General features: G+C 40.9%; 1 protein-coding gene across 1 annotated transcript; it reads left to right on the forward strand.

Moving 5' to 3' along the window:
- The first annotated feature begins 2,755 nt into the window (after positions 1–2,755).
- Positions 2,756–70,784, forward strand: LOC140914815 (hexokinase-1). The gene is made up of 18 exons (XM_073353512.2): positions 2,756–3,640; positions 16,213–16,375; positions 25,207–25,355; positions 33,435–33,554; positions 36,994–37,089; positions 38,369–38,468; positions 38,560–38,743; positions 42,712–42,867; positions 45,608–45,841; positions 47,754–48,058; positions 50,768–50,916; positions 51,028–51,147; positions 53,182–53,277; positions 54,379–54,478; positions 58,300–58,483; positions 62,026–62,181; positions 66,236–66,469; positions 69,039–70,784. Exons 1-18 carry the CDS (start codon positions 3,578–3,580, stop codon positions 69,181–69,183), a joined length of 2,754 nt encoding a protein of 917 aa, XP_073209613.1. The 5' UTR covers positions 2,756–3,577; the 3' UTR covers positions 69,184–70,784.
- Positions 70,785–101,778: the final 30,994 nt, after the last annotated feature.

Raw genomic sequence — 101,778 nt, forward strand, 5'->3', positions numbered from 1 at the left:
AGTATTTTGGGTTATTTACATAATGACCTCCACTAGATGGTGAACAATGAGAAATAAGTTTGTTTTCTTCTCATTTCCTTTCCAGTCTGGTCAACGGTGACATCTAGGTCACCAAAGGCAGCTCTGCTTTGCCTAGCAGAGCAGAACCCTACTAGCAATACTGCTTGGGAAAATCAGCCTGCAGACAGTGATGAAGTGAGATAGTTTCAACGCTTTTCCTTGGACTAGAATACGTTGTCTTTGTAATGCACCAGCCATTCCCCCAGCCATAGCTGAAGTCCCAGTGTTGCTGCCAAATCTTTGTCTCATGCTGAGCAACATACTGCTAGCAAGCCACAAGGCCAGATATTATGCTGTTGCTGTAAGATCAATGTAAGTGAGCTTCTCATTTCCATATGTAGTAAGATCTCTGAGCACAAAATCAGGTATCAGTTGTCACCCATTTAAATGCTTGTTTGTGAGCATGCATGGGTAGTGGAGGCTTAGTGACCTTTCTTTTGATGTTAGCTAAATGTTGCTGCAACCATTCTAATAGTTTAGGGGGAGATATTTAAAAGGCATAAATGATAGTTAGATGCCTAACTCTTATTGATTTTCAATGTAGGGGAGTAGGAGAAGGATTAGATATTTAGCTTCCATTTGTACCTCTGAAAATCACCCTTTTAGATTATATTTTTGGATAAGGGTCACTCTTTCTTGCGGAATGGGAAGGCAGTTGTTCATTCCTTGGTGAAGTCCTGGCTATATATTCCTCACGTCTCCCCCATCTCATTTTAAACTTCCTTATCTTCAGATCTTTGTGTTGCAGCCAGTGTGTCTCTGACTGATGACTCTAGTCTACAGGATTCCCTTCAGAGTCTGTCTACGCTGTTCTTAAATTGGTTTAGAGGTCACTGATGAAAAACACAAGGCAGCCTGCTCCCAACAAAGTTGAACTTCCAACTCTGCAGCTTCCCTAGTCCCCGCCAGAACAAGGGACAGTAATGAAAGGCTCTTAAGTCAGTGGGCACAACTTCCAGTGACTTTTAGAGTCGTGCCACTTTAATCCAGGGAAGAAGTTGGCCCTTGGGATCAATCACCGTGAGGAGCAGAGCACAGGCATTAGGCCACCAGCTTGGCAACTTTCAGTCTTTTAAGTCATTAACTCCTTCAAGGTAGCAGCCTTTACTACGTTGCCTTGTGTGCAGATGAAAAGCAAACTGTCAAAACACAGTGGAGTATAAAATTAACTCTAGTGGCTATTTTTCCTCTAGCACAATCTCTAACTGGCTGAAACCCTGCTATCTCCTTCAAAGATTTCCAAGTGAAGAAGGTCTTCTAAAAATAACTGTGACGGTTCATTTTTAACATGTACTTTTACTCTTCTGACATAAACCCAGGTTATCTGTCTGGTTAAACTGAGTTTGTGGTTGGTTTGTGTCACTGGATTGGTGCAAAACTAGAGCATACTGGTGAATAATATGGCCACTAGAGTGTGGTGGTCATATGAGGCATTACAAATCAAAGTTTTGTCTGCTTTCTGTGGTCCATACAGATCCTACAGCACGTTCCATAATGGTAGGGGTTTGTCCTGCTGTCCTTGGCCAAAACTCCCTCTTACATCAAACTCTTATGCTGGTTGCTTGCTTCTCTTTACCTTAGAGCTGGCTGTGTTTTGAAAAGAAAGTTATTGTAGACATGCAAACATCATCTTTTAAATTCTTCTAAAAATTGCATTGCGGTGTTCTCCATTTTATTGGGAATAACCTGAGAACATAAACCATCTTTATATCTGATTTTTGTTGGTCACCTTAGCCAGCCTGGTCTGTACTATTTATAAATACTATCTGAACAAATACCCCAAATAATCTTTGACACATGATTTCTGACTAGGGGCTAGAAGGCTTCACTCATTAGGGAGCTAGCAGACAGTATGAGGTTTTAGTTACATTTTTCACAGTAAAGGCTAGATTTTTAACACTGCTAGTTAGGACAAAGACTGTAATTCTTCTTCTTCTCCTCGATTGTAAAATGTGTCCAGCATAAGAAGGTAGCTGCCATCTGAATTGAATACACGGCCTTGATAAACGAGGGAGCAAAGGAATGTGGTTTAGCAGCTATTCAGAAGTAGCCAAATGACTTGCAGGAGCTATCAAGTGTGACAAACTAGGGTTGCAAACCTGCCAAGATTCATTCACTGGCGAGGAAGCATACTTCTTTTGGAGTAATTTTCATGCAGTGTCTAAAATACTTCACCTTTGTGATGATGATTTTGTAGTGTGAAAGCTTTTCAGTTATAACTTTATTTTGAATAGTTTATTTTCTGTATTTATTTATTTTCTATAATTATTTACATGGCTGCCAGAAGACAGCCCTGAAATTGAACAGGAGTACCGGTGGCACCTTAGAGACTAAGAAATGTATTTGAGCATAAGCTTTTTTGGGGGGGCTACAGCTTGAAATTGAGAAATCTCGTGTGTGCGAAGCTTAGGGACCCCACTGGAAGGTAACCATCCACTTTACTGCTATTTGCTTACACTTGTATCCCTGTAATCCCATTTAATACCTTCCAACACACCCTGCCGCCCTAATCCCAGAGGGAGGGCGCATGATCACCCCGGCCCATAGGAAGCAGCATAGGGCCTAGTAGTGATGCAACCGCCTCCCCGGTGTCCAGGCCACGAGGGTGGGGATGCTGCGGCGGCGCCAGCGGGTCACGTGACAGGGAGCGGCGCAGCCCCGACCTCCTCGTTCCGCCGCCTGCCGGCGAGCCCTGCAGGAGGCGGCGCGGGCCTTTCCCGCTCCCTGCCAACGTCAAGCGCCTAATGGCGCCCCGCGCAGCTCTGTTCGCGACGTGCCCTGGGCGGCGCGGGCGTGTTAAAACAGAGGGGCCGCTCCCCGAGGAGGCGGCACGCTAGGCTCCTCCTGGGTTTGAAGCATCCCCGTGGCCCCAGCGCGGCTCCCGGGTGTTGTGTGTGTTCCCACCGAGCCTTGCCCTGGGCCGCGGGTATTTACGTGCGAGAGGCTCTCAGGGGCCCCTCGGCCTTTAAGTGCAGGAATTTCCCCTGGCTCGTCTTGCTCTCGCTGTAAGTGCCATGCCCTGTGCAGGAAGTGATGGCCGCAGGCTCGCTCGCTCGGGCTGGAGCTTCGCGTAGCCGCCAAACAAGCAGGTGTCCCAGCGCGCCCGAAATAACTAACGTACGTGGGGAACGTGCAGTGATGTATCATTTTTGGGGCGCTGGGAAGCCCACCTTCTTTTCCTGCACATCGGCTGTCCATCACAGTGCCTAGGAGAGGGCTTGTCTCTTCCCCAATGCTGCAGAGCCCTCCCGTAACAGCCAATCCCAGCGCAGGAAGTGGGCAGGTTTTACTCTGTCACTATCCCCTGTGTGGAAAAACCCTCTGCATCCTTTTTTTGCTTGGTGGGGGGAGAGGAGGAAGAAGCGGTTCCCCTGCAGTTTAGAAGCTTTTCGTGCAAGGCGGGGGAGAGAAAAAAAAAAAAAAGATCCTTTAAATCGGTCCTGTGAGAGTTGTGTTTGTGTCCTGACTGCTTTGGTGTTCAGCAAAATCCTTCAATTATCTTACTTAATCAGACAGGATGATAGCTGCCCAGCTGCTGGCCTATTTCTTCACAGAATTGAAGGATGATCAGGTCAAAAAGGTAAGTCAGAAACCGAATATTTGCACCCCAATGGCCAATTTATTTTTCATAAAGATGTCTTTGTGTTGTCAGTGGGCGACCTGTGCTTCCACTTGATGAAAATATTTGTTAGAAAAGCTGAATGTAGCAAAATCGGAAATATTTGCTTTAATAAAACGAATTATCTTCTCTAGTGCATGTGGGGTGTTTTAGAAAAGCAGTGGAGCCTTGAGTTTGTAAAATGTGAAGGATATAACCCCTAAAAAGCTGTGTAATATGCTGCAGTGTCCTTGAAAGAAGGATGTAGATGTCATTTCTCTACTGAGCAGTCCCTCCAGGGCCTTTGAAGAATAGTCTAAAATACATGAATACAGTCAGTCAGTCTCATAATATGTGACTGTATGAACGGTAAATATGTTTTATTACACTGGGAATTCAAGGCCCAGGACACTTATTATTTAAAAATTAAGTTATCTTAACTGTAATTTATTCATTTTTAAAGTAGAGTCCTAACCAACAAAATCTGCCTATTTCTTGTTGTTAATCATTGCTAGCTAAAAAGATTACTTTAGAGTGAAAGAACTGAGTTGAATGTAACCTTGAAAATGTAGACTGATAATTTATTCACAAATCTGAAGCAATTTATTTATATTCTTATTAAAGTGGAAAAATAGGGTCACAAGAATTTCCGCTAAGGTTATTTTACCCAGTTATGCTTTGTCCCCATGTCTCATAGGTGGTCCCTTAGAGAGACGGGCCTCTATATAGAGGTGAAATATTTTGTTTTTAATATCATCAGAATAATGTCCTTAGGTCTCTTACGGGAGGGGGCCTAACATTTTATTATACTAGATGTAGCACCACTGCGGGTGTAGGCTATAAACACAGACTTTGCAGAAATATTAAAGAAAAAATATAAAAGTTTCCTTATGCTGCTGAATTTGTAATGACTGTAAGGTATTTTAACTACATTTGATGTAGTTTTGTTGTCAGTGTGTTATTGCAGCCTCGTATAAAAACAAAAAGAGCTCTAATTATCAGGAAGTCAGTTCCACGTGCATCACTTCAATACGTTTCTTTTTATTTTTTGCTCTTTGTAAACAGCAGCAGATATAGAGGTGGTCACTCCTTTTTTTTATTAGTGCTTGCACAGATGTGTCTTTCAAGAATGTGAGTTAAAAATAAATTCAAGTCACAAACAATTTTGGATTTTATGTTGTTGTCACTTATGAATGTATGGGCCAACAGTAATATTTTTATAGTGAATTGACAGAGGCTGGAAGTTGTGTTAAAAGCATGATTTTTAAGCACTTAAAGGAGAATATTGTTGTGTGCCAGTTAGTTGCATGGTGTTACTGTTTAACAGCATAGTACAAAATGGGTGTGGAGTTCAGTGTAAATAGATGGTAAAACAATATTACCTTATTTCTGAGTATTACTGGTTGCATGGGCGTGGTGGCTTAACATGAAAAGGAAAAGCATAGTAGTTTAGTTGAATAGTTAGGAATGCTGGAGATTTTGGTACTAGGCCAAAAAAAAAAAAAGGTTGACTCTCTTTCTGAAGAAGCTCAGTGGCCTTTCACAAGCAGGTGCCATAGCCTGGAAGATTCTGCCAACCTTTTCTGTACAACGTTTGTCCATATTATGTGGATTTGGGGGGAGAAATGGGGAGAAGGAGAGAGGAATATTGTTAAAGGTGCATGTAAGATTTTTTGTTAAACTCTGAATAATGTGGCCTTGTCCTTTTCTGTTAATGTTACAAATGTGCATTTTTGTAGTAATATCTGAGCTTGTCTGCCTAGACTACGGAAATTTGCACCTGTGTGACTAGATTAATGTTGCTACATTAGTGCAAATGGTCAGCGTAGATGCACTGGATTTGTACAATTTAGCCCAGTAACTAGCCAAGATGAGTCACGTTGGTGCATGCCACATCTTAACGCTGGTATATCCCATCCATGCTGGGGTTTTCTCCTATGTAGTTAAATCAGTGTACTGGTAACTACACCAGTGAGCAAAAAACAACCCCCCCAGAAAGCTATTCTCCCTCTTCCCCCAATAAAATAAAATAAAAAAACCAAACCAATAAAAACTCCAAACTCGGACAAAAAAACCAGTTAGGCAGGGCCTAAGAATGTGCTGTATTTTTAAAAGTTGCTTCTTGCAGCTTTAGGTCTCTTGTTTGTTCCATTAGGTTTTCCCCATCAAAAATATCTGTAGGAGGTAGAGGATTAGGAGTAACTGTTTAGTCTGGAGGAAGATCCTGAATTTGCCTTCTCACTGAATTTTTCTATTAGCTGAATCTATGTAACATGTATATTTGTTTTCTTGAAACACTTTTGCATGCCACTTACTGCTCCAGATTTACAAGCCTGTGTAAAGTATAATCTGTTTTTTTTGTTGTTACATTTAACAATCCAAAATAAACAAAAAATCACGACCACAGTGGAGGTGGTTCGTACAAAAGATGTCACAAGCTTTACATTTACTGCATCTGAAATGCTTGTTATGATGCATGCTATCGGTGAAGTTCTGTGGTGTTGTCTCACAGATATTGTTATAAAAATATAGACAGTGTGTTTGTAAATTTTGTTACAATGAGAATCATAATTTTATTTGACTGCACTAGAAACCATTGTGATTGGGTATTTTAGAAATATAGATTAAAATCCCATTTAGATTGCACACAAATCTAAGCATAGAAGTAAAATATTTCTATATGTGCACCCTAAATCAGAATCTATTGATATTGAAGCTAAGAACAGCGACCCCTCCCCCCTTTAAAAAAAAAAAGATAAATTAATAAAAAATCAGTTTGGGAAGGTTTATGAGGGGGCTGGATGGATCAGAATTCTAGTCCTGTTCTGACCCTCAAAATACTGGAGATCTATGCACCATGTTGACCCGTGATAGTGGTACAATTGTACTTATCCTCAGTATATTGCACACAAGAATACTTGCATTTATTTCTCATTTTCAGCTCCCTCCTAGCTGTGCTTCCTCCTCAAAAGGGGGAGGTCTCCTTTATTCTACTACAGACTGATTTGTTTCCACTCCTCAGTCACAACCCCTCTATTACCTGCCTCCCCTGTAACTTCGTACTGTTCCACATCCATATAGTTCCAACCCTGAATATAGGCCTGAATTTTTAATCTTAGTCTCCCCTGCACTGGTTCTTGGCCTGAGGTTTAGGTGACAGCTGGTAGTGCAGGTGGTGAGTCACACTGAGAATGCCACTATAGGGCATGGGGGATAAGGAAGGATTATCAGCAAAGAAGAGACAAGGTAGGCTGGAACTTGTTCAGCCTGAGTCCCACATTGGTCTGTATCTCAGTGACTAGAAATTTTCCCTTCTCCACAGAATCTTTGTGGTCACGTAATACAGGCAGTACTCTAGTGTCATTCACCTGGTAGTTAACCAGTTTCCTCAGAGTCAGTAACTTTAAGGATCTGTACTATAGGAGTTACCTTCGCATAGTGCGATTCATTGTGGAGATGATATGGTTCTGAGACATGTGCAGTACCTAGGTATAATGAGTTAAGAATACTGCCTCCAGCTTAACTCGAATATAGATATAAAATTTGTTTTTCTTTGTTTAAGACAGGCCCTTGAAGGAGAGATCCACTAATTTTGCTTAGTACAGTGTCTGGAAAATTTTAAAGGCAGGAATCACTATAGTGTGGAAAGAACATAGTGTGTGTTTCATGGGCAGAAATAGTATATGTGAACAAAATTTGTGGGGCTGTAATATATGAAAAAGGAGTCACTTCCATATAAAATCATGTGTCAATATATGATCTCATGCAAGTCCAATATGTAAACTAAGCTAAAAGTATACCATAGCATTAATAGGTACATAAGATGCATATAGTTTTGTTCCATGTGGGATAAACTGTGAAATGAATTGGAAAACTCACTTTTTCATTATAATTGGTATTGATGAGCTTTTGCTGATAGCAGCTCTGGTGGCAGTTTTAGGGCAAAATTTTAGGAGACGTATGGTAAGTTTGTCTCTCTGCACACATGCTGATTAAGACCTGATCCTGCAAAGAATTAAGCATAACTTTATGTACTGTGAAAGACCAGGGGGGTGAAGTAATATATTTTATTGGACCGCATTCTGTTGATGAAAGTGTGGCGAGAGTGTCACTCGAAAGCATCTCTCTTTCACCAACAGAAGGCAGTCCAATTAGGGTGCCAGACATCCGGTTTTAGACCGGAACGCTTCGTTGAAAAGGGACCCTAGTGGCTCTAGTCAGCACCAGTGGCTGGGCTGTTAAAAAGTCAAGTCAGCAGCGCAGCAGGGCTCATGCAGGCTCCCTGCCTGCCCTGGCTCCGTGCGGCTCCTGGAAGCGGCAACGTGTCCCTGCAGCCCCCGGCACAGGGGCCAAGGAGGCTCCATGTGCTGGCCCTACCCCAAGTGCTGGCTCTGAAGCTCCCATTGGCCAGAAACTGTGGCTAATGGGAGCTGCGGGGGCGGCGCCAGTGGGTGTGGGCAGCATGCACTGTGCAGAGCCGCCTGCTCGTGTCTCCGTCTGGGGGCCAAACATGCTGGCCACTTCTGGGAGCAGCGCGGAGCCAGGGCAGGCAGGGAGCCTGCTTTAGCCCCACTGCACTGCCAACTGGGAGCTGCCTGAAGTAAGCGCTGCCCAGCTGGAGCCCTCACCCCCTGCCCCAACCCAGTGAAAGTGGGTGAGGGTGAGGGAGGGGGGCTGGAGGGAGTGGGGGTGGGGCCTTGGGGAAGGGTAAGGGTAGGACTGTTAGGTTTTGTGCAATTAGAAAGTTGTCAACCCTAAGTCCAGTAAAAGATATTACCTCATGCATCTTGTCTGTAATATCCTGGGGCCACAACAACACTGCAAAGAACTTTATGTACTGTGATCATTCTCATTGACTTTCGTGTAACAGCTCACAGTACATAAAGTTGAGCAGGTGTATAAGTCTTTGCAGGATCAGGGCCTGGTCCTTCAAAAGGCTGAGTTCTTTTGTTTTCTATTAGATTTACAAATGCAATGGTAAGCTGTGTGTGAAGTTTAAGATTTTGCCAATTTTCTATCTAGTCAAGGAGCGGTTAATTTTTACTCATCGGGTGCCTGACAAAATCTCGAAATAGATAATGAAATAAAAAGGAAAAAACTCTGAAAAGCATTTTGTTTTTTAAAAATGCAGGCAATGTGATGTAAATGGCAATTGTTTGGATATAATAAAATTAATAGAATTAACTACCTGGAATCACTGCTGTATAGGAGCCATTAAAAGGTTACAAACTGAAGCAATATGTAATTGAAAAGGGAAGAGTCTTGCAATGTTTAAACTATTTTCATTAGTGCATCTTTTACTCCTGATGAATATTCCTCACATTTAAATGAGCATGCTACATGAACAACTGTATAGTAGGAGTGTTTGCATAAGTTAATGACTTCCCTATAAGGACTGTGTGAATAAAATAGGTGCTAATGAGTTTTGGAAATCTTTATAAGAAGGAGGCCTCTCTCTGTCCTTGGGTATGCCTGAGACTCCCATTGGTGTCAGTGCAAACTAGATATGCATCTAAGGGCAGTTATTGGGCCTTAGTAACTGAGTCGGTGTTTAGGTAGAAGTGTGAGCACATACAGTTATATTTATCTACAGATCCCCCAACAGATTACTGCAGTTCTTGGAATTCAAGAAGTCTTTTCTAATGTATGAAAATGAATCAGCATTACATGTTTTAGTCAAGAAAAATTACTAGTATACTATTTTGTTTATAGCACTCTCCATTTAAAAAATAGTTAATATACTTTTAAAATCAAATGGAAACTATTAAGTCTTTTGTAGGGCTCCATGCTTCCATTATCATGAATTATGTCATTTCTCAGGACATGCCAGCTGTTGGTAAAGGTACAAATTCTGCTGTTGGCATCAGTGCAGCCGTTCACTTCAAAACTTCAGAGTCACTCTGCTGAACCTTTGGAGGGCTTCTTCCCTTCCCTTCCATATAAGTTCCTCAGGACCATCTCCCAGCGTGCGCAGGCAGCAGCAGCCAGATCTTCACAGAAGGTCTTCCCAGCTTGAAATCGGGATAAGCTCCACTGGTGCAAGCATGGGCTTTGCCTGCCTGCACTAGGGATTGTAGCAGGCAGCTGCACCAATGGGTGTGTAATCTGGGCAAATCCTGTTTCAAGTATTGTATGTTGGGCAATAATGAGAGGATGCCACGCTTGTAAAACTGAACAGGCTCTTTAATGAGAGAACTGTGTTACAGAGATGCTGCAGCTTCAGTTAGCTGTCAAGCCATGTGCGTACAGACTGACTTGCCGATGCCTCCTCCAAACTTTTCTGCAACCTGAGCTCAGGGCTGGTCCTCAGTGTTTTGTAACTCAGGGCGGAAAACGTTTTTGGTGTTCCCCCAACAGCTGAGCTACAAAACCCAAAAAGCCAACAAAAAACTCCCAACCCAAACAAACTAAAATCAGACCAGCACCTCCCCAGGTGTTCATTTGGCACCACCCTTAATGTTTGTCCCTGTGGCTGGCCCTGCCTGTGCTGCTGCCTCCTAATTCCACACAGGTTGCTTCATCGTCAGTCTAGAGAAGGTCTAAATAGTTTCCAGATGAGCTCTTGTGGGGAACACCTTATTAAATCTCCTATTCAGTAAAGTGGCACTTTCCTAATTGTGGCCTCTCAGCAAACATTTTCCAAAGTGTCCCTTAACTGGATATTGTGCATGAGCTATATTTGATACTTAACCAGAAAAAGGAGAGTGTGTATTGTTTGTAGTGATTTTTCTTGTAGTTCGTGCTTAATTAGTAGCTCTGTAAGGGGAATGACTTCAAGAAAGCAGTGTCCATCTCCTTCCCCTCCCACCACACCCTTATACTTGGTAGAATGACTGTAACCATTTTCCGTCAACAAAGAGAGCTGGCTGGTTTGTTAGAAGTGGAATGCATTGAAGCGATCTGTTTTGAAGTGAGATTTTCCATGGATTTCAGTGTGCATCTCTGTACACCCAAGATCCCTGCCATAATTGTGTAACTGTGAGAAATGTTGTCATTGGTTTTTCAGAATGAGAAAAATATCCACCTTTTACTGTACATGGTGTTTGTTTAGCTTTATCAAGGAATGGTACATTGTCCAAGAGGTGGTCAGCTCAGGCTAGTTTGATTTTGATTTCCTTTCTTCGAACACCCTCACTAAAGTTTATGCAAATAGTATAGGTGGATCACTTCTTTAGCCTTCAACACGTTATTGTAAATGGGAGGCAGGAGGTGGAGCATCTACAGAGTTTATTTTAGATGCATTACAAGATATTATAAAGCATCTAACAGCCAATTAGATCACTACAAGAGCAAGGAGATTATGGACAGTCAAGACTTAGAATGATGGTGCAGTCTGATGACGGTGCAGCCTTAATTAGTGTCCCCCCCCCCCATTCGTTTTAAAAAGACAATACCTCAGGCCTCTTGCATATGGCTGAGTGCTGGAGACTGATGCCTTCTGTTTATTCCCAGAAAACCTGCGGCATGGGTAGCAGCAGTGCAAGGCCCCTCACCCTTTCACCGTTATGCCTTAGCTGTTTTGGAGAGACAGCCTTGAGTAGTGGTAGCGTAATTCACTCTCCAGAATCATTGAGTTCTTGGTCTGTTTATTGAAACTGCCCATGAAAGCGCCATCTGTGGTGGTTTCGGTAATGAGGATACTCCTCCACTAGGAGGGGGACTGAGCACCAACTCATTCCAATGTTCTGAACGTGAGATTGTAACAGCATCCACCCGCTACTGATCTGGACTGGATTCAGACAGATGATTTCAAGATCAGATGGCTAGTTTTTAGGTGGAACCCTGGATAAATTAATATAATCTCCCATTTATGGACTCGTGTATAGTATTATTTCTTGTAATTGCTGTGTCTAATTTTTTTCCCAATTTATCTTTCGGTAACTTTCCAATTTTCTTCTGTTAAGCTGTGTATTAAATGCTTTACAACATATTCAAGGATTGATAATAAAAAAGGTTCAACCTAACTTTGACGCAGAGGGATGAGGATGCAGCCCTATCGATTTAAGATGAGACCAAGTGAGATCTGACAGGCTAAATATGGTTAGACCTGGTCAGTGCAAGAGAAATCTAAGGTGCTGCAGGAAGTGTTGTTTTCGGTGGCTCAATAGTTCAGAGCACTGGTACATGAATACTTGGTAATTATGTTAGGGTGCCTTGTTCTGTCACATGTGCCATCTGCGGTTGAGATGTCAAACTGAGATTTTGATCACTTGGGATTGAAATACTTTTTGCAAGAGTAATTGCATTGGGACTGGTTTCCTGTCCAAATTCCATTTTGGGCCCTAATTACATTCTGACTGGCTATATTCTCCTTAAGCTGGACAATAGTAGAGTATTCTTCGTCACTTCCTGCCTTACACCCACACACTAAACAACAGTTTATGTTCATCTGTGTATATATGTGAGAGTACGTTATGGTGCTGGTGTGGTAATCAAAGTCGGGTTTTTGAATGATGGATATTAATATTACCTAATCAAATACAAGATTAAAGGAGAGGGTCTTGGTAAAGGACCCTCATGTATCTGATGTGTTTGCGCCACTGCAGGCACATTGATTGTCAGGTACATGGGTTGCATTTTAATGCTCTGGACCATGTAGTAAGCTGTGGTTAGTACAGAGAGTAAAAGAGGCCATGTGACGTGGAAAGTGTTGCTTCAGGCTGATGAATTTCTAGGTCAATATTTACAAGCCAGACAGTAAACTGGGATAGACTAGAAGCTGATGGTAAACAAGAATGGGACACAGATGTCTTTTAACCAGATCTCTGAAGGTTGAATTGTTTCTCTGAAGTATCATGCTGCTGTTATCCTCTTCAAAGAGGATTTGTGTAATATTGTGAACAAAACAGTGCTGGGCATCAGGGGAAGCTGGAACTCACACCTCTTTCCAGTGGTATAATTTCCTATTTCTAACTATGTAGGGTTGTGAAATAATGAACTGTAAAACTGACATTTTTGTGTACTGAAAGGCTGGCACTGACCCCGGACTGAGTTACCCTTGGTCTTGGGCTGGGGTAATTTTAGAGGGGTGTGTGGGGATGTGGCTCTTTGAAGTTGGTCAGTGGTTAGAATGCTCTAATAAATTCTGGAAACGTGGATTAGTGAGCAAGGACAGATGAGTCAGTCAGAGGGTGCGTGATAAGCTGCAGATCCATGACATTAATTTATCATTTTGCCTCCACATATTAGATGTGTTCTTATGCTTTTATATAATATACAATAAATATGTTTATAAAACATTTTTGGATCCTTTGTGATGAAAGGCACTAAATATGAGAGGATAATATATAGAGGAAACAAATCCCCCCCCCCCCAATCCACTGAGATGAGAATAGATGTTAAAAAGGGAGATTTTTATCCTAAACTTTCCATTTATCAACAGTCCAAAGAGTTAAATAACTTGGGAATGAGCTTTCCTTGCCTCTTCAGATTAATCCAGGTGGTTTCATTAATAATTACGGCTGTTTCTGTTGCTTTTTGGCAATGCGCTCTTGTGATGTGTAGCTGTGTGCAGATGTGGCCAGGAAGTTTTGTAACCCTGAGTCTTGCAGGGTGGATGAAGCTTAGCCAGACTGACTCCTTTATGGTTCCCACAGAAGTCTGAATGTGTTGCTCTTTGATGCATTTCATCTTGTGATCACATGGCAAATGCCTCTAGTTTGTCTAGCTGTCTTGGTTGCTGTTGTCTCCTGACATCTCTTGCTCTGGGGAATGTTTGCACAGATAATATCTTTGGCATACCAGATGGGAGCAGACGCCCATATAGTGCTGCATGCTGGACAGTGGACTCAATCCTTCCAGCAGTTGTGTGTGCAGCTATCATAGACTTGGGGCAGAATTGGGTCTATTATTGTTGAAATGCAAGTTTTCCTTATTGTGTGGAAATGCAAAAATTGTGCTATGTCTTTGTCAAAGTTATCACTGCCTTGAATGCTCCTGTAGTTTACTGCACTACTTCATTTTTTCTTGGGAGAGAATCAGAGAAATGAGGACTCTGCTCGCTGGATATTTTCTAATCAAATAAGCTATTGAATAGTTCTTCTGGTTATTTTCTTGCTCAGCTTGATAAATATTGTAATTGCTGAATTGTAAAAATTAATTTGAAGACTGTTGGGGATTTATTTCATGCCCTTGGGGCAGTTGCTTTTGTGGACGAGGGAAAAGATTTTTAAAAGACGCAAAGCAGAGATTTATTCATTAATATTTCTGTGCAGAATAATGTAATACACAGATATTTGTATTCGGAGAAGTGTGTACCTGAATCTAGAAAGGATCCAAATCTGGAATCTTGAATTCAAATCTCTGTACCTCTTTGGTATTGGGTTTGTTTCCATGGTTCTAAATGTGTCCCAGTGGTTTTGGTGCCATTCTGGATTCAAAACCAGACTGGACATGCACTATGTTTGTAGTTTGGATGTGATCCGTGATCTTGCAAGATTTTCTGCATGTTGTTTTTGTAAATGTTAACCAAACTAGTAATGATCTGTTTGAGCCTTCTAACCTTGTTCAGAGCCTGCTGTAGACAGCCCTGCTATGTCAGGTCAGCCTTCTGCAAAATGTGTATAATAGAGTCTATGATCCTGTAGCTTCTGGGGAAGTAGCACTCGGTAGATACTCTGGTGAACTGGAGAGTAGTGTACACTGTACCCTTGATTCATTCTGAGCTATGCTCCACAAAATTATGAAGAATTCAGATTCAAAAGCTTTTTGGAACTGTTGCATAATGTATTTAAATGCCTTAGTGTCACTCTACTCTGGGAGCCCAGATCTGCAAGCCACTGTTACCTCACTACCTTAATAAGAGAGCGCTTTGCTGGAGACAGACCAGTCTGTCTGCTTCACTAGCAAATACCTTGAGACTCTGCCAGTTTTAACTGTGCCTTGCATAAGTGATCCCCAATTCCTGAGTTCTCCAGGGATGTCTGTCTGCAGTGTCCATTCCCTCTCACTGAGCACTCACAGAAATTAAGTTTGCTACCTCCGAAGAGCCAGAGCACACACCAGTCTGTTAGTTTGGCTGAAATCCCTGCACTGGGCTGACTTTGTAATAAAACAAGAATAAGCTTATTAATAAAGAAACAGATTTAGGTGATACCAAGGAAGAATTAAAAAGATAGGAAAGGATTACAAACAATACAAAAATAACACACTTTCTGGTGCCTACACCTTAATTTTAGCAAGCAATGTCTTTAGCTAAAATGATTTCTCAATTACATCAAGCTACCAGCATTTCTAGCCTTCCAGGCAAGAGGATCCAGTGCTGCCTCCTTTCCCGCCAGGGGATGGATAGCTAGAATGTATTTTTGCTCCCCTTATATTTCCCAAAATCCATTTTTTTTGTCTCAAGAGCCAGGAAAACCTCCTGAAAATTCAGAATCTGGTGTGTATGTCCCCTCCCTCAGTGTGCTCATCGAGCTGTTTCCTCTGCTACTTGTTAGCTTGATTGCTTTGTTTACCTTATGTGCAATTTTACTTTAATTGTCTTTAACTTGCAGTCAAGCCATGCAGACAGACAAATTTGCATTCCCTTATCTAAGGCAGGCTCGTTTATCCACTGCTGCTAAAAGGAAAAGGAGTACTTGTGGCACCTGAGAGACTAACCAATTTATTTGAGCATAAGCTTTCATGAGCTACAGCTCACTTCACTGGGTGCATAAAGTGGAAAATACAGTGAGGAGATTTATATACACACAGACCGTGGAAAAAATGGGTGTTTATAATACACATTGTAAGGAGAGTGATCACTTAAGATGAGCGATTACCAGCAGGAGAGTGGGATGGGGGGGGGGGGGGAGAGAACCTTTAGAAGTGATAATCAAGGTGGGCCATTTCCAGCACATTTCTAGGAGTTAACAAGAATGTCTGAGGAACAGTGGGGGGGAAGGAGAGGAGAGGAATAAACAAGGGGAAATAGTTTTACTTTGTATAATGACTCAACCCCTCCCAGTCTCTATTCAAGCCTAAGTTAATTGTATCCAATTTGCAAATTAATTCCAATTCAGCAGTCTCTCGTTGGAGTCTGTTTTTGAAGTTTTTTTGTTGAAGAATTGCCACTTTTAGGTCAGAAATCGAGTGACCAGAGAGATTGAAGTGTCCTCCGAGTGGTTTATGAATGTTATAATTCTTGACATCTGATTTGTGTCCATTTATTCTTTTACGTAGAGACTGTCCAGTTTGACCAATGTACATGGCAGAGGGGCATTGCTGGCACATGATGGTATATATCACATTGGTAGATGTGCAGGTGAACGAGCCTCTGATAGTGTGGCTGATGTGATTAGGCCCTATGATGGTGTCCCACAGGTGTCCCGGTGTGGTGTCCCACAGATTAGGCCCTATGATTAGGCCTATGATGTCCCACAGATTAGGCCCTATGATGGTGTCCCACAGATGATCTCTGTGTGTATATAATGTCTGCTGCAGTTTCCACGGTATGCATCCGATGAAGTGAGCTGTAGCTCACGAAAGCTCATGCTCAAATAAATTGGTTAGTCTCTAAGGTGCCACAAGTACTCCTTTTCTTTTAACTTCACTTTTATTTTCTTTATTTCCAGATTGATAAATATCTTTATTCCATGCGGCTCTCTGATGAAACACTGGTGGATATTATGGCTCGCTTCAAGAGGGAGATGCAAAACGGTCTTTCTAGAGACTTCAATCCAACAGCCACAGTAAAAATGCTTCCTACATTTGTAAGGTCAATTCCTGATGGCTCAGGTAAGGATTAGAATATTGTGTGATGTGTTAATGTAAGACACTGCATGAAAATGTCTTTTTAAACACTACTGAAACCAAACAAAGCATTTTACTTTCTGGAAAGCCTCATATGCATGTATTCATTCCAATGCATGGATCTAACTTGCATAATTTCTTTACAGACCTATGCAAAATGGGTCACATTAAACCTGGAAGAGATTTTTTTACACTTCTTTCTAGGTATTCTGTCTATCAACACTCCCACACTGTTAGTCGGATTGAAAACCTTGTTTTCATTACAAAATTCTTGTTGGTAAAATTACAGATTTTTTTTTTTTTTTAACCGATTAGCAGTGGTGTATAGTGGACTAGGGGTTTTAAAGGTGGACATATGAGTGAGTGTCTTTTAAAAATACCACATATCCTTCACAACCCAAGGAGATGGTGCGTTGGTATTTGGTAGCAGATTTTGCCCTTATTTTAATTCTCTCAGTGATTCATTTTCAGTCTCTGCGTTATTTAATATACATGAGTTAGTAATTACACTGCATTTCTGCAGTAGATTTAAATCTTTGTTTGCAGCATAGTTGTGCAGTCATGTTGGGAGAACCAGTTGGGTTAAAACCAAAAAGTTAATATTAGGCAGTGAAACACTGGGCTGTATTGTGAGTGGAAATCTTTTATGCTTCTGCTCTGCTTTCGCTTCTTGTAGCTTAATACTAATTTTTTATGCTTGAAATTAGAGAACTGTGTTACGCATATTTTTCAAGTCCCCCAGTTTCACTTTTGTGCTGTTGGCTACTATGTTGAAATTTACTAGTGTGCGGATTGCCAGCCCAAAGCCATTTATCCGCTTAAGCCAGACATAGAAGCTGCTGTGGCAGACCCTTGGTGAAGTGACCATGCATAGTTGCTACGGGAATGGGTTTTGCCAGGGTAGTGGGAGTGATCCTGGGTTGGGGGTCCATGTTTATGTAGATTCAGTAGCCCCAATGTCTCATGCAACAGATATGGAGAGTATATGGCTGCCATAGAGGGGTGATTCAGGAGTTCTGCACTCTGGCTATGAATGGGATGGAATGGATTTCATTTTTCCACTCCCTCTGCATGCTACCACACTGAACCCAAATACTTTAGACTTTCTACAGAGGGAGTAAATTTCACTCTATGTGCATGTGTTGAGTTGTATGTTGGCCTAAGAAGGAAGGAATGACATGGCTGTGACTGGCCATGCATTCTGTTCTCCTGTTCATTGCTGCAGAGAATGTATGTTCCTGGTGCCCTATGGCAATTCTAACATTTTGCTGACCCTGAGCTTCAGATTTTCCTGCATCTTCACTTCTTCCAGGCAAGCACAAATATATCCCCTATCTCACCAACACTCAGTCTCTATTAGATAAAAACCGTGACACATACTGGTAAGTGAAACAGATAACATTATGAATTATTAAAAGACATAAATACAGAACCAGGAGACCTTTAGGCACAATGCAGCATGCTGCAGGATGGCCTAGGCCTGGAATAGGTGGGAGGTATTGGGCGTCAAGATTTAGAAACCATCGGGGTTGGACCTGGTGCAACAAGCCTGGTTCCAGGCAGTGCTGTTAGCGTCTCACTTTCATAAACAACAGCTTAACTTGGAATAAAAAACAAAATATAATAAAATAGTGACATTAAAATCCAATCCTTAGGCAGAGCTGAGACAGGAAAAATGTAAAATTTAGTGTCTCCCCTCATCAGGAGTGTACAAATGAATTAAAATATTGGTTTCATCATAAATATTACATGACTTACAAAAAGAAACGGCAGATATTATTCAAGAAGTGCTTTTATTGCTCAACTCTATTCCCATTTAAATTGGTGATAATAAAACTCCCATTGACTTCATTGGTGCACAAAGAAAGTGGTGATAGTACGTGTGTTGCTGTACAAACATAGAAGATGACACCAGCCTTCTCCAAGGAGCTTGCAGTCTATATCTAGTTCAGACACAGAAGTAGACTGTGCACTCTTGAAGTAGTGTAGGTTTTTAGTATCTATCTTTGGATAATAATTGAAAAATTAAATGATTATGCTGCTCAATATTTGTATAAAATGCATGTCTGACTTAAAATATGAAAAATACAATATTTTCTGTACGTAACTATTGGTGTTTGTGTTCCTGAAATTGCAAATACATTGTCCGTCATGTGTCTTACATTCTCCACAAATGAAAAATCCAGTATTGAACTAATGAGACTAGAGTGCCCCTTTCATTTTTAATAATAGAATGCTGAATGAAGATTTTTGCCCTTACTCTTCTGTACAAAATCCTTTACCACAGTCATGGAAAAGTGGCTGTTATATCTCTGTTTAGACTCTGGTAAAAGATGTTGGACATAACTCACCCATTGTATGAGCCAATAAAAAGCGGCACCAGGTGAAACTGGAAATGGGAAAATATTGAGCAGTTCATGGATTTCTGGGACCTAGAACCTAATGCACTCAGACCAGACACACATGTATCTAAGGCCTTGTCTACACTACTGGGGTAAGCTGACCTAAGTTGCGCTACTCCAGCCATGTGAGTAATGTAACTGGAGTCGACGTAGCTTAGGTCGAGTTACCACGGTGTCTTTACTGCGCTGTGTCAACGGGAGACACTCTCCCATTGACTTGCCTTCCTCTCGGGGAGCTGGAGTATCGGACCGGAGAGCACTCTGCCATTGATTTAGTGAGTCTTCACTAGACCCACTAAATTGACACACGCTGCTGCATCGATTGCAGAGTCGATCTCCCCAGTAGTGAAGACAAACCCTAAGATCAGAATAGAGTCCTGTGGGAACAATCTTGCTAACAAGATTTACAAGATTGTTAAATCTTGTAACAACTGTGGAAAATTTAGTGACAATAATTTCAGTGCATGAATTAGCTGTAAATCCCAAACCATGAAGGATGAATGAAAGCTTAATATTCTGAAGAAATTCTGTTAATAATAAACCTTTTGAGTAATATCTTTTAAAGACTTTGGAGATGTTCTTAGAATTATTATTATTTTTTAAAATTCTGAAGTCATTAATTTGAGAATGCAGAAATGTTCTTGGCCATAATGGTCAGGAAAGCATCTGAAGCTATTTAAAATGCTTTACAAAAAGATCTTTATGAATTAACTTCTGGTATGCTTAATTGCATTTTTGTGTTACAAAACTTAGACTAAAGGCTGTTACTTAGGTTTAAGTTGTGAAATAATCTAAATCTGAAACATTAATATACTCATAGAATGTTTTTTTTTTTTAAACTGAAAAGCCTGAATTTCTTATTAAACTTTTGGTTTGTAAGGAGAGCCAAATATATTTGCAAACAAATGTGTTAATTTGTTACCTATTGCCGGAATAGACGTTTCTGAAGTGCAGTATTTGTTTGAAGTATATTCCAGGGTGCATTTAAGCTTGAAAAAGGACCATCTGTTCTAGTGTTTGTTTATCATTCATTATTGAAGGTAATGGCTTGTACCAGACAAATGATGTTTTCTTATGTTATGGCTTATTCAGGTATTTCATTTAATGAGGTGACCGGGGTGAATACTTTAACTTCGATTCTGTGACAGCTGAGACAGCTATGAAAACCCTTTTTACTGTGTTAAATATGATAAAAGAAGCTACATGAAGAATTTTGAGGCTATGTTCAGATTTTAAATTATGTTCATTTGCACAACTTAAATAATTTCTAAAACTGTGTAGTTTTAAAATACATGTGAAAGTACTAAGGGAGCTTTCTTCCAGTAAACAAAACAGGATCAGCCCAATGTTTGAGGCAGCAGAAAAAGAGAGCTTGAAGTTATGTGGTAAAAGTATTAGAAGAGACTTAGATTATAAATTTTGTCTTTAATATTCAACTTTACCAGTTGTAGTTTATTTTTTATGTATGAATTGTTTTTGATGTCTCGCATATGGTGGTTTGCTTGATACTAGATGCTGCAACTTGGGAGAACTTGAACAACTTCTGTAGGGAACTTACTTACCCCTTTAGGAGTTCCTAATTTCCAGGATGGAAAATGACAGCTGGTAGGTGTCTCAGACTGGCCCAGTAATCCCCTGTACAGTCACCAGTCTGTTGCAAGTGGATCCAGTCATTGGGCCCCACATGTTTCCAAAGCAACTGGGTCTGGGTAGAGTCTAGTCACTATTTCTAGCTCTGGGACTCTAGAGAGCATGCTCCCAGGGTCAGCCCCCTTGTCTGACATCCTTCCGTGAGATATGGAAAACTTCTATACAGCCACCCTAGATGCTGAAACCAGCGTGAGACCTCCTGACCTCCCCGAGTCACTTACACATGCTCCCTCCATAGTTCCCTCTAGGCTGTGGGCACTCTGGTTTCACTCACTTAACCCCTTGAGAAACAGTGTGGCAGAAAAGCAAGGAACCCAAGTGTAGCTGAGGAATTGCTTAATCACAAAAAGAAAAGGAGTACTTGTGGCACCTTAGAGACTAACCAATTTATTTGAGCATGAGCTTTCGTGAGCTACAGCTCACTTCATTGGATGCATACCGTGGAAACTGCAGCAGACATTATATACACACAGAGATCATGAAACAATACCTCCTCCCACCCCACTGTCCTGCTGGTAATAGCTTATCTAAAGTGATCATCAAGTTGGGCCATTTCCAGCACAAATCCAGGTTTTCTCGCCCTCCACCCCCCCCGCCCCCCACACAAACTCTCTCTCCTGCTGGTAATAGCCCATCCAAAGTGACAACTCTCTTCACAATGTGCATGATAATCAAGGTGGGCCATTTCCTGCACAAATCCAGGTTCTGTCACTCCCTCACCCCCCTCCAAAAACCACACACACAAACTCACTATCCTGCTAGTAATAGCTCATCCAAAGTGACCACTCTCCCTACAATGTGCATGGTAATCAAGGTGGGCCATGTCCAGCACAAATCCAGGCTTTCTCACACCCCCCGCCCCCTTTTTTTCCGGACAGTCTCTATGTAAAAGAATAAATGGACACAAATCAGATGTAAAGAATTATAACATTCATAAACCAGTCGGAGAACACTTCAATCTCTCTGGTCACGCAATCACAGACATGAAGGTCGCTATCTTAAAACAAAAAAACTTCAAATCCAGACTCCAGCAAGAAACTGCTGAATTGGAATTCATTTGCAAATTGGATACTATTAATTTAGGCTTAAATAGAGACTGGGAGTGGCTATTTCCCCTTGTTTTTTCCTACCCCCCCCCCAGACGTTCTGGTTAAACTTGGATTTAAACTTGGAGAGTTGTCACTTTGGATGAGCTATTACCAGCAGGAGAGTGAGTTTGTGTGTGAGGGTGTGGAGGGTGAGAGAACCTGGATTTGTGCTGGAAATGGCCCAACTTGATGATCACTTCAGATAAGCTATTACCAGCAGGACAGTGGGGTGGGAGGAGGTATTGTTTCATGATCTCTGTGTGTATATAATATCTGCTGCAGTTTCCACGGTATGCATCCGATGAAGTGAGCTGTAGCTCACGAAAGCTCATGCTCAAATAAATTGGTTCATCTCTAAGGTGCCACAAGTACTCCTTTTCTTTTTGCGAATACAGACTAACACGGCTGTTACTCTGAAACCTGCTTAATCACAGTCATTTGAGGCCTTGTCTAGAGGGAGAAAGTGTGTGGTAGCAGGATCCACATAGCCAGTTAGTGCACAGCATGCTAGTGTGCCATAGATTTATACCCATGTTGCCGTGTACTAACGCTCAGTGTAGACAAGCCATTACTCTTAAAACACTTGAGAGTTATAGCACTTGGAAAATAACAAGTCCTGACATGCCCCCTCTCCTAGTTTGAGCTCCTCCTTTCACGTGAGTCTGTGGTTCATCAGGGCTTGTCAACATTGCTATGCTGCTGTAGTGCTTCAGTGAAGATGCTACCTCTGCTGATGGGAGAGCTCCACCTCTCCAGGAGGTGGTAGCTATTGCGACAGGAGAAGCACGCCTGTTGACATAGCACTGTCTACATCAGGAGTTCGGTTGGAGCAACACAGTTATACAGAGATGTGCCTTTTCCATACCCCTGAGTGACGTGGTTTTACCGACCATAAATTCGTAATGTAGACGCGGGCTCAGTGTTTCAGATGGGGCAGAGTCCCTCCTGCCCTCTCTCTCCTGCAAGTCCTCCTTATGTGTGGTGGTGGTCAGTCCCCACAGAGCAGAATCCCATCTTACATAGGGCCTTTTTTCCGTGCAATGCGCTCAAACTGTGGGGTTCTGTGTTCACCAGTCTTCAGCAAGGTGTCAAATGCCTTTCCTAGGCAGGGCAACTGCCTGGAATGCAGCAGAGTAGGTTGCCCCTGGACAAGTTTGAACTAATGCAGCTATAGTGCCAATATATCAACACAGGTACAAAACAGATTTCACAATTTGATGTAGTCCTATCACACTTTGTCACAGTGGGATCATTCCTTCTTGAAAGTTACACTGCCTATGGAAGCTTAGTAGGCAGGTTTCTGGAAGACTCTGTGCACATAACATCAAAGCGGGACAGATGAGGAGAGGTGGAAGTATAAATAAGACTCTACTAGCTTTTACAGAGGAGTGGTCAGAATAATGTCAGATGTAAGTTCTGGTAGCAGTAGGCAAATTACAGACACATGAGTTGTGGGACAAAGATTTGGGGTCAGTCAAATTAGATTCTTGACCATATAGATGGATGCGAGAGTTGAGTTGAAGAGAAGCTGGAGATAATGAAGTTTCAGGGATGATACTTAGCAGTTAAAAGTGCATCAGTATTGATTTTAGACAGACACATGGCTGAAACAAGCAATGTCAAGGGAGTTGGGAATTTCCTTCATAGGAATTATACAAGAGGTTGAATTCAAAAGAAAGGTGAGATAGATATTTATATGGATCAAGGATTGAATCCCGTGAGGCATCATAGTAATGAGGACAAGTGGTGCAATTGGGTCTGTGCTAACTGCAATGAATGGTATAATATGTGGCAAAGGATTTATTCTGTTACTCTTGATAAGTGAAATCCTGGTCCAGAAGAAGTCCGTGGCAAAACTCTCATTGACTTCAATCGAGCCACATATGTATATGTAGTTTCTGAAGTTTAACCAAAGTGACAAATCAGTGAAGAGGTGGAATTTGGGAGAACACAAGAAAGTGCAGTGTTACCTTAACTGTGCTGCTAAGCTGGAAACAGCCTTCTAAAATCCATTGGCTTTTCTGTGTGTGTGGGTGGGGAGGAGGAGCGTGGCTCAAGGGCTTCAGTGTTCATGTATTGCACATACTGGCCTGTAGCTCATTGTTATAAAGATTGTGTAAGTGTTTCCCTCATTATCTCTTCTTTAAACCGTTAATGATCACTGTCCTGGTTTGTTCCATTGTCGGATAAGACAAGACAGTTCAAGTGTCATCACCTGGATCAGTCAAGTATATTTACACAGCAGTAAAACAAGCACTGAAAGTGTGACCTTTTCAGATATATGCCAGTCTCTGTAGCATGACTGGGTCACATTCTTAAGGCTTTTTGAACTGCTCTTGAGGTAGATGATCAACTGAATTGGCTTCGAAGTTTTGAAACCCGTCTCCTCTCCTTTTGAGATAGGGACGGAAATGTCCTAATATTTTCCCTGGTTTGCAGGAGGAGATCATTTTAGGCAGCTGTATCTGTGTCAGATTCAGCAGAAGTCACAAATTTTGAACTCGTCTGTTGTGACAGCTATCGGTTTGTCGAGACAGTTTTTAGTATGACTTCTCTCTGTCTGACATCTGTTGCATTACTGTAGTTTTCAGGGAAATTTAGCTCCCATGAATGAAACTCTTGGTTTATAGGTTTCAGAGTAACAGCCGTGTTAGTCTGTATTCGCAAAAAGAAAAGGAGTACTTTTGGCACCTTAGAGACTAACCAATTTATTTGAGCATAAGCATTATCATACACATTGTAAGGAGAGTGATCACTTCAGATAAGCTATTACTAGCAGGAGAGTGGGGTGGGAGGGAGAGAAAACCTTTTGTAGTGGTAAACACCCATTTTTTCATGGTTTGTATGTATAAGAACATCTTCTGTATTTTCCACAGTATGCATCCGATGAAGTGAGCTGTAGCTCACGAAAGCTTATGCTCAAATAAATTGGTTAGTCTCTAAGGTGCCACAAGTACTCCTTTTCTTTTCTTGGTTTATAGTTAACTGTGTTCCAGTGTAAGTTGGAGTGATTTAAGGCTAAATTGTATCCAGATGCACCAAAACTTCAGATTTCTCCCAGAAATACTTTAGGTCCCCCTGGAAAGACTCTTCCTCTCAGTCTGTGCCCTCCCCCACAGAAACACTCTTTAATCTTCCACACATCATGATTCCATTCCTTCCAGATTTATGATGTTTTCAGCTTGCTCCTCAGATCTTCCTCATTGAGTCTGGTGAGCTTAGTCATGATGCCTGAACCCTGCATCCAGTGGCACTTGCCAGTAGCCCTTTGTAAGATCCATGGTGGTAAGGTATCAAGCTCCTCCCAATTTGTCTAGGAGCTCATCAGGCCTGGGCATGGGGTAGGCATCAGATACAGTGATAGCATTGAGCTTCCGATAGTCCACACAGAACTGGATCGACCCATCCCTGATTGCTGACCACTACTCCGTTGCCCTCTCTCTGGATAAGCCACACTATTATATACTTGACATCACTGATGTTCAGTGTTGCTATGGCAGTAATCTTAGGTTGAATTGCAGGGAATTAGCTTGACATACTGTGTATAGGCATGCTGGAGATAGAACTTATTTGCCATAAGCATAGTACATGTATTTATGCTTTGTACATAGATTGATGTTTCATAGGTCAGAGCCATTTAACAATTCTGATTACTTGAATCTTGTCTTCCAAATAGAGAAAGGAGATTTCATTGCATTGGATCTTGGTGGATCTTATTTTCGAATTCTGCGAGTGAAGGTCTCTCATGAGAAAAAGCAGACAGTACAAATGGAAACTGAGATTTATAACACACCAGAAGATATCATGCATGGCACTGGAACCCGGGTAGGTTTCTTTTCTCAGGGATACTTATCTAAAATATTAGATCTTTTACATTATCATTTTAAAGAAGTGTAGAAAGAAAAATCTTATTAATGCTTTAATATTCAAAATTATGTATTGAACTCTCTAATTCTTATTGATATTAAGAATAAATAAGCAGCCTTGATAATTATCCAAGGGAACTAGAATACAGCCTTCACTGCACAAGTCACTTCCTGCTAAGTTTGAATTTACAGTTCTAAACCAATTTCTGTGTCTTACCATGTTCTGAAAATGTATGGGAACAGGGCTGAAAAACCTCCCAGTCTTTATAAATGATTAGCTCAATCTACCTTACAATTGAAATGTAGGGCTGTGCCTAGAAGCAGATAAAGATTGGTGACAGGACCAAGTATTCATCCGCCTGGAAGAGGACTCTTGCATGAAAGAGTATGAGGACTGTAGTGTGTTTAAAAAAATATATATACTGTAGGTGGCAAAGTGTTTTATCACCAGATAAATGTGACTTGGTGGTGAATGCTGTTTGAAACCGGGTAGGTGTAATTTTTTCAATCTCCTGTGTTCCTGGAATACCAAATTTGCCTGTGGAGAAGCATTTACTATATGGTCAGGAAATGGGATTACAGAGAATATTTTACATATATATAAATACTCTGCTCCACTGTAACACACATTATGGGATTTTCATTGTTGGGCAAATACAGTTTTTGCTACCTCTCTTTTATTTCTTCATAAGAAGGAGGAGCCATTGAAGAATGTAAAGATTGCCATTTAGAAAATTCAAAGTCCATTTTTTAAAAGTTGAAGAAATGGTTGTAAAGGGATTTCCATCCTCTAATTTTTGCAGATCTGATGACAATTGTTACATAGTTATGATATACAGTATCATCTGATGATCACTCAAATTATTGGGATTAATTTGTATAACAGTTATAGTGATATTTGATCTACACTACTACTATTACAAAGGTTTAAAAAGTTGTGTGTTTTATTACTTTGGCTAGATTGAATGGGTCGGGATTTATCTGAAAGCATACATTGATGTTCATGTACATTTTTAAATTGATTTATGTTACGATTTTTGTGGAGAGGTGGTGTTAAAACTGTTGGGAGGTTTCAGGTGGAAAAGTACCAGGAGAAATGGGTAGACCCATGGACAGTCTGCAGTATACATTTAACACATACAGCTCTACTCTCTCCTTATCACTTTCCCTAAATTTTGATGGTGGCTCTGCCATTCTCCTGACCCCCAGCCCCACATTCCACCGGTGGCTGGTTGTATGTTTTTTTTTTGTTTTTGTTTTTTAAACAAAACAGTGACAAAAAAACGCTAAAGGGTAATGCTGCTGCCTGTTACTCCCTGTGTGATCAGCTGGGTGGCTTTCCAAATGTGTTGCTCAATAGGGTGACCAGATATCCCAATTTTATAGGGTCAGTCCTGATATTTAGAGCCCTGCAATTCTGCGGATATCCGCAGATGTGGTTGTCCGTGGACTATTTTTGTGGATAGTGGGTTGGATGCGGATACAATCACACAAGGCTGTGCTCACCAGTGACGCCTGGCCCGCAGTGTCCGGCTCTGGCAGCTTGGGGGGCACAACACGCTCAGGGCCAGGAGCCAGTGGCTGGGGCTGGGCAGCAGGCTGAAGTCGGGGACGTCCAGCACCTGCTCGCTGCGCTGCTTCCCGTCCAGCGGCTTGGACCCCTCAGCAGCACCAGCATCCTCATCATGGCCTGGCCCGGCAGCACTGGCTGCGCTCCCGCCTGCCGGCTCCTCGGCAGTGGGGCCTTCCCCCAGCTGTGGGGATTGGAGCAGGTGGGCCCTGGCGCCACACCCCCTGCCCCGCTATGAGGCAACACGCACTGCTGCTGCCGTCGTTCGCGAGCCCCCGGGAGCAGCACGTGATGCGATGCTCCTTCCCCCCAGCCTCCGCACTGCCTCTTCCCTGCAAGACACACGCTTCCCCGCTTGCTCATCTCCACTCTCTCCTCTCCCCACCCACCAGTCGCTTGTCCTTATGAGACAGCTTGCTGGTGCAGCTACACGGAAAAGACAGCTAGTGGATTGCAGGTTGGATCGTGGGTTGATTCTGGCAGATGCAGATCCACATTTTTGTGTCTGCTAGGGCTCTACTGATATTTGCGGCTTTGTCTTACATAGGCGCCTATTACTCTCTACCCCCTATCCTGATTTTTCATACTTGCTATCTGGGCACCCTGTTGCTCCAAGATGTGCTACAGAAGTTGGGGATTTGGGTAGCTTCATGTAATCTATCAACTTTTTTCCTGGCCCCATGGCAGCAGCAGGAGGAGCTTCTGTGGAGGAGTTGGGCAATTGCCAGCTTTTCACAAGACTGCTCATCCTCTGCTCTCCAGCATCCTCTGCTGCTTCCCTTTCTGCCCCTAACTCAGAGGCCAATGAGAGACTGGCCAGAGCATGATTTTTCTCCCTGTTGCCACAGTGGCTACCACATGGCTTTTTGGTCTTGTGGGACTCTTAAGCATTTCTGGGATGCTTGAGGTGACATTTACGTCCGTTGCCTCTTTAGAATCCTGTGGCGGATTGGATGAAGAGAGATGGGAGGAAGAGTGATTCCCAAATCCTATCACTTAATCATGCTGATCGAACTAGCACACACTAAAAGTAGGGTGTAGCCACCAGTGTCATGAATGGCAGGAGGGTCTCACTGCTCAAGTACATGCTTAGCATCTTGGGTGGGTACGTTCTTGGAGTGACTAGCTCCTCTGTGGCTGCACTCTGTTTTTAGCAAGCTAGCTTGGTCAGATGTCTCCATGATATGAAATTTGCACCTGCAGCTTTAAGGGTATGTGTAGACATACCCTTAGAGAACTCAATGAGGATTGGAACCCATTGTGCTAGGTGCTGTACAAATACATAGTGAAAGGCTGTCCCTGCCCTAAAGGGAATTAAGTCTAATTTATGGCAAGATTCCACAAGCAGGTGCTGCAAACAATGGGAAAAAATAGAGGAGAGAGGGCACAGGAAACACTAAATGTGTATTCTTATTACTTGGGCTAGTGGTGTGCGCAGTTAGATGGTTAAGGCCAGTTAAATATGATTTTTAAAAGTAAGTCATAAGATAAACAAATAAGGCAACTATTAGAAGGCCCTACATATATTAAGAGACCAGCTGCCTGGGCTCAAAACTAAAAGGAATTGTCAAGAGGGCTTTAAACTGGGAAGAGAGGTAGGAACGGTAGTTATAACTGTACTCTAATGACTAGATACTCTCTAGTCTATCTAGATACTGGTAAAGAAAGAAATAAGCTGGAAAGATCATCAGAATTAGATCCATTTCCTTAGTTCTTGTATGACAATGTAAACATGACTAAAATTTTCAGTGGTGGTATGTTAGTGGCAGAATTCGTGCTGTACTTCTACAAGGGCATCTGAGGAAACTGATAGGCACTCAGGTAGTTAATGATTAAATGCTTTTGACTGATTCTTATGCTAGTGGTTCCTTTAAATTTGTGAACCAATTTCACAATTACCTGAATAGCTGTTCCATTGACCTTCTGAACAGGATTGGTTACTAGCGCTCGTTAACCTCAAAGATTTATCCTCTTAAATCCCATTCAGATTAGTGGAGGAATTGTGAATGATGACTTCATGTCTAGCTGGCAGAGCTTATTTTGAGATTTTCCATGTTAGTGTATTCAGACTTTTATCCTTCCCCATCTGTCAGATACAGACATATTTCGCTTTTATATAAGTAAATTTCATTTAATCTCCTGTTGAAGTCTCGGGCAAAATTCCCATTTACTTCAGTTGTGCAGTATCAGGCCCAAAGTTTCTAGAGATTCTTCCAAGTCAGTCTAAAGAGCTAGAGCTAATTTAAAACCTGATTTCTGTATTGATCTTTATACTCAACATCCTACTGAAATAGTGTTTGAGTCTGAGCAATACACATTTAGCTGTTTTTCTGCTGGGTTCCTTATTCCTGAAGTTTACTCTAGCTCCCTAACTCTCTCAGATCTGTAAATTCCTTCCAATTAGACATTAACCCTTAAAAAAATACTGATTTGCAAACTTCCAGCCAAATGAATCCTTCGGAGGACTTGTGTATGAGTCAAAGTGACACTTTGGAAAAAATCATAAACCCAGTAGTAATAAAGATGGTAGCAAAAATTGTAAGCATGTATCTCTCACTTCGTTACTCTGCCTAACAATCCATTTCTCTCTCCTATAGTTCGTTGGTTTAGTTTTATTTTTTAATCTGGTACAGTAATTCCCGTACAATATAAATTAAAGACACTCCTGACTGTGCTTTCATACTCATAAAAGCATAGCTAATAGCTAGTTAATGCACTTGATTTGCCTGTGTAGTTTTTATGTATTAAAATACCTTTTATGCTGTAAAGATGTGCTCTGAGCCATTGGTGCACATTTTGTGGTTTCAGCTCACTCGGGCGTTTAGTGAGGGTGGATAGTTTAGCAGTCTAACAATTACATACAATATATCTATACTTCTTGGAACCACAGGTTTAAATCCTGTCAGGTTGCCCTTCATCTTCTCCAAGACAATGCATGGAGTTCCACAAAACTCACCGTGTACAGTAGGGGATCTTTTTGAATTAGAATTTAAAAAGCAGGGCCTGTGTCCTCCTGGTGGCCCTGGCTGTTTGCCTGAGAGCAGGAGTTTGTATAGGGTTTCCAACTTGCACAAAACCAAATACCCTTGCCCTGCCCCCTGCCTCACCCCCTCTGAGAACCTGCTCCTTCTCACTCCATCCTCCCCTCCCTCTGTCACTTGCTCTCCCCACCCTCACTCACTCGCTCATTTTCACCGGGCTGCCTCTGAGGGCTGAGGTGTGGAAGGGGGCTCTGGGCTGGGGCTGAGGGTTTCGGAGTGCGGGAGAGGGCTCTGGGTTGGGGCAAGGGGTTGAGGTGCAGGGGTATCTGAGGGCTCTGGCTGGGGGTGCAGACTCTGGGGTGGGGCTGGGACTGAGGGGTCAGAGGGCAGGAGGGGGATCAGGGCTGGGGCAGTGGGTTGGCGGGGGGGGGGGGGGAGTGAGGGCTCCTGCTGGGGATGTGGGATCTGAGGTGGGGCTGGGTATGAGGGGTTTAGGGTGCAGGAGGTGGCTCTGGGCTGGGATCAAGGGGTTCAGAGGGCAGGAGGGGGATCAGAGCTGGGACGGGGTTGGGGCACGCGGGGGAGCTCAGCGGTTCAGGGTCCGGGCAGCGCTTACCCCAAGCAGCTCCCAGAAGCAGCAGCATATCCCCACTCCAGCTCCTATGTGGAGGCATGGCCAGGCAGCTCTGTGCACTGCCCCGTCCGCAGGCGCTGTCCCCACAGCTCCCATTGGCTGTGATTCCCAATGGGAGCTGCGGGTGTGGTGCTTGGGTTGGGGGTAGTGTGCAGAGCCCCCTGGCTGCCCCTATGGGTAGGAGCCAGAGAGGGGACATGCTGGAGGGGGGATATGCCTGCTGCATCGCGCTGCCAACCAGACAGTCAAAGGCCTAGTCAGCGGTGCTGACCGGAGGTGCCTGGATCCCTTTTCGACCAGGTGTTCTGGTTGAAAACCTGGTCACCCTAAATTTGCACCAGTGTCCTTGGCTAAAATGTCCTCTTCCTGGACTGTAATTTAATGAGCTCTCTGCTTGTTGTTCACCTGGCTAACCCTAGTGGGGGCAACATTTTAGTGGTGGTATGTATAGTTTGGAAAGCACTTCCACTTGGAAGACAATATATAGATGTATAATGTATTATTACTGTAACAACTCATTTTATATGAACTGTAATACTCTTTTGTTTAATTATAATTCTTTTTATCTCTCATCTGGACAGCTGAGCATGATGTTACAAAAGTGAAGCCTCTTTGATTTCCTTTGCTTTCTTGTTGTGTATGAGGGTACTGGTGCTCTCAATTGCAAAAGATTATAAATTGCAGTGTCCTCTCTGAAATGACCATAATAAGGCTTAATCAGATTAGCTCTTATTTTAGTTATGTGTTTAATGTAGTCTAGTAAGTAGAAATGTCATGCAAACCACTTTTTGGTTCTTCTGAACTGAATAGTCTTGTAAAAAAAATCCCTTTTAAGTTTCATATTTGCTGCTGTCTGTAGTATTTCCTTTATCATTGTGGGATCTTGTAAATTATTTTGATTACAGCTAGTTAAGTACATGGCAACCTACGAGTGATAAAAGGGCTATTTTGTAGTCTCAGTCAGTAGCCCTTGAGTGCTGGTATTTTTCCAGGTTTGTAGTCTCCAAAGAGTCACAATGTGAAAGAAATATAATCTGCTGATACAAGGGGAGAGATTTGTTATAGGTCAATTTGAGGCACAGCCAGCCTTTTGTACTGATAGATATGAATATATTTCTTTTGACATTTCAATCCAAGGAGCTGAGTCAGCTCTATGGTGTGCTCTGTGTATTGCTGTATAGTTAATCACTTTGGCTGGCGGAATGGTCCTCAGTAGACTGTGCGTTTGATGATCTAACTGGAGGTTTCATAGTAATTGAAGAGAATGATCACACACACACACACACACTTTCCATGTGTACAATTTCTGATGTCAGTAAACTGAGAAGTGAATAGCCACAAGAATGAGTGGGTAAAGCCAAGGGGGGATGGAGATGGCAACGACAAGTGTCTCCTGCTGTCTCCTCAAAAAAGCCCAGTGTAAGTTAAAGCTTCCAGAGTCCGCTTTCATTCATGCTACACTTCTTAGCTGACCTCTCAACCCATCTACTCCTATTTTTCTGGCTTTTTCTGGGAGAAACAAACCTGAATGTTCATTTATGGTGTCCTGCATCCTGGCTAGCAGCCCCAAATGATTGTCATTTTAGCAGCTAAGCCATTGTATTAGATGTAGATTTGTTTGTTGATATCATTGCTGGTGCAGAAAATGACACTCGAACCAATAAAGTTCATAATACCCTCGTTGTAACTGACTGACCACTGATAGGTTCGGCCAATCATTTCAGCATTCAGATGGAGTTTGGCCACCGATAGTGTTCTGGACTCTCTTGTTAGGTGTCATCTGAAAAGGAGAGATCTGTTAAAAGATGGAGCATCAGTCACTGGCCTGATTTGCAGCACAGGGAGCAGGTGTATGGGTATGCTCAAACCAGACTGGCGCTCCAGTGCTTCTTATTTTGAAAAGGCTATGAAGTGCTTTGACTCTTACCTGGTTTGAGATTGGAGAGTTGGACTACCATAGTAAGAACCCCAGTAAGGGGTTCCCTTCCGCAGTAAGGGGGGAAGAGAGGTTTTCTAGTGTTGCCTGCCCTGGCCATCTTGTCTTGCTGTGCTGTCCTGGCTTTTCTCTTTGGCTTGCAGTAATGCTGTAGTGCTTGTCACATCTAAGGAGCTACAGTACTGGAGATGTCATCAGTTGACAGAATGTACCCTGCCTGCATAGCTTGGCATTTTAAAAATTCTGTTTCCATCACAGTTTGTCCCTTGGAGCATGTGCAGTATTTTAAAAATCTGTTTTTTTGTTTTTTTTTTAAATGAGACGATGTTACTCAAGGGTTCAGTCCTGCAAGGTTCTGCTGTTTGTGGTCTCAATCTAACAACGCTTCAAGGAATATGAATAGTTTAATTGACTAAAATGATTATTTCAGCTGCTTAAAGTTAAGCTTGTGTTGATTTGCTGTGTCAGCTTCTTGTATGATCAAATGCCAAATATAAGCCCTTTCAGGTAACTGCATTTACCTAATAAATGTATTATTAATAATCTCTTAAAAGAAACTGATTTTTTCGTCTCATCAAATTATTAATAGATGTGTTATACTAAAGAGGCACTTTCCATCATTTTAAGTTTTGCATTTTTTAAAGAGTGGTGGGAAAAAAAGTTAAGTAGAATTTGCTAAAAGAACAATTTCTTTTCCTTACTTATTGAATATTGAAATATTTATCTATTTTGCCTTAATTTTAAAGCGTTATCAGTTCTAAATGACACATGGAAAATGTCTTTTTAAATTTATGAATTGGTTGTTTATAACGGTCACTTTAATTCTTTCCAGTGTTTCCTGTGAGGGTCAAGGCATATTTTTTCCTGAAAACTGTCTTTCTGACTATTGTCATTTTATGTTTCTCTTTTTCTTACAGCTCTTTGATCATGTTGCTGAATGCCTGGGAGATTTCATGGAGAAGCAACAAATCAAGGACAAGAAATTGCCAGTTGGGTTTACATTTTCTTTCCCTTGTAGACAATCCAAGCTAGATGAGGTAAGAATATTTCAGAATTTTATTAATGTAAGCAGAAACACTGTGCTATTAACCCTTCCCTCCTCTCCTCCCTGTCAACAAACAAGCAGTATTTCAGCTGGCCTGACTCTCAGTGTAAGAATCAATTATTGAATATTTCATTGTAGTACTTCATCTCAAGATGATTTAAAAATACTTTTTAACAAATGACCAGTTTCTACTATTTTTCTGTTAACCTTTTAGGTTGAATGATGATGTTTTAATTTAAAGTATAGTATACGGGTTATAATTTTGATGGCCCAATTCACCAATACTTGCTCATAATGACTGCACTTACTCATTGTGAGTAAAAATTGCAGAAATTGGTCCTAAGTTAGGACCTAAGCTTGAGAGGTGGTGAGCACCCTTAGCTTTCTTTGAGCAAAAATGGGAGTGTAAGAATCAGTCCACTAGATTGGAGTGGGGGTGGAAAGCTATTTGATATGGTTTGAAAACAAACATGGCTACAGAATGAAATCTGTCTGGCTGTATTGTTACTCTGAATGCATAATGATTGTTATGTGATTCCCTAAACCACAGAGTGCTCTGCAGTATTGTATTTCTGCATTATTTCCCATCTTTTACTTCAGATAAGTAGAATGCCTCAGTGACTTGCTAATACAGTATTGCTGTAGAAACCATGTACTAATGCTAATGTACTAAGAAGTAATGAGAGTGCACATATTGATAGACCTTCAATATTCTAAACATAACATTAGTACTAGTTCTAAGGAGCTAAATGCTATGGAGAATACAACAAATCACACACCTTGTCATATCCCTCTGGACATAGAGGTTCCAGCAGAAATTTGTAGTGTAGACTTGGTCTCAATGTGTGACCTTGGGCAAGTAATTTACCCTTCCTGTGTGTGTCCCCATCTTTTAAAATGGGGATAATATTTATCTCTCAGGACTGTTGTGAAGGTTATTCACTAATGTTTTTAAGAGATCTTTGGATGGAAGTTGCCCTAGCAGTGCAAGGCACCTACTTTTAATATTCATAGTGCATTTCACATTGCAGAATGGGGCCTGTGCTGGCAGGCAGAGGGTCATTTAGTTTCTGAGTTTAGGTATAATTAGAAGTTCCAGAAGGAATATACTTTTCCAGACAATGTCCTTGTAATGAGAGCAGTCTTCAGGGAGTTTATAGAGTTCAAACAGCAGCTGGAAGCTTGTCAATAAAAGAAGCAACTGCATCAAGCTGTATCCTATGTCAATCATCAAATGAGAATTAGAAGCAGGCATATGACTGAAGAGTCTCATGGATAGTATCTGAGCTTGAGAAATATCAACTGTATATTTAGTGCTTCACCCGGCAAGAGCCTGAATAAAATGGATAGTAGGAATGTATAACCCACGAGACACAACACAAGGGCAGAGGTCAGTGGAATTATTTACATAGTGTCATACATGTACATGGTACCATATAACAAGCAAAATGGACTAGTCCAAGAACAGAGTACCTGTACTGAAGAGTTTCAGTGTAGCAGCCGTGTTAGTCTGTATCTGCAAAAAGAACAGGAGTCCTTGTGGCACCTTAGAGACTAACAAATTTATTTGGGCATAAGCTTTCGTGGGCTACAGCTCACTTCATTGGAGTGTATACTTGCAGGTTGTGGTCTTGCATTGAAATATGCAAGGCTGGACCCCTGCACTCACATGGAGGCCTATTGACTTCGGTTCTGGAGGATCTTGTCGCAAGTTGTGATGCTTCTTAGGGTTCTGAGACACCTCGCTACTGAACCCTGTAACACTTATGCATCCCTGTGCCCTCTGCTGATTGGCACCAACAGGTCCCTAGGTCACACAGGTTCCTTAATGACTTGTGGGCAAGAGCAGTTATTTAGGAGTTAGTGACAGACTATATACATCTTGCTGTGAAACGAGCACTGACGTAAGCAGAGCTGCCATGGCAAACCTTTCTCCTGTATCCACTGAAATAAATACTGTCCAATTTTGAGGGGAGAAAAATTTAACCTTCTGAAAGAATGTATAGGAAGAAGTGGTAGCCAGCTTTTAAGAGGAGAACCTTGCAGACATGCAGGAGTATTAGATCATAGACCATTTGTAGATTTGTGTATTAACTCTTTGGAAGGCACTCAGACTCTGCTGTGGTGGGTGCTGCTATAAAAGCCTGGATGGGTGGATAGCTTGGGCATGTGAGAGAGAAAGAGAGGAAATAAATGATGCTAGTTTGTATCTTCTTTTTTCTTTTGTTGATCAGCAGCTCTTGTCTCCTTCCTCCTTTCATTATTATTTATAATTTATTCACTAAATGCCCCAAAGTGAGCTAGGCGCCATCCAGATACAAAAAATTAGACATGGTCTTTACCCCGGAGAGCTTACAGTCTAATTAACACAATTACAGACCAGGTGATGGGTTAGGAATGCAATACAAGGGAGGGTTTATTATTATTATTTACTATTTGATCCTTGCTTCCCACTTTTGTTACTTTATCCCATAGTTAGCCATCACTGCCTTGATTATTTAGTGAGCCTAGACAATTGTCCATTGTTAAGTAATTTAAACCTAACATTTATTCAAATGCATCTATTTATTTTGTACCTTATTTTTGCTTAATTCTGTTTAGTTTTTTTATTTTATTTTATTTTTTACCCTTTTTTTCTTCCTCTTGAGTCTATTCCTTTTCAATGTTTAAATTATTTTAACCCTTATTGTTTTAAGGCTTTTCTTTCTAATTAACCCTTGCATATTATGTTTTTAAATGATTTTTTAGCTTAGTCATTTGTGATTTTTAAAAATCACATAATTGATCCTTGCATATTTAGCTTTTTGAAAATATTTTAGCCCACTACCTTTTTAAAAATTGTTTTTAACCCTTGCCACATTTCTAATATTTCAGTTTATTTCAACCCTTGAACATTTTCTTTACAATTGCAAGATGCTCATCCTCCTCTCTCCCTCCTGATGCAAATCAGTGATGCCGGATGCATAGCAGTCTGATTCCTGGCACCATCTCCGCTGATCAAGTCTTTCTCTTTCCCTCCACATGAGTTTACTGTCATTCTTCTTTGTCATGCCTGCATGGTGAACCCCCTCTGGGAACTGCAGCATCCTAGTGCCTTAACGGGAGAAATGGGAAACTGGAATGGGTCTTAGAGAAGGAAATCATTCAGGAACAATAATAATCAGTGGAACTTGTAGAAAATTTGAAACTTCAGCCAAGCTCTCTCACTCTTTCACACAAAATCTTTGATGGAAAAACTTTCCCCATTTTTCAACCAGCTATAGTAAGAAACAAAGATTGCCAGTCACATCAGATTAAGATGCATTGTCGGGGAAAAAGAATGACTATCCAAACCCAGGGATTTATAGATTTTTTTTGTTTGTTTTAGAGAAAAAGATAATTTTTTTGTTTGGTTTAATATTGTACTTAATGTTGCTCTCCTTTTTTATTAGGGTATTCTGATAACCTGGACAAAACGCTTCAAAGCAAGTGGAGTTGAGGGAGCAGATGTAGTAAAGCTGCTCAACAAGGCAATCAAGAAACGTGGGGTAAATTTGTTTAGTCTTTTACATACATATGTACGCATATATATATATATATATATACACATACACACACACACGCATATCACATTACGGACTCTAGAAAATCTCTCTCTCTCTTTGTGTGTGTTTGTGTGTGTGTGTTTACTCACACACACACAAAAGGCTTGAGAGACAGAGATATTTTCTAGAGCCCATAATGTGATATGCAGTGGGGAAACAAAATAATTTCATAGTTCCTATGTGAAAATTTACAATAACTTTAATAAAATTACACATCTCATCATTACACCATTTGTGCCATGAAGCAAAAATTAAGTTACTGTCTCACAATAGTTAACCTGAAAGCTCAAGCAATTTTATCACTCTTGTTAAATGTGAAATTACGTGTATCACCGTGCTAGTTCTCTAGCAGTATCACCCTGTAGCTCAGCAAATTCTCTTCCTGAGCAACTACTTACACATCATATGACTATTACAATCAGGTGAGCCTACTGATGTCATAAAGTGTGACTTGGTCTGAAAATGGAACTCTCTGTTGAAACTGGATACTTTTTGTTCTATTTCAGTAGCAGGAAAACCTTTGATAAGTTGATTTTATCTTCACCAAGACATGCCACTATGTAATCAGTTACTATTTCAGACTTTGAGGAAGATAAATAACACCCCAAATGAACTGATTAATGGAAATGCCTTGATTTTTATTATTTACCGATTACATGCATACATTATAATCTTTACTCAAAGTTTTCAATTAATATTAATTAAAGAAATCTTTACATCAGACATTCAATAGGACAGTTGGAGACTCATGGACTCCTCAAGAAAAACTTAGCAAAACTTTCTATTGTAAGACAATTTGATCTCTGCATCATGTAACTGTGGGTTTTTTCCCTTTTCAGTTACTAGGGACTTTATATAAAGACAGAATCTTGATTTCTTAGGAATTACTCTTTTACTGTTACTTCTCCTTCACCTGGAACATTAATCTTCTAGTGCTCTTGCAGTCTTCTGCAAATAAACTTTATTACCAACACAAGATTGTGACTTCAGATGCACAATAGGCAGGAAGAGTAGGGGTGATTTTCTTAAGAACAATATTCCTGTTTACAAGCAAATACTGTATCTGTAGTAATAGAGAAATTGATTGATATAAGCAGAGTTGTCTTTAAATATAATGTTTTTCAAAGTTCTGTGGGTCAGTGACATTTTACATTGACGTATTGATATTAAATTTTTTAAAGAAAAGTGTGTGATATAAGTAAAATTCTCTTTTCTCTTTCAGGACTATGATGCAGACATCATGGCTGTTGTAAATGACACAGTAGGAACAATGATGACCTGTGGGTTTGATGACCAGCGTTGTGAAGTTGGCTTGATTATAGGTGACATTCATTCCTCTGCTACAGTGGACATACTGCATTTTGTTTTTTGTTGGCTTGTTTTGTTAATATCTGCTAGTATCTTTTCCTAAAGGTACTGGCACGAATGCCTGCTACATGGAAGAAATGAGGCATATTGATCTGGTAGAAGGTGATGAGGGGAGGATGTGCATTAACACTGAGTGGGGAGCCTTTGGAGATGATGGGTCACTAGAAGACATCAGAACTGAGTTTGACAGGGAGATTGACCGTGGATCCCTCAATCCTGGAAAACAACTGTAAGTGAGACTTTCATTTGCTTATTTAGTGGCACAAAATGATTGAGACTAATCTATAAAATCACAGTAGAGCAATCTCAGGATTAGGCATTTTAGTGAGGCAGGTATAGGAAGCAGCCTGTGAAGTCTGTTACATTTAAAACTGTTCCACCTTGTGGTCTACAAACCATAGGCCAGGGGAAGCTTTGAGATCTTACTGAGGGATGGACAAAATGAAATATAACACCCCCCCCGGACTCTTGCCCGTGGCTCAAGTGAATTGATCCAAAGCCTTTTTATTCTAAAGTCCTGTTCCTACACTGGCTGACCCCACCATCACAGGTCTTCAATAAGATTGGGCCTCATTCTTTTCCAATCCAGAAGTTTCCAAGCAAATTGCCTTTTTTCCTCTTCCCTCGCTGTGAACTTCCAACAGGTCTCGACTCCTTTCTTCGCTTAATACTTCAATAGGCCCAAATTCCCACTTCACCACATTCTTAACCTGTTAAAGTTTGGTTTACAGGCCCAAAAACTCAGGCACTTGCTGCTGTGCTTTGACTCCAATGAATTTAAATATCTTGCACTGAGAGATCTCAGTGAAACCAGTGATATTTTTTTTTCTTCTCCATCCCCCACACCACCTCTCTTCTCACAGCTATCTATATGGCTCATCCCATATACCTGTTTTCCCTTTCAAACTTCCTGCACCCTCAGCAGGCTCTCAGACCTTTGTCCCATGTAAATCACCTCTCTGCAGCAGGCTGTAAGAATTTCGGTGAGTCTAAGGTTGGTGAAGGAGAACAAATCAAGTTGTACTTTGGATGGCTCTCAGGTCTTTTAGCTTTTGGTGTCTCTCTGATCTTCAGGCTGGATTTACAACTTTCCTGCTGGAATTTATTGCTGCCTGGTGGCTGCTTTAAACTTGCGCAGCTGGTTATGACTCCAAGTAGAGACTGGGTGCAGCAGAGGATTTGGATCATGGTTCATAGAACAAATGTGGGCTGTCTGAACTGGGCAGAGGGAAGCAAGATAGCTCTGTTTTACTACCTGGTAATTAATGTGTTAAGATGGGGACTGCAGTAGGTGGAGGCACTGGTGCTAGCTATGCTGATAATATGCCCATAAAGCAGTGGGGCTAAGGGAGGTTTAGTACTGCATGTTTATGAACCATAGAAAAGGAGGAGGAAACACTCCATCCACTGAACTTTTGTTAGCACTTGTGAAATCGGTTCCTGAGACACCATTGTATTCAGCATCATTTTTAGTCAGGAATATCTCTGATTCCCCTGTACTGTAGCCTGGAAACCCCCTACCACACAGCCATGCATTTCCTCCCTTTCATTACTGCATGGTCTCTAAGTCTTTTGCTTCTCAGTACTCATCATTGTTTGGTCCAGATAGAATCCTGTTGCCAGAGATTTTTCCTTGTAAACAAGCATGCGTACACCCACCCAAATAGCTTTACTAGACAGGCTGGGTGTGGTTACAGCGCCCCATCTAGCCTGATTGTTTGAGAGTTTATTACTGGTGGAATAGACTTGTCATTCATTTTACTACCACCTTGGTCATAGCAATATTGTCAGGGTTGGTCCTTGATAAATAGTAATGGTTATAGTTCTTTCTTTCTGTCTTGGCTTGTTCATTTTCCAGGCTTGTCTCAGTGATCACTGAGGGAGTCCATTTTACAGTATTAAACAGCCCTATTACAGTGCAATACTTGCTATAGAATGCTGGCTAATGTGCTAAAGTTAACCAGAATGATCTCTGTTATTTGGTTTAATATGGAAGAACGATATTTATAAATTGTCTTTGATAGTTGGCACTTAGTCTAGGCTTAAGAGGTTAGAGAAACATTTTGCATGCTGCCATGCACTTGGAAGGGTTAAAACAACAGTTAAAAAGGGGAATGAAGAAGCACTTGTCTCTTTGCTAGAAGAGTATGGTGACAGTTCAGTAGATTCTGCTTCTGTCATTTTGTTTAAAGCTACTCAGATCAGTATTTGAACTGGATCACATAAAACCCAGTTAGTTTGCTCTTTACTTCAAAACTATCCTGTAGGCCATTGAAAAGGATAACTTCCCAGTGAGTCTCAGGTGCAGGGTTTTGTCTGAGGGCTGGTCTGCTCTGCAAAGTTACATCTCTCATGGCTGTTAAAATCCACACCCCTGAGAGATGTAGTTAAGTTGACCTAACCCCCAGTGTAAATGGTGCTAGGTCAGTGGAAGAATTCTACAGCCTCTTGAAGAGGTAGATTACCTACAGCAGCAGGAGAACCCCTCCCGTCACTGTAGTAAGCATCTACACCCAGGGGTGGGCAAACTTTGTGGCCTGAGGTACCAAGTTGGGGTTGCGAAACTGTGTGGAGGGCCAGGTAGGGAAGGCTGTGCCTCCCCAAACATCCTGGCCTCTGCCCCTTCCCACTTCACGCCCCCTGATTGCCCCCCTCAGAAGCCCCCCTGCTCCTTGTCCCCTGACTGCCCCCTCCCGGGACCCCCGTCCCTAACGCCACTCCTGGGACCACACCCCCTATCCGACCCCTCCCGCTCCCTGACTGCCCCAACCCCTATCCATACCCCTGCCCCCTGACAGGCCCCCTGGGACTCCCATGCCTGTCCAACCCACCTGTTCCCCATCCCCTGACCGCCCCCCAGAACCTCCGCCCCATCCAACCGCTCCCTGTCCCTTGATTGCCCCCTGGGACCTCCTGCCACTTATCCAACCCCCCCGCTTCCCGCCTCCTTACTATGCCACTCAGAGCAGCAGGACTGGCAGCTGTGCTGCCCACGCAGTGGGACGGGGGACAACGGGGGAGGAGCCGGGGGCTAGCCTCCCTGGCCGGGAGCTCAGGGGCCAGGCAGGACGGTCCCACAGGCCGGAAGTGGCCCGTGGGCCATAGTTTACCCATCTCTGATCTGCACTGAAGCATTTCAGTGGCACAGCTGCAGCAGTTGTGTTCAAAGTGGAGACATAGCATGAGTTATGGATATCATTGATGCTGATGTTGAATTTACTTGTCAGTTTCAGTTCAGTCTAATTTCCTGCATTCAACCTGTGTTAGCACAACCTTGTGAAATTGTTTGCCCCGCCTCATCTGAGGCAGCTAATGTAAAATAAAATCCTATTAGCTTGTTCATTATCTTAATTATCTTGCTGGTAAGGGTGGATGAGTAGACACTATTCCTGAGCAGGTACCTTTCCGTGATGACTTTGAGGTTCTGTTAGCACCCACTGCTGCTACTTTGCCCTGAATCTCGTCTGAATCCAACACTTGGTTTAGTCGCACCTTTGCTTCCAGTGCCCTCAGTAGCATCAGATGTTACCATGTTGTGCTGACTGTTCCTTGTCAGCTCTAATTTAGTATTATTTCCTGCATTTAGAGTCCATAGTTAGCCAGCCCTGCCTATCCCGAATCCTGATCCTCCTTGTCTGGTTCTGTTGATGTGCTATTTTCAGAACTATTACTGTTGACTCAAAAATTCTCATTGTGTCATGTGGTGGGGGCATTTATGTACATAACAGTCCAGATTTTCAGCCAGGCCTTAGCCCAGCTTCTCTGCTAGCATGTATTTGCAGTTCTGCTCTTGCATGTATTTGCAGGTGCAGACCATACCACTAAGTATTGTAGATCAAGCAGGTGACTTATAGATGCAAATCAGGTACTGTACTTAACCATCTAAGTGACAGAATTTCACCCACCATTATTTGCAGATGCATTTTTGGCCTCTCTAAGGTTTCTCTGTATAATGAGGGCACTTTCCACTCATAACCCTTATCCTGTGTCTGTCACATATTTGAATGGTTTTAATTCACTAAATGATATTGCCGGAGTTGTAGCAAATAGCAGCATATGGTTTCTCCTCTTAGTAGAAAAGATGGGAGGTAGAAAAGCATCAAAGGTGACTTACTTCTGAACTTTAGATATAAAGTCTGAATCTGAGAATTCACTGTGAAAACTTTCAACTTGTGTATTTTTTTGTTGTTGTTACAGATTCGAGAAGATGGTCAGTGGACTGTACATGGGTGAGCTGGTCAGGCTTATCCTTGTAAAGATGGCCAAAGAGGGGCTACTGTTCGAGGGACGAATCACTCCAGAGCTTTTAACCAAAGGAAAATTTGAAACGAAACATGTGTCTGCCATAGAAAAGTGAGCAACTCATTTCTTGCTTTCTTTCTTTCTCTTTTTTTTTCTTTTTGTGATTTGTAAAAGCATCAGCATGTATGCGATTTTGTGGCCATCTCTTCCTTTCTTAATTCTTTGCTGGCCATTTCTTATTTGGCAGTGGCTTGGGAAGTGGGATATAATAATCTTGGTGGCTGCTGTGTGAACAAGGAGTTTCAGGGCAGGCTCTTGGTTGGGCTGTTGCAAACAGCCGCTTTCTTACTGTAGTGTGAACAAGTAGTGTTTGTCCAATAGCAGTGGACTATAAATGTACTTAGTCTTGCCTCCCACAACCTTTTGGCTAATGTTCCTACATTTACAGAGTTCTGGGTCGCAATTGCCAAATGCGTAAAGTAAAGCTGGGACATTGATCTCAAATGAACCTAAAACTTAAGTATAAAATTAGATCTAGGATCTGATTCTTATTTACATGAGGGCCCCCTTTACCCTACTCTGGGCAGTGTGACGGGATCTTAAAGTTGGTTTAAAGGTAATTGCATTTGCATCCACTTTAAAGTCCACTTACGTTGCCAGAATTGTGTAAAGGGGGCTTTAGTGTAAATGAGAATCAGATCTCAAATCTGTTCACCAATTTAATATGGGAGCTCCAGTTTAGTAACGTACTTTATTAACTCAAAGTGCATTTATTAATCTCATTGGGAGTTCAAGCACCACTGCCATCAATAGTTATTGTTGTGTGGTGGACTCCACTATTTCCAAACAGAGTCTCTTCCCGGAACTGACTACCTGAGTGAGTGGTATGCTACCCGTGCCTACTCTTGTTCGTGTTGGCATTGTGCATTTTTGACAGCATTTCTGGCAGTTTGCTGACTGTCATCCTTTCAGGAATGAGAGGTCAAAAGTAGAAACTAGAAATACCGATGTGCTGATGCACTTTGCCATTCTAAACCACTGTGCTTTCTGGGGTAGGAATGATAGTGAAGCACAGTCTGTCGGCATGCCTGTGGATGTGTGAATATTTTTGAAGTGCTATCAAGTCCTGGCAGGTGGTTTGTGTTTCTACTGAAACCTATCTCTACTATCTAGAACATTGCAACTACCATGTATTCCACCATGGTGTACCAGAAACATATTCTCCTAGCATGTGATTAAACCTGCTAAAAGCCTTGCTTAGTGCATCCCAGTAAATGCTTGTGTGACACCCTCTCCCATCTCCATATTACTGTCATGTAGAAAATAAATAAATGTGAAAAGTATACAGAGCATCCCATCCAGTAAACAATAATAAATATTACACTGACCTATAAAATATGATGTGTTGAATGTGACAATGTCAACACCTTTTCAGTCAATGCTTTTCAGTCACTACCCATTTTTAAAATTTGTGTGACTGTATAATACTCTCCCTGAGCCAAATTTTTAAAAATCTGTTTCTGATTTTTGGGTCTACAATTTTTGGTGTGATATTATGGGAACAGTCAGTAATTTCTGAAACTTCTGTGGAGCCAACTTTCTTTCCCTACACACCTCCCTACATCATATTCCATAAGCAACTCCACGTTAAAAGTGAAAATGGATTCAACTTACATTCACATGCATGTATAATCAATAGAAAGCTGAGTGAAGAGCATTAAGATATTTTGGTGGTTAAAAACCATCAGGTGAGAATCACTGTGGAAAATTTCAGCACAAAAGGTTTGACAAAGTTATAAAAGTCTGAAAAACATGCTTTAGAATGAAAAATGCTATAGCCATCTCTGTTCACCCTGGCCCTAATTCAGGAGACATTTAAAGCATGTGAGTATGGAATTACTCATGTGTTCCAAATTAGGAAGATGCTTAAGTAGCTTGCTGAATGGCGGCCTCCGCTTATCATTCAAAATTGTGAATTAGTTTATAATTTAAAAAAGTCAACAAGTCATAAAGAAATTTACTCCTGGCCTGTTGAGGTGTACAGCTGAGACGCTTACTAGTTCCCTGGGGCAATTAACCAAAGGAACTTTAATGGCATTGCTGCTGTCTTTTTGCTTTGGAGGTGATAAACAACTAGCTTCCCCAGGCTTCTCCATGTCTTTTACTATCCTGCTCTTACGTGTACATGCCATGTTATCAGGTAACACTTGGCAGTAGCAATATAAATATGATTGCCATAATTCAGACATGTGTGAAGCCAAACCAAAACGGCGGACAAAGTCACTAGAGAGTAAAATTGCTCATACAACCTGGCACAATGAACAAACTTGCTCCCTGTTGGAGGTGAATCTTATAAACTCATCTTAATTAAGACGTGATACACTTTTTGTCAAAAAATGTACTCGATGCCCAATGGCAAACAAATTTGGAGGGGATGAATAGCATTTAAATACATATACGAGAGTAATCCAGCATTTTAAATATATATACATGAGTAGAATAGTATTGACAGAACTGGTGGTAACAGAATTGTTGAAACTACGTTGTACCACTGATAGAAATGATTTCATAGACTGTATATTTCCATTGGGCTTTACTGAAAAGCTGAATATTCTTAGCAAACATTATTTTGGCTTTACTCTCCCTTGTTTTGTACTTTGTGATTTTTGGAGTCCAGTTAATAGAGAGATTGACGTGGGCTGATACGGCCCTCAACTGCTTTTTCTAAGATCCTTCTGAGACTTTCAGAACACTGTCATGTGGCAAAGCACTTGACATCAGATCATATTACTTCATTATGCATTTTATAATTTAATGATAAAGAGTTCACTATTTAAATTCCTGTTTGTAGAAGCAAAGAAGGTCTGAATAAAGCCAAAGAAATTTTGACACGTCTTGGGGTAGAACCATCCCATGAAGACTGCATTGCTGTCCAGCACGTCTGTACAATTGTTTCATTCCGTTCTGCTAATCTGGTGGCTAGTACTTTGGGTGCGATTCTGAATCAATTGCGTGATAATAAAGGAGTAACCAGGCTGCGCACCACGGTGGGTGTGGATGGTTCCCTTTACAAGATGCATCCACAGTAAGTCCTGCTGTTTCTATAATTAACATTTTGGCATCTGTTAGGATTCATATTTTGCAAAGGTCAGACATGTAACATGAGGCCAGCATCTTGATGTGGAGTCGTGAATGAGATAAGTAAACAGAAGTTATGTGTGTGCATATGTATATTGAGAAATAAACATCTCTATGGAGAAATGTTGCCTTCAACTGTAGGACTATGCTGGTAATTCAAAGGAGCCTAAGGGAAGTAGGTAACCAAATGTCACTGAAAGTAATTGGATGCCTGATTCCCTTATGTGCCTTTGAAAGTCCCAGCTGTAAAGGACAATTTATTTGATCAACAATACAGTTAAATATCCAAAGACTGTACTTTTGTGTCTGTGGACTGGGCTCTGATGAGGAAACCCCAGTAATAGAATCTTATTACTTGTTTAAACTGAATTGTTCTGAAAATGTCTTTGATAACCTCATTTCTCCAGTCTTCCCTTGCTTATACCTGGAAGTTAGAAGGAAAAAATAGCATCTGCCTTTCCTTGTCCTTATAAAAGCAGCTTATTTGTTTCTCTATTTCTAAGCTGCATTTTTATAATGTACTAGTTCAGATTTATGTAAACTTGATAGAGGAGGCACTTATTTTTTTAATGTGTATCAAAGTTACCATGAGGCTTGTTTACAGTTACTTGAAGATATTCTAGTTCTAACAATTAAACCAGTGACCAAGGCTTTGGTTCTGCAGACACTTACCTGTGAAGTCATTGGGTTAGAGTTAAGCACGTGCATAAGTGTTTGCAGGATCAGCACCAAAACCACAAAATTGACAGAAATAACAACAGTGCAGGTTTGATTTTTTTTTTAGTATTCTTCGTGTACAAAGGCTGGAATGGTTTTCATGAGGTGATAATCTGTTTCATACATTAGTTAAAAATTAGTCCTAACAAATGGTTTTACTCTAATCTGCAATACCATTGAAGTCAGTATCAGAATTTTGGTGTACACAAAAGCTGGAAATGTGTACCACCTCTAATGAAAAGTATCTAGTTGGAAAAGTTAATTACTTAAAATATTTTGATACTGCTTAGGGGGGTGGAGCATATAGTATAGATACATTGTAAATGGAACATAAAGCAGAAGGATCAGTATTGTGTGTGGAGTATTTTTGGAAGAAACAAAAATCTTTACATTTCTTAAATCTTTTTGTGGAAATTTTCTGGTATTTTGGTGAATATTTTTTTTTAATTTTTTTGTTCAAAATGAAAATATTCCCTGAAAATGTTTGTTATGGAAAAAACTCCATTATTTTTATCACCTCTACTAGATGTAAGATATCTAGTGCATGCTGTTTGTTTGTTTTCTGGTGGTTTTTTAGTTTATAAGCTGATATTTTGAGCTTTTTTAATTAATTTTTATACGTTTCCCCTTAAGTATTAAAAATAAAAATAAAAAATATTGTGATACTAGCTAAAAGGAATCTGTAGTAACATAAGAGATGCCATAGTGGCTCACACCATAGGATGATCCAGTTTGATCCTGATATATCCTTTTAGGAGGAGGATATTCTGAGAGTTTTTTTTTTTTCCAGGGCTTTTGCTAGGATTTTATCTGAATTCAGGAAAAAAAATCTGTCTATGGGATGAATACTTTTCCACTCTACCCTTTCATCATGATGATTCCTTTTACATTGGAAGATATACTTCAGCTTGTATGATATGAGGAAAAAACTGCCCAAGGAGGCTTGGGGTTGGTGCATGCTTGGTTGGGGCACTTGAAAGGAAAACCCCATTGTGCAGCAGAAAGGAGGGATTGGCAAATTTCAAAGACAGAAAAACTAATCTATTTCCCATGCTCCTTTCATGTTTTATAGCCAGTGATGACCAGTGCAGATTTTTGAGCTGACCAGTGAGAGATTATGGTTTTACGATCTTCTCTTACAGATATGCCAGACGCTTGCAGAAAACAACGAGGCGATTAGTTCCTGACTCTGAAGTGCGATTCCTTCTGTCTGAGAGTGGCAGTGGAAAGGGTGCTGCAATGGTCACAGCAGTAGCATACAGGTTGTCTGAGCAGCACAGGCTGATAGATGAGACTCTGGCTGAATTCAAGCTTACTCACGAGCAGCTGTTGCAGATTAAAAACAGGATGCGAACAGAAATAGAAGCTGGGCTGAGGAAGAAAACTCATGAAAATGCAAAAGTAAAAATGCTGCCTACCTTTGTTCGCAGCACACCAGACGGAACAGGTAGTTTCATTATAATTGATGCAAGAGCAGCATGGTAAATACTAGGGCTGTCGATTTAATTGCAGTTAACTCATGTGATTAACTCAAAAAAAGTAATCGCAATTAAAATTTTTTATCATGATTAAAAACATTAATTGCGATTAATCGCACTGTTAAACAGTAGAATACCAACTGAAATGTATTGCATGTTTTTGATGTTTTTCTACATTTTTAATATATTGATTTCAATTACAACACGGTATACAAAGTTGACAGTGCTCACTTTATATTATTATTTGCACTATAAAAATAGCAAACAAAAGAAATCGTATTTTTTAGTTCAACTCATACAGGTATTGTAGTGCAATCTCTTTATCGTGTAAATGCAACTCACAAATGTAGATTTTTTTGTTTTGTTACATAACTGCACTCAAAAACAAAACAATGTAAAACTTTAGCACCTACAAGTACACTCGGTCCTACTTCTTATTCAGCCAATCACTAAGAGAAACAAGTTACTGCTGCCAGCTTCCTATTTACAATCTCATCTGAAAGTGAGAACAGGCATTCACATGGCACTTTTGTAGCTGGCATTGCAAGGTATTTACGTGCCAGATATGCTAAACATTCGTATGCCCCTTCATGCTTCGGCCACCATTCCAGAGGACATGATTCCATGCTGATGACACTTGTTAAAAAAATAATGCGTTAATTAAATTTGTAACTGAACTCCTTGGGGAGAATTGTATGTCTTCTGCTCTGTTTTACCCGCATTCTGCCATATATTTCATGTTATAGCAGTCTCGAATGATGATCCAGCAAGTTGTTCATTTTAAGAACACTTTCACTGAAAATTTTGACAAAACACAAAGAAGGTACCAATGCAAGATTTCTAAAGCTATCTACCTCACTTGACCCAAGGTTTGAGAATCTGAAGTGCCTTCCAAAATCTGAGAGGAATGAGGTGTAGAGCATACTTTCAGAAGCCTTAAAAGAGCAACACTCTGATGCGGAAACTACAGAACCTGAACCACCAAAAAAGAAAATCAACCTTTCTGCTGGTGGCATCTGACTTAGATGATGAAAATAAACATGCATCAGTCTGCACTGCTTTGGATGGTTATTGAGCAGAACTCATTATCAGCATGAACACATGTCCTCTGGAATGGTGATTGAAGCACAAAGAGACATATGAATCTTTAGTGCATCTGGCACATAAATATCTTGCAACACCAGCTACAATGGTGCCATGCGAACACCTGTTTTCACTTTCAGGTGACGTTGTAAACAAGGTGCGGGCAGCATTATCACCTGCAAATGTAAACAAACTTGTTTGTCTGAGTGATTGGCTGAACGAGAAGTAGGACTGAGTGTACTTGTAGGCTCTAAAGTTTTACATTGTTTTATTTTTTAATGCAGTTTTTTTTGTACATAATTCTACACTTGTAAGTTCAACTTTCATGATAGAGATTGCTCTACAGTACTTAGGTGAATTAAAAATACTATTTCTTTTGTTTTTTACAGTGCAAATATTTCTAATAAAAAATAAATATAAAGTGAACACTGTACACGTTGTATTCTGTATTGTAATTGAAATCAATATATTTGAAAACATAGAAAATATCCAAAACCATTTAAATGGTATTCTATTATTAACAGTGCGATTAATCCCACATTTAATTGCAATTAATTTTATTAATCACACCATTAATTGCAATTAATTTTTTTAATTGCTTGACAGCCCTAGGAAATACATAGCAGACTTCCAGCCAAGCAGGACGCTGTGGTGGAAGAAAACAAAAACCATAAACTTGGAGCTGAAATGCTAGTTTGTAATTTAATGAATTGGATTCAGCTAATGGATTTGTGTCTGGAGTATAGTCTGTGTTCACTACAAAACTCTTAAACCACCAAAAAGAGGAAATTCTGAGTCAAGGCTATAATTCCTCTTTTAACACAACATCTTCTGTAAGTTAGAGTGGCAGTTGTGAGCCTATACATAAATATAAATGCAGCTCCCTGCCCCACTGCTTTCCGTTAGTTGAGAGCTTGCAGGTACTTTTGCCTCCTCTAGTACTTGGTGCAAAATCTGTAAGTCAGTGGGAGTGTTTCAGAGAACTTTTGAATCCAGTCCATGAAAAGTGGCTGGTTCCATTCTCATCACTCCTAGATAGCAATTGACACATCAACCAGTAGAGGCAGCCTCATGCTTTCTCTTGTCATCCATACACAGCAGAGAGAAAATGGCCACTCCCTTTTCTTCTTCCCTCACCTCCACTATCCTGTCTCAAGCACATGTACTGCTTAAGAAGACCCCACTCTGCAATTGCTGAAGCAGGAACATAGCACCATCTGCTGGCTTCCTGGAGATTCTTCACTTTTTAGAAAAAAGAAAGGGAGTACTCCTTTTCTTTTTGCGGATACAGACTAACATGGCTGCTACTCTGAAACCTGTCACTTTTTAGAGAATGTGCAGTTGAGCATGTGCAGGGGCAAAGACCACCCAGTTGCTGTTGTCTTTTGAAGGAGCTAAGTGGCAATGTATTTCTTCTGCTCCTTTCAATAAGCAGGGAGAAGGCTTAGAATGAACATGAAAAATCTTTAAAGCCTTCAGACGATTGAGAGAACTTTCAGAGCCTTATGCCAAAACTCCTGCCTGGAAAATGAAAAGTGGACACCTGCTTATGCTTTTTTTCTGTGTTCCTAAAATGTATAAATACTTTGTTACAGAGAATGGAGATTTTTTGGCTCTCGATCTGGGAGGAACAAACTTCAGAGTTTTGCTTGTGAAGATCCGTAGTGGTAAAAGGAGAACGGTTGAAATGCACAATAAAATATATGCTATTCCTATAGAGGTCATGCAGGGTACTGGAGAAGAAGTGAGCATTTCCATTTCTTTTTAGCATTATCACTTATTTTCAAAGAATGTGTAAATATATATTTAAATAAATATGACTAATTGTAATAATGTTTATATATTTCTTTTTAAGCTGTTTGATCACATTGTTAGCTGTATCTCAGACTTCCTGGATTACATGGGAATAAAAGGCGCACGACTTCCCCTTGGCTTTACATTTTCCTTCCCTTGCAAGCAGACCAGTTTAGATGCTGTAAGTTTTATAATATCTTGTATCTTTTGAATCTGTCCTTTAGTGTTGCTTCTGGGCCTGATTCTCCACCCTCACACAGGCTACGTGCTACTTCCTCACAAGAGTAGTTCTATTAAAGGTTGCAGTGGGAATGGTTGTGTGAGTAAGTGTGTGGAAAGAGTTGAAGAATTATGTGCCTTGAATGTAATACTGACTTCTGTAGTAGGTTAACATTATTCTATTCAACACTGTTTTAGAAAGATGGCTTTCTCTACCATATTTTCAACATATACCACGTGTGGTTACATTCTGGGCAGTAACATTCTTTCCCTGTAATGTGATTTTTCTTTGGCTAAGATTGTAGCATCTTCAAAGTGCAAATGATCCTTTATCTGGGACAGTGGCACCCCCTATTTCACTTTTTGTCTTGAATTTTCAGTGTTGAGCAGAATATGGAATGATTTAATTATCAGATTGCTTTTTAATTTTTGGAGATTTTGTCATTCAATTAGCATTCGTTGCTTTAGTCCAAATTAAAAAGTCGATGCAAATTTTGAAGAAGCAAAGAGACCTTTTCTCTAAATGTAGCTTCACAGTAAAATATTTGAAATTTGGAGTAAGTAGAAAATATATATAACATTCATATTGAAAATAAGAATAATACTCGTATGTAAAGGAGCACACCAGTAATAGGTGCTCCGTGACTCTGAATATATGAGGCTTTTTTTTCCACTGTAAAGTGCTTATTTGTCTATGTCAGGTAGGCATTTTTAAAGTTAAAAACAAAGCCATAACATGGTGAGCTCTGTATAGAACAGGGGTTCTCAAACTGGGGTCGGGCCCCTTCAGGGGATCGTGAGGTTATTACATGGGGGAGGGTGGATCGTGAGCTGTCAGCCTCCACCCCAAACCCTGCTTTGCCTTCAGCATTTATAATGGTGTTAAATACATAAAGTGTTTTTAATTTATATGGGGGGGGGGTAGGACTCAGAGGCTTGCTATGTGAAATAGGTCACCAGAATAAAAGTTTGAGAACCACTGGTCTAGAAACTATGGTTGAGGGTGAACCACTTACAGTATCAGGGAACAGAATTAATCACCTTCAGCTTGAAAAATGGTCCTTTTACCAAATCAGTTAAAAGAGCTGTTCCAGCCAGGAGAGAGAACCTGAGCATGACTGAAATGCACATTATATGCCGGGGTGGCCAACCTATGGCTGCGGAGCCACACGCGCCTCTTCAGAGGTTAATATGTGGCTCCTTGTATAGGCACCGACACTGGGGCTGGAGCTACAGGCGCCAACTTTCTAATGTGCTGGGGGGCGCTCAGTGCTCAACCCCTGACTCTGCCACAGGCCCTGCCCCCATTCCGCCCCCTCCCCCAAGCCTGCTGTGCCCTAGCTCCCCTCCCCCGTGCCCCCCTTGAGCCTCCTGCATGCCACGAAACAGCTGATTGGGAGGTGCAGGGAGAGAGAGGGAAGTGCTGATCAGTGGGGCTGCTGGTAGGTGGGAGGCGCTGGGAGCGGGGTTGGGGAGCTGATGGGGGTGCTGCTGACGCATTACTGTGCCTCTTTGGCAATGTAAATTCTGGCTTCTTGTCCGGCTCAAGTTGGCCACCCCTGGTATATGCTGTTCCGTAGAGGGTTGTGGTACATTCCTATACTTGTGGTGTATTTTCCGAGAGAACGCTGGAGATGCTCTTCCTTGTTTCAGTGCTCCATATCTGTGGTTCACAGGTGTACAATCCAACAACTGGGTACCAGTCTGTAAGAGCCATGGTCATGTCTGTGAGATCACCACTGCCATCTGCATATAAAGTGGTATCCGGGTTAGAATATACAACCTCTCACAGTGGAACACTGTTAGTTTTGTCCCATGGGTTTAACTGCAGTTTGCAACAGATATGTTTGATATGTATGTGCTTTTATGTATGTTTATGTATTCAGTCTTTTAAACCTAAGTACGTGTTTCAGAATGTTTTTTTAAAAACTCTCTTACTTTCTAATGAAAGACATACTCAGAAACTTAGTAATGAATGCCTTTTTCTTCTTTTTAGGGTATCCTCCTCAACTGGACCAAAGGCTTTAAAACTACAGATTGTGAAGGAGAGGATGTAGTGTATTTGCTTAGGGAAGGCATTAGAAGGAGAGAGGTGACATTTCAATCTTTCATTATTTTCTTGAATGTATTTGTTAACTTGATTTTGTGTGATAGAATTCTTATGTCTCTGGCATTCTGGCATTGATGAATTGGGATGCACTTTCCTTTTGTATTTACACAAATGGTACACATCTTACAACGGGGCTAGGAAATACACAAAAGAGAGATTCTTGCCAAACAAAACCACTTGTTTCTCCATGCTTGGTTGCTTTGTGGGGATAGCGTATGTGGAGTCCAGTTGGTATGTAGGAGCTATGAGGGGATGGGGCATGCTCAGTGCAGATGGAATCTTCAGGGAAATTATTTACCAAACTTTAACATATCTCTCTACTGAGCATATGTGAACTGACATTTTTCAGAGTCTTGTAATTTGGCCAAATTTAGGTGAGTTTTTGTTGGGATGACAAAAGGCACATCCCTGACACCAAGGCAATACCCCAGCCAAATTTCAGGTCCCTGCTCCAAAGAATGGAGATACTAGAGTTTCTCAACAAAATGCTTGTAAGAGGGTTTTGTTGTTGTTGTTTTAAAAAATAGGCAAAACATTGTATTTTTCCCTATTGTATTCTTGGAAATGGCAGAACTTTTCTAGGCAAAATTTTCCAGAACAATTCAACCTGAGACAACCAGCAGGCATGGAAAGTTTCAGCCTGCATGGTTTAAGCTTGACATAGTTTCTTATAATGAAAAGCTTTGAGCAACATTCACTATATCACTGCCTATAGTGTGTGTGTGAATGTGAATGAATAGTGAGTGTTCTCTTATCCCTAGATAAGAAGTTAATATTAAAAATGTCCTAACCTAAATTTGTGTTTGCATTGCAATAAAGTAGTATACTTTACAGCTCCAGCACAATATACAGTACCAGTAAGTCATGATACCTGCATACAAATTATATTACTACTTCTGGTTTTAAAAGAAAAAAATCATTTGATTCTTGAATATTAAGTTTATATTTGTATTCATTTGTACGCAACACGTTTTAGACAGTTGGTTAATTCCTTGCAGGCTAACAACCATTGCAAGGGTTGGTATGATATATTGCAAACAAAGCAATACTTTTTCTATAGAAATGTATTTTTTTTCTTCAAAGGAATTTGACTTAGATGTTGTGGCAGTGGTGAATGATACAGTTGGCACGATGATGACTTGTGCATATGAAGATCCAAATTGTGAAATAGGACTCATTGTGGGTAGGTATTAGTTACTTTTTTATTTTTATTTCAACTGTAGTATATTCTTCTAAACAAATAATTTTGTTCAATTAAGACTATTAGGACACATGATTGGGTGTGTTTCCTCTAATTCCTATTGTTAACTAAACCTGTACCTGCGATGTTTTTGGAGTTTTTCAAACCTGACTTAACGTTTCTTCTCCTGATGAATAGGATAATAGTTTCCTTGAAAAGTGTAACCTGAATCCATCCGATAATATTATATATCCAGGTCTAGGTTTTAAAACTAACAGGAGAAATGTGCTGTTTCCCCCATTGCTATTTTTGCCAGTTACATTTTAATACAGAGAATACAGAAGTGAAATATAGCTTTTGACTAATAGACATTCCCCGAGCCATCTATTTAAGTCAGTTAGGTGAAAAAAATCAACAAATATATTAGTTCTTTTTTGTTTGATCATTAGAAATATTGGCTAATAAATATGAACTAATACTAACTATTTTAACTTGAAAATCAATCTGTTTCACAGAATTAATGCAAAAGTGACCACATAAAATTGCCAGTACGTGGTTACCCATTAGTTTATTCTGTAATATGTATCCCTAATTCACTAGTATGCTGACCCACATCTTGCCTCGGTCATGTGGTCTGCCCAAGACAGACTTGTAAAGCAAAGCACACCAATCCCCAGCAGCTGCGCATTCCGCAAGCCTTGGTAAGCAAAGTGCACTGTCCTGCAGCTGTATTCCAAGCAGTAAAACAGCTTTAGAGTTGCCAACCCTCCAGGAGTGTCCTGGAGTCGCCAAGAATTAAAGATTAATCTTTAATTAAAGATTGTGTCGTGATGAAACCTCCAGGAATATGTCCAACAAAAATGACAATCCTACCTGAGATAATGCCACAGGGCATTTTACTAGATTTAGCTAAAATGCCACCCAGGGGATGTAAATAGGTGCATGTGAAATCCCAGAGCTGCTTTTTTTTTTTTTTTAATTTAATTTTCTTTGGGCCAAGTTCTGCGAGATCGAGAAGGCCAGTCACCAAGTAGTTTTTCCCACAGGGAAAGGGAATGGAAGTTGGAAGCCTAAACAGAAATTTTAGATTGCAAAACTCATTCTGTCTGTTGTGAACATTTGTGGTAAATTGCTAGGAATTTCACACCCAGATAGGATTTAGCAAAATATCAAAAACTAGTCGGTGTCACGCAGTTTGGGCACGTTTTGTCTGCAAAACTCTGACTGTGTTATATGCTTGAGTACAAGATTGCCAGGATAAAGGGCAAATTGTCTTTGGAGTCATAAAAGTCTACTTGTATGAATATTCAGTGTTGTAGATGCATTGGTCCCAGGATATTAAGGAGATAAGGTGGGTGAGGTAAATCTTTTATTGGACAAACTTCTGTTGGTGAGAGTGACAAGCTTTTGAGCTTACACAGAGCTCATCTTCAGGTCTGGGAAATGTACTCAGTGTCACACCTGAACAGAAGGTGGAATAGATTCTTTAGCGTAAGTAGTTAACGAACATTTCAAAGAACCATTCAAGTCATTAGAACTCATACAGAAGAATGATAAAAAGACAAAAACATCGTATCACCTCTGGGCGAACACTTTTCACAAAGTGATCGCTCTGTATCTGACCCCTCGGTCCTCATCCTCAAATGAAACCTGCACAACACCTTCAAAAGATGAGCCTGGGAGCTTAAATTCACTTTGCTAGACACTAAAAATCATGGACCGAATAAAGACACTGGAATTATGGTTTATAATAACAGTCTATAACCCATTAACAACCCCCCCCCCAAGCTGTCTTCCCCGTCCCCCCCCTTTTCCCTATGACTGGTGGAGTGTTAATGGTCCCTTGAAATATGTGTCCTTCGAGTGCTTCCTTACGTCCATCCCATGTAAGGTGTGCGTGCGCCATGTGTACTGCTGCTGGAGATTTTTCCCTCAGTGGTATCTGTTGGGCCAGCTCTAGTGCCTCTGGAGCTGCACACTTATGCGCCGGAATAAAGGGCACCACTGGCCCCGCATCCTGTTAGTTCCTCCTTACCACCCCGGATGGTTGCTGGAACAACCTTTTTTGCTGCGGCAAGACTTCTTCCCAGTGGTTTTTGGATTCCATCACCGTCGTCATACTTTAGTGGATATCATTTTTAAAAGTAGTGTTAATGTATATAGTTAGTCCCTGTCATTGAAGGACTTCTTCACTGCAAGGGCTGGGCATGCCCTGGTCACCAGGCTTCAAGCCTTGTACCTACAGTGGCAAACCATGAGTAACCCTCACTCCAGCTCCTTAAAGTGCTTTGGAGAAACCCATGTGAGGGACAAGTGCCAGATCTATCGGGACTTTCAGACCCTGTACTAAAAAGGACAGGGACATTGGGCTGAAGGCTATCCTCATGGAAGCCACCCTCAGACCAGTCTCAGAACCGAGCTGCTGTAATTCGGCACCGAGTACTTTGGCATCGGTGCAAAGTGCTTCCCCAGCATGGAGCTCTTCCAGTGCCAAGGAAGAAGCACAAGAAGCAGCACACCGACAGAAGGCACTCACTGGTGCAGACAAGAGACAAGCGGGGAAAAGGCAGCATAGTGAGACCTGTGCTCGGCCACTCTTTTGCTCCCAGACTGTATCGGCACCATCAACTCTACCTATGGTGTTGAGTCTGGTGCGGAACCCTCCACCGACACCAGGAAGCTACCACAGTGCCAGTGGTCTGACAGTGCCATTGACCTTGGAGGCTTTCCAGGCAGCTAGGGACCTTCTTGCTCTACTGATCCCGCCAACCCCAGTGGGACACCTGTCACTTCCGGTATCTGGAAGCAGGACGGAGCAAGGAACATTGGGCGCCTTCCTGGCACTGGGCCCCCTGGCACCTTCTAGGGGCAAACCTTCCCTGATCCCAGCATCCTAATCTCTGTTGCGTTACCGGTCCCTGGAACCTTGGCACCATATGAAGGTGGATGCAGGTCAAGTTTAATACTGTGATTTTTGGCAGGCTAACTAGAGAGAAAATGGAAACATTAACACGTGGCGTTCTCTTGTATGGGATTTATGGCAGTTGTGTTCTATGTGCATCAGGAAAACACTACCACACGTGAAATGGGTTTCTTTTTTGTTTAGCTGAGCAGTGGGCTTTTTCTGAAAATTTGGCTTTTTCTCTTCTTTCTCAAATTAGAATTGGACAGCAATATGGAGAGATTGCAGCTACAGAATAATTCAAGAGTTAGCCATTAACACTGGCAGGTGTACAATCCCTGTAATTTTCTTTCTTTTTTTTTTTTTTTTAAATTTAGATGGATGTCAGAACTTTGGAAAAATATCCTAATATTAGGCCAAATACTGAGGTCCTTACTCGGGCAAGATTCTTATTGAACCCAGTGGGAGTTTTGGCTTAGTGAGTCAAAGCTAACTAATAACTTCAGGATTGCGATTTTGGCTTCAGATGCACATTAACTAGAGTTGCATGTTAATCTTCTGTCGGATGTTGTGCTGCTTCCCTCTTGTATTAAAAATTCTTAGGAAGCACTAGCCCAATTGGAATTGAAGAGCCCGGGTTCATCTGCTGCTAACTGTGTCCTGTACTGCATAAAGCATGCTCCTCTCTGCCTTCCCATATGCAGTTCAGCCCTGGCCAGCTGGATACTTCTTGCAGAGGAGGCACTGCATCCCTATACCTCACTGTACTAACAAAGGGAGTATTTAGTTCCATCTCTTCATAAGTACTGAAGATTTATTATTACAATATGAAATTATTTTATAAATATGAAAAAAGCAGGTGAAAAAGCTCATAAGGGGTTCTAATGCTTGTTCTGGTATTTAAAAAAAATCTTGTTTTTAGGCACTGGCAGCAATGCATGTTACATGGAGGAAATGAGAAACGTAGAGATGGTAGAGGGGGATCAAGGACGAATGTGTGTGAACATGGAATGGGGTGCATTTGGAGACAATGGATGCCTGGACGACATCAGGACAAGTTATGACAAAGCTGTTGATGATTATTCGTTAAATGCTGGAAAACAAAGGTATTTAATGCTGAATTCTAGCAAGAAATATGTTGCAAAATTTTTGGAATACTGATGTTCTAGGAATAAGTGATATTGCCTTCAGCTGATTTTAAAAGTGGTGTAATTACATCTCCATTTACGGAAAATGGAGGGATTAAGAGGACATAATAGTTTGCACCGTCACTGTCCCCTGTTGGATTGCCCTTGTTCCTGATTTCCCAGATGGATGACTTTCCATCTCTGACAGGTCAAGTGGTTGCAGTTTTTTCTCTTATGTCAACTCTGTGTTGGTCATCCTTGCCTTTGTCACCTCAAAGCTGTTAAACTGTACTGCACTTTGCTTGGGACTACCTTCTCACAGTCATCTGGAAATTTCAGCTACTGCAGAATGCAGCTGTCCGCTTTTTGAATGCGGTGAGCTGTTACATGCCCAGAACATCTGCTCAGAACTCTGTACTGGCCTCTTATTTGTGACCAGTTTAAATTAAAGGTTTTGGTGAGAACGTGGAAGCGGGAGTATGTCAGAGTAGGCTTTGGAACTCTCAGTGCATGGTAACAGGGTCTGCACAATGAGTTAACGCGTGGCAAGCTAGTGCGCTCCAGATTCACGCTGCAGCTTGCTGCACACTAACTCGCTGTGTACACAAGCCCTCATATAAATATACAGTAATTTATAGAAATATGATTGAAGTGAAAAAACACATGAGGAATACGGAGAAGGTGGCAGACTGCCTGGGAAGCTCCAAAATTTGAAGTCCGTAAAGCTTCAGTCACTGAGGGAGCTGGGAGACGGTTCTTTGCAATGACAGCAAAGTGAGCATGGAACAAACTGTGAAAGGAGTATATAATTCAAAGAGTTAGGCACTTGAGAGAGGCCATTTATAGGATACAAAACTGTTCATGGAACTAATTGGACTGTACGGCCCCCTTCCAATGTGAAATGTTACTTTGTACCTAGGTTGGATATAGGATCCAGTAAAATATCAGATTTGCACGAAGGACTGAGAAAGACACTGTCATGTAGTGAATTATTGATTAAACAAAAAAAAAGCAAAATGTACCTTGCAGTGAATTAACAGATGTGGAGCCTGGAGTACTGTGTACAATTCTGGTCACCGATGTTAAAGAAAGATAAATTCAGACTAGAACAGATGCAGAGAAGGTGATCATGGGAATGGAGAGTCTAGTCTACAAGAGGAGACTGGGTGGAATGTTTATAAAGCAAATTAAATTGTGATTGTAGCACAAGTAAATATACCTGTGCAAATCTAGCTAGCACAGATAACAATCATAGTGAAGACTTGGTGGCACAAGCTTTTGCATGGGCTAGCAACCTGAGTACATATCCAGGGTCCCCAGTGTACTAGTGCTGTGGTAGTTAACCCATGCTGAGGCCTGTGCTGCCATGGCTTCACTACTGTTGTTACTGATAATAGCGCGAGTATACTCTCACCCCATCACACCTTTGTTTGCTCTGTAGACTTACCCTGTAAGAGCTTGGCTTGTTTAGCCAAATACAACAAAGGCTGAAAGAGAGGACATGATTGTTCTCTCTGGCCACGTCTACACTACCAGCCGGATCGGCGAGTAGTGATCGATCTATCGGGGATCAATTTATCACGTCTAGTGTAGACGCGATAGATCAATCCCTGATTGCTCTGCTGTTGACTCTGGAACTCCACCAGGGCGAGAGGTGGAAGTGGAGTTGACGGGGAAGCGGCGGCCATCGATCCCGCTCTGCAAGGACGCGAAGTAGGTGATTCTAAGTTGATCTAAGATACGTCGACTTCAGTTATGCTATTCTCGTAGCTGAATTGCGTATCTTAGATCGATCCCCCCATAGTGTAGATCAGGCCTATAAATACACAAGGGCAGGGGAGTAAGCACCAAAGGGGCAGAAGAGCTATTTAAGCTAAAGGCCAATGTTGGCACAAAAACAAATGGGTATAAACTGGCCATGAACTAATGTAGACTGAAAATTAGAAGACGGTTTCTAACTATTAGAAGAATGAGATTCTGGAACAGCCTCCTAATAGGACTAGTGGTGACAAATAACCTAACTAATTTTGAGGCAGAGCTTGATAAATTTATGAATGAGATTATATGATAAGATAGCAGGCACGTGGCCTTCATGACCCAGGAGGTCCCATCCAGTGCTGTGCCCTGTGTTCCTATGTTTAGTTTTAATTATTAAAATAATACTTCATCCTCAGCCAGTAAATGTTTATCCATGTCCATCAGCAGAGCACCTGATAGCAATAAAAATGCTGTTACAAATGAAGAGATGTATATCAGATCCCCTGCTTTTTAAAAGAAAAGTTTATTAATATTTGACCTCAACCCTGCATTGTCTGTTACTGTATTTCTGCTGAGAAATGGGAATTGACCACGGGCTTCTATGTTTGTTTGTGTGTGAACAAAGTGTGAATTAGCAAAATTCTAACAAATTAGTAATTGTCAAATACGTTAAATGTTTGAGAATCATGTTAGCAATTCAACAATAGCTTGGAGAGCTAACAGGAATTGTAGTACTCACATCTAGGGGCAAAACTGACAACTAGTTACAGGAGCAGGGCAAAGAGGGTTGGTAAGCATAGATTCCAATAGTATACAGTAATTGAGTTTGTATAACACCTTTTATCTCAAGAACCTAGCATGATTTGAGTACACCTAATGATACTTCACAACACCCGTGTGAAGGATGAGGATAAATAAAATACTGCTCTGGCTGCGTGTATATCCAAAGAAAGGGGGATCAAATTTAATACAAAAGCGTTTCCTCAGAGAATTCAGTTATTCCTTTTCAAGGTCTGTCACAACTGTTTATTGTACACAACTATAATATTATTAAAGAGCTAGTTTAGGACAGAGATGCTCAAACTTTGCCCAGTTGAGCATGATCTTAGCAACTTGGCCAGAATTCTAAGGAGGCAAAGATAATATGGATAAAATGGAAGACATTTCATTTTCTATAACCTTTAGTACAGAGGCATGTCCTTGAGAAATTGCAAGTCCCGACATGCAATGTTTAGATCAAGATGTGTTGGGTTTTTTTTTAACTCAATGATTTGTTATGCATTTTGGCACATTTGCTGTTGCCTCCACATCTGGACATGTACAACAGATTAAGTGCAGCCAGAAATTGATATGAAATGTTCAGTGATGCAGTATAAATATCTGTACTCTGTACTCTCTGTACTGATGAATTAATCCACAATGAAATCAATAAATAATGATAAGTAAGCTATACTCCTGGAAATACTCATGAACACGTAATATTACATTTATCACTTTTTTCAGAGCGTTACCCAGTAGTTTCTGCTCTTTGCAGAACTCCTCTATGAAAAAAAGTAATGAACTTCCAGGAACTGAAACTCCGCTCTAAACGCACATTGTCTGTGTAACCTACCAACACCGAGGCAGCTCCATTTAATGTTCTAAGACTCCAGTTATGAGAGAGTTACCAAACTCTTCACTACTGTTCTGCATATCCTTGTAAACTAGCTGGATTATATATAAATAACATTCCTTCTGAACTGTACCATTGTCTGTAATTCCAGGTATGAGAAAATGATTAGTGGAATGTACCTGGGAGAAATCGTTCGCAATATTTTGATTGACTTCACTAAAAGGGGATTCTTGTTTAGAGGTCAAATTTCAGAGTCGCTGAAGACCAGAGGTATCTTTGAAACCAAGTTCCTTTCACAGATTGAGAGGTAAGATTGATACACAGTAGAATTGCTGGAGTTGAAATAGTGCATGTCTAATTTAGTACTGGTGCTTGAGGGGAGGAAACTAGGAGTGCAGTTCAACTCTGCTTGTCATTGGAAGGTATCTGTACCATAATCTTCATTGAAGAGTGATGAATATCAGCAGATCGAATTTTTCGAGTATTAAACTGTGATTACACAACATGTGTCCTCATTAACTAAATCTGAACAACTGCTTGGCATTCAATTCTTACTAAAGCACACACTAGTTTGTAAACTGTAAGGCCCTGCTTTTGAAAACATTCATGTATGTGCTTAATTTTATTTGAGTAGCCTTACTGAATTCAGTGTCCCCATGTTGCATGAGTAAAGTTGACCCCTAGGCAAATGTTTGCAGGATCAAGGCCTGAATTGAGTAGATCTCAGATTCTTTGTTGTCAAAACTTATACACATTGGTAACTGTTAAATGGCAGATATGTCAGTGGTCATGGAAAGCCTTACATTATTTGACCTATATCTTTTGTGTATATTTACGTAAGATAGGTGTTACTATTTTCCTTTTCATACTCTGGTGAGATTCAGGCTAATTGCCTCAGCTCGCAGAATTTTAAACTGTTTAACTTGCCTTTATAACATATGTTTAAAGCTTAATCATGTATTTTGGCTTCTTTTACCTTTTCTGAAAGTAAGATCCGCTAGCAATTTAGGAATTCTAACATTTATAAAATGCACCATTTTCCTGTTTAAGTGTCATACAGTAGTTTTACCTGTCCAACTGAATGTGCACATGATAACCTGGAAGGAAAAAAAGATTTAGGTCAGATTAGCAAAACTATTTATAGAGCACAGTAATGAAATGGGAAGTTCACCTTAGAATTATAGGACTTTTACATAGGGAAATAATGGGAGCAGAAATCAGGAGACAGAAAAATGATTTTGTGCTCAAATACTTCTGTAAATACGAGGGAAAATATTTTGTTTTTATTTGTACTAGAAGCCTATAAAGGCTGCAAGAAGAATTCTTTAGAAAGTGTTCTCAGCTCATAAGAGTATTTCCAACTAAGGCCATGTCTACACTACAGTAACTCCTGGCTTAATGTTATAGTTATGTTCCTGAAAAATGCGACTTTAAGTGAATCCAATTTCTCCATAAGATTTAAAGTAAATGGGGGCGGGGGTTAGGTTCCAGGGAAATTTTTTTCACCAGACAAAAAACTATATTTTATTTATTTACACACACACACACAGAGTATAAGTTTTAAAGAAACAATTTAATACTGTACACAGCAATGATGATGATTGTGAAGCTTGGTTGAGGTGGTGAAGTTAGAGAGTGGAAGCGTGTAGGATATTTCCCAGGGAATGCCTTACTGCTAAATGATGAACTAGCATTCGGCTGAGCCCTCAAGGGTTAACACGTTGTAGCCTCACACTCTACAAGACAGCACGAATGGAGGGAGGGGAGACAGCATGGCAGACAAAGACACACACCCTGTTTGTGGGAGAGAGAGAGAGATGCGCATTGCCCCTTTAAGTACGCTGAGCCGACTCCAAGTACATTGCCTTTAAAAAGATCAGGAAGTTGAGACAGCAGCTGCAGTCTCTCTGTCCTGAGCCCTGTCCTGTCCTGTACCCACCCTGCTCTATATGGAGAAGGGGTAAGCGGGGGGCAGAAGTAGTGGGGAGGGGGACACCCTGACATTAGTCCCCCTCTTCCCCCCTCCCCTGCACAGCAAGCAGGAGGCTCCCAGGAGCAGCTCGAAGGCAGGAGCAGCACATGGCAGTTGGGGGAGGGACAGCTGAACTGTCAGCAGTTGATAGCCTGCTGTGCGGCTGCTGCACAGGGAACTTAAGGGGTTGGGGAGCTGATAGGGGGGCTGTTGGTTCCAAGCCCCCACCAGCTAGCACCAACCGGCTGTTCTTCCTGCAAGCAGTGGACAAAGCAGGCGGCTGCCAAACAACGTTATAAGGGAGCATTGCACAACTTTAAACGAGCATGTTCCCTAAATGATCAGCAACGTAACCACGAAACATCATTAACCGGGACGACTTGAAGTGAGGAGTTACTGTACGTCTTATGTTGGCAAAACGTATGTTGCTCAGGGGTGTGAAAAAAACACCCTCCTGAGCGACGTAAATTACGCCAGCATAAATGGTAGTGTGCACAGCGCTATGTCGGCAGGAGAACTTCTCTCGCTGACATAGCTATTGTTGCTCGTAGGAGATGCTGTAATTATGTTGACGGGATTGCTCTCTAGTTGGCATAGAATGGCTACACGAGAGCTCTTACAGTGGCACAGCTGCATTGGTACAGCTGCTGCTGTAAACTCTCTAGTGTAGATATAGCCTGAGTCATAGTGATGGTAATCAAAGATGCTTTTGCTGGTTTTGGTGTTTCATTTTATTGTTTGTAAGTTTTAACACAAAAACAATTTCCTTGTTCTTATTGAATACATGCAGTAGTATGTAATAGTAGAGATCTAATTATTAATCTATACTAGCAATAGCTACTCATTGATTATTTATTTGTATTGTACTATTAGTGCCAAGATAGTATGTTGTAAAGTAATTTGAAGGCCACTTGATGTTTCAAGGAAAAGCATTATATAATGGAGACTTATAAATACTTTTTCTCATGGAAATATCCTTTAGAGGAAATGATGAGGGAAGAGACATGCAAAAAAAATAGTCGTTGAACCAATATTACTTCTAAACAGAATGTGCTGTAATGTTTGCCATGACTCTTTATATGATTATTGGTGCTTGAATACAGCAGCATAGGGTGGAGAAATGAGCTCAAGATTGTGAGACACTCTTGTGAGTCCTAACCTGGCTCCAACAGCAAATACTGGCCAGATGTGCCTATGATGCTTTGGTGGTTCATCCAGACCAATAAGAGGTTCTGTCAATGCCTGCTCTGTAACCTTGGGGACCTCTGTGTTAATGTAGCTATGGTTCAGAGCCCTGATATCAGGAGCATGCCCACAACACAGTGGTCTCACCCTGGCTTTCACCAGTCCAGTCACTCTTTTCAGGGTGACACCCAACAATTCTTCTAGTCCTGAGTCTCCTCAAAACTGTCTCGCCTGCAGTGTCCTGTCCCTGTTGTTGGGTGCTCCCAGAGGTAACACCAAGTTTTCCAGTACACATAACAGCTTGTTAGCCCAGCTGGGTTTATACCCAGCACTGAGATAGCTTGTAGTAAAACTGAGAATAAGCTTATTGACAAAGAACATGGATTTAAGTGATTTCAAGTAAGAGCAAAAGAGATGGGAAAGGGATATAAACAAAACAAAAATAACACTTAATTCTAGCAAGAAGAAGCGCAGCTTTATGCAGTTTCTTGCTCACTCCAAACTGCCAGTATTCTCAGGCCTGTTTTAACAGGAGGATTCAGCTTTTATAGGTACAAAGCACTGTCGTCTTTGTTCTCTCAGGTGATGGATTATTCAAATGTTTCTTCCCCCACCTTATATTACCCCGAAGTTTCTTGTCTCTGTTTCAAGAGCCAGGAAGGCTTCCTGGGTGTACAGACTCTATCCCCCATTGTCATCACCCCCACTTTTTAGCTGGTGGCTTTGTTTACCTTATATGTAAATATACTTTTCATTGTCCTCTGTGATCAAGTGGGTCAGACAAGTAAATACATGTTCCTTTGTCTAGGGCAGGCTGGGATTTATGGGCTGCCTGTCAAACACATTTTAAGGACATCGTTTCATCCTACGTTTATAACTCATTCTACTCACCCCATACATACATCACACAATGGTTTTGGGACCAGCATGTCTCCAGTTTGCATATGATACTTTCCACAACATCTTTCAGATACAGATTATGACAATAGTGTGTTGGGGCAATGAGTTTGTCAGGCCTAATGTGAGTCATGGTATGGTGTGCCCTCTGCTCATTGGCATTCATGGGCTCCTAAGCTCACCGTGCCTCACAGAGGGATTGTGAGAATTTATTAGGTGTAAATTGTTGTATAAATACTAAATATTGTTCTTGTTAAAGGGTTCATTCAGTAACCTGGTCAAACATCTTGTTCTCCTTTCTTTTCAGTGACAGGTTAGCATTGCTTCAGGTACGAACAATCCTCCAGCAGCTGGGCTTGAATGGTACCTGTGATGACAGTATAATTGTAAAGACGGTTTGTGGAGCAGTATCGAGAAGAGCAGCTCAGGTGTGTGGAGCTGGAATGGCTGCGGTTGTAGATAAAATAAGAGAGAACAGAGGATTAGACCACCTGGAAGTAACAGTTGGTGTAGATGGGACTCTGTATAAACTACATCCACAGTAAGTATTATTTTTCTCTGCATCTGTTTGCAATAAGTGCTTCATTGCTGTAGGTTTGGCCTTTCTCTGAAGTGTCAGATACTGGCCTCTGTTAATTAAAATGACTATTCTTCCTCTAATAGCAGGCAAAAACAGAGCTTGAAAAACAATTATGGTTGGAGCTTTATATGGGGAATAAGAGACTGTAAAAGGAATAATAAAGCACAAATAGTTAGCAATAGTATGCCAAATAAAAAGTAATAAAACTCATTAAATAAGTCGGTCAGAAATACAGGCGAGAGCAATAGGGCCATTGAATAGGGAAGAAAACAAAGAATTATTGTTTCCTGAAAAAGAAATGACAGAAGAATTAAATGGTTTCTTTGCATCAGAGTTTGATATTGCAACTTTGGAGGGTGTTTGTGTGTGGTAGTGAGGAAGAACTGTAGAGACTCACATTAATGAAACAGTGGTAGGCAAAAATAAAGGAATACAAAACAGATTACTTCCATGAAAGATATGGCATAAGCTATCAAATAGCTGAGCCATGAACTCCTGCTAAGTTAATAATGGTATTGCAGTAGTGTCTAGATGCCCCAGTCAGGGTTTGGAACACCATTGTGCTAGGCACTGTCCACACAGATGGAATGAAGAGACAGTCTAGAGATGATACAGTGTGTAAACTGCTGTGGATTTGTGAAAGGTAAATTGTGTTGGAAAATGTCATGACTTTTGCAGGGCTGTGAGGAACCAGTAGATTCAGTATATCTCGACAGTCAAATGTGGGCCTGACAGATTATCATATGAAGTATCTAATAGTAGGGGTAGATAATAAATTAATAAAATGCTAGTGATTATCAACTCATGCTTTTTGTAAACATGTAGTTTAGGGTCTAGGTCATATATTGCCCATAACTTGCATATTTTTGAAAATATATATACATTTATGGGTTCCCAAATCCCCTGCTTGCATCACCCCACTCCCTGCTGTGACATTCCGGGGAGGAGAGCTTCTAGGATTACTGTGATATTCCGGGGTGCAGTCCAGACCAATGAGGGGCTGTCAGCCCTGCCCTGCAAACTTGGGTGCCTCATAATGCTTTGTAGCTCCCACCTGAGCCATCCACAACAGCCTTCCAGCATGCAGGTAACACCCTGAGTGTCTGTATATAGCTGCAGCCTGCCAGCCACACATCAGTCACACTCTGGCTTCCACCAGCCTGGGTTACCACTTGCAGGGTGACCTGAACACACTCCCAGTCCGGGTTTTCCCCCAAAATGTCTGTTCTGCACTGTCCTGCCCTCTCCTGGGCAGTCAGACACATTCAGTTCATTGTCTCTCTAAGGGGATCCATATACAACAGTTTGTCTCCCTAAGTGGAGTTACCCATACAGTTCACAACAGTGAATTAGTTTTGATTAAAGAATAAAATAAAACAAGTTTAACTACAAAGGGAGAGGTTTTAAGGTAGTACATGTGTAAGGCATTAAAGTCAGAAATGGTTACAAGAGAAATAAAGATAACGCCCTTTCTAGGACTAAAACTTAACAAACTAGACTTGGTTTCAAGGTGAAGTCTAATACCACATGTTTCCAGTAAAGTTGCTGACAAAACTCTCAGGCCAGGACCAGTGGCTGTTTCTTTTGTTGTCTTAGGTGAAAGAGGGAGAGATGGATAGGGAGAAATATCTTGGGGAGTTTTTCCGCCCTCTTCTATAGTCCAGTCCTCCTTTGAAATGCATTTTTCTGAGGGTTACTCCTAGATAAATTTCATTCCTGCTGGGAGGTTGGAGTTGTGGAGTATTGTGGTGAAAGAGGTTTCATACAGATCTGTTTGTTCCTGCACTCCCCTCCTTGCCAAAAAAATGGCCACTTGATAGGTGATTGCTCATCAACTTCGATGACACCTGGCTAGAGACGTCAGCTTGTTCTTTCTCTTTTAGAGAATGGTAAACATATTTCAGACCTAATTTCAGCTTCTGTTTATAACTTTGTTACTACACACGTTTCATCATGATATTAATGACCACTAAGTTATAAGTTTTCAAATGATACCTCACAAGGCATATTTTGTACAAAGATTATTACAGTAGTGTGTAGGGTGTGACTACAGGGGTGCATTTGGTCACAATTACCTCATAGCAGCAGTGGTGGGAGGCAGGAGCAAGCAGCCCAGGTGGTAAAGACAACTCTTCATCAGCTGTGGGGCTTAAGGGAGCTTCCCCATTGACCTCCCAGAGCCAGTGACTGTATGGAGAGGTAGGATCAACTCCTAAGTCTCAGTCTTGCATTAATGATGGTAGGAGGGAAGGGCAGAAGTTGTGTACGTTCAGGCAACCGTGCTCCCTACAGCTAAGGGGTGGAACTAAATAGTTATCATTTAAACTGCTTTTCCTTTCATAGCTGCCATGGTTATATTGTCTCCCAATCACCTGCACTCTCCAGCAATGTTCTTCATCTCTCTTTATGTGCCTAGCCAGTGTTCAGAATTTTGTTGGACTATGTTCCTCATGCCAGAATCCTGTAGCGATGCTGTCGCCCAGGGATGGATGCTGAATTACACTTACATCCGTATCTGTTTGTTTTGTAGCTTTTCAAGGATCATGCACCAAACAGTAAAGGATCTTGCACCAAAATGCAATGTGACATTCCTCCTTTCGGAAGATGGCAGTGGGAAAGGAGCAGCTCTCATTACTGCTGTGGGATGTAGACTTCGTGATGCTGAGCAAAACTAAACTCCAGAACACTGGCTTTAATTCTGCCTTTCGAGCACTTTCTTATAAAGCAGCGACTCTGTAGTCTGAACTGGTAGAAGACCAGAATTCACTGCTTTATTGAAAAATACAACTAATGACATAAAAAATAGGATACAAACTAGAGTGTGTGCTGTTGATAATATCACCATCTCTGGACCCCCAATCTGCATGTTTCTTTTCCACCTGGTTGGCACATACATTCCCCATCTCTAGGTCATTAAAACCAGTTTATTATTTATGCAGCTGTCAAAATAAGTTATTGTTTGAGATAAAATTACAGCCAAATGATCTACATTAATGAGCTACTTTTACTTCATATGAAATGTATTCGCTCCAGCAGATACTATGTCCATGTTAAATGCACCACTGATATACTGAACATAAAATCAAGGTGTTTATGCTTATAGAAGCAGAAGTAATAATTCCCTCCTGCATTTCTGCCCAATGTTGTTTCACTTAAAATGACTCTGGAAATATTACAGTGTGTCAGCACTGGGTGCTCACGTAACTGTACAGTGGGACTTAGAATATGATTTATTTGCCTCCTTATTTGCTTCCAGTTTTATTATGGTAAAAGTAAATGGCACCGTCCCACAAATCTGGTATCACTGGCATTTCCCATTGCTTCTGTGAATAGTGTTGTGTTATGAAGTACAATAAGTATTGTTTAAAGAGGAAAATCCGTACTAGTAAAATCAAGTGATTGATTGGGGTAATCCAAATCTCTGGACATAGAAATCTGTGGTCCTTAGCAGATTTTGCTGTATTCTTCAGAGTCTAAGATTTCTTGTAAAAGTTTTCTATCCCTTTTTTACTAAATAAATCAGCACACTGCTGCTGTTTTGCTGAATCTATAGCTAAACAGACTGAAACAGCATAATACAGAAATGTAAAATTCCCCTTCTTACTTTAAAGAGTTGTTTTGCTTTGAAGCAAAAAAAAAAAAAAGTTTTAATGTTTAAACACCTTCTCAAAACACAAACACCCAGCTAAAGTTAATGATCCTAGGGAAATACCAGGGTCTGGCTTTGGTTTGGACGTTAAGGAACCACACAAAGAGTGCCAGGCCCAGTTATTCTATGGACTAAAACAACAACGACAAAGATTATATACATACTTCGTATCCCTTCCTATGTTGAATCGATTCTGTCATTGTAAGTATTTAGCCCATCTATTGTTTTTAAATCGAAAAGCAAGTTAAGCCAAGTTACATTAAATAACTTTTGCATGTCACACTTTTTTCCTGCCAAAAAAAAGGAGAGTCCTCTGTAGTTAATTCCTCCTTTTCTACCAAAAATAAATTGAGGTCTCTCCAGCTTGCTCTTCCCTCTTCCTGTGTCACCCCCAAGATTTGGATTGCCCTAGTTATTGGTAACATTGCACTGTGGTTGAATGTTGTAAGGTAACATGTGAGTCACAAATAGTACTTGCAGCTTTAAGTGTGTGTGTCTACCTGAAGAATTGCATGCCTAACTGGTTTTGCAAAGGTAGAAAGTCTTTTTACTTTGCACACTAGTAATAGTTATACTAGTGTTAAGTGATATTTGTGAAAATATTAAACTTTTTTTGATGTGTGTTAACTGGTGTCCCGTGATTCTTTCTGGAAGAGGCTCTGTTGGATGATGGCTTGGTACTTTGCAAAGCTCTGCTGTTTTATAAAGGTATAAAACGTAATCACAGCAATGTCCGAGGTTTTTATATTCCTATGTACTCTATAACTAAGGAGGAGTTCACAGGCATGACAAAGACTAGGCCTATTGTATTAAAGCAAACCTGCTTAGGAATACATTTGGCCAGCTGTTCAGTCCTGGGCATAATAGATGCACCTCTGCAAAACTGCACATACTCTTATGGAGTCCACAACCTCCTTGTTTGTGCACACCATCTGACATTTGCACACCCACATATGTCAGGTAATTACATACATTCACTGGTTTGCATATGCAGTTACCTGATTTGTATGTTGAAATGTCAGTTTGCACAAATGTTGAGCTCTCGCAGGTGTGCCAATTATGCCTCTAGTAGAAACTATATAACTCATAATCTCTGCACAGCTGTCAGCCTGCCAAGGCCCAGGTAGGCATCTATAATCCAAAATGATAGACAAAATAAAGTGAGAAGCTTGCTATGCTGAACAAGGTTTTTGTTTGCTTGTTAGTGTAAGTTACATTTTCTATCATTTTAATTTCACAAGTCTTATTTATGATATCGGCAATCTTTTGGAGATGGCTTGAGCCATAAAATTAGGATCTGACTTTTGAACACTAGTAAATGTGGGTCTGTTTGAATCTGAGAATTTGGTTCAATATACAGAGACTGAATGGCAGCAAAATTCAAATCTGGATCAAAGGTTAGATTGTGAAACCTCTTCCCCTAAAGTTGGAGGTGCTTGGTTATGTGGATTTTTGGTTGGGCCAATCTTCATAATTTATAATAAAATTGGGATGACAATAAGCATGGAGGTGGCTTTGTGTTTATAACAGTGGAACTTTCCCTGTCATGGAGGATAGTTAATATGAGATAAGAAGCCCTAGTTCTTTTCTAAGCAGAAGATGGACGTACGCAGACTTTAATCTCTAAACTGCTTCTTACCCCTGAGAAGGGTGTTAAGAGTGAAGTGCAAGTCTTGACTGTATTTTAAAAAATGTCTTAAATTCCATGTTGACCAAGCACTAATTGAGTTGTCTTACAGTGCATTATTTAAAGGTTTATGGCTTGAAGAATAAAACTATGATCCTTACTTTGTAAGATGTTTGTTATATAAAAATGATCATATAAACCTTATTTCAAGGAAAAAGTGCCATTTACATACCTATGTTATGCTGTCATCTGCTCATACTGCTACAGTTGAGGGTCCTTTAGTGTTTCTCTTACAACGGTCTCATCAGCATTTTAATGTTTTAAAACAAGCAATTTTTGTTCTTTTTAAATTAGCAGAAGGCAAAAATAAAGAGTTTCCTAATTTCTGAAACTGTTTTGTGCTTTTTATTTGTTCATTTTGTTGGAATGACAAGATTCTTCAGACAATTTTTCCTTAATCAATACAACGGACTCCTTTTTTGGTATTTAAAAACAAAAATAACTTTAAATGGCAGTTCTCAGTAACTGGATATTTTAACTGCAGTTTAATATTTAATCATTTCTATATATATTGTGAAAGATTTCATTTATTATTATGGAGAGCCATCTTCTTCTTACCTCATGAATTGCTATAAATAATGTAACCTGCCTTACACTCTACCGTCTTATTGCTGTGCCTACAGAAAGATGGGGAAAGAGTCTCCACTTTCAACGATTGCATCAGTGACGTGACACATCTTACCAGAGATCGTATTCTGATTCCTGCATAGAAATTTAGTGATGTCTTCTAAAACTGAAGAAATTATTCTCCGAATATGAACCAGAAACAGGCTAACAAAAAACATCAGTGATCTGATCCATCAGAAAATAGCTGCAACCTTCATAGCAATACAGGTCAAGGAAGGATGGTGATGCTAGCTCTGCAACATGCTATCCCAGCCCTTCAAGAAAAAGAGCAACCTGACACCCAGAAGGGTAATCTATATCCCACTCTCTCAATACAGCAACCCTTCAGTTTCTTACTAGGGTATTGTAGAGCTGTTTAGTAGGAGGAGAACTCAAGTTAGTCCACCTAAAATGCAAACAATCTGGTTATATGTCAAGAAGAGATGGAAGATGAACTAGCTTTCTGGAAGAATGGACACAGGTCATTGTGGATTCTCCATCACTGACCATTTTAAAATCAAGATTGGATGTTTTTCTAAAAGATACATTCTAGGAATTATTTTGGATCACAATGGTCTCTTCTGGCCTTGGAATCTGAAATTGTTGGTAAGCACAGTAAGTGAACAGTGCTCTCAGTTTAGCTGCTTTTATCAATGCAGGTTAAGGTGTCCTTAACATCCCACCTAGAGACAGTTTAACATCATTTCAGTTAAGTTAACTGGGTCATGTTGTAGCTGAGGAAGGGACAACTAACACAATTGTGAAGAGGTTATAGGATGTTAATGGGGCTTTCCAGTAGTGTTAATCTAACTCAGTTGAAAAAAGCACCTTTTTGCATCATCTAGGGGTAGACCCATAATGATGTGTAACTCAGGCTTGCGATGACTAGGAGCACTGACAAATTTCTTTAGCAGAGAATCTCTCCTAAATTGCTTTTATTTCCTGTAGCAGAAAGAATCGTGATGGTTCTTGTTAAACACAGCTGTCTAATCAATGTGTGTGTGTATTTAGTAGCATCATTATAGGTGGTTTCTTTTCCAGCTCCCATTCATTTTCTTAAAATAATGGTAAACACTTGCATGCCCCCCAAAACCAGCTAAATAATGTCCAGATTAAACATCTTGAATGGTAGTGTACTGTTTAAAACCCCTATTCCTTACTGCAGTTACCCATGTGCTACAGTCTTCTGGGAATTAGTGCCACCAGAAATAGCCTTGTCTGTCACATGTGGATGAGAAATGCTGTCTCTGGAAAAATCAAGCTGTCTAGTCAAGGGGCAGCTGACGAGGAAGAGCTTTTGGGAATTTTTTTAAATCTTTAAAAACAAAAACGAATCTTCGAAAGATGTGGGCAGGAGAGAGACAGTGCCAAACTGCAGTTACAGTGGTGTGAACCCATGGAATTATGGGGTCACACTAGTGTAATTTTTAGCAGAATTTTCTACAGGGTGCATAAGTGGGATTATTAGGCAGATATTGAAGAGGAACCCATCCATTCCCCTACCTAAAACAAAACTGGGAAGGAAAATGATGTCCCTGTCTACTCTTTCAATCTTATTTACAACATGGCTGCATTACTCTTTATTCATTATGGGCCTGATTATAGCTCACTAAAGTCAATAGAAAGAAATCCCATTGATGCAAATGGGGTTTGGACAAGGCCTTAGTAATTCTATTTTTGCGAATGAAGAGATTCTGAGCCTTTAGGGCTTTTCTCACCTTTGGTAAAACTTGGAAGTAACACAAATTAAAGTAGCAAATGAGATTGGAAAATAAAAAATAAGGAAGGGGAAAAGCAAAGTTCACATCCATCCATTCACATTGCACATGATACAAGCAAACCGAAACAAACAAAACAATATCATGCATGTAACTGGATGTGTATATATAAGTATAAAAATATATATATCTGTATAACATTCACTCTCAAACTAGTCTTTTGATTAAATGATTGAAACATATAGTCATTTGTTAAAATGTTTGATATTTCACCAAATTTCTAAAATGGTGGTTGGACAAGTAACTGAAAATCTGAACATTATTCAAGACTGTTGCCTATATTGACTTTTATAAACAGGCAATCAAACTACAGATTAATGTACTGTGTAATGAAATGTATAGCGAGGTCTAAGTATTTCACTAGCCTACTGTTTGTGGGTGTGGATTTTCAACTCTCCTCCTGGAACTACCTTGTTTTCAAACTGCTCTTCAAACACTGCTTGCAAGTGAGCATCTATGATGTCACCGTTTATCACTGTGAATGTTGGGGACCTGGCAGTGCATCAGAAGTCTTTTCTTTGCTTCCCACACACTCAGGGACTCCAGCTAGGTATGTATCCTATTTCCACTGCTTATAGGGGCCTCAGGAAATGTCTTCATATTTTCAGTTGCACTAAGCCTAGAAGTTTTCTTTCTTTCTTTCTCCTCCTTTCTCTTTTCCCATTGCTCCAGATGAGCAGAGGAGGAGGGGGAGGTGCTAGTCCTCTAAATCCCCATCCAGCCCAACACTTCATAGCTACTAAGCTTTTAGAGCAAAGGTGGAATATTTCCAAATGACTGACAAACTGGAGGCTGTAATAGAAAAGAAGGAGCTAAGTCTCACCAGGTGTTCCATTTACAGTCACGGTAAGGCTCTTTAATATTAAAAAACACTGCTTATGATAGAGAAGGTGCATCTATTCTAAACCCTTATCAGTCACTCACTGTGTTTGTATGTCTTGAATTTATTGTGCTTAATATCTCAAACTTTTAACATTGCCTCCTTCCCCTATTCACCCTTGCTTTTTTATTTTTAATATGGGGAGGAGAAATGGTGTGGATAACTAACACAGGAAGGGAGCTGAGATGTCTGTAGGAGTGGGAGTAAATGAGTTAGGCAGTCAGGGTGCTTGGATGATCAAAGTGGCTGTGCCAATTCAGGGCAACCACACATGCATTTCCCCTCAGTGGTCCAGGAAGGGAACCCACTCTCAGGCTTCTTGCTCCTGCAGCTGTTGCCTTTCTTGGGTGGAGATACAAGTCTTTCTCTCTTCTGACTGGGATATTTCCAGGCCCCACAGGTCCCTGCCTTCACTGTTGTCAAGGTTCCTTCCCCACTCTGAACTCCAGAGTACAAATGTGGGGACCTGCATGAAAGACCCCCTAAGCTTATGCTTACCAGCTTAGGTTAAAAACTTTCCCAAGGTACAAACTTTGCCTTGTCCTTGAACCGTATGCTGCCACCACTAAGCGTTTTAAACAAAGAACAGGGAAAGAGCCCACTTGGAGATGTCTTCCCCCACAAAATATCCCCCCAAGCCCTAGACACCCCCTTTTCTGGGGAAGGCTTGATAATAATCCTCACCAATTTGTACAGGTGAACACAGACCCAAACCCTGGGATCTTAAGAACAATGAAAAATCAATCAGGTTCTTAAAAGAAGAATTTTAATTAAAGAAAAGGTAAAAGAATCACCTCTGTAAAATCAGGATGGTAAATACCTTACAGGGTAATCAGGTTCAAAACATAGAGAATCCCTCTAGGCAAAACCTTAAGTTACAAAAAGACACAAAAACAGGAATATCATTCCTTCCAGCACAGCTTATTTTACCAGCCATTAAACAAAAGAAAATCTAATGCATTTTCTAGCTAGATTACTTACTAACTTAACAGGAGTTGGAAGGCTTCCATTTCTGATCTGTTCCCGGAAAAAGCATCACACGGACAGACAGAACCCTTTGTTTCCCCCCCGCCTTCAGATTTGAAAGTATCTTGTCCCCTCATTGGTGATTTTGGGTCAGGTGCCAGCGAGGTTACCTTAGCTTCTTAACTCTTTACAGGTGAAAGGGTTTTGCCTCTGGCCAGGAGGGATTTTATAGCACGGTATACAGAAAGGTGGTTGCCCTTCCCTTTATATTTATGACAACTTATTCCCAGCGAAGACAGAGTGCCTAGACAAACCTGCTTGTTTTCTCTTCAGAGACAGTTAACAGGTGTAATTGCTACAGTTACCAGTTACCACACAGCACTTCCTATGCAAGCCTACTTTATTCTTGAAGTGGTAAGATTACAGAGAAAATATTAAAAACAGTAAAAGGCCCTACACAAATGCTAATAAGCTTACCAGAGATCACCCCAACCCTAACATGGACTCTGGCAGCAGCAGACCTTCAACTCCCCACTCAAGGGGAGTCCTTGTGGTTCCAAGTTCATTACAGCTTGGGATCAGAACAAGCACACAGTCTAACGTCATGCCAAGCCTTCCCTAAGGGTTGGGGATCTCTGTGGATAGGGGTTCTGTCCATTCAGAGGATCAGGAAAAAGCCCCTGAGCCTGTTTAAAACCAGGCTATTTGTCCAAAAATCCTTTGTCTGTTGGTCCCTGGAGAATCAAGTTTAAACTAGTATGTGCAAATCTCTCCAGGGGTCTGGCTTTAAAGGGCTGAAATGTAATTTCTCTGGTTAGTTACCTCCTCTTACTAGAGCAGGTACATACAGTGCCGCAAAAGTACATACACAATTGTATTTTTAATTCAATGGACTCCAAAGGTATGAACCCTAATTCAATAAGGTTTAACCTAATAAAGTTCATTCAGGATATCATAGGAAACTGTCAGTCTGTTTACAGTGCTTTGTTGGGTTAGAAGGATTAAAACAGTTCTCTGCGTGGACTATTCATTTTATATTAAACCTAGCTTCTAGCAGAGGTTGCATTTGCATGTATGTGTTAACTTGAGGCATGGGTTGGGGACATACCATCCCTACTAAATGTTGTTAGTCATACTAACAAGCAATTCTCAACAAGTGAATCAGATGAAATACATTTGAAATAACTGCTAGTAAGGAGGGAGATGATCTAGCTGTACAGATTCTGCCTCGAGAGGTTTCTTCCTCCAGTTGTGAAGAACTCAAACAGAACTATTGTGCTCCTGAGAAGTATTAAACTGAAAGATAAGTCAATGTCACTCAAGCTTCATCTGTTTCCTTCAGTGCACAAGTACTGTTACAAGCCTATATGACGTTTGAATGGGAGACAGCATGGCCAATACATAAAGCACTGGACTGGGGGTTAGGAGATCTGTGTTCTGCATCCAGCATTGCCAGTGAACCTGGTATGGGTCCATGGATAAAACCTTCTTGTGCCACCATGTCTTCACCTGTAAATTAGGGATAATTGTATTTTCATTTACAAAATGCTTTGAGATCTGCAGAGGATCTCGGAGGCTCAGGTGCTTTATTCTGTTAACATGGGTGTTAGTTAATGTGCACGTTGGTAACTTATGTTTTGCTTGTGTAATAATGGCTATTAATGTTTAATTTCTGTGATAAGTTTATAAAGAAATGATGCTGAGACTTTGGTCCTACTTCCTATAAATAAGAATTCCAGCAATAAAGATTCTTTAAGGAATGGCTTCCCAATTTATATTGATAAACTATAAGGCCATATCAGAACAAAGGCCCAAACACCCCAGAACTCTGGAAAAGTTCAAAGCCAAACTTTGCAGCTTGGGTCGAGCTCTAATTTATGGTTTATAATTTGTCTTAGTTACATCTCCTATGGCCCAGTCTTGCAATCTCATCTATGCGGGTGTACTCCTGATCGGTGTGAGTGAGGGTCCAGCTGAATGGATCTGATTGTGGAACTGAGACCTATAGCAGTATGCTGGTTCTTCTCCATAGAAAAGTTTCTTAAAAAACAGAAAAAGGAAGGACATTTCCATCAGGATTTTTTTTATTTAACCCTTTTGTCCATCCAATTTGGCTATTTCCCCCCGCCCGCCGCCATTTTTTAAATTGAATTCTTCCCTATTACGATTTTCAATCCTGGAATGGGCTGATATGAAATTCGTAACTCAGTGATGGTCTTTGGAGAATACGTGGCTGTGCAGCTTACAGACACTGTAGCAGGGTGTGGGTAGAGGTGTGTGAAGAATTGATTTTCCAATTATTTGGGAGTTTATCAACACCAAATTCAGCTTGGGTCAAACCAAGACTGAATTTTTTTAGAATTTTTGGTGAGTGGAAAAAGTCAGAAAACCCTGTCTTGGGGCAAAGGAAATATTGATTTCAGACATTTTAAGCACGTATTTAATTAATTAATTTGGATAAAGGTACAGAAAGCAAGGGGCTAGATTCACAAAAGAGAGGAGGAGATGGCTAGGCCACTTACCTGGGGAACTGCATTTGAATTCCTACTCTGGAGCAGGGACTTGAACCCAGCTTTGTTTTCTCCCAACTAAACACCAGGCAACTGGTTGCCCACTTTGTATGAAATACTTGGCTAGCCAGAGAGAGAGAGTGAGAGAACTGCAAGAGAATGATTGTATAGCCAGGTAGCTGCTCGCATGTTGGTGGGAGAGACCTGGGCTCAAATCCCTTCTCTAGAGCTGGGATTCAAACATGGGATCTCCCACATCCCAGTTGAGTGCCCGAACTAGTGGGTATAAGGTTACCATTGCTGCTGCCATCATCTCCATTTTGTGCAAGATGCCTAAATCCCCTTTGTTTCACTCTTGCTGAAACACCCCACTTAGACATTTCCAACGTGTTTTTTGTTTCAGCTGAAACAGTTTGACAAAATCCACATACACTTGTGATATGTTTTGATGACTCAAACCTGCATTTTTTGGTGGGGAGGAGGAGGAAAGGGTTGGCTGAAAAAGTCCACCCAGCTCTGAAACCGATAAATAATGACTACTCTTATCCTGTTTTCAATGTTCATGGCACCTGCCACAGCATGGTACAAAAGAATCAATTAAAAATGGATCCCAGGCTTCAAAAATCTACTACACTATCTTTTAGAGACTATATTTTGAACACTATTCCAGAGCATCTAAATAAAAATCCAAGTGTTAAATGCATGCAGGTTAATAATGTCTTTTTCTCATTTCAGTGTGTCTGTTTTTCAATTAGCCTTGTTTGACTGGCTGGTTATGGATCAGCTGTGAAGTTGATGGGTAAATAAGTTTGTTTGTCTCCCTCCGTTACTTTTATACATGGGCACCATTGGAAAGCTAATCTGAAACCAGAACGAAACCTGTAAACATGCACAAACACAAAAAGGAAATTAAATGATACAATGATCATGCTAACTGCAAAGAGAGAGAGCTGGGGCATGCTCCACCCTTGAATGAGCATGGGGATAGGAAAGGCTTCCATTGAAGTCAATGAGAGCCCTGTGCACTTGTCTGAGGGAAGAATTTGGTTATTGCGGGATTGAATGCATAAAAAGAGAGAAACACTTTCACTGCTCAGATGGACGAGGCAGTGATCAGGTCTCTTTCTATTTTATGTATTGCACTATCAGAGAGAATGTGCCTTCCTTTCAAACACAAAACATAAAAACCCCTACAAGTTTGCGTTGTAACAAGACTGTACTGGTTAGCTAGTTTTTCATTCTGACATTTACAGATGGATTGTTCATGTAGGTCCCTTGTGTGTTTAATATAGTCACTCTTAATAAATGCTAAATGACCGTGAGCTGTATTGAGAAAATTCCAGTTAGAGACAGGACATTAGAGGAGCAGCTTTAAAGAAAGAAGAGTAGTTGTTAATTCATTAGGTCTTTATTTTGCAAACCTGCTTACGTGGATACCTGAATAAGCAATGAGGATGACTACTGCTGCTGTGCTCTTGCCTGCTTTAATTTTAAATGTGGAGAGCTTTATTTTGTTTGTGATTTATGTTCTAGGGCCTAGAGTCTCGGCAGCCATAGCTAGACTCAGCAATGTCAGGTGTTACTGCATCAGGTAGGCAAACAAGAGGCAGATAATACAAATGCCTTTTGTTACTCTATTCTCAAATGATCCTACACCATGGAAGTGTAATCACATAGTAACTCTCTGAATTTTACTGAGGGCAAAACATTTTAAAACTGATTTAAAATGGCTAGCAACACGCAGCGCGTGTTCAGAGAACCCCGGACTAAATTCGCTGTGGGTCTAAATGGGCAAAGCTCCATTGAGTTCAATAGAATTCCTCCCATCCACACCTAAGGAATTTAGCCACTTGCCTATAGGATGGTGGGATTTTTTTGTTTTTTTTTTTTGTTTTTTGGGTTTTTTTTTGCTACTAACCTTTGGTTAAGGCAGCAGTAAATAATTGGATTGTACATCGTAGAACTCATAGCAAGCAGAAAGACTGCAAGATAGACTTGCTGAATATACTTTTGCTGATAGATGTCTTCCCTGAAGCTCCCCAGGATGAAGTAGAGGTGATAAGGTAACCATCAGACAGCAAAAGTTATCACAACAATGACCATGGTCCTCACAAACTAGAAATGTAAAAGGAATACTTTACTTCATTGTCTCTGTGCAATTATCTGAAGTTTCATGTTTATCTGATTTAAAACAATACTGTTCTTCCTCCTGATTTATTAAATCCGTGCATATTTTTATCATATGTTAGGGGTTTTATTATGCTTTAGATCAATGAGAACTCCTCCTACATTATTGATGCTGATAGGAGTTCTGAGTGCAAGAAAGCGGAAGGGCATATAGTGACTGTAGATTTTATGTTTCTTTGCATTAATACATTTTAGCATATTAAGGTAGCCTGCTCCATAAGAATTGTTTACAGTCAAATTGGAAATATTAGGGAAAGGTAGATAAAATATTAGGGAAAGGTAACCATCAGTTGAACTAGTGGTGATGTATAATGGGAAGAGAAATTTCTTCCTGTCGGCAGCATACATAGATCTATTCCTTGAAGCATGAATCCATTGGACACTACCTCCTCCACTCAATGTAGCCTTGGGCAAATCAGTAAATTCTCCCTGATTGGAAGGTCTCTCTTTTAGAGACTGTCTTATGACAAATTATTGCTTTTCACACTCAGGAGGTCTGTGAAAAGAGCACCTCATCCCCTCCTCTGACGCTATTTTGTCACTTTTTCATACATTCTTAATATGCCAATGTGCAATCACACAGCATCGCAAGACTTTGCATGAATGTAAGGTACATTTCACAGCTAGAGTCAGAACTGCTGGCAAGATAAAAGATAATTATTAAGTTTCACTTCTAACCTTTTTTTTGGGCAGTAACTTGATGGTGATAATAGACTCTATTAGTGTGGTCTCTGGGAACTGTACTACTCCAAAGAGTAATTCCTATAATGCTATATGCGACAAACATCATTATTAAAGGCAGCAGGTAAATCAAGGCAATCACTATGATGTGATACCTGAAAAAGAAAAACAGATACATCTTCACATTTAATGTGTGTCTCAAAGACCTTTTGTCCAAGTGTTATACCAATAAAATAAAAACCAGCAGGATCTTATTAAAGGGGGAAAGGCAAAATGCCACATTTATTGTGGATACAGAAAGAATCCGAGTAAGCAGTTAGTTATAGCTATAACATTCAATTCGATTTCATATTCATTCTCTCACTCACACACACACTCACACACACACACACACACACACACACACACACAGGTTCTGCAAGGTTGTTATCATAGTTACCAGCCTTAGAGTTGCTCATGCCAAGCCACTGTCCAGGTGGCCTGGACATGAGGAGGGAGCAGGACCTTGTCAGATGCTCATCGGATGCTCCTGGAAGTTGGTTTGCAGAATCAGACCCCAAAGTTCTCACTTTCTAGAGTCCATTTTTATAGGAATTTCTTCCTATGCCAGTCTATGGGAATTGCTTCATCAGCAGATGGCACATTCCTGACGGCTCTGTGCTGCCAGATGTTATCTTGTTCTTTGGTTCTCCCATTCTTGAGGCTGTTGGGTGGATTCCAGTCTGCCCTCCGGGGGTCCTCTGGTTATTTCCACTTGATGCCTTCTTCAGCCAATGGACACTGGATTCTTAGGCTGGCACCTCTCTGATCATTCAGTTATTATCCACACCAAGCATCCATCCACATACATCCTCTATCTCTATTCTAATTGTTAACAAAGCGAGATGAATACAACAAAAGGGCAGGGAGTCTCTGGGTGCTGTTTCTGTTGTTACAGAGTATTGCTTTGAGTCTCTCTCTGTGTGAGTAGTTGTGACAAAGAATTGCTTTGAGAACAGACTCTGTCTTAGAATGTACTAACACAATTAGCAGCTTGCAAGTTTCAAACAGAGAGGGAGAGAAACAGTACCAGAAACCAAGATACCTCTTAATTAGTAATACCCTGGAATTTAAACTATGGGGAATCAAACTCATTTGTGATTTTAATGCAGAACTTCTTTAATATGATCCAACACAAGTGTCTCATACTTCCCAGGGATGTGTGTGCATGGTTCCCATTAACTTCCATGGGAGCTGTGCACCTGCATCTGAGAACAGAATTTCACCTTAAAGCCTCAATGCAGATGGAAGGAACTTCCACAAACTGTAAAAATGCATTTCTTTCATGTTCCAGTGATCTTTCCTCAAGCTGAAGTCTTGGCTCTTTTTAAGGACAACATTATTTATCTTTTTAACAGTGACTTAAATTTCACGTCAGCTTGTTCAGGGTTCACTGCCTTACTGGGGTCATGACAGAGGGATTTATAGCATTTGTGGCTATAAAAAAGTTAGCTACAAATTATGGAAGATATAAAATCAAAATTTTATAAAATCATGAAGTACCTTCCAGTACATAGGGCTGAATTCTGAGGTTCTTAATCCTGCAAATTCCTGTTGAAGTCAATGGGAATTTTGCTGGATTAAGTACTTCAAATTTCAATGTATTGGAAGCAAGTGTGGCTGGACTTTTAAGAAAGATAACCGGGAATACTGCTTTGTAAAGTTTTGATAAGCATTCAAACTTAGATTATTATTTATATTGTTTTTTTTATTTACAAACAAAAATAAATACTTAAACCAATGGTCAAAGCAGGCGACCTAGCTGTCGCTATTACCGAAACCAATAGCATCTGCTTCAACTGTATATGAGAACACTATTTAATGTTACCCAACAAGTTTAATTTCATGTAAGGAAAATATAAATGTTATGCTTGGTATGATTATTTTAAGCAATCACCATTTATGGGGAGGGAACAACTGATTTAGTCAGTTACAGCAGATGTCATTTTCACATAAACTCTGTAAAAGGATTATGCATTAAGCCTTTGGCACACACTTCTGGCATTAACCACAAAAGGCTATGTATGTGTTTCTTCTCAGAATGATGACATTATGTAGTTATTTGCTACATCGAAGTGGATTACATATTTAGCTAAGTATGTGGTCCCCAGATTATAAAAATACGTGGATTCTTCCTGCCTGAAGATTCACTGGAACCAAGATTTATTGCCTATTTAGCAGACTTTACATTCCGTTTTCTCTTATCACATTCACACAATATAACCCCCATTTCCACCCCTTTGGTTGTCTCCCTCTGCAACATCAGCTGGGTTACAGCACAAATTCTCTGATCAGGGAGATGAACAGCCTTCTCCTAGGTTGCAATGCTGTTTTATTTCTGGCTAACAAGAAGTGCTTAAGGGTACAGTTGTCCTTCCCTTTGCCTCATGGAGTCAGAAGGGTATTACTTCCTTATTGCTCTTGTAACCAAGGGTACTGAAATTAGAAAAACTTCCAGTAAACTTTCAAGTGATGCTGCATCAATTTCTCATTTCTATTTTATACAACTGAGAAGTTCTTACATGAACTGATGCTTCCGTCCAACATCATTTGGCCAGGCAACAATACATTTAGTCTTTCCATTATCAATCATGATCTCAGCATAAAAGCACTACGGGAAGGCGAGTCCAAAAGCCACCAACTATATTATTCCTATAATTACTTTGGTGCTCACAGCAGAAAGTTTGGGCTTAAAGGGATAAATTATAGCCATGTACTTAGGAGAAAAATGGGGTAACATCATTTTTATTGTTGCACCAATAAACTAGTCAAAAATTATAATGAGGGCAAAAATATCCCAAATCATGTATCAATACATAATCAAAACTACATATTTCAATTGGTGCACATTTTTTTTGTTTGTTTTTTTGGGTTAGTAACTTCCATTGGAAGGAAAAATTACAACATTTTATAACAAGTCACTGCTAGTTTATCCTAAGGGAATGCACTATTGTGTGTGAAACTTATTATACCTTGTATCAACAGTTCCTCGCTCTCTTGGTTAGTACAACAACATTCATAAAGAGAGAGCAATCCTTTTGTGTAAGAGTACATGCATAATAGGTTTGCAGTGATCCTCCTTCTTTCTAATCTTAATTGCTGCCTCCTCGCTGTATCTTATAATTTACGAATTTGGAAAGCTTGAATGAACTAAGCTAAACAAAACTTTCTGCAAATACCAACACAAACTACTGTCCATGAATGAACACAGTCTACCTTAAATAACGAAGACAGCTGAATGTGCTGCTGTGTGGAACTGATGTTAGGCCCAGCTGAATAATTGCAAAGCCAGCTCAGTCCACAAGAATGATTTGCTCCATCATTGCAGCTGTCTCTCACTGAAGCCAGAAAAAAGTACTGAAACTGTGATATGTGTTTGGTCTGAATCTTGGTAGCATGAATTGCATTCACATTTTCAGTAGCAGATGTGTATATATATTAAAGCTTTGAGTTACATATTGCTTTGTTGCATGGAATCTATTTCCTGCTAACAGGGAAGATTAAATTAAAGCAGGGTCTCCACCAAAGCCTCCTATTTTATTCTCAACAGCAGTTCGTGGTCTTGCAAGTCATTTGCCATGTATCTGAACTGTTGATTTTTAGCAGTGGAAACTCCTTGTGTCACCTGCCTCCTCTTTCTGTAACCACTCTCGCACTTGTGTTAGCAGTTTAAGTGGTGTACTGTTGATTCTTTTCTCCCACACCTGTTCAGAACAATCATGTCAAGTATCTGACTGTAAAATTACTTGGAGGAGCAATGCCTTGTTTTTAACGTCTCTGTGTAAAAACGCAGTTGTATCTTAGAATATGTAATCAATTATTCACATCTGCCTTACTCTTTATCATGGTTATTTCAAAGTCCAGCTAGAGTGGAAAACTGCAATCACTTCCTTGATTTCATAGCAAAGGAAGACTGTGGCTATTGAAGAGAATTCTGTGCAGGTCTTCATACAACATAGACATGATAAAGAATACATGAACACAAGCACCATATGTATTGCATATCTGTCAGAGCCTTATTTAGAGAGAAGTAATGTACAATTCCTGTGATACTTTTTGTTTCTTTAGCCTACAGTATATTAAGTTATACTTTGCTAGAACCCGGCCAGGAAAGAGTCAAACAGTAAACAGTCCCCTAAGTGTTAGATTCATAAACTTTTGTAAGCAATCTGTGTTCTATTCCGTTTCTCATGATGAAAAGCAACTCTGAAATAGAACAGTCAATTATGACACTGACTGAGCTGTCAATGAGGAATTGAACCAAGTGCTGGAGCTAAAGAAGGTATTACAGCAATGCAGAGCAGATTACTGAGATGATGGCTTTAGATAAACACCAACAAGTTTGGACACTCATCCAAATTTAGAGATTTCTTCTCCCTCCCTCTCTCCTTGCTATGTCCCTGAGCTTCCCTTCTCTTTCTCTTCCCCCACTCCCTACAGGCTTCCATCATGCCCCACTCTAGGTGACTTCCTCCCTACTCAGACAAAACAACTGGATCAATTGCACAAACTGTAAGTTTGAACACTATGTGCTTATGAACTTTTCCAAGGGAGCCTGGTGGGGTTTGTTATTTGGAACTTGAATCTCCAGCTACTGATACACCTCTGCCTGGAGGCCTAGGTGTAGCTTGTCTGCATTAGCCATACTGTGCAGGTTCTACAGGTATTGTAATATACAGTGCAGCTGGAAATATTAGCAGATCCTTTGGCTGGCAAGAAAGAAACAGCTCAATGCTAAACATTGTGACAAAGGCAAAATGACTGGAGTCCTTCCCACAGTGATGACTAACAGTACGGTAAGTGACTTTTAGATATGCCACTTTTAGGATAAACTATGTTAAATTACAGTGTTTCATCAAGGTCAGACAACCGAGGTTGAGCAGACATTAACATCTATAACAATAAAAGGAAACAGAATCTTTCAGTTTCCAGGAGACAGTGTCAGGATCTATTTAAGGTCAAGTAAAGGATAGCTAAACATGGTTAGGCAGAGCTGCCAAGTTTTCTTTTTGAACCTTAGCATATGACTACAAAGGTTTTAGTTTTATATTTTTAACAAGAATTCCTAAGAAGTAAAAGTAGATACAGATGAGAATGGGTTGAGGTGGAATGGATTTTTTAAAGTGTTCTTTGGTCAGCTCTAAGGATATACACAAAAGAGTTATCAAAAATCTTTGATTTAAAACCAGAAAAGCAACCTGTCTGAATTCTAAAATCAAAATACTGTTCCCTCTTAAAACATATTTACTTCTATTTGTACTAGCTATGGGCTAATTATCAACAGCAACAATCTGTGTGATGATATTATATTAATGTCCGTTAAAATTTGGTAACTCTGTTAATCAGGACATGTTTCTATTTTCAAGTATAATTTTCAGCATATGTTGCATGTGTAATGTTCTGCAAGGGCACAATGACTTATTTTGCAGGATATTAGGTAAGCAAATTTGTTTATCCTGAACTTGATTTTTCTATCACAAGGTTGGCAGGGACTGAGTGTGTCACAACAGTTACTCTCACTTCTGAACAGGACTACTAACTGCAGAAGCTGCTATGAAAGCAGCTCCTGATGATTAATTAAATAATGCCTTTGGAAGGGTTCCAGGGGGAAGCATGCCTTACCCTTGTAGATAAAGGATGTCATAGAATCATAGAATATCAGAGTTGGAAGGGACCTCAGGAGATCATCTAGTCCAACCCCCTGCTCAAAGCAGGACCAATCCCCAATTTTTGCCCCAGATCCCTAAATGGCCCCCTGAAGGATTGAACTCACAACCCTGGGTTTAGCAGGCCAAAGCTCAAACCACTGAGCTATCCCTCCCAGGTTTCTGACAGAGACAGGTGGCAGAAGACTTATATGTTACCCTTGTTTGATAGGAGGAAAAATGATCAGACATTGCAGTCCCACTGAGAAGAATTGGTGAAACCCAGATATTTCCTGAACTGTGGACACCGAGTCACTGCCTTGAGATGACTTGGGGAAGATAGGAGACTCAGAGAAGGTAGGAGGGGAAAGATTAAAGGTGTTTCTGGTGCTTGGTGGAGAATGGAGGAGACTGGGGAGACGATTGATCAAAAAAGGATCAAGGAGAAGATCAAATAGGTCTGGAGAAGGCCTGGAGGGAACTGGAGAGTTTGGGAGTCAGTTTAGCTTCATTTCGCTCCTTTTCCTTTCTTACAGACCATGAAAAATGACTTCCATTGAATTTAGACTACTTCCCAGTACAGAAAAATGTTAATTCATTGAACATGTGGACCATAAATGTACTCAAACCTTGCAGGTTTCTCCCATTGTGAAATAAATTTTGCAAATCTAATAGAGCATTTTGAAAATATTAAATTGCCTCTTACTTATCAGAGACATTCAAAATCACAATGAATATAATCTAAGTTTTGTTCTTGAATAATAAATCCTAACAACTTGTGGATGCTAAGTCTAGTATCTGAAGCACATTTCTTTGCCTTTTCTTTGTAGTTGCATCTTGATTCAGAAATAACATTGTGGATTATGACCTTTTCAATAAGAGATCATATAAATTCCACCTCCAACCAAATGATGGGTCTTTCTGGGGTGAAAAACGCATTTGTATTTACATAAAGATTTAGGAATCTCCTATGATATTTAACATTTAAAACAAAGCAAAACTCAGAAATGCAAGCCACTTTCGTCCATTACAGTAACCCAGGCTTGAGTCAGATCAATGACCTAGAGCTGAAAGGGTCTATATCCCATTACCAATCTCCTAAACTATCCAATCCCTCAGTAAATATGCAGATATTAATCCTTTTTGTTAATAAACCACTGAAGTGGCAGGCTGTGAAACTGTTCCATAATCCAAGTCTTGCAATAAAATAATCTTCCTTTATCTTTAATTTTTTATTTACCTTTCCATTGCATCTGTTACCTCTCAGCAGCAATTGCAGTCATAGAATAAATATGCACAAACATTGCAGTTGTAGAGAAAAAAAGTTCTGAAACCTGCAGAATATTTTGCCAAAATACCCAATGATCTGGCTGGCATAAATAAAATTGAAAAGTGTATTGAAAGCAGCTATAAGTAGATCAGAAAGAGCCATATTAACAATAAAATATTTGGTAACACTACTCATTCTTTTGTGTGCTAAAATAATCCAGGTGACAGTCACATTGCCAATAATTGATGCAGTAACTATGAAAGAATAAGTGGTAGCCCAAAGAGCTATTTGCCATCCAGGCTGGGTAAACATTGTTGCAGTCCAGTTGTCATCGTCCTCAGGACAGTCAGCCAGAGAAATATTGTTAAAGTTTGAAAAGGAAGCTGTGCTCATTTCTTTATTCAGCTAAATTTGGCATTTGATGATTTCTTACAATAAACATTGGTGTTATGAATTCCTTATTTAGATAATAATTAGAAGTAATTAACAAAATGTATCAGAATTCAGTGCATAACATCCTTTTGCCCTGTTTTTCAAGTAATATAATATAGTTCCAAGAGGAAATGTTATATATGAAATACCTCCTACCCAGCCCTTTAATTTATGACATGTTTGAATAGATGAAGGGGGGGGGGGGGGGGAAGGAAGTCCACGGTGATTTAAGATCCTTTTGTATTTTTTTAACAATTCCAGACCTGTGGTTGATAACTTTTTCTTTAGATTTTCAGAGGTAAAAAAAAGTAAAGTGTCAAATCATAAAAAGTTCTAATCCAAATGGAAATCCTTCTGGTTCTGAAAAGTGAATCCTTGATATTACAGAATGATAGAAATACAAAGACTTTGTGGTAGGAGTGATGGTATTTTGTTGTCATCTCTGTGTGTTATAAATTTTCTACAGGGGCTTAAAGGGACTTTTGAGAGGAGATGGAGACTACTGCATACAAGAGCTAAACAAACAATTTGCCATCATATGAAATTTCATGAGGTGGTGCTTAAACTTTTCTGTGTGGGTTCTTCAAATAATCTCTGAGACTAGTCTATTCCTGTCAAGTTTTATAACCCTAGATGTAGATGGTAGCATTTTACTAATCCCGCATTCCTTTTGCTTCCAAAACTCTCATTGACGTCAGTGCGCATTTCAAGTGTTCAAGGAGTGCAGAAATGGGCCAGTGGAATACTACAGATGTAAATGGAAGTGAACAATACTAAAACAAAAATCCACAGAACACACTAGAATAGTTTTGTAGCAAAATAGAAAGTTAAAAGTTATGGGAAGTTCATTCAATACTATTAGCCAAGGGGAACTTGAGAAAGGTATTCTCTATCTCTGATGGACACTAACCTGGAATGTGAGAGACCTGGGTTCAGTTCTTTACTACATCAGGGACATCAAGTGTGACTGAGCCTCTCTGTGCCTCACCTCACCATCTGTAAAATAGGAGTCCCAGAATGAACGCAGACACTGCTGGAATAAAACCCTGTCCATTATTGTCTAATATGGAGTGATCTTGATCTTAATGTGCACTACTTTTATATTTTTTTAATGATTTATACTTTACATTACTTTACAAAAATGTCACGCTCTGTGTGATGTTGTTGAATCGACCTAACTCTCCCACTGTAGATGCAGCTAGGGTGATGGAAAAAATCTTCCGTTGACCTAGCTATCCCCTCTTTCTGGGGTGCATTTACTACAAGAATGGAAAAACGCTGTCTGTCAGTGTAGTGTCTACACTGCAGTGGTTGTGTTGCTGCAGTGCTAGTAGTGTAGACATACCCCGAGTCAATATGCTTATTGTGTTTTATAGGTCCTGCTTCAAAAAACTTTAATCATAAGGTACAACATGTATAGGATGGGATTTTAAAGAGGGCTCACCTTTTGGCCTAACTTTGCTCCCCTTGATGTAAATAGACCTTCAGGTAGAAACAGTTGTCCTTCTGTCCCTCCACAGCATACACTTTCCTTAGATAATCATTTACGATGGGGAAATGGAAAGAAGAACTCTCCATTTTAGTTCCACATTGTCATAATGATAATATCCAAGCAATAATAGTTTGTGAGGTTCCGTACATGCCCCTTTAAGGCTCCTCTGCAATGGAGCAGTTGGTATTATTTCATGATCTTTTTTACCAGCAGATCCAACCATATAGAATCAAATGATCTCTCTCTTACTGCATTAAGATGTGAAGAAAGCCTCCATTTAACTCACTGCATGATCACAGCAAATATTTAAACCAGGTGTTCTGTGAGACAGTATGAGTATGAAGGAAAAGTATAATTATGTATAAATAAATGCATACAGAACTATGCATACCAGGCCTTGTGCTGTTATGGTAGAACCGCACAGTTATGAATATCTCAGGAATGGAGGCTATTCATAACTCTGAAATGTTCGTAATGCTGAACAAAACGTTATGGTTGTTCTTTCAAAAGTTTACAACTGAACGTTGACTTAAAGCAGCTTTGAAACTTTACTATGCAGAAGAAAAATGCTGTTTTCCCTTTATTTTTTTAGTAGTTTATGTTTAACGCAGTACTGTACTATATTTTTGTTTGTTTTTTTGGTCTCTGCTACTGCCTGATGAACTGTGTGGTTGACTGGTCAGGTCGTAACTCTGGTGTTTGTCTGTATCTGTTATACTCCCAAGAAAACATCACACTCTCTTCATCTTGAAATCTACCCTAATTCACTCCTTCCATTTCTTTCTCTAGGAACACATATACAACAATACATTTTTAGATGTCCTGTCATACAGTTTTACACACCCTTCCCAGGCTCTTCAAAACTCTGTTCCACTCAAACCTCACCAAACAACTTACAAACCCACAACTCTCTGCACGCCATACAGGATAACTTTGATCTATTCTGCAAGATAGTTTCAACTGTTAATAATAATCCTCAAGGTTTTTCATGGCCTGGTTGTAGTCTCATTAAATTCCAAAGATAATCTGAGCAAGATTCTCCTGATTTAAAAAAAAAAAGAAAAAAGACAACAGAAAAGTGCTGTGTTAATTGTACTTACCGATTGTAGAATACAATAAAAGATTAGAAAAGAAAGTGCAATTTCAAGATGAAACTAAATTCATATGGATTACTTGAAATTCTAAAGTGACCAGTGTGTCAGTCTCTCTCATTAATCTCCACAAACAGGATAAAAGACTTCTCCCACCCACATAATGCTCCATTACAAAACTTTTTAATCTGATCACAACCATCCTTGTGTCAACACTTCCGCATATTAGCCACCTCATATCTTCACTCTCATTAGTACATTCCCACCTTCCCATTCATTTTCTATTTGTATAGTGCCTGTATTATCATACCAGAGTCCTGCCAGTTACATAGATTGTGTTTTTTTTTTTTTTTATGGGCCAAATGTTCTCATGGCTTGTTCATTGAAAATGGAAGTAATTAATTTAAAACATGCCTCTAAATTCTTCACAAAAGCCAAAACCTCCTGGTTAGTATATTATTTATAACACAAAGAAGGTCCCTCTCAGAAGAACTGAAATTTTACTGTAAAATGAGGTTAATGATCCTTCCTTCCTTTGTAAAGCACTTTGTGATCTACTAATGAAAAGAGCCGTAACAGTTGGGTAGTATTATTTATTTATTTATTTTCATTGCAAGAATGTTTAAATCTTGAACAGTATTAAATAAGTAACCAATTCTAGAGGTTATTATCTCAAGAAAAAGATCTGCAAGCTTGTAAAAATGTTAGTGGTTGAGCAGTGAAGCATGTGTCTTATATGTTTGCTATTTTGGAAAAATAATACAAGATATTACAAGAAGTAGAGCCCGTTCCTATAGCTGTTACACACATTGAACTCTTGTTGACTTCAGTGAGGACTTTGTATACGTAACAGCTACAAAAGCAGGACTTAAGCAACATTAACCTCCTAGCAGCCGAAATACACCTTGGGTGTGGCAAAATAGAGTTTGATTGTGGCTGTATGAGTCAGAGCTATGCTAGGGGAAAGACCGTAGAAGACCCACTGCACTACTGGTAGTTCCTGAGGACAGGCAGAGTACTTTTGCTAGCAGGGGGATGTGTGTTTTTGCGTGATGCTTTTCACGGATACCCAGGGCTGTGAGGCACCTCACTATTACTTGCCCTTGGCATGAGGAAGCCTTGTCTGCATGCCAGGGATCAGTTCCCTGACTATATCAACTACAAGCAACACAAGCGCTGCCCATGCAGCTTTGTAGTTAAGCAATTGGCACACTCCAACACCCGAGTTCTCTGAGTGTCTCCCTAAAGTGCCCAGTCCTGTTGCGCTAGACACTCAGAATTTCCAGATTCTCTGTTCCCAAAGGAACAGTACACCACAGCTTACCAGTTACACTGAAGGACACAGCTCCGCTTAACACACAGCACTTAGATTTGTTTATAGCAAAAATAAGAATGAGTTTATTGAACAAAGTTCAGAGATACTAGTGATAGTGTCAAGGTTCCTTCCCCACTCTGAACTCTAGGGTACAGATGTGGGGACCTGCATGAAAAACCTCCTAAGCTTACTTTTACCAGCTTAGGTTAAAACTTCCCCGAACTATTTTACCTTTTGCCCTTGGACTTTATTGCTGCCACCACCAAACATCGAACAGGGATATAATTGGGAAAGAGCCTGTTTGGAAACGTCTTTCCCCCCAAAATCCTCCCAAAAACCTTACACCCCCCTTCCTGGGGAAAGTTTGATAAAAATCCTCACCAATTTGCATAGGTGACCACAGACCCAAACCCTTGGATCTTAAGAAAAATGAAAAAGCATTCAGATTTTTAAAAGAAGAATTTTAATAGAAGAAAAAGTAAAAAGAATCACCTCTGTAAAATCAGGATGGTAAATACTTTACAGGGTAATTAGATGAAAAACATAAAGAATCCCTCTAGGCAAAACCTTAAGTTACAAAAAGACACAAAAACAGGAGTCTACATTCCATTCAGCACAGCTTATTTTCTCAGCCATTTAAAGGAATCCGAATCTAACGCATATCTAGCTAGATTACTTACTAAGTTCTAAGACTCCATTCCTGTTCTGTCCCCGGCAAAAGCATCACACAGACAGAGAGAGAGAGAGAGGCTTTGCTTCTCCCTCCCCCCCAGCTTTTGAAAGTATCTTGTCTCCTCATGGGTCATTTTGGTCAGGTGCCAGTGAGGTTATCCTAGCTTCTTAACCCTTTACAGATGAAAGGGTTTTTCCTCTGCCCAGGAGGGATTTTAAAGGTGTTTACCCTTCCCTTTATATTTATGACAGATAACAAGTAGAAATACTGGAAAAAATGGTTACAAATAAAACAAAATCATAACATTCACTCTAGAATATAAACTTATCTAACAAGCTGCCCTTTTGCCTAATAAAGTACTGCTTACAAACGCCATCTCATAATGTTTTCAACAAGATGCCTGAGACCATCCTTTCATCAGACCAAGCCCGCTGGCAGATTGTCTTCCCAGAAGAAGGATGCCGAGACATTGCTCTGCACCCCCTAGCTATATTAGACCAGTCCTTTTTTCTTCACGTATAAACTTCCCTCTCCCATCCTGACTGGATCACATCTTCCTGTTAATTTATTCTCATGGAGTCCCCGCAATCTCTTCATTTGCATTTGACTCACTATGCAAATAGACTTCCACTCTAAGACACATAATATATGTGTCTCCTTCCCCCTGTCTGGTGGAACCTCTGGGTGACCTGCCTTTAACTTCAAGGATTTTAGAACATAATTTCATATATATATGACAGAGAGGCCGTTCCACAGCTCCTTCATATTGACCCTGCACTGCAGTGTGTGACCGGGACACACTGCAGTGCAGGGTCAATGTGAAGGAGCTGCGGAACGCCTACCACAAGGCGTGGGAGGCCAACCGCCACTCCGGTGCTGTGCCCATGAGCTGCCGGTTCTACAAAGAGCTGGACGCAATACTCAGTGGCGATCCCACCGCCACGGCATAGGCCACTGTGGATACTTCGGTGGCTCGCATGCCAGTTGAGAGTGGACCAAGCCAGGAGGAGGAAATCTTGGACAAGGATGTGGAAGGGGAGGGGGACCCAGAGGCAGAGGATGACTTGGAGGTCAGAGATGCATGCAGCCAGGAGCTCTTTTCTACCCCAGAGGAGGTTAGCCAGTCACCGCTGTCAGAGCTTGGTGAAGCACAAACAGGAGAGGAGGCCCCTGGCAAGTGGATTTGATTTTGGGAATAGCTGAAGTGAGTTATTGGGTTCAGGAGGGTTGCAGAAATCTTGTCTTCCACCGCATGCCTAGCCTGAGCAGTGGAACAGGCTGTTGATTGACTCCCTCACTTCGTGAGAATCTCCCTCAGAACTCTCCAGGAAATTATCCTGGAGATACTGGGCAATCCGCTGCCGCAGGTTCGGTGGCAGAGCTGCTTTGTTTCTTGCCCCATTAACAGTAACTTTCCCGCACTACTGTGCCGTCACGGGGTGGTGGTGGGCGGAAGCCATTGCTGCACACAGGTGAGCCACATAGGGGCCAGGGAGGAAGCTGCAGGTTTGGAGAAGACCCTCCCTTGATTTCCTGCTCATCCTCAGGAGTGGGATATCTTCTATAATGATCACATCCTGTGGAAAGTGTGGGGACAGGAATGATTATCAGGCTGCCCCTACAGTGCTGGCTCTCCCCAACAGTCGCGTGCCCAGTGTACAGCAGGGTCTGGGAAGGGTGATTTTCCCTCCCGCTGCGGCTACTCACCATTTTGGGGGTCTTGCGGCTCATGTGTGCTTGTCTGGGGTCAGCCAGTTAGTGACAGGCATGTGAGTACTGGCTGTGTTTTAAATCACTGTTCTCTGTGTTGCAAACAATGCTGCTTCTGTAAAATGTTGTGTTTAAACTTCACAGAGATGACCTTGGGAGCCCAGCCTCCCTCTTTATCAGTGGCAGAAAGGGTGCACAGAATTAGAAAGCGGCCAAGAAGAACTAAGGAGGTCTTTCTGCGTGATGTTATGATGCCTTCCGCCACCAAGAAACAGGATTTGAAGGAGTGGCTGGACAGCGAGAAGAGGGACTGAAAGGAGAACACGGCATGCCAGAATGAAGCGGCTCTTAAAGGTTATGGAGCGCCAAGCAGACATGCTCTGGGCGATACTAGTTCAGCAAACCGAGGAGCTCCGCGCCCGCCCTCCCCTGCAACCGCTGTCGCAAAACTCTTTTTCCCATGCTCCCGCCCTCCCCCGACAACACCAAAAACTCTTATCAACCTCCTGACTACAGTCTATACTCACAGCATTCCACTCCTCCCCGCTCACAGTTCAGCACTGTGGACTCCCACTACCCACTGCACTCAACATCCATCCCTCTGAAGTTTGGCCCTGCTGAAGTACAGCACCCGCTCCACTGTACTCCAAAGGAGAAGGATGGAGATGATACCTGGACATACACAAATCTTTAGATGTCCCAGGACCCCACCTCCTCCTGGGACCTTCCCTTCCCCCACCCCCGTCACTGCTGATGTTTTTTTTTTTTTTCTTTGACGCTCTCCTCGAGTTGTTTTTTTAATAAAAGAATGGCATGGGTTTGAAAGCAATCTTTATTCTACTAATTGAAAGCAAACAGAGCCCTGCAATGCAACAGACAATTATGTTAAACCTTCATATTCCATCATCTGCACCAACCACAATCACCTCCTAGCATTACAAGCACTGCACTCCCGAACATAGCAACAAATATTAGTGGCTTTCAGCGCAAACAGGAGATCAAATGGCTGCCTCAAGGCATCCCTGATCCTTATGGCCCCGTGTTGTGCCCCTCTAATAGCCCTGGTCTCTGGCTGTTCAAACTCAGCCTCCAGGCGCTGAGCCTCAGCGGTCCAGGCCTGAGTGAAGATTTCACCCTTCCCTTCACAAATATTATGGAGTGTACAGCATGTGGCTATAAGCATAGGAATATTGTCATTGGCCAGGTCCAGCTTCCCAGAGAGGCAGGGTCATAGGGCCTTTAAATGGCCAAAAGCACACTCAACAGTCATTCTGCACTTGCTCAGCCTGTTGTTGAACTGCTCCTTGCTGCTATCAAGTTGACCCATGTATGGCTTCCTAAGCCATCGCATTAAGGGGTAGGTGGGGTCTCCCAGGATCACAGTGGGCATTTTGACTTCCCCTACAGTGATCTTCTGGTCCGGGAAGAAAGTCCCTGCTTGTAGCTTCCTGAACAGGCCTGTGTTCCAAAAGATGCATGTGTCATGCACCTTTCCGGACCAGCCTGAGTTAATGTCTGTGAAACGCCCAGGGTGATCCACAAGTACCTGGAGAGCCATTGAGAAATACCCTTTGCGATTAACGTACTCGGTGGCTAGGTGGTCTGGTGCTAGAATTGAAATGTGCAAGCCATCTATCGCCCTTCCGCAGTTAGGGAAGCCCATTTGTGCAAAGCCATCCACAATGTCATGCATGTTGCCCAGAGTCATGGTCTTCTGGAGCAGGATGCGATTAATAGCCCCGCACACTTCCATCAACAGAAGTCCAACTGTCGACTTTTCCACTCCGAACTGGTCAGCGACCGATCGGTAGCTGTCTGGAGTAGCCAGCTTCCACAGTACAATCGCCATGTGCTTCTCCAGTGGCAGGGCAGCTCTCGTTCTTGTGTCCTTGTGCCACAGGGCTGGGGCGAGCTCATCACAAAGGCCCATGAATGTGGCTTTCCTCACCCAAAAGTTCTGCAGCCACTGCTTGTCATCCCAGATGTGCATCACGATGTGATCCCACCACTCAGTGCTTGTTTCCCGAGCCGAAAAGCAGCATTCCACTGTGGTCAGCATCTCCATGAATGGCACAAGCAATCTCGTGTTGTAGCTACTATGTGTGGGAAGATCAATGTCGCACTCCTCTTGCCTTTGTAGTTTAAGGAATAACTGTGTTGCTCAGAGCGAGCAGCACACTGGTCAGCAGTTAGAGATCCATTCCTGCAGCCCAAAGAGGCAGGGCGCGCAGTACACAAACTGTTGAAAGATGGCATCAAATGTGGATGGACGCACAGGAATTGTTGGGATGTGAAGCAATGCACCTTGGGACAGGACCCAGGATGCCCCACGACCCCCCTCCATCTTCCCACAACTTTTAGTGGCAGGAGAGGAAGAAATGCTCTGTGGGTAGCTCCCCAGAGTGCACCACTCCGAACACCACTGCACATGCCGCAAGTGTGAACATGCTATTGTGCAGGCAGCTGACAGCATGAACGCACAACAGCAGTTTCCCTTCAGTGCTTTCTGAGCGGCGCTGTAACTGCTGGCGTTGTAACTCTGCCAGTGTAGACATGCCCTAAGACTAACCTATTTGTGTGTCTGCTTGCTTTAACCTTGTCAATAACTCTTTAATTTTCTTTTCCTATTTAAAATGTTTTCATGTTATTTACTATAGGATTGGCTACCGCTGTCGTCTTTGGTGTGAGACTAAAACTAAAACCTCTCGATTTAAAGGGCCCCAGGCTCCGGCTGCGGTAGTGGTGGCTGGGAGCCTGGGGCCCTTTAAATCACTGCTGGAGCTACCAGTTGCAGAGGCGGCTGGGAGCCCCCCGGCCTCTGGGGCCATTTAAAAGGCCCAGGGCCCTAGCTGCCACTACTGCAGCAGAGCTCCGGGCCCTTTAAATCACCGCCTGATCCCTGCTTCCAGAGCCCTGCAGTAGCGGCGGTGGGGCTCCGGCGGTGATTTAAAGGGCCAGGGCCTCCCAGCTGCCGCTACCGCAGCGGAGCCCTGAGCCCTTTAAGTTGCCGACGGAGTCTCAGGGGTCCCGGCTGCCGCTGCTAGCCCAGGGCTCTGGCAGTGGGGCTCTGGCGGCAAATTAAAGGGCCCGGGGCTCCAGCCGCTGCTGGGAGCCCCAGGCCCTTTAAATTGCAGCCTGGGGAAGCCAGTTTGGTATGGTGTACCGGCTCTTGCCGGCTTACTTTCACCTCTGCAGTTAGGGTTATCATACATCTGGGTTTTCCCAGACAGCCTCTTTTTGTAGCCACCTTTCTCTGTCCAGCGCGGGGGTGAGTGGGGGTGGGATGGGTGGAGATGAGAGGGATTTTAAAAATAACAGGCAAAGTTCAGTGTTTTTGCAGACCAGACAAGCTGGCCCCAATTGGTCTGCTTCCTGATTGGTCGCTCCCCTGCATCTGCAGCTGATTGGTCCATTCCCCTGCAAGCCACAGGTGCTGGATCCCGCCCCCCACCCTGCCCCAGCTCTCAGCCCTGAGGAAGGGGTCCCACGGGGGGTGCTGACTGATGGCTGTTGCTGCATCCTGGGCTTGCAGCAGTCGCCCTGCCACCGTGACAGGGAGCGACACTGCCCCCCCACCTCCAGTAAGCACCCTGTGGCAAGTACTCCCTCCAGCACGTGAACTGTCATCATCCCCCGATCCCCCCTATTTCTCCCCTTCTCCAGCAGTGTCCTCTTTTGGGGAACCTGAAATATGGTAACCCTAGTCACAGAGAGATGCTTAGCTGGGTGGCAAGACAAACCAGAGTATCCAAGGGGACTGTTTGTGACTTTATGTTAAGGTGGTTAAAGTGACTGAGGAGTTTGCTCTTGGTGCAATTGGTTAGTGAAATCTAAGTTTAGAACTCATGACCAGTTAGGGGTTTGTGCCCTGGTTTTTAACAGTCTACCCTGAGGTTGGTACTCATGCTCTTGTGTCACCACTGGGAGCTTCACAAAGTTTATACTCCTTCCTCTCTGTTACCTAAGTGTAGGGCTGGCCTACACAGTTTTTGTGAGAGTATAACTATGTTGGTTAGGGATGTGATTTTATTAACAATATAGTTATTTATATCAGTACAACCCCCGGTGAAAATGGAGTTATACTGGTGGAAGTGTGCTTATACAGTGTAGTGTATTCCTCTTTTTGTAGAAGAATAAACTAAACTGTTATAAGCACTTCTATACTGATATAAGTATGTCCGCGCTGGAGGGATTGTATTACTTTAAATTTACTGGTATAGTTAAAGCAGTAGGACTTTTGTGTATAGACAGGGCCCTACACATTATGATCCATGCCTTTATTACTTCTAGGCGGTCGTACTGCAATGCCTTCTACCTAAGGCTAAAATACGAAAGGCTACTTTAACACTTAAGCCATCATGTTAGTAGTGTTCCCTGTTACACCATACCCTTCTAACCCTGCAGCTTAACCAATTTAACCAGTAACTTACACCAATTCAACTTACACCAGTAACTTACACCAATTTAAATTTACTTATTCCACTATTTACATCACTTCTGTGTTATATTTGCTCATGAATATAATTATGTTTACTGTGAATTATATATATGTTGTTCACATACGGCCTTTGGGCATGGATTTCAAGCAGAAACACAGGGCATGTCTACACTACCCGCCAGATTGGCGGGCAGCAATCGATCCAGTGGGGATCGAGATGCGATAAATCGATCCCTGAGCGCTGTCGCATTGACTCCTGTACTCCACCACGGTGAGAGGTGCAGGTGGAGTTGACGGGGGAGCGGCAGCAGTCAACTCACCATGGTGAAGACACCACGGTAAGTAGATCTAAGTACGTCTACTTCAGCTATGTTATTCACGTGGCTGAAATTGCATAACTTAGATCAATTCCCCCCCTCCGCCGCCCAGTGTAGACCAAGGCACAGTTTATCAGAAACCTGTTTTGTAAAATTGGGTCTGCTCCTTTTCCCACTAAAGACAACAGGAGCAGGGGTGGGCCCATTGTGCCAATTTCTCCTTCCAGCATGTCATACTTTGAAGTTTCATTTGCAAAAATCAGAAGTTATATGAAAGATGAGATGAGGGCAGGCTTTGAAAGTATAAAAAAGAAATGTGTGTCCAGATTTGGATGAAGTATATAATAGGGTAGACTTTAATGTAAAGGATTGGTATAAAATGCAATGTAATTTTATTGAACAGCATCTGACTGGCAGATTTCAGGCATAATAATTAAATAAAAGATTAAGAATGTGATCTGGAAGCCTTATATTTTGCGGGGTGTGTGTGTGTGTTTGTATAAATACTAGAACTTTAACATACATACATACCAATGCTACATTTCACACATTCTTCCATAAATGTATGGGAGATTTCAAAGTGTAATTTCCACTAACAATAATTGGAGAAATACAGGTAAATCTTTTGTGCATTAGTTTGAAAATTATTGTTCTTCACATTTTAGGAGATGAATACTTATAAAAAAGCTGTATTACATCTTATTGATAGATCTGTGTAAATGGATGACATATTCTTTGGCTGGCACGCAGGCTGGGCCGTTCTTCTTCCAGAAGCAAATATGGTTCAGTATTGTATATAGGACCAAAGGAGTCCAGGGAAATTATTGAGATTTTACATAATTGATTAATCTATAAATATACAGCGTAATACATAGCTAATGATTTCGTAGTGTTTAAAAGCTAAGGTCTTTAATACTACCAGTTTGTTATAAGTATACGACAAAGTGATAATGACTGACCATGCAAATCTTGATGAAAAGGGCAAGAGATTATGAAAATATTGAACCCTTTTAATTTCAGAAGGATGCCTATTGTATAACTATTACTGCTTGCTGTTTCTCACATTAGTAAGACTTGGGAGAAGCATCTGCTTAGTCCAGAATGCTAGAGCACATGACCAATACGATTGCTGTGGCTCCAAACTAGTAACTTTGGCAACAATCCTTCAACTTACAAGACTGCTGCGCTCACATGTTGTAAATTACAGGATTGGTGCCTTTTATTATGTAGAATAGCAAACATTATTACATATTATAATGCACAATAATAGTGAAAGACAAATGATTAATTGCAATAGTGCTTAGAGATCCATTGTAGCAAGCATTTTACACACACCTAACAAAAGAACAGTCTCTCCTCCAAAGAACTTGCAATCAAAGTTTCCTATTTTACAAAGACTTAAGTATATGCTTAGCATTATGCACTGAGTGGAACCATTAAAGCAAATTTCTTGTGCTTACAAGATTTAAATATGTGGTGCCATGTTCAGTTAACCTCAAGCTGACCCATAATTTTTAGATCACAAAAATACATTTATGTTCTAAATGTTTATATTCACTAAATTGGATATGTACCCGTGTTTGTGTTTGTAGGTTTTAGGTGCAAACATTAATATATATATTTTTGGTGGGAAAAGCAGAGCGTATAGCTGAAAATTTGGCCTTAAATATTTGTGTTGACAGTGTCTTAAAACAGCTAATTGTCAACTGCACAGGATATATTGCTAAACACGTGAAACACTGCTGTATAGTTACTAAAGCTCTGCGGATGATGCACGTTCTAATTCGTGATGGATTTTGACACTTTGAAATCTGGCTTGGTTCTGAATTGGAATGAAAACCAAAAAGTTTGAGATTTCCTGAAGGAAATTCTGAAAAAAAAATTTGTTTCAGGTCAAACAATAT

Source organism: Lepidochelys kempii, chromosome 7 (assembly GCF_965140285.1).
Source record: "Lepidochelys kempii isolate rLepKem1 chromosome 7, rLepKem1.hap1, whole genome shotgun sequence".
In the NCBI taxonomy this organism is placed as follows: domain Eukaryota; kingdom Metazoa; phylum Chordata; order Testudines; family Cheloniidae; genus Lepidochelys; species Lepidochelys kempii.

What these genes read in the sequence shown, in the direction of transcription:
- LOC140914815 (XM_073353512.2), top strand. Translation starts at nt 3,578, where the DNA reads ATGATAGCTGCCCAGCTGCTGGCCTATTTCTTCACAGAATTGAAGGAT. An exon ending in CTTTACAAGATGCATCCACA is followed by an intron (nt 45,842 to 47,753) that starts GTAAGTCCTGCT and finishes CTTCTCTTACAG; the next exon opens with ATATGCCAGACGCTTGCAGA. An exon ending in CTGTATAAACTACATCCACA is followed by an intron (nt 66,470 to 69,038) that starts GTAAGTATTATT and finishes TTTGTTTTGTAG; the next exon opens with CTTTTCAAGGATCATGCACC.